The sequence below is a fragment of the Siphateles boraxobius genome, unplaced genomic scaffold (genome assembly GCF_051911475.1).
Source record: "Siphateles boraxobius isolate OS27281-9 unplaced genomic scaffold, OSU_SipBor_1 66, whole genome shotgun sequence".
NCBI classification, from domain to species: Eukaryota; Metazoa; Chordata; class Actinopteri; order Cypriniformes; family Leuciscidae; genus Siphateles; species Siphateles boraxobius.
The window spans coordinates 33,787,267-33,931,445 of NW_027509193.1; the positions used below are offsets into that span (position 1 = coordinate 33,787,267).

Below are 144,179 nucleotides of genomic sequence, written 5' to 3' on the forward strand. Positions count from 1 at the left end.
TCTCTCTCTCTCTCTCTCTCTCTCTCTCTCTCTCTCTCTCTCTCTCTCTCTCTGCATGTGTCCTCATGTATTTGAAAAATCTTAATGAAATTTGAGCTTTGAAATTTGTTTGGCTGTTGGTGTCCGCTTTTCATGAGGAAATAATACTGACGTTTTTTGATGCTTTTACAAGCTTACATTATTGTAGCTTACATCTTTTTTTCCATATGAAGATGTTTGACCAACCTAAATGCACTGCTGTCAAGTTTAGCACCAATCAACAGACAGAAATATTGCTGGGTTTCTGCAGGCATCTCAGACAAGAAGTGTTAAATCGGAGATAATTGATTTGGACGTCACAGCCATGGCCAATGGAAAAACAATCTCAATTTGTAAATCCAAATGCATGTACCGAATAATCCCTCGAGTCAGCTGAAGGGCTTCAGTCAAGAGACTCCACCCACTGGAAGCATAATGCGGTGAATGTGTTGCATGTGTATTGAGATGGAAAATCTCATATAGGAACTTTGCAGAAACTTTGTTTACAGTAAATATATTATTATTATTTTTAAATTATGAACTTGATGAAATGACTGGCTGTATGGGCACTATTTTCTCTAGTAGATTAGAAATTGTACCCTTCAGATTAAAAAAAGCTTAGAGAGACAAGTACTGCACCATGGTTAAAAAGTATTACGCATGCTCTCAAGAGAGAAACTCGTGATCTAGAGCACAAATGGAAACAAATTAATTTAGAGGTCTTTAGAATCACTTGGAAAGACAGTTTGTCCCGCTACAAAGGCTTTAAAAGCTGCTAGGATTAATCATCTCTGCAAACCCATAGAAAATAACCAAAACAATCTAATGTTTTTATTTAGTACAGTGGCTAGATTAAAGGTAGGGGAGGCAATTGGGGCTAGCAATCGAAAGTTAGCTTTGAAAGCATGAGATCCCACCCTCCCTTCAGAGCGCTCTTTAAAGCCACACCTCTTTCAAAATCAAAACACATAAATGCACACAGCAGACAGAGTCTGCTAATTTTCACAAGAAGCTAGATTAATGTTAAATTACCTCATGTCTCAAAGCATAACTTAAACAACTTAAACAACACCTTAAACAACTTAAACAACACCTGAACTGATTATTCCATCACAGTTTAGTAGTAATGACTTTACGAATTTCTACTCTGAGAAAATTGAAAGCATCAGAAATACAATTGTAAATGTATAGCCTTTGATGGGATTTTATGATTTAGTCTCGATTATCATCCCTCAAGAACAATTGCTGTGCTTTACAGCTATGTTAAATAAACGTATCATTACATCTAAACCAACAATATGTTTATTAGATCCAGTACCCACTAAATTACTGAACCAGTTATTACCAGTAGCAGAAGAGCCTCTTCTCAATATTATTAACTCTCGTCTTTATCTCTAGGTCATGTTCCAAAACTGTTCAAGCAGTTGGTTATTAAGCCTCTCATTAGGAAACCACAATTACATCCAAATGAATTAGCAAATTAAAGACCCATTTCAAATATTCTATTTATGTCTAAAACAAGAACAAATTGTGTCCGCTCAATTGTGCTCCTTCCTGCAATACAATTGTATCTAAATTTTAGTCTGAATTCAGGCCCCATCATAGCAGAGAAACTGTAAAAATTACAAATGATTAAAATAAAAATAAAAACTTACTTTTTGCTTCTGACCAAGGCTGTATCTCAATACTAGTTTTACTTGATCTTAGTGCTGTGTTCGACACTACGGATCAAACATACTCATAGATCGACTACAAAATTAGACTGGTATTCAGGAACAGGCATTAAGGTGGTTTAGATCATACCTATCAGACCGTTACCATTTTGTCTATTTAAACAGGGAAGGATAGCCAAGTTAACGTCAGTAAATTATGGAGTGCCACAAGGATCTGTGCTAGGGCATCTGCTATTTTCAATATAAATGCTGCCATTATGTTATGCTAATGATACCCAGTTATACATTTCATCATGAACAGATGAAATCTCTAAATTATACAAGTTGACAGAGTGTGTTAAAGATATAAAATATTGGATGACCAGTAATTTTCTTCTATTTTATTCAGATAAGACTGAGGTGGACCAAAACTGTACTGTTACTTCATCCTCTACAGTAAAAGACCTGGGACTTATATTGGACAGCAACTTACATTTCATGTTACAAAAACAGCCTTCTTCCACCTCAGAAACATTGCTAAGCTTTGGAACATGCTCTCTGTTTCTGATGCAGAAAAGTTAGTTCATGCATTCATGACCTCTAGACTAGATTACTGTAATGCATTACTAGCATTCTCAATAAACAAGCTACAATTAGCCCAAAGGGCAGAGTTCTTACTAGGTCAAGAAAATATGATCATATAACACCAATTTCATCATCTCTACACTGGCTACCAAGTTCTGTATTAATTACAAAGTATTGCTACTGACCTATAAGGCCCTAAATGGTTTAGCTCCTGTGTATTTAACTGATCCACTATTGCATCACGCTCTTTAAGATCACAAAACTCGGGGCTTCTGGTAGTATCCACTAAAGTACACCAAAGGGTGGAGAGTGTTTTCTCATTTGGCTCCTAAACTCTGGAATAGCCTTCCTGATAATGACGACAACAGATGATGCCAACTCTGAATCAACATGCACAACTGCCAGATTTTCTATATATTGTAATCATTATGATCACAACTTGTAATAGCTTTAATGAGATCATTGTTTTTGCCTAAATTAATATATGATGTTAGCTAACAACGTGATTTGGATCATCTTAGAACTGTACATTTCTGGACATATATGGACATAAGTCACATCTGCTTACAGATTATTCTAAACTGAAATGTAGAAGCATGCCTTTTCTGAAAAGCTGCTTTGAAATGATTGTGTATTGTGAAAAGTGCTATACAATTAAATGGGAATTGATCTAAATCATGAAATCCAATCCTTTTGGGCCACGCATTTGAGTTATTCCTCATCACATATTTTGTGCACAACAATGTGTAATTGCTGGTTATTATGCTTAACTTGGTGATTTTTGCTCTCACTTCTCCAATCTCAGCCTCGTGTTCTTTTGGGTAAATTCCAAAAGGGCGATTAGCGTGAACTAAGCGAATAGGATAGTCAGCGCGACAAACAGCTTTTGTTCAGGATCAATATAGTGCTGGTCTTACTCTGCACTTCTTCCGTATGAAAAATCCATTAACAACCCGAGCACTTTCTTTCCATATCCTCGCTTTCCACTTCTCAAATGTGCTCAGGCACTACCTAACCACAGGTAATTTCCTACAAACCGAGCGTGCCGTGTGAAGCGTCCGTGCCCTTCCACCAGAGACTCTAAACTCTAGTTAGCGTGTGAATGTTTGAGCAGGAAACAGGTTGATTTAGGGAAAAGGGGAAAAGGCCACAGGAGGCGACTCTGGGCGTGTGATGGTCAGGGTAGATTACAGGAATCCTGGCAGTGAAGCTTTTCCTCCCCGTTCCACCCAGTCTTGACTTTAGAGCCGGCCGGCGCTGACCTCTCCCGCTCCACTGAACTCTCAGATCAATTACACCAGCTCCCTTTCCTGCCTTCTCACATGCAAACGGATTCAGCGCAACTTCAGCACGCCTGCTTCCTCTCTGATCGCTGAGAAAAGTGGGCGGCTTTAAAAATAGGTCACGTTTCGTTGAACTTTAAGTTGTTAATTGAGTAGTGATAAAAGGCAAAGCTTTTTGTTTTCCGTTTCTTTTTCTAAAAAATAGTTTTTAGAGTATTCCCTCAAGTTTCTTTTTCTCCAAGTGGCAGTAAAATACAAGGATGAAAAACTGGCTTTTTATTTTATTGGCCAAAATACTGTTTTTATTGGCCAAAGAATGTAAATTTTCTGTAAATGAAAATTTGAGCAGCTATAGTTTTTTGTGGGTGGTTACCAGGGCGATGATATGCAGTATCTAGGGTGTTACTATGTGGTTGCTATAATGTTAGGGTGTTTTGTTTAATTGCCGTGGTTTTCTGGGTGGCTGCCAGGGCATTGCTATGTGGTTTCTAGGTTGTTTCTGTCCTTTTTCTATATTCTGGGTGGTTGCTAGGGCATCACTAGGGTGTTTGGCTGCTTGCCAGGGTGTTACTAGGGTATTTTTTGTTGTTGCTAGGGTTTTCAGTGTGCTAGCCAGGGCATTGCTATGTGGCTTTGTTGTTTCTATGCGTGTCTGTTGTGGCTAGGGCATCATTAGGGTGTTAAGCGGCCAGCCAGATTTTTTTGTTGTTGCTAGGTTTTTCTGGGTGGTTGCCAGGGGATTGCTATGTGGTTTTGCTGTTTTTATGCTGTTTCTATATTAGGGCTGGTGGCTAGGGCATCACTAGGGTGTTTGGCTGTTGCTAAGGTGTTTTTTGTTATTGCTATGGTTTTCTGAGTGGTTGCCAGGGCATTGCTATGTGGTTTTGTGTTTCTATATTCTGGGTGGTTGCTAGGGTATCACTAGGGTGTTTGGCTGCTTGCCAGGGTGTTGCTAGGGTGTTTTTTGTTGTTTCTAGGCTTTTCTGGGTGGTTGCCAGGGCCATTGCTATGTGGTTTTGTTGTTTCTATGCTGTTTCTATATTTTAGGTGGTTGCTAGGACATCACTAGGGTTTTGTTTGGTTGCTTGGGTTTTCTTGGTGGTTTCAAGGGCATTGATATGTGGTTTCTAGGTTGTGTCTAATCTTTGCTGTTTCTATGTTCTGGGTGGTTGCTAGGGCATCACTAGGGTGTTTTGCTGCTTGTCAAGGTGTTGCTATGGTGTTTCTAGATGGTTGCTATATGCTGTTAGGATGTTTTCTTTTTCTTTTCCTTTTTTTTTGCTATGGTGTTGGTGTTTTTGGGATGTTTTGAGTAGTTAGGTTGTTGCTCACTGACCCAAATCAAAAGAGTCTGCATTCGGTTTGCATTGTATCCTTCTTTAAGTATACTATTATTAAGTATATACTATTATGCACCTAAACCTTTATTTAGATTAATTTTATTTTATATATGCATCACACAAATCTGTAAAAATTGGAAAAAACTACTTTCTACTCTAAATATAGCTCTGGTCCCTTCCTCAATGTCAGTCAGTGGGATTTTTTTTTTCACAAGCACAACTAAAAATACACCATATCCTACTTAATATAGAAAACAGTCCATAATCATCTTTCCAAAGCTAAAGACGGGATGTGCATGTGATAATTTCATTAATGATCATGCTAAAACTGCTAAAAATGTCTCACACTTAACATCTCTGTCCCAGAACGCACAATGATAGCTCACAGAGGCAAACTGCAGTTTGATATATTATTTCAAAGCTAATTAAATTACAGCATCTTAGAAGTCCTTGCATGGCTTTTAGACGTCCCATTTTGTCCCATCAAACAGCCTTTTCCCGGGAGGGGGGTGAATTATCCCTGTGAGGAAAACTTGAGTAGGGTAAATGGAGGTGCTAAATTGACTGTTGCATCAGATGGCAGGGTGAACTCTACCAGATGTTCCACTGCATTTATCCACCAATTAAGCAGTGAGAGTTTCCTGGAAAATCGCCTGCTTGGGGTTCTTCAATTATCCTCAGATTCAGCTCACACATGGAGAACTGCACAGCAGGAATGCCAAAATAAAAAAGGATGATCCGTTTCCTGTTTCACCAGGACAAATATTTGGACTAATACGGTTCAGTGAGTTTAAAATAACCAGCTGGATCAATCCATGATTACTAAAATATGTAATTAGGAAGAGAATTTGGCACCATTAATTGAGAGAGCTGATGAGTTAATAAACACAAAGTCTCTCATGAACATGCTGATGGAAATGCATTGAAAATACAGAATTTATATCTTTAAAAGGGTTAGAGCTGGCACACAAACTGATGGAAATGCTTGCGAATCGCAATACAATAGTCGGTATAAAACGGATGTTGCAATAGTCTTTTCTTCCCTATTGTGACACATAACAGCTTCTCCAATAAGAAAAAATGTAGGGAGAGACTCGATTTTTTCCATTGGGAATTCATTGTACCATTTGCTATTGCTGCGATTTCATGTGAGAGTTTTCAATGTGACTTTAATGTAATCTGTCTTCAACAGTCAACAAGATCTAATCGAAGATCTAATTGCATTTTATTCAAATACAAACGAAGATAATCCAAACGGGCGAAACTTAAACACAAGGAAGTCCAAAAACAGGGAAACAAAAACAGGGGAATTATGACAGATTCCTATCGATCCATACTCCAGAACAGATGGTGGCGGTAATGCACCAATAAGATAGATGCCAACCAACGTTAAAAGAAGAAAGAAGAATTTTTGGAGGGAAATTTTGAAGTATCAACAGATTTGATTAATTCTGTTATGTTTTGTGCTGTTAGATTGGGTTTGTGTCATGTTAAAGTCACCATGAAATCAAAATTGACTAATTTTTTTAATGACATTTTTATGGAATCACTCCTTAAATTCCAGTTTAAATTATAATTCCGTGCACGTCTTTTCATGTGCCCTCGTAATCTTAATCAAAATAACTTCCCCTCCCTCTTGCATCTTCTCTTCTCTGATGATGTTTAATGGCGTGAGGGCGGAGCAACCTGTCACTCACACCTATAGCAAACCACAACCATCCAATCAAATCCACATGGACAAAATCAAGCCCCGCCCTACATTTGTTCGAGAATATTTTACTTAAACATCACGATAGGAAAGGAAAAGACATCTCAACTTCCATTTCACGCCGACTTTAAAACATTCAGTCCTGTAGTTTGATGTCTTAAATCTGACTATCAATTATTTTCAGGTTGATGTCCTCATGTAAGCAAACCATCAGCCCCTCACTGATTTATTCCCATTCTGCTCATTTTCTCAAAATTGTGTAAATAATCAGAGTTATATTTACTAAAGTTTAAGTGCCTGATCTTGACCTGAACATATTTCTGAAAGTCTGTTTAACACAGAAATACTTAAACACAAGGATACTTATTTTTCGAATGGTTGCAGAGTTCAGTAGGCTTGTGTGTATTATGAAGAATTGTAAGCGCTCTGCTATATCTCATGTTTATTTTACGTCTTCCACTGAGCTCACGAAACGAGAGCCGATAAACACTGAAAATCAACTGGAATCTTCCAGATCCTCTGAGAGACACGATCCGCTACACCTGGATTTCCAACTAATATATTGTTTCAGGTTGCCATGGAAACACATCCATGCTCAATTCAGCCCTCATTTGGGCCCTTTCATTCTTCAACAGGTGCACACACTCCCATTTAATGCTGGTCATTTGGAAAGCATCATTCTGTTCCTTTGTAAGTGTAATTTACACTGCAGTGGAGGCTGTTATCTCTGTGCCAGTTCAAAAACCTTCAGACCTACATTAAGGTTTAAGTGAAGTCAAAACCTTGAGTGCATACAAAAAAACTTCTTTCAACGAGAGAAAAACAATAAACAGATGAATATCATATCACATAAAGGTACCCACTAGCATCTAAGCAAGCTTTATATGCGTCTATTAAATGCAGTTGTTTATATTCATTACTTGTGGCTGCCAATAATCTAATTCTCAATGAGCGACTAAAGCAGCTCTTGCCCTTCACGCTGTCACATGATTAGATTACTGGCTCAAATGCGTACAAGATGCTTTCTTTAACAAGATGCAAAGCTTTTATGAGGTGAATAGACACTTCAATCATGAATGCAATTGATTAGTATCCATAGCTTTTTGCTATACTTTTAAAATGATGCAATATATGCACAAGCCTATTGATCAACAGTTAATATTGAGGAACGCATCATGTATAACAAAACAAAAATGACATGAATTATGACTCAAATGAATAGTCATTCCATTATATGTGTGGCGTTTTCCCCTTGTTCTCTTTGTCTATGCTGAAAGCCACTAATAATCACTCTGTCAGACGTGACAGGCTTGATGAAAGCTAATTGTCAGCACTTTGTGATGGTTACGAGCACACATTCATGCAAAGTCTCAATGCACTCTTAAAAATAAAGGTTCCAAAAGTTTTTTGTTTTTTGTTGCTGCGATGCTATATAGAAGAACCATTTTAAGTTCCCTAAAGAATATTTCAGGGAACCGAACAACATTTTAAAAATCTAAAGAATCCTTTTTCACTATTAAGAACCTTTTGTGCAATGCAAAGGAATCATTAATTCCAATAAATAACCTTTATTTTTAAGAGTGTGTGGTTGAAACCTGCGTTCAGAGCCATCCAGACTCTGATAAACATGTGAGAATGATATAACTTTCCTGAACTGAAAGACATTGTGTCAAAGGCCGTATTTGTGAAATCCACAATATTTGATTCTGATTATTAGGTTTCAGCATTTTGCTGTCGGTATGTTTGTAAAATGACTGCTGAACTGTATCGACCATTGACCCGAACAATCAATAGCGATTAGTTTCATGCCTGTCCTTCTTCTCACATAATAAAACTCTAATCAATATCTCATCTACATTTATTTATTTGGCTTGTTTTCATAAAAGACCCCAGTAAAAAATAAATACCATCATGAATTTGACATACATTTGTTTTATGCTAAGTGTAGGCTATATACATTTACATATTTATGTAGGCTACTTAACATAAATATGCATTTTGGTATACTAAACTGATATAGGCTACTTAAAGTCCTTGTACTTATACTTTACTTCTCCGGAAGTAGTGCTGAGGTTCAACTAAAGATATACTTAAGTGTATTAAAGTGGAACTATTACTTGAGGTACACTTTAAATATCTTGCATTTACTGATATTACAGTGATCATACTATTCGTATAATAGTGATATTCAAACACATTTCAGCCCATTAAGAAATATGCATTGTGCAATAAAGAAGTACTCCAAATAAAGTTAAATTATAATATGTATATATTAGTGAGTCTATAGCCTATGTCAGTAAATATTAATGGATTTATACTTAATATGAAATAAATGTATTTTAAATACATTTTGGTATAGTTGTTTTTTCTATAAGGATAAATTAAATGCATTAAATAATACCGATAAAATTGTTTTTGTAATCGATATGTAACCATATTTTAAAAATCAAGGATCTTTCTTTTAAAGGATTTTAGAAATGGTAAATAAGTGGGGTAATTTAAAAAGGCTGAAATGATTAATTAAAATTATTTGAATATGATGTATTATTTAATACATGTAGCCTATATTATTATTTCATATTTGTGACAATATTTTTTTAACAGAATATAAGGTAAGTTCTATCTAGTATGCTTTAGCTGAAAGTATGTTTAGTTTATTAGATTACAGGCCCTTTTTGGTTTTTGTTTTGGACGTAAGACTTAACAATGTTTTTGATTTAATATGTAAAAAAAATACAAATTTCTTCTGACTGATTTCGCTAATGTTATAAAATGATATACTACATCTCCCAGAATTCCCCGAGCGAAACCCCTTAACCACTCCTGTCCCACAGAACTGGAAGCGCATAATTCGAAATAGCATCTTTTCAGCCAATACATCGACGTTTTTTATCCGTTCAGAAAGACGGACCAATGGCGCCTCGAGTTCTACGCGAAAGCCAATCAGAACGCAGCAGCGGCTGTGATGGGCGTATCCGTCTTCTGTCCAGTGAGCGTCCAGAGTTGATGTTTAAACTGTCCGCGCAGGCGTGGCTAAGCGATCGGGGGGGAGGGGCTTAGTGGAAGTTGCATGGTTGGGTCAGAGCGGAGGAGTAGGAGAGTTGTGTTTTAAACAGTCCAACACTATTAGTTAACAGGAATTTAGTAGGTTAATCAGTAAAACTGATTATATTAATTTAAGGTCTAATACTCACAGATTTAAGTATTAATTTCGGATCACTGTGATCGCTGCAAACTGACCTCTCTAACCCTTCCTTGAAATGAAAGCGGGCGGTAAGTAACGTTAACTACTTTAATCTCATCGAAAAATTAATTTTTCAGTTGTAAATGCTTATGTTCATATTTCATCAACATTGATGAACATTTATCTTTCGATTACATCATAATCAGAGCTGACGTTTTTTTTAAATGCTTACAAAGTTGAGACGTACTGACCCGTTAACCTGTACGTTAACTGTTATATAATTGAAGTAATCTTTAATTACTTTTATATAAATATTCTTTCCATTTCCATAACTGTGTTATTGAATTGTCCTTAATACATACTGAGATAATATATCCTAAAGATAGTTCAGTTGTCCTCTGTCCCATAACTGGTTTATGAATAAGGAGGGAAAACTTGCTAGCGTTAACGTTACTGGTTGTGAGCATGTCAAAACTGCCATTGCAAACTAACAAAACTAACCGTTATTAGTTAAAATGTGTGTTTTATACTTGTGCTAATGTATCTTTAAGCTTTTAAATTAGTTTAAACCGTAAATAACCTCTTCTGGTGACCTAACATTATATTTCTTAATGCAAAATCTTAGTATACAAGAATACCATGGTAATACCATGTTTTAATGTGCTGGTACTGTGGTAGTAATGTTACCGTGATATTGTATTTGATTTTGGCAATATTGTATTTACATTCATGCCAATAAAGCAATTTTGAATTTGATATTCCTTGAAGTACCTTAGTGTAACAAGTACCATGGTATGCATAGGCTATAGTAATATTGGCTCCACAGTGTATTTCAAAGTACCACACTTTTACTGTCTTTATACTGTACTAGTAACCTTACCACTAAAGTACTTTTTACTGTGCTCAACCATTAAAGGGTTTTGTTTATTTATATTTAATGGTCAGTTTCGATGCCTAGCTGAGAGGGACCAAGATAATGCAGATATTCTTTATTAAATAAAGTTTAATGCCATAAAATAAGGTAGCCTACCTTAAGAACAAAATATGTGCACTATTATTTGTTGTTTTTTTTAACTTACAGTAGGCATAATGAATAATTCTGTTAAAATTCTGTTAGTAGTTCACCCAAAATGAAAATGATCCCATAATTTGCTCAATCTCTACTCTACGCTTCAGAAGGCCTTCATTTTATGAGGGATGGATGGATGTGCTGTTTGGTCCTCAAAATCTCAGTTACTATTCACTCCCATTATAAGCTTGGAAGAGCCAGGATATTTTTTAATATTATAACTCCGATTGTGTTTGTCTGAAAGAAGAAAGTCATATAGACCTAGGATGGCTTGAGGATGAGTAAATCATGGGATAATTTAAATTTTTAGGTGAACTAACCCTTTAATTGTCCAAACAAACCCAGTTATTGATATTAATAATCTCAAACGGCCAGTAATCGACTAGGATAGGCCAGAATAATTGTGACGAACTGCAATTTCAAGAAGTTCTTTGCCACACTCTAATTTGTCAGCAATTTTATTCAAAATGAAATAAAGAAAATGTGATTCGGTGTTGTTTAATCGTGATTTTCTCCGTTTCTAGTGCTCCACTGTCGATGTGCCAAATGTTTCTCTCTCCCTGTCCGGAAGCGTGTCCGAAAGCGTGCGTCTGCTGTCACGCTGCTGTCTCTTCCCGAGGAGCTGCTCCTGTATGTCCTCCAATGCCTCTCCGCTGAGGATCTCCTCTCCGTCAGAGCGGTTCGTCAAGATGGACGCCAACCTCAGAAATCTGTTAACTAAAAGTGCATTTGTGATGTTAAATGTCATGTGATCCCGCAGGTTCATTCTCATCTCCGTGACATTATTGATAGTAACTCAAGTGTCTGGGCACGAGTGAGCTTCAAAGACCGCTGGCCGGCCCTCAACACCGTTTGGCTCTTTGAGAGGTATGATATACAACAATGTTTTTATTTTATTCTATTTTTTTTACCATATTTACAGTTGTTTGTGACTAAGTATCTAACAAAGTAAGGGTTTAAAAATTCTCTATGTCAATCCAAAACCGTAAGATTTTCGTTCATCTTCGAAGCACAAATGAAGATGTTTTCAATGAAATCTGAGAGATTTCAAGTCTTCAGAAGAGGCACGATCGCTTTATATTGTGAGCAGATTTAATTTAGGCTTTTATTCACATAAACATTGTTCAGCAAACAACATGCATATAACGCTCAAATATGGTAAACCGAATGACATAAAGGTGAGGATTTTTATATTTGGGTGAGCTAATCCTTTACAATTAATTTTGATTCAGACTGATTCGCAAACGATTCGCTATTGATTCAGATCAGTTTGTGAACTGTTTAAGGATATGTTATGGGTAGATTCATTCACTGTAGAAATGATTGAATTGAATAATTTTCATGCCTGAAAACAAAACAACAACATTTTTTAAATGTCATGATATTTCCTAGCAATGACTCAATTGTACTTACCAAAGCATGCTAGTTCCTGTTTGATGTCCATAATACCCCCATTTTAAATGAATTTTCTCACCCTGGACAATATCTAGGGCTGCGGAGAAAGGAAACTTTGAAGCTGCTGTGAAACTAGGAATTGCGTATTTGTACAACGAAGGGCGTAAGTTTCTACAGTGTTTTTTTTTTATTGAGTGTTGTAATTGTCCCGAGTGACTGGTCAGAGCTGTAATGGCGTGTGAATGTTCTCCAGCGTCGCTCAGCGAGGAGGGTCGTGCTGATCTGTGCGGCCGCATGGCGTCTCGGTACTTCAGCCTGGCCGAGAGCCTTAGGTCCCCGCTGGCCGAGCCGTTCATCTGGCTGTTCATCCGCCCGCCCTGGTCCATGTCTGGAGGCTGCTGTAAGGCTGTGGTGTACGACCGACTCCAAGCTGAGTGTGAGACCAACCTGGTGAGCCATTCCTGGATATCCCAGCATTCACCTCCACTGCAGTTCAACTCCTCCAGGCCCAGTACACCGTTTATTTTTTTCTTCTTACATTTCTTAGATTTTTATACGTTACAGCTCTTAAAGGGATAGTTCACCCAAAAATAAAAATTCTGTCAGTATTGACTCACCCTCATTTTGTTCCAACCCCATAAGACCTTCGTTCATCTTTGGAACAAGAATTAAGATATTTTTGATGAAATGTGAGAGCTGGATCACTCCTCCATAGGCTCCTTCAGGGATTGACACTTGCCGGCCTGGAAAAGTTATTAAAGACATCGTTAAAATAGTCTAAGTGACTACAGTGGCTCAATCTGAAGTTTATTAAGCGACGAGAATACTTTTTGTGCGCAAAAACAAACAAAAATAACGACTTTATTTCAACTATTCATTTCCCTCTCTAGGGGCCTCGAGTCGGTTCACTAGTGTAACAGCGTAAGCTTCTGTTGTTGTACGTCACACGCATCACACACATGACCAGCGTTGGCCAATAGTGAGCCTACGTGTGACGTAGCTCTACGCAATCACACTACGTTAATAGACTAGAGGCACACAGAGAAGGAAATGAATAGTTGAAATAAAGTCGTTATTTTTGTTTGTTTTTGCGCACAAAAAGTATTCTCGTCGCTTGATAAACTTAAGATTGAGCCACTGTAGTCACTTGGACTATTTTAACGATGTCTTTAATAACTTTTCGGGGCCTGCAAATTTAATCCCAAAAGAAGCCTATGGAGGAGTGATCCAGCTCTCAGATTTCATCAAAAATATCTTAATTCGTGTTCCGAAGATGAACGAAGGTCTTACGGGGTTGGAACAACATGAGGGTGTGTAAATACAGACAGAATTTTAATTTTTGGGTGAACTATCCCTTTAATGCTGGTGTTAAGCTTTTGTTCTAATTAAGTTCATAGTCGGATATGTTACAGAGTGAAACTAGGTATTTAATGAGATCAAATTTGGAAGCATTTAGTTTTTTGGAAAGCTTTACCATAAGGTTTCATTAGTTAACCTTGAAATTTTATTAACTAATGGTAACAAATACTGTACAAATATATTGCTTGTGGTTTAGGTTAGTTCATGTTAGTTAATATACATTAACTAATGTTAACAAGTAAAACCTTATTGTAATGTGTTTGCAATACATTTTTATTTTTATTTATTTTTATTAATGAGCTGGTTCTTGTAAACCCAAACTCCAAGAATTATTTATCATATTTTCCTTAATTTGTTTCTCATTAATTTAGTTATTTAGTTCACTATTAAAATGTTCTGATTTTGAAATGAGAATTGCATGCATATATATATATATATATATATTAGGGTTGGGCGGTATTTCGGTAATATCGTATACCGCGGGGTCTTAAAATAGCAACGGTATCAGTTTCAATACCGTCATTACCGGCACTTATATATAATAAATAAATATAATTTATTCAATGCCTAAAAATGCTTATGTAGTTGTCATCAAGTGACAGTGTGGAGGAGAGAGAGAGAGAGAGAGAGAGAGAGAGAAGGGAGAGGCAGTAAATACTGACTAGGCAATTTGTAAATGTTGCAATAAAAAAGGTGACCGCGAGAGATGGAAACACCTCTAACCTAATGTCGCATCTCCGAAACAACCACCCACTCAGTGGTGCCAGGATGCATTTTGCCCCGAGTTCATTAAATAAGCGCATTCGTTTATATTTGTTAAAATATTATAATGTTTTTTTTTTTTTACGTTGATAATGAAAACACGAGTAAGATGGGATGCATCGGGAGTCAGACATTGACCACTTAATTAAGTTTCATTTTGTAAAAGGCCTTTCTTTAAAGTGAATTTCGTTTTGTATAAATTGTATCCTAATTTTAATATTTTTTTTTTTTATCAACCAATAATAAATAAGAATCAAATATAGCAGACAACATAATCATGACATGATCGTGCGCTGGCGCGCCGCGGTCACTTGCATTGAAATCTCATCATAAATTAACTGAAACTCAGTGTATGTCTCACAGACATGAAAGATATCTAAATAAAGCTTGAAATTTCATTAAAGAAACAATTCAAAATGAAAAGAAATAGGCCACTCGCTGATTATTTAATCCATGATGTGCATTTCTCTCTATGCGCGTTCTATACGGAAATGGCGATCATCAAATTAAACGAAACTATTCCAAACGAAAAGAAATCGGCTAGCCTACTCTCTGATTATTTAATCCATGATGTGCATTTCTCTCTGGAGATGGCGATTCGTAAATTTCTTTAAACGAAACAATTCAAAAGGAAAAGAAATATAGGCAGCATACTCTCTGATTAATCCATGATGTGCATTTCTCTCTATACGCGCGTTCACTACGGAGATATCAATCGTCAATTTCTTTAAACGAAACAATTCAAAACGAAAAGAAAAAGACTAGCCTATACCTTCTGATTATGTAATCCATGATTTGCATTTTTCTCTATATATGCGCGTCCACTAGGAGATGGCGATAGTCAACTTAATCTTTGCAGCACTGACAGAAAAGTTGTATTAATAAAAATCAATGGACGCGTGTCACCGGATTTACAAATGCACTTCTGGCTTGTTGCTTGTTAATTTAATTTAAATGAATTAATAAAATGAATACAATTGTCATAATTAAAATAATTAAATATTATTAATTGTCCCATTTTTGCTCATTTATAAATAGTATTTATATCTACCACCCCCTGAGCACCTGGGTTAAAAAATTATTCGGCGCCACCATATTATAACGGCCCACGTATTAAAAATAGTCGAGTCTAAATAGGGCTCCGGCTCATAATTACATTTAATGCCGTCAACAGGGATCAGACACAACGTGCACGGGTTGGCCTTGATTTTTTTTTGTGTGTTTTTTATGCCCGATCTGGTATTCAGTTTCTGAACGGTGTAGACACAAGCCAACAGTTTGGTGACGCTGTCTGAGCCTTATGTCATAATTTTTAATTAGTCACGGTAATACCGTATACCCCGGTAAAATAGGGAGGAGGTTTGACGGTATCAAAATTTGGATACCGCCCAAGCCTAATATATATATATATATATATATATATATATATATATATATACGGTATATATATCTCATACACACATACTTATGATACAAAAGATTATTTCTATTTCAAATAAATGCTATTCTTTTGATCTTTTTATTCAACAAAAAATCCTGAATTAGTTTTATCACGTTTTCAACAAAATATGTAGCAGCTTAACTGTTTTCAACATTGATAATAATGAGAAATGTTTCTTGAGCATCGAATCATCATATTAGAATGATTTCTGAAGGATCATGTGACACTGAAGACTGGAGTAATGATGCTGAAAATTCAGCTTTGATCACAGGAATAAATTATATTTTACTATATATTCAAAGTGAAAGTTCTTTTAATCGGTAATACAATTTTCACAGTGTAATTTTGATCAAATAAATCCAGTCTTCGTGAGCATGAGAGACATTAAAAAACATAAAACAAAAAATGCTGACCCAAAAGATTTGATGTTAGTGTAGATAAATAAAATAAATAGTTTAAACATATTTTTTTTCTTCCATTCATTTGGTTTACATTTCTTTTTCTTCCTCAAAATATTGTATCGGTATATCAGTATGGGATTGTGTTTTTTCTGTTCTCTATTCCTCTCTCTTGGAAACAAAATTGACCTGAATCTATGTAATCATATTTTTCCAATTTATATTTGTCAATCATGCCGCAGATGCCATCTAGATCTAAACGCATCCTAATGTCTCTTTCTTTCTTCTTGTCTTCATAGGAACGGAGAGGGACGTTATTTTACTGCTTGGCTAGAGTCCTCCAGCTGTTTGATGTGAGTTGGTTTTGTTATTGAAAAGATGGCCTTCTAATCTGAGATTGATTGTGTACAGATGTACAATACTATCAGGTTTTAAAGATGGATTCTCTTTTGTAGCATCACGGAATGGTTTATACTCAAAAACTAGAGCGTGAAATGTTACTAATTTCCGACATCCACAGGATGTTCATAATTGCCATGGTTAAGCTGTGTTTGGGCTGCTGATTTACTGTTTTCTGTGACTTTAGCATTTGTGCTTCTCAGTCAATATGTCCCAGAGAAACCCTTGTGTTAATGAGTGCAGCTCCGCTCTGGTTCTCCTGTAACCCCCTTGAGCAGCAGGTGTTTACTCAATCTGTGACTGTGTGTGTGTGTGTGTATCAGGATGAGGATAAGCGTGACGAGGCTACGTCCATGCTGAAGGAGTCGGCTCGATGCGGGAGCGTGCAGAGCTCGTATCTGCTGTGGGAAATGAACCGTGGCTCGTCGGTAAGAGCTGCTTTAGCTCTCGTGATAACGCTACTCCTGTATCTCTGCAGAGTGTGTGCTGATCGCTGGTTTATTTTCTATCCACAGACCGCTGACCCCGGCAGGTATCTGCAGTGCATGCGCACACTCAGGGACTACGCTGCTAAAGGATGCTGGGAAGCTCAGGTGACTGGAGAAATGACGTGTATAGAAAATTAAAGGGGACTTATTATGCTGTTTTACATGTTCAATATTCTTTAGTGTGTAAGGTTGCTGTTTGAGCATGGTAAAGGTCACTCCGGAGGGAGTTATTGGTTTACACTGTTTCTGAACTCCCTGAAACACCTCTATTGTAGTCTTGAGTTCCTTCCCGGAACAAACACATCACAATATCCCTCATTTAAATAATTCCTGCCCAAGGCATTCGCAAAATACAGGCTCTAGACCAGGGGTCGATTGCATAAACAGCCATTACGTTAAAGGGTAAGTTCGGCGTTTTACAAGTAAAGCCCTGTTTTAAGATCGTCTCTGATGAAATCGAACGGTTAAGATTTAAATTTGGACACATGCTGCTGTCCCGAGAATTTTAGGTTTTTGTGTTAGCACCCCCCCACCTATACAATGGTTTCATAGGGGCACTGGAACAATCATTCATATAAACACATTAAACTTTAGTTTACAAAGACGTGAAACTCACCGAGTGGTCTGGGGTGTTCACTGATATGCTCACGCAAAAATCGCTGCAAAAGATGCTTTCCAACAGGTTTTATCGTAGTTTTTGTCCAACCCCATTGACTTGTATAGGATGTTCTGTGAGGTACAGTATTACTCCGCTGCCGGAGACGGAAATGGGGTTGTTTGTATTCTTTCTGTAGTTATGCAGTCGCGGTATCGTAGGCTACGCTATCCAAACATTGGCAAAGGTGCATTATCCAACTGGGCTGGAGTGTCTATTATTCAAGCTCTCAACGGAAGAATGTCCGGTTGTGAGGCGTTGGAAAAATAGGTCCACAGTTTTACAATGAATGGTAAAACACCTGTTGGAAAGCTTCTTTTGCAGCAATTTTTGCGTGAGCATATCAGTGAACACCACAGACCACTCGGTGAGTTTCACGTCTTTGTAAACTAAAGTTTAATGCGTTTATATGAATGATTGTTCCAGTGCCCCTATGAAACCATTGTATAGGTGGGGGGGTGCTAACACAAAAACCTAAAATTCTCGGGACAGCAGCATGTGTCCAAATTTTAATCTTAACCGTTCGATTTCATCAGAAACTATCTTAAAACAGGGCTTTACTTGTAAAACGACGAACTTACCCTTTAAGACAGTGTCTTGTTCTATTATGACCCACTAGCAGTTAGTCAGGGGCAGTCTTTCTAACTTTCAATATCACTATAGGCCAATCTAAGTTTTAATGTAACTGATTTAAAAAAGCTATGAACAGTTTTAAAGAAAACAATCTGTCTAGCTAAGACTAGTCTTAGCGGTTTAAGCCTAGTTCACACTACATGATTTTAAGCCCGATTTGCAAATCGTTGAGCTCGCCGACAGGTCAGGGTGTTACCGCGTGCAAATCGCGGGGGATTAGCGGGCGATGAACGCTCGCCAATCGGTTAGTATGAAAGAGCCAACAACGCATCAAAGACCCTCACAGACGCGTCGCCGAGCCTAGAAAAATATCTAGCATTCTAGATATCCAGAGCTGTCGCACAACTCAATCTCAATGATGTCATGAGCAACAGCCAATCACAGCAAGGCATGGGTTGAGGTCACCGGGTAAATATGTGATTTTTGCCATCAGCTAAACATAAACATGTAGCTACATCTCCGATAGGCTTTAAAACATGCTGTACTCACCTCCAACTCTCTCTGTAGCACAGACCTGCTCTTCGCGTATGCAGATCCACTCTTTCGCCCATACTCTCTTATTTTTTCTTTTTGTGCGTTTTTTCTCAGAGCAAATCATCGCGCAAACAGTTTGCAGCACTAGTTTCTGTCTGACGTCCATATTCGCGTGTTGTGTTGTGCTTTGCTGTGTATTGGCCCGTGCTGTTTCGCGTCAAGATAGACATTAGACAGATAGATTTGTAGACAAGATATAATCGTTGGGTGACAGAGTTGTTGTCAACTCGTGTAGTGCGTTACCTCCTGTTGCGGATCAATAACGCTGTGTTGTGTGGTGTGAACAGCTCAACAACTTGAACACTCCTGATTTCTCAGAGAGCAAGTCATGTAGTGTGAACCGCACAGTTCAGCCCGACGTTTTAAAATCATGTAGTGTGAACTAGGCTTTATGCAACCGGCACCTGATTGTGTTGAGTTATAGTAGTGCACAGGTTTATGTTGAGGTGTTTTTTTTTGTTGTTGTTGCTTTTGTCAATTTTTCCTTACCCATTTTTTTCTTAGCCAGCAAACATTTAACATAATAAACTGTGCTTTTTATTTGTAGTTTTAATATGCAGTTTTTTTGGTGCATCTTTTACTTTTTTGGGGGGACTTACTTGGAAAAAATAAAAAGAAAGCTGCAGATAAAATATATCTAAAATAGGTTTATTTTTTGTCTTTGATAGCTCAGCCTTTCAGTTTGTTTTCATTTTTTGACCTTTGTTGTGTGAATATGACATCTGCATCTGTCTCCATTATTCCTCCATTCTCACAATGTCAGTGCTCTGAGTACGCTCCTAATGGAAGTGCACACCCTGGGAAAGATGCCTCATATTTCCTGTTATCTCATCTGGACATTTTCTCTGCCTTTGTTGACATTGACTTGTAATAATCAGCAGCTGTGCCAGATTGAAAGACACTGTGATGTGTGTAAATGGGTGTGGATGGGGGCCCTTCAAATGAAGAGTGATGCTTTTTTTGTTAAAATCTGTTCATTTGTGATGCCATATTAAACACACACACAGGGTTCATGTTTGTTTGTTCTGATCTCCCAGCTGGCGTTTGCGAAGTCATGTGGCAGCGCTAACCCTCTGGGTCTGGAGCCGCGGGCCTGTGCTGAACTCGTGGCCCAGTTCTTCCACTCGGGACCGTCACCCCTGCAGTACCCGCTGAGTCTGCAGGGACAGGACATTACCACTAAGAGGTATGAAATCAACACCCATGTCAAAATATTTCCAGAGGGTTCACAATCATGGAAAACCGGGAATATCAGGGAATTTTAAAGTCGTTGTTTCTCGGCTTGAATGTCAGCCACGTGTTTTTTCTAACTTAAAAAAATATATATTTCTATTTATTATTTAATTAAAATAGTTTTTCTTTTTTATTGTTATCATTATTATTATTTAACATGGGTTGCATAAAACGGTTAATAATAATGGTAACACTTTACAATAAGGTCTCAATGCATTGACTAATATAATGAGCAATTATTGTTACAGTATTTATTAATATTTGTTAATGTTAGTTAACTGTGTATTACTAACTCGGATCCATTAAATAGAATATTAACGATGTTTGATTTTAATAATTTATTATAAAGTGTTGAAATTAACGTTTGATAAATGTATTTTTCGTTGTTAGTTCATGTTCACTAGTGTAGTTAAGTAATGTTAACAAATGGAACCTTTATTAAAGTGTTACCAAAATCATTTTCAGTTATAAAAATAAAGCTTAAATATTAGATGGGGGAATTTTGTTTTAATTTGTTTATTTTACAAATGTTGCTTTGGTAACTAACTTAGTAATTTTAGTACTTCAAATTAAACTTAAGTCTAAAATGGAAATAAACTATAGCTCTAGAGATATGTGCTTTTGTCATCTTAGTTAGTTTAATTTTTAAAACTAAAATGAATATTAAAAATTAAAGCAAATTAGTATTATTCCATACTTTAATAATATATTATAATGACACTGAGTGTTGCATGCTTTTATATTTCCAGCAAAATCCTTGTGGATACATTGTAAATATTCAATACTTATCCCCAATACCTAGTGATGGCTAAACAAATGCAGAATGTCCGCAGAATCGAATTACTAAAGCACTATTACAGCATTTTTTGGTGATAAAAAAGGTGGTCAGGTTGGCCACAGTGTGTTAAGTTCTAAAAAACAACATTTTTTTAAATCTATTTTATATTATTTTTATTTTACTGATTTATTGACCAAATCATCCTTTACTTTTCAGCTTCATGTTTTACACTCATCACCGGTATGTTTTTGCAGGTATATTCTGGTGGACTGGCTGGTGGAGGTGACCACCATGAAAGACTTCTCCAGTCAAGTGCTGCATGTGACCATCGGATGCGTGGACCGCTATCTGAGCCTGTGTTCAGTGCCCAAGGCCCAGCTGCAGCTTCTGGGCATCGCCTGCATGGTGATCTGCACTAGGTGAGCAATGAGACGCTCTGCTAATCATGTATTTGTGCCAGACTAGAACTAGATAAGTAATAAACTTGTTACGTTTCGCAATGTTATTCAACCACCCCACGCAATCTTATTAATGAATGACAATGATTCGGCTATGTCTATTAAACCTTTGACAAGTTTGTTCACAACGAACATATTTGACATTAAATTATTCATTCAAGAGATTCGTTCAAAAACGCTGATTCATGCAGTAATGAAACACGAAGTCTGAAATCACCCCATTTACCCTCGTTTACTATTCCCTACGTTACTCTACTAATATTGTCCACTTGAAGGAGTGAATGAAAACGAGTGAGTGAATTCAGACACAGGAAGGGCTGCAGCTTTTGCATAGTTTGTGCTTTTTAATAATCATTTGAAACTTCGCAAACTGGCAGCTCTAGTAGTAATGGAAAGATTTATCTTGAACTTGATCTGTCTTGGAAACTATAACCTCCACTAAACAATTTAATAATTAAGGAATTTATACCCGTATAATATTGCGCTGTACCCACATCTGACCAGCGGTTTGGGAAATGGATGGATGATACAGCTGCGGGCGCCATCTTCTCGTCCAGTGACTATCACAGTGCATTGTGGGTATTCTCTTGCCGTTGAGCCTACATCAGTTGTACACTCATTGCAGTGCATTGTGGGATTGAATGAGTGCACTCGATAACGTTCGCTATGGTTTTGGACAAATGGCTGTTCCCTCAAATAGTGCCCTCTTTTAGGGTATAGGGATGATTTTTGACACAGCCATTGAATCATTAATTTAAGAGATTTGATCCAAAATATTAATTCATCAAGTAATGAAATGAGTAGAGTCTTTGAGTGATTCATTGAATAATTAATTAAAACCGATTTATCAAAACAAAATAAACGAATTGAATATTTTTTAAATGGATTGGGGCAATTGAAATTTTGTCAGAATCTCTAGTAAATTACGTGTTTTGTTTATTTGTCTATTTCGAAACATGGGAGAATCGTCATCTCGATTCTAAACAAAAAGATTTGATTCTCAGTTTTCCAGAATCACACAGCTCTATACTAGACTGAACACTTTTTAAATCTTCTGATTCAGGTACATCAGTAAAGAGATCCTGACCATCCGTGAGGCGGTGTGGCTCACTGACAACACCTATCAGTATGAAGACCTGGTGCGCATGATGGGGGAGGTCATCTCCGTGCTGGACGGGAAGATACGGGTCAGTTCCTGAAGGACATAAGCGCCCTCTTGTTTGCTTTCACTCCAGCACACAAAAACCTCATTATAGACTACCAGCTCAGATTAATGTGTCTGAGGTTTAGAGCTTGACGCCAAAGCGGAGTGAGCTACCAACCTAGATGGCATTTTAAGACCTCGTCTCTCAGTGCAAAGGGTATTCCAGAAGACATTGCAATGCTCTTAAGAAAAAAATAATATTTGAGCATTCCTGTTGAATGCGCAGTTGTGTAATGACGAAGACGTGCCAGATGATGAAAGATAAGTAAAACCGATATTTCAGAAAGTGGAAAAAGTAAAAGCCAGACAATTATCATCAGTATTTAATAACATAGAGTATCACAGGTGTTCAAAGCCGTTCTTTTTGAATCTTAAAAGGGTCATTTTTTTTCTTCCATTTTTATATTACTTATTTGTTCTCCGCGCTCAATAATAGGGAGTTTTTTTTTTTTGGTGTTTTTTTTTCTTAGCAGTGAATATTCTGTATTGGAATTTCCTAACTCCTGACACAAATTAAGACAAATACTGAAACTTGAGTCTTATATCTTTTTAATAATCATAATAATTATTCTCTCTAGGCTAATTCAATTAAGATTATGATAAATTATTGACATTGCACTCTTTAGCAGTGGCACTTGTGCAATTCTACATATCCCTTTTCCTTAGTTCCTTGGTTCTCCAATTTTTTAAAGTGTCGTACCCCTCTTCCACTCAGACTGCAATCACACCTTTTCCATTAAGGGACAATATTTGCCCCCTTTAACACATTTTTCCATTTCATTTTTTTACCTTTGTAATACCTTTAAAAAATGAATAATTCCTTAAATAAAACAATGTTCAATAAATAGGCAATGTTAAAAATCGTGTAATATTAATACAAATATTATATTCAAATCGCCAGTAGGTGGCGGTAACTCGTTGTCTTTATCTGTGAGTCATCGAGTCATTCATTGAATCTCATGATTCGTTCAAAGCCACAGATTTCATTGCAAAATAAAGCAATAAGCCGGACTATACTGTTTTAAATGTAGTAAATCACTTAATGTTACCCTTTTGTTTTGTTTTTTAACTGTTGTATAAAATCAATGTCACATTTGAAATCGTGCGGATATTCGGGAAACATTGCATCAACATTAAAAACACTGCTGGATATCAGCCTGCATTTTGTTTGCACAAACAGCGCAAGCGGCTCGTGACAGTGCAACGGTGTGTAACAGTGTAACAGTAGTAACGGTGTGCGCGCTTTCACGCTTTCTGCTATGACGTGAAGTGCGAGGTGCACTCAACGTTGCATGAATTTTTAGTAACAGTTAATTTTGTTATGTTATGAACTTAATTGTAGTAAAGGCAAAAAATATATAATACCTTTGTAACGAAATCCAAGATTTTGTATACCAAATTCAAGGCTTTTAAGGCCTTAATTTGAGATTATTTTTCAATGCTTTTAAGATCCCGCGGGTACCCTGATTAATGTGTCTTGTCCCCTCACAATGACAGTAAACTAATTATTAGGCTAAGGTTACATTACATGAGTCACGTCACCTAGTGGTCTATTTTCAGTTCAAAATGACGGAAATAGACAAAAGTGTATTAGTTTGTCTGTTTATTTTTGATTCGTTTAACATTTATGACCTAAAAAAACTGTCAAATAGGAAATGTTTAGTTTAGCAACTTGCATCTTATCTCGCACTTGACCGACTGTAAACTGAAGCGCGTCGAGTCGGTCCTGTCTATGAGTCGCTCTGCTAAAATTCGCACTGTTAACATAAAGCCCGCCTACTTTGATTTGATTGGTCATCTCAAATATTCTGACATTGATGAGCAGTGACAGACCAATGAGGCTCAGATGAACACACACACACACACTGTGTTCTGTTTGTTCTGATTCTGACGTGCTTGGCGCCCCTGCGGAAGAACGCGCTAATAACAAGACTGAAGCGAACGCAAAGGCTTATCACATATTTAAAGATTGAAATGGAGAAAACAGGACAGAGTAACACAGCGGATCGCTCATATTAGTTTTTTTGACGACGTAGTTAAGGCGGCAGGCGTGTGTTGCTTAGGCGGCCGCCTTAGTTACAAAGTGCTGAAACCCTGTACTCTTAATAATTGTGTGTATTGGTCCGTTCATTGGCCCTTCTTGTGGAGCCCTGGCTCTTGTGCTCCGTAATTGATTTCTGTGTTCATGTTGTGTTTCAGACCGTCACAGTGCTGGATTATGGAGAAGTGCTGCTGTCTCTGGTCCCTGCGGAGAGACGCAGTTCTCACCTCTTCAAATACATCTGTGAACTCTCTCTGCTCTGCTCGCCTCTCACCGTTCCCGGGCCGGCCCAACTCGCCAGCGCCATCCTGCTGCTCACCAGAGCGCTGCACAACTACGGTACCACCGCCATCCCATCAAAAATATCACGTTACATCTACTGTAAAACGCTGGCAACTGTAGTTGTCAGAAATTCACTGTAGAAAATACTGTGGCAGTGTTTCCAGTTTTATAGGGCGGAGTCAAAAATAAGGATTTCTTGATTTTAATCGATTCTCATTTCGATGAACAGATATTGTTTATTAATCGATCTTTTAGTCTGTAGTTTTCAGTTCATGCATGAACAAAACTTCACTAAACATATTTTTCCTTGAGAAAAATGTACATGTGCTGTACCTGATATATTTACAAATGAATTGAAATTGAATTGCAAGCTTGTGTATTGAAATGGAATCGAATCAAGAATTTTGTCAATGCCCAGCCCTACAGTGATACAGTGATGTAATTTTTAAAATACCTAGTACTTTAAGTATCAAAATATGCATTTTTAATTTAAAATGTACCAATAAGCATCACAATAAAACAGGTGGATCCCACTAGAAACTAAAACTAGAACTAGAAACTAGAATTAGAAATTGGAAACTAGAACTAGAAACCCACATGATCAATCAGGGTTCATCATAAGTGACTTGTCCATAAAACATGGTCGATACTGTTAAATATAGATGGTGCACAGGGTCAAATACACACAAGCACAAAACACCTTCGGGGTAACACACAACACTAAAATACTGCAATAAACATGAACTAAACAACCGAACATGTTACACACAATACACTTAAACACAATTACTTGACTTGTATCAAAAAAAAAAGAGGAAACAATTAATTATACGAAATATAATCATGTGATGTCACAAAGGGGGACTTATTTTTATGGTTTTTCATCGCAAATTAAATGGCAATTTTTACTGGCAAAACTAGGGATGTACGATATATTGGCCACCATATCGGTATCGGACGATATATGTTCATTTTTAATGTTAACGTTATCAGCCTGATAAGAAAATTTGGCCGATATATTAAAGCCGATAAATTTTAAATTGTTTTAAAAAATATGATTGGAATCACTTCAAAAAAGTAAAATACAGTAAATGTGCAGAGCAAGTCTGTCATATTGGCTAATTAAAATCATGATGAGAACATTATAATTGTGTGTTTGGCTTTTAATTATGAGAGTTTTGTTTTTGTAATCAGGCTCTCAAATTATATAAAAATTTGAATTAAGATTTAATGGCCAATATATCGGTTATTGACGTTCAAATATAAAGAATTATCGGTATCGGCCAAAGTTTTCATATCGGTGCGTCCCTAGGCAAAACCATGAATTTGACAGTATTCTACAGTAAAATTGCATATAATGATTCAAGAGGAATAAACTTGAGCATTAACAAACATTTCAGCCATTCTCAAGGGCTTCGTCAGACATTTAACTGATAAAGCTCAAGTTTATTCCTCTAATGTGAGTGTTGCACCTTTTCTGTGAAAATTACAGTGTAGAACTGGACTGAACCATTCCACTAACGTGTTGAATTTTCCCCGGTCCGTTTCTCCACAGTTCCTGTGTGGCCCATCCAGCTGGAGGAAAACACGGGTTTCTCCAAGCAGGATCTGGTCTCCTGTGCTTTATCACTCTACGTCAAGTGGTGAGTGTCCACACCAGTTAAGCTACATGCATTTCATCTAATGAAGTTTAGTGGTTGTCCTGACCCCGAGAGAAGTGTCGTTTCCATGGAGCCGGTTATGTGCAGTCAGACGGGCGTTGTGGCAGCACGTTATCTGTGCTTGTTACTCTTGCCCTTTATGAGGCAAATCTCCTCTGGGTTTGAGGAGTTTAGCTGGTGTTAGCATGTTGCTAAGCTAAAAATATTCTCTAATTGGCAAACAAAGACATTGTATAAAGATAATTGACCTATGGCTACGCCACGCCCCCAAACGCAATTAGCCAATCACAGTGCGCATAGCTGTCCCATACACTCAGACATTCTCTGCTTCCTCTACCATTGAAATGCATTTCAGTTAGTCAGGTTTCATTCGTTTTTATGTTTTTTCTTGTCCTTTTAAGTTTAAAATGGTCAAACGGTGTGCATGGAGTACATGCAACTCCGACACTGGGGTATCCCGAGAGGCTGGTTGACGGTGTGTATTATTTACCCTTTCCCAAACCACATCTCAACCAAGATAATTGTCTGGATTAAGTTATGGAAGACCACAACACCAACTAAACGTGGATAAATTAAACAAGGATGTCTACATCTGTTCTAAAATAAGTCAACAACGTATTTGAACGTCATCTTTTACATCTCTAACGTAACGTTAGCCTAACATTAGAAAACGTTAACGTTAGCTTCTAGCTGCGTTGTACATAATGTCACTTAGCTTCATTAACGTATCTGTAAATAACCGAGATAACAAATGTTAGCAATGTTGTGCTGAATGATTCATGTAAATACTGTAGCACCAAACTAACGGAGAGATACTCTTGGTAATGATGGTAAAAAGCCTTGTCCTGGAAACGTATGCAACTTAGACCTGTACATATTTAATTTGATCATGAACCATTTATTACATATTAAAGCACAATATTTTAGACAACTTTTTACCAAAATGTATATCTATATAATCTTTCTCTCTCCAAAAATCTTCAATTGCCTCCTGTGAAATGTCTCCTGCTGTGACAGCTGCCATAGCGCCTGTCACCGAATGTTGACTGTTTGTCCGAGTGAGTGGAGGGGGCGTGGCTTAGCCACAGGTCAATTGGGTGAAATGGTGCATTTTGTAAATGCAAAGCTATTTTCTATCACTACTTTTCAGTTCCTAATGGGATATATTTCTTTTGGCATTTCCTATTTCCTTCTAGCGTCTTCAATGAATGTTTTTATTGAGCTTGTCGCAATGCATTCTGGGTTTGCCTTCTAAATCATGGACACATTAAAGGCCTTTGACTTTTCCCAAATAAGGTGTAACTTTCCTGCCTACAAGTTGGAATAGACTTTGATGCCTTAAAATGCTTACTAGATTTTGGACTTAATCCGTTGTCTCATCTTGTGGGCCTTTCACTGAAGCGTTGCTGCTCAAGTATCTCGCGCATTTACTTGTTTTCAGGCAGTGACTTTTATAGCTCTGTCATTCTCTTCAGATAGCACAGAATGGGACGAGTTACAGCGTTTTCTTAGCAACTGCGATTTCTTTGAAGAATTCGGGATTATATTGTGGGCCCTACATTTATTTAGGTTTTTGTTTTACAAAAATAACTGCTTGTCACATGAAATGTGAATGTCAATATTTAATAAGAATCATAATTATGATATTTTTTAATTCATTGTGTTTTTATATTAATTAATAATTGTAATCAGTTTTTTTAATGTAATATTTATTATCTGTGTTTATCCTTATTAACTTGGTTACAAAATTTGTTTGTTTCCATATGTTATAAAATTGTATCATAATTAATGTTATCATTATTAGTTGCACGCTGTTGCATTATGTTTATATTAGTTATAATTCATATATATTAATTTAGTTATTTTCTAATATATGAATGCGTCTTATATGCGGTTATTGTTATAATAGTATTAATTGCTACACGTCGCGATATATGAATGTTATATGCTGTTGTTTGTTTTTAAATTAGTTATAATATAAATATTATTTTTTGTTTGTATAAATGAATGTAGAATGTATGTATTTATTATTATTGCTAATGATATATAGTATTTAATACAATTTATTTTTTATCTTAATGATTAATTGAATTATTTTGTTGTTATTAATTGCAATGAGTTGTAATATATGATTGTTTTTATATTATTAGTTATAATATTTACCACTATTTATCCTATAATTAGTAATATCTAGTGTTTTATATTTAGTTAAATAACTAAATAACTAGTAATTAAATCTTGTAGTAAATTATATATATTTTTTTAATATTCATGATGAATCTACTGTAATGACATTATTATTTAGATAGTAAATGCTATGATTTTGACCTCATGGTTAGAGCCCTGCATTTCAGGACGGGCCCGACTTATTTACGCCCCTAGGGCCGGGCTTCGGGCCAATTTTCACATCATAGTTCACATGCGGGCCGGGCCTCGGGCCTTTTTTGGGATATCCTTTTTATATTTTTGGACAATAATTAAAAGAAAATATTGAGAAGTTGAAGTCAACGATAGAAAAACAAACATAAAAAGACATTTTATAATTACACTGACATGAGTCTCACGTCAAGCGCGAGCTGCGCGACCCACGATACACCTCATGTGAAATGGAGAATATTAAGATAAAACAGTAAGAGACTGTTCTAACTCTTCGTTTGATTGGACTTTATTTTCGTTTAACTGTTGGAAACTACTGATGTTTTTCGTTTGATTGAACTTTAATTTTCGTTTAACTGTTGGAAATGTTTTTCGTTTGATTGGACTTTATTTTCGTTTAACTGTTGGAAACTGGAAAAAAATAATAGCCATGTTCTGTGGTGCATTTTTGAGGTAAGATAACCTGCAAGTTAGTTTTTAATTTATTTAATTTAATTTGTTTAGATTGTAGGCTATTGCTCATTTCGTTTGCGAGCGCTCCGAGCAGCCTGAGCCTGCCTCAGTAGTATTTCAAAAAATGTTGTTTTACTCACTGTGGTTTAATAAATAAACTTTTATTAAATTAACTGTGTGATATGCTTTAAGTGTTTTAAGTGCTTTACGTGTTTTATATCTATGGATTTTATGGTATTGTAGCCAAGTAAAGTATTAGCGTTGATGTTTTACTCGCTGTCGGCTCGGCTGCTTGGTCGTCATTTAAAAAAAAATTCTCAGAGCATTTGTCTAAATTAACTTAATAAATAAATGAAAAGAAACGTAACTAACAAAACTGACCTATTTTAATGGCTGCAAATAGGGCAGGCTGGCGCTGTGTAATGAGAAGAGAAAAAAAAAAAAAACGGTCTCGGACTCGGGTCGGGCTGATAATCGGGTTGGGTTTGGCCTGAGCGTCTGGGACCAGGGCCGGGCTCGGGCCTAGATTTGAGGCCCGTGCAGGGCTCTACTCATGGTGTCTTTAAAGCCAGACCGCTTTGATATCTGCGATTATATTGTGGTTGTGTCAAACTCACCGTCTCTTTCACTCCATTCACAGTTTCGGTCAAGATGTGCCCAAAGATTACAGACACGTGTCTCTGACGGGGGTCAAGCAGAGGTTTGAGGATGATGCGTACCAGCAGATAAGCAGAGAAGTGGTGAGTGTCTCAGAGTCTGCTGTCGTTGGGTTGATCATGTGAAGTGTGTCCTCTGAATGGTGTGTGTGTGTGTGTGTGTGTGTCAGGTGATGAGCTTTAAGGAGCTGTGTCAGGTGCTGGAGGTGCCAGAGGTGGAGCCGCAGGTGGAGGAGTCCAGCGCTAGCAGTCAGATCACGGAGATGCACACCTTCCTGTCCTCTCCCGCCAGCAACAGCAAGAGGTGTGTGAGCCAAACATTACACACAGGATAGAGAGGCAGGATGTATCGCCTTATATCAGTGTTTTAGCCATTATGTTTTACAGATTAGAAAAATAACTCTTATTGCGTAGCCCTCTTCTGAGTGCAAATATCTAGGAATCACATGAATAGGACATTGACATTTGACAAGTATCTGTCTTGGTGTCCTGCACTTCGGTTTCTAGGGGGCGCTATAACTCATAATCCTGTTAAATTTTGACATTTGACAGCAATACAATTGTACACACCACATCTACACAACTCATTCTATATTTTATCTATTCTACTATTACCCTAAAAAATATTAGGACAGATCCTGATAATTTAAAAATGAAGTGTGTCTATAATTTCCTATACATGTTTTATTTATATATATGTGTGTGTGTGTGTGTGTGTGTGTGTGTGTGTGTGTGTGTGTGTGTGTGTGTGTGTGTGTGTGTGTGTGTGTGTGTGTGTGTGTGTGTGTGTGTGTGTGTGTGTGTGTGTGTGTGTGTGTGTGTGTGTGTATGCACATGCATACATACACACACAGGGCTTAAAGTAATTAGTATATTGTTATTCATAATTTATTATAAAGGGATACTGATCATTGAATATCTGATATTGAGAGATTATATATATTTTTTAATTAGTATTTTTTTCCCCTAACAGTGTTTATCACACACACACACACACACACACACACACACACACACACACACACACACACAAACACACACACACACACACACACATATATATATATGTGTGTGTTTGTGTGTGATAAATTCTGTTTGGAAAAAAAGCCTAATTAAATAAATATAATCTCTATAATATATATAATCTCTATAATAAATATATAAAATGTTATATATATAAAAAAATTTTATGGCTATCGTTAATAAATAAAACAGAAAAGATCAGCCATTATACTTTACTATTCATAAAAAGATTTTGATGCATGCAAATAGGTGAAATTTGTTATCAATGCACCTGTAATCCTGTTATGTTTCTCACTATCTCTGCATCTTGAAGAGCATGTTTTGTTAGATGTGTGGAGAACAGACTGTTTAGAAGCGTTGTTGTTGTGTGTTGAGCAGGAGGCGGGAGGACAGCATGCAGGCGCACAGGGGCAGTTTCCTGGCCACTCCCACAGCCGAGCTGTCCAGTCAGGAGGAGATGCTGCTGGGAGACATGCTGGACTGGAGCCTCGACACCTCCTGCTCCGGCTACGAAGGAGACCGCGAGAGCGAGGGCGAGAAGGACGGAGAAGGTGAGATGCCTCCTGAATCATCTTACACAAATCCAATTGTCAATAGTCACAACATCTTTGTGTTATCAGCTAGCATAATCATTATTTACACTTACATTCAATCATTTAGCGAACGTGTGTGTGTGTGTGTTTTCAATTAGTTTTAAAGAACTAGTTTACCCAGAAATGACCCTAATATCGTTCCAATCCTGTATTTCTTTTACTCCATAAAAACATGCCCCCCCTCACCTGAAAATGTTGTTACAAATTTCATTGATTACAATAATACAAAAATAATAAATTATTACACAATAAAATTAATGTCTTTTTAATTAAATGATTAAAACAAGTAAATATTTAATTCAGTTTTTAAATTAATTTAAATTTTTTAATCGTTAATTTAATAATATTTAATTAGTATGTAATTCATTGGAAAAAAAATATTCAAATTGAATTATTTAAATGATTATTTCACTGTTAAATTATTAATTAGAATTAAAATGAAATTATTTATAAAATCTATTTGACAAATTCTAATTTAAATTCTAAAAAAAATCTTGTTCTTCTCTGCGACCACATTTGAATTCTGTTCCTCACATAAAGCTTCAGCTGATGTACACAGGTTGTGACAGGTTGTTACGGTGCCGTTTTGGAGCTCGACTGTATAAATCACTGCTTTCTCTCGTATTGAAAACAGAAGCTCAGACTTTCTGCCTAAAATCATGGAAGAAAGATTATAATAAAATGGGTGAAAAATTAAAAACAAAAAAAAAATTCATGGCTATTCCTTTTAAATTTCATTATGTTTGAGTCCCGTTCATAAAAGTTTGATGAGTAACGGTCTCTCTCTCGGCCCTAGTCTCAGTGATGGAGGTGCAGATGGAGCCGGTGGAGAGCGCTGAGGGACATTGTTGCGCCCTCTCCAGCGATGACGACAGCCTCTGTGAGGAACCCAAGGAGGAAGAGGAGGAGACCAGCAGTCGAAGCAGACCCTGGATACGCCACATATCCTCTTCCTCCTCTTCATCGAGCACCTTTTGCACAGACCGCCGCAGCTCGGGCTACTCCTCCATCCAAAGCGTTCCCAGTCCGTCGGTCTCCTCGTCTCTGGTCTCTCCTCAGAATCTCTCCGGTTTCCGTCTCCTGCTGCCGCCCGCCCCGAGGACCCGCCGGCAGGTGAAGAGGAAGAGCACAGCGGCTCATAGCGGAGGAGAAGCGGAGCGCGACGAGGACGACGCCAACCTGGCCTTCCTCAGCCTGTGATCGACAGGAAGCTGCTGTCCCGTAAAGCATCACTTCCTGGCCGGCCGCCAGGAGCACTTTCGTTCACGGGTGCTTTTTATCTCAGAGGGACACGGGCGTGAGTTCGCGTCCATTTCTGAGCTTTTTTTTAAGTAAGAACAAAGGTCATGGTTTTTTCTTCCCATAATGCATTTCACTTCAGCTCCTGACTGTTGACAAGCAACGTGATGAATGCCTCAAGTGTGTTGAAATCACTGGAACTGTCTCTGTTTTTGAAGTCTTGTGTACGTTGTGTTGCGTCTTCGTAAGTATTTAAAACTGGACTGTTTACAGAAACTGACTATTATAGTTTATCAAATGTGCAAAATGTTTTTTTTTTACGAAGTTACATGCAGCTACGGAAGAAAGCGACTCGATACATGAAGTTTCATGCCGATTAATGCACTGTCCGAACTGAACTGGTTTGTTTACGCGGATGTTTCTCGCCACGTATCTCGATTATTTATCTCGATCTCCGGTGTTTTTTATATTCGCGCATTGCTTTGCGTTCGTCACGTCTTCTGCCAAAGTTCCTATTTTAACGATTTTCATACTGTTTTCTCTTTCTGCTTGTGATACCACTGATGTTTTGACCTGTGAAACCTGCAAACGTACAGTACATCTGTATGAACTCTCCACGTGACAGATCCGTTGAATGTGATCGTTTGACATGCTTTTTCGTAATGACCTCGAGAGACACCGAGCACTTTTTTATGACCGATGCTGAAAAGCAAAATATGCTTCGTAACGAACGAGTCTCCATGTTTTATCTTTGATATGCTTGAACAATCAACCATACGTATATATTTGTGAGTGTTCATCTGATTGAGGTTATGACACTAAAAGCATTAAGTTAATATTTTTGTGCAGGTCTTGTTGGTACTGTATGTCGAACATCACTAAGGATTGCGACTGTAAATAATTATTCCTTGTTTATAACTGTAAATAAATAAATGTATGAAGCTGTGAAAGGTCATGTGAACTTGAAAACAGACTTGTTTGTTATATTCTGAGAACCACAATAAAACAATGCAGTAGTTACATTTGCTTGTCTACTGTGTTTCTTTTTCATACAGATGGGAACTTGTGGTTTGCACACATTCACTGCACTGCCGATTTAACACCATTTCGATTTACTCTATAAATATCACGCTTTAACACAGACCTGAAGATTTTTTTTAACACTGGTTTGATGAGGAGCAATTGCTGGTCAAACATTTGTTAAAGGATTAAAGATGTTATTTAATTATTTTAAAAAGTAAACTAATAAAGAAACAAAACATTTTACTACCTGATTTACATGTTTTTTTTTTTTAAACTGATACAATATAAAGTTAGAATATGTCAAATTACTTAATGAGATATTGAGGTATTTTTTGTAGTTTTAAAACTGAAGTCACAATACAAAAATATTTGATAAACATCGTAGAAAAGCAGGTACATTCTAAATCTTAAACATCTTAAAGACATCTTCTAAATGACATCTAACAGGAAACGTCCTAGAAATGTATTGCAGATGAGTGAACACTGTATATTAGATATACATAAACGATTAATAAAAACACGACATTGTCATTTTTTTCATTTTAAGTGTTGTGAGCGGTGGCGTTCTAGCGTCTGTCATGACGGTCACGTGGCCGCGAGCATCCACCCAGCTGGCGAGATCACGTGACCGTATTTGTTGTGACCACACGGCACGGCCGCTGCGCTGCAATGTCATCATCTTCCTCATTATTATCGCCCTAATGAGTGATAATTCGTGATGGAATTCGTCCGTGACTGAGCCGAGCTGACTGCGAACATCAATTCAATGCTTTCCGATTGAAAGAGCCGATATTGGAGCCCTATGCAGGACAGATAGACGAGTGTAAGGTGAGCTGTGCGCGAGCGCGCGCGTGCCTGCCTGCCTGTTTTCTATTGTGTTTGTTATGCTGTGGGAATTGGGTTGATAAACAAGTTCTTGAATCAATCACAAGATCTTCGCAACGATCAGACTATAGAAATGCTTAAATGCATAAAACAAAGAGAGAGAGAAACAGCTTGATGCATGTTTGATGTAAAACAGACTGCTGTTATTTCAAAGAATTAAAATAAAAGTGTACAATACTATAATTGAATAAACGCACGAGACAGACACCAAAGCTGTCATCAATATGATGTCACTGCCGCGTCAGTAATATTAAGCCTGCTGTATGTTTAATAACGACAAGCATTTACTACTATAGTGCTAAATAATCCCATGCATATCAATAAAATATACCTGACTGAGACATTTTAATACAAAGATGTATTTTATTTAAGGTCAAATCAGGTGATATTTTAATCTGAGTATTGATATGGGAGCTGACGTTCCCCCCATTGTCTATATGGTGGTTAAACTGGCCTTTTTAGTTTAAAGTGCTGAGCAACATGACATGTCTTCACACTCAGTTACTTCAGTAGTCCTTGTTTGATCGGACCGCATTGTCTAGTTAAGTCACCTTTATTTATATTGTGCTTTTTAAAATACAGAATGTTTTAAAGCAGCTTTATAGTGATAACAGGCAAAAGTGCAACAAAGATTGTTTCTGCTGTACAGCAGATCTAGAAGAAAATAGCATCATAGTCCAGTTTAAGTTCAGTGATGGTTCATTTGTATTGTAAACAAGTTTTTTTTATATATCATTATCCGCCCTGGAGAAAACCATGATGTCATCGTTGTGAAATAGTAGTTCATTGTCTCGACTTCTTGTTTCTTATCTGAAACATGAATATAATAGTTATTCTGTTATCTCAGAATGTAGTTGCAAAACTGTGAAGTTCCAGGAGTAGCCCCGATATGGTTTTCTTTACATTTCTCGAGCAGTGACCTGATGTTCACTTTCTCTTGGTCCAGGTTGTGAAGTTCTGTAAATCGAAAATGGCCGTGTTGCAGCAGTTTGGATTGCTTCTGTGGAAGAACTATATTCAGCAAGTGAGTATTTAGTTTATAAGTGCAATGTATGGGCTGATATTCTTTTGTTTTATTGCTGGATATTGTATATAAGGTTTTATGGCAACGATATACACTACTTTTCAAAGGTTTGGCATCAGTAAAATATTTTTAGATTTTCTCTTTGTAGTTTTATTCAGCAAGGATGCATTAAATTGATCAAAAGTGAAAATAAAGACATGTATAATGTTACAAGTGATTTCTATTTCAAATAAATTGTTTCTTTAGCATCCAATCATCATATTAGAACGATTTCTGATGGATCATGTGACACTGAAGACTGATGATGCTGAAAATTCAGCTTTGATCACAAAAATAAATTATATTTTAAAATATATTCACATAGAAAACAGTTATTTAAAATTGTAATAATATTACACAATTTTTACAGTTTTCACTGTATTTTTAATCAAATAAATGCAGTATTGGAGAGCAGAAGAGACTTCTTTTAAAAACATTTAAAAAAAATCTTACCAACCCTAATCTTTTGAACGTTAGCATATACTATGTAGGGCAATACGGTTAAATTTGGGGTAGAAAGCCCACAAATGAGGGCGTCAGAGGTGTTCTGTGTGATAAAATGCTGTTCTGGACAGTTGTGTAAGTTGTTTAGCAACAGGAAACCAATCATAACCTCCCTCCAAACTTGCCTAGTTAAATATTCATGTGTTTGGTACATAAACGTTCACGCTGTGTTATGATTCCTAGCATGTTTTAGAAGAGTTAAAACAACCAGAGTGTTTGGACAGATGGACGAGCCGCTGGTTAAATGGGTTGCTTGCTCTTCTTGGGACGTTCTGCTCATGCAATTGATATTAATAAATCTTATAAATATGCAAATAAGAATGTGAAACCCTGGATGTTCAAATGTGCATTGTGAAATATCTCAACTACCTCAAATGAATCCTTCAGGGTAAAGTATGACATTGTGAAACATGCAACGAGATAACCCAGGATTATGTTAACCCAGCGTTAAAAATGACCCTAGATTAAAACTGTTGCGAAATGACGGCGTTTCAATAACCAATGTTTCTTTGTGATTTTTGAATCCAGTATTCCCGTAGTTCCTTTTGTCTCGTCTTCTCTCCAAACATAACACTTTTTTGCCATTTATAAGAGTTTTTGCGAAATTGAAATTGCGAAATTTTCAATTTTGATTTGCGCAATTTGAAGGGTAATGGAAACGTAGCTACAGTCCTACAGCTCTTCCTGGGTCGACATTTCATTCAGTAACATCGGGCAGTTCTGATTTATATGCTGTTTAATGTTGATGATCGTGTTATTTTACACATGCATTTGATTAAATATGATATCGCTTGTTTCTGCATCTTCTTCGCATGTGTTCTGATCAGGAGATTCAGTACTCATTCAGAAGATGTCATAGCGCCCCCTACCGTATAACAGTGAAAACATGGATTAGCGGAAAATTCCTTCAACGGCGGGGAAAGAGTTTATTATTTAAAGCCCACTTTGGTCTGAATATTGTCAGAATACATCTATAAAGACTAGATGCTACAGCAAGATGCAGAAGCAAATCTATTTTTGAAGAAACAAGGACATGTTTCAGCTAGTTTGTGGCGAATAAAAAGACACAAGCACAACCAAGGCTTGGTGTTCAAATGTAATCATTACCCCATTCACCTTATTTGCTGTAATGATTTCACTCGCCGGTTCTTTTGCCCTGTTGAATAGCTTTTATGTTCCTTCCCGTATTTGGCCTCTTAGATTAGATTTCGGAGTTTCTTGTTCAGTTGTTTACCGCGGGTGTATGGCTTTGATCGTTGGGTGAGTGTTCATGTGTATATTATTATTTTCCCTTTGCTCTGCACACTTGTGGAGATTTGCTGTCTTGTGTAATATCATGTCAGAAATGAACTTTCTGAACAATCAATTGAGCTCGGTCAAAGTGTTGCAAGAAGCGTCCCAATTCCCTCGTGATGAGGGCTGTTTGCACACAGCGGTTGCTAGGAAACCCCAGTAAACACTGGCCCCTTCATGCCTCATTATAGCAGACATATATAGCAGATCATATCCTTCCTGACCCAGATCAGAGGTCTTGGCGTTCTACATCGACCCAGATCAAGCCTCAGGTGCTGTGTGGGCTCCTGCTTACTTACACATGACACATTGACATGACACTTGCCCCCGGTTTCACAGAAATGGCTTGAGTCTTGTCACGGACTAAAATGCATGTTTGCGCTGTTTTAACTCAATGTAACTTGCACTGGTGTCTCTTAAAATATGCCAATGCCATTGTTTTGTCTCAAGATGCACATCAGTAATGTTGTTTTTAAGGCATGTTTATAAAAGCTACTTAAATGTCTGAAATAAGACCCTTCTCGTTCCAACCTCTGTCCATACTGTCAATACAATAGCATTGAATTGTTTTATTTGTTTGAATGATTTTATTTTATTGGATTGTTTTCTTATTTAATCAATTTAATTTTTATTTATTTATTACATTTTCTTGAATTTTCTTGAATTGAATTGAATTGAATTTTTTAAATCAGCCTAAAAGTATAGAAGTGTATTCATAAAAATCCAACAAGCACGTTTGTGTTCTAGTGGTTCGAGCATCTGCTGAGAAACAAATTTGGCTTGTATCATTGTCCCTTCCCTTCTCATTCCAACCTTTGTCAATACTGTCAATAAAATGATAGCTATTTTATTTTATTTTACAGCCATTCATCCACCCGTTCACCCTTGTCCGTCCATCATACTCATTGACCTCCTCTTTCTCTTGGTCTCTAGAAGCGTCAGATCCTGGTTATGCTGGTGGAGGTGGCACTGCCTCTGCTCTTCTCAGCCACCCTGATCATCCTGAGGCAGAACGTGTCCGTCACCAACAACCCTAATGTAACATCCTACGACAGCTTCAGTTTGAGCAAACTGCCGTCTGTCCTGTGCTTCAAGCAGCTGCAACTGGCCTACGTGCCCTCAAACGCCAGCGTGGTGCGGGGAATCACAGAGGACGTCCAGCGGAGCCTGGGAAGCTGCATCAGAACCAGTAAGAGCTTCAGCTACTGGGTATTCATATCGCTGTATGCACAAAAACTCATCAGAGCTCTGGCCATCATGTGTATCATTGGCTAATCTCGTTCCCTATATGCAATAAATATTTTATGTAATTTTATTAATAGTGCCAAAAAATAATATATATTTTTTTTTTTACCGTGCATTAATGCAATAAATTGGTCACATTGAAAACCTGCTAATAACAGAACTTTTGTTTATTTTTTTTTATATTTATTTAATGACTATATAGCAAATGTATGCAACAAATTGAAAACATGGAAAACCTGTAATTGTCAGAGATTTTTATTATTATTATAATTGTATTAATACTGTTAGAAAATGACAAAAAGAAAAAAAATATACACCAATAAATTATTTTATTATTTCATTTTATTTTATATTATTAATACTGCCAAAAATAATAAAAATATATATATTTTTTTACCATGCATTAATGCAATAAATTGGTCACATTGAAAACCTGCTAATAGCAGGACTTTATTATTTTAATATTTATTGAATGGCTATATAGCAAATGTATGCAACACATTGACAACATGGAAAACCTGGAATTAAAAGAGATTTTTATTATTATTTTATTAATACTGTTAGAAAATGACAAAAAGAAACAAATATGCATCAATAATTTTTTTTATTATTATTTTTTTTTTCTATTTATTTATTCATTTATTTTTAATTTCCATGCCCTGGCAACTTTTAAAAAGTTCTAGATTTTTGTTTTGTTTTTGTTATGCTCTTTTCTAAAATGTTTAATTGTATAGATATTGCTCCTCGTTAGTGCAAATGTTTTTAAATAAATTTTCTTTGTCATGAAAGCATTAACAGTCAAAACTAATACAAACTTTGATAAAAAAAATCAATGGAATACCATGTTGTTATCGCCTAGAAATTGCATCACATGAGAGCAAAATCTTTCATTAATTGATATTGCACGTCTATCTGAAAATCATCAAGTATGTTGGTCCAAAAGTGTGTGAAGATCAATGATCTTTAGTCTCTGCGATGTGAGTGAGTTTACAGTTGACATGCAAAGCATGAAGCATCTCTTGAGTTTTGTGAATGAATAGCATCATGACCTCACCAAAAACCTTAATGGCAGGTTTTCCTTTCAAAATAGCTTCTGTCCGACTTTTGAGTTCTCCTGGTGCTTGTGTTTATGAGCTGTCATAAAGTCCTGCATCCGATGAGTCACATAATAGACGTTTCTCTGGCCTGCATCCTGATAATGGAGGAGGACATCCATAACCTGATGCCTCAGTTTTGACTGTAAAATTAACTGCTTTAATGGTGGTAAAGTGCTTTGTAATATTCACAACTGACTGAACATACTGGTTTAAATGAGTCTTCAGCTGTGCTCATGCAATGAAAGTCTATAATTTTTGACATTTTGTGGGATAGCTGAGAAGAGGAAGTTTCAGGCAAATACATAATTTAGATGAAATTGTAGAGCTATGAGTAGAGGTTTATTTATATATAAATATATATATATATGGACATGACGAAAGTGATTACTTAAAGACAAATGAGTGAGTCTCAAGTTATTGATTCAGTGGGTCATTTGACCGGATGATATTTGGGAGTCTTTTGGACTGTTTCATTTAAAATAACAGTTCATAAGTTATTTGTTCATGAGCAACATTGCTCACACTGACCGTATGTTTGCTGTTGTGTACAACCATCAAAGACAACTCAATAGAAATATATTGTCTATTGTCTTTTTATTATTATGCAGACCAGAGTGCAAATTTAGGGTACGTTTACACAACGACGATATGATTAAAACGGAGAAGTTTTTCCTTGCAGTTTTCCACGTACAGACAACACCATTGTCAAAACGATGCCCACTCACAAAGATCCGTGAAAACAACAAAAAACGCTGTATTCTGCTGCCAGGCCATTAGATGGCGATGAAACACTATAGACTGAACACGTAATACACACATGCATGACGTCATCATCTTCAGAGATTCCGTTTTTGCTGTTTACACAGAGACCGTTTTTTTTTCGCATAGTTTGCGTTTTCAGGCACCCAAAACGCCGTTGTCGTGTAAATGAATGGCCAAAACGCATAAAAAGTTTTAGGTTTTTAGTTGAAAATGCTGTAGTGTAAATGGCCCCTAAGAAATAAGATAATACATTTTGCCTTGACGCTGTAGATTCAGTAGTATTGCAGGATTATTTAAGCACAGAAATAATGCAGAAGCTCCGGAACAACTAACCAGAGTTAGGCTATTTTAGTATTATTTTTATACTTAAGATTTAAGATTAAAAATACTGTAACGCATGAGTTGCTCATTGTTTGTTAATGCATTAATTGCTCATAATGTTAGTTAAATTTTTACCATTATGCTGGCTGTTGTGTTTACATTGGGACATGTAGCACAGATGCTTCCTGGTTATCCTGGTTTAACCGGCTCCTCCTGTTTTCACATAGGCAGACACTGTATTTGGTTACATGTTAGATGAAAGTTTGACCTAGAAATGAAAACTGCTATTATGTATTCGCCCTCATGTCTTTCAAACCAATATGGTGTTACATGTTTTTCTGGAACAATAAAGGAGTAATAGTGACAAATCTTCATTCAGATCTTTCCATATAAGAACAATTTATAGTGACCACGTCTGTCAAGCTCCGGAAAGGACAATAAAAAGTACTATTTAATAGAGTGGATTTTCCTATGGGGGTTTCATGAGGAAAATAAGGTGGTAAACACAACTGACGATTTATGTTTACAATATTCTACAGTGTAAATTACACACACCCACACCACAGACATTCTTATCTAGTTGCTTGGAAACAAACATTTAAAAAACAATAAAAACAGCTGCAAAATTCACATTTTCGATGTGGGTGTGTGTAGTTTACGTTTTGCAGTAAAACATTCAAGCATCGTCAAGACATGTTTACCACAGACCTTATTTTACTCATAAATTTAAAAATCTCATTTTAAAACCCCATAGGGAAATCTTGAAGGAACCAGCGGGAAATTAGTCTTCCTGGTTTTGAAGTCATCATTGCCATATCCAAAGAATAAAACGTTAACAAAAGCTTCTTAAATATATATAATTTATCGTTGCACAAAAAACAAACAGACATTTTATGGGTATATAACACCATGAAGATGAGTAAATAATGACATACTTTTTTTGGTCAAATATTCTTTTAAAGAGCCTCACTAACGCTTGTGTGTGTCTGTGTGGTGTGTGTCTGTGTGTCAGAGACTGTCTCTGTGTGTGTGTGTTTTTGTTTCTCTATGTGTCTGTGTGTCTGTATGTGCCTTTGTGAGTGTGTGTACTTGCACAACTATCTTTGTATCCGGTTTGGATGCGCTCGGACCCGGACCGCAGCAAACATGCCCAGCGTGAAAACTAAGTTGTGATGGGTTAGGGTTAGGGTAAGGAGCTAGAGATTGCATTGTGTCAATGAATATCCTCACAAATATAGATACAAGACTGTGCATGCGTGCGTGTTTTAATTGGATTTAGGTCGTACATCCCAGTTGTGACTTGGCTGAAATCCCGGTTTTGCCGAGTGTCTCATTAGCTTTTCCTTTTAACAACATTTTCTCTGGAAAAAAAATACTAGGGGTCATGATATCATTAACACATGTTTACAGTAGGCTGACAAATCCTAAAATCAATTATTTTAAAGGTCAAATGGTGAGCCAGTGTCCACACAGCTCCTTTAAAGGTCACATGGTTTCGTTTGATTGCTTAAATGGCTAAATTTCACATCGATTAATCTATTTTTATCAGTTTAAGGCCTAGTCCACACGGACACGGGTATTTTTATAACCAGAGTTTTTCCTCCTGCGTTTAAAAAAAAAAAAATCCCGTCTACACGAAAACGCAAAAACACGCTATCAAGCGCTGTCAAGAGCATGCCACTCCAGCTGGCGGCGATATAACCCTAACCATAAAGCCACGTTGGCCAATCAGAAGCCGCCAGCGGTGCACAATCTGACATCAAACACAGCGGATAACAGCACACACTCTGACGTCGAAAGGCAAAAACTCCGGTTTTACTGTCTACACGACAACACTGCAACCGGCATTTCTGAAAATCTTCACCCTGGCTGGGGTTTTCAAAAATGTTCAGTTTCAGTGACCTGATACTGCGTTTTCGTGTGGACGAATGGCCAAACCGCGTAAAAAAATTCACGGTTATAAAAATACCCATGTCCGTGTGGACAAGGCCTAACTCTCAAACTTTCTACGCACTGAATTGATCGCATATAACAATATGAACAATTTGCATTTGTTTGAAGAATATGTTTTCTTTGTTAAAGTGAGTGGTTGTCTAAGTGTTGCCAAGCTGATTTGCTAGATGGTTCTGGTGAGAAAAGAGTCCTCCCTCGAGTCTTCGATGTTCAAGTATAAGCTGTAGTAACAGTAATAGTGACTTATGTGGCACTAATGATGTGTCGTTTTGTTTTCCAGTCCGTGGCTTTGAAACAGAGGAGCAGTTCGAGGAGTTTGTGAAAACTGACCCAGAGTCAGGCCAGATCTTGGCAGCCATTGTGTTTGAGCATCCTTTCAGCCACGACGATGAGCCTCTTCCTCTGCAGGTGAGACTCTCAGACCCGATGGGCATTAGCATTTCTCTGAGCTGACAACCAATCACAGTCTTCCTGTCAGCCAAGATCAACCTGTACAACTGGATACTGAACGCATTGAATCGTTGTGTGGATGAATCTCATGAAGAAATGTTCATGGATTTCACTTAAACAACTGGTGAAAAAAAAATACATTACACCATTTATTATTATTTAAATACAATTAATTTAATTATAAATTAAGTATATATAATTATTTTATTGCATAAAAATTATAATTATTTTGCATAAAGAAAATTAAGCATATTTCTTTGCATTGTAACAATATTTGCATGAATTTGCATGATAATTAAACACTTTTCCCCCTCAAATTCTCAGTGATGAAAAACTATATAAGCTTATATATAAAGTTAGAATTGCGAGATATAAAGTTATAATTGTGAGATATAAAGTTATAATTGTGAGATATAAAGTTAGAATTGCGAGATATAAAGTTAGAATTGCGAGATATAGTCAGAATTGTGAGATATAAAGTTAGAATTGCGAGATATAAAGTTAGAATTGCGAGATATAAAGTCAGAATTGCGAGATATAAAGTTAGAATTGCGAAATATAAAGTTAGAATTGCGAGATATAAAGTCAAAATTGCGAGATATAGTCAGAATTGTGAGATATAAAGTTAGAATTGCGAGATATAAAGTTAGAATTGTGAGATATAAAGTTAGAATTGCGAGATATAAAGTTAGAATTGCGAGATATAAAGTTAGAATTGCGAGATATAAAGTGAGAATTGCGAGATATAAAGTGAGAATTGCGAGATATAAAGTTAGAATTGTGAGATATAAAGTTAGAATTGCGAGATATAAAGTTAGAATTGTGAGATATAAAGTTAGAATTGCGAGATATAAAGTCAGAATTGCGAGATAAAAAGTTAGAATTGTGAGATATAAAGTTAGAATTGTGAGATATAAAGTTAGAATTGTGAGATATAAAGTTAGAATTGCGAGATATAAAGTTAGAATTGCGAGATATAAAGTTAGAATTGTGAGATATAGTCAGAATTTTGAGATATAGTCAGAATTGCGAGACAGTCAGAATTTTTATATATATATATATATCATTTATAATTTTTTTAAATTATTGTTTTATTCCTTGACGAAAACAAGCTTCCATAAAAACACCATGTTATTTATTTATAATAATTCCAAGTCATGAAATCTATTTAAAAAGTTTTTTATTTTTAGAATTAAAAACAGTATAAATTGTATTTACATTTCATTTACATCATTATTTTTTATATTCTTTGTTAAAAAAAAATATATATATATTTTTTAACAAGATTTCAGTAATGAAAATCTGGGGAAAATAATTAACAAAAATGAAAGTGATCCAAAAAAAATGGGATTAGTTTTACATATGCAAAACCATTTTCTTTTGATTTTGGTGTGAAATATAGGACGTTCGTGTCAGTTTTTGTGAGTCTCGTCTTAAACGATGATTACTGTACTTAAAGGAAGGAATGTTCTTTTCTGAGCATTTGAGGGCAAAATAACTGGTTTTCCACGGAAGTGAAAAGTGCAGAGTCAAATCTAGGCTTAAGTGCTCTAGCAGCAAATGCCCTCAAACCATATTTGTTCATGTCTCGGGCGCCTGCTCGAGTGTTTATGAACCACTGATTCTTCCAGCTGACGCTGTTTCAGCCATTTTGAGATGCACTTCTTGAGTTTCCTCCGTGTCTAATGTAAAGATGGGGTCTGGTCTCTTCTCCTAAGTACATGAGTGAATCATCTCTCATGATGAAAGCTTGCGAGTCCTTTGCTGAGGGTTTAATGAGTTCCTGCATCTGCATCGATGGTGAGGGCATTTCTGTGTATAGGGTTCATAAAATGTATGTTTTTATAACACTTAGCTTAAGAATGGTTTTACGAATGATTTACACAGAAATTTGTTTTCCTCTTGTTAAATCAAGCTCAAAATAAAATGCATAAAATGGATAAAAAGACAGGTGAACAATTAGGGCTGCATCGATTTATCAAAATAATAATTTAATAATTAAATACTCATTATCTTTATTTTACAGTAACATTTTACAACGGTAGGGTGCAAAAAAAATCTAAACATTGAGAAAACCGCCTTTAAAGTTGTCCATTTATGTTCGCAATTGTGCTGCATTCACTCACAAAAATAAATGTTTTATATATTTACGGTAGGAAATTTACAAAATATCTTTATTGATCATGATCTTTCCTTAATATTCTAATGATTTTTGGCATGAAAGAAAAATCTATAATTTTGACCCATACAATGTATTGTTGGCTATTGCTACAAATATACCCGTGCTACCGTGGTTTTGTGATCTAGGGTCACTTTTGTTTAATATTTTTATTTACCAATAATAAAATAGATACTCCATTTCTTTATTTTATAGTTACATTTTACAACATAATTATTTCTTATGTTGATATTTAGTAATACTACTACTAATAATAATAATCATTATTATTAATTTATAGCCTAATTGATTATTTTATAGTCATTTTAATATAGTCTCAAAATGTTTGGCCAAATTGTGCTGCCCTGCAAACATGTTTTTTTTAATATCATATTTTAAATCACAATCTGAATATTTATCACAAAAATCACAATTAGCACCCCTAAAAATAAGTGTCATTGAACTTCAACCCCTCACAGCTTTGTTAATGTCAAATTAACTGTTACATGTGCTCTGAAGTATATATTGAGCAATATTTAATATTATCTGATGCGGTAACCATAAGGGTGTAGGTTCAAACCCCGTAAGAGTTGCTCGATGTGCTGGTAATCAAGACACTCATGTTACTCCAGGGGAGTAATAGATGAACTCTTAAGCCACATTGTACAAAACACATGTGCTAAATAACCCTTGATGGCATGTGTGGCAGGTCAGCTATCATCTGCGCTTCACGTACAGCCCCAGAAACGCTCCGGCCCGAGAGAAGTCAGAGTTCAACCCCAACAATGACCTGGACTGGCACACGCTCAGCCTGTTCCCCCTGTTCCAGCTGCCCGGGCCCAGAGAACAAAACAAGCCACAAGGCGGCACGCCAGGTCAGTCAGCACTCATGCATTGTGGGAAATGTTGGTGGTGAGGTAACATGAACCCAGCACAAGTCTAGTCCAGGCCATTACAGTCCAGTCTAGTCTAGTCCAGTCTAGTCCAGTCTAGTCCAGTCTAGTCTAATCCAGTCTAATCCAGTCTAATCCAGTCTAGTCCAGTCTAGTCCAGTCTAGTCCAGTCTATTAAAACTACATTAAAAAGCTCTGTAATCAAGAATCGCCCATCGACGTGCAAATTAGACCTGGAAAATAATGTGTGATTGAATTTTTCCTTGAACAGACTTGATACCATCTTTACTGTCAGTTACCGTTAACAGATGAGATAACCCGCCCTGTTCTCTCTTTTCTGCTTCTTTAATGATCTCTTCCTGTATCTGAGGCTTCCTGTGATGGCGCTAGCTATTGATTTGGAAGTGATTTGGTTGGTTAGCATTCCCTTTGGCTGATTGCCGACAGCTTCAAAACGCCTGCAGCATGTCTGTTATTAATCATGAGCGCTGCGTTAGTGTCCTGTCTGATCTTTGGTGACTGTCAGCCTCTATTTTTGGTACAGTGCTTCCGAATTACAGCTTGATCTCTGCTTCCACGACTCTTCACTCTTCAACGTCATCCTTTCATCTGCATTTAATTTCGTTGAGTTGCTTCATACTGGAAGTACAAAAGACCTCAGAGCTTGTGTTTTGATCTTCAAGTATGGCTTGGAAAGCCATTAGGAGCGAGTACTTTTGAATGAATGTCTACGCTTTGAGAAATAGGGACTATATGAAGCTCAAAATAAATATTATAGGTGTTTTAAGTTTAACGCCTTCATGGCTTTTTTTTGTTGCATTTGTAGATTGTACCCCAAAAAATAGGTGTGTCTTTAATATTTCCCTTTCTTTTCCTATTGCTGGTCATTTTTGACCGATAAGAAAACAAGAGTGGCTATTTTTTTAAGAGCATTTAGCATTTTCAAATCGTGTTTTTGTGTGTGTGTGTGTGTTTGCATAGCAAGTGTGATTAAAAGTCACAAAGTTGTGAAGAAGTAGTAGCGGTGTAATGGTACATGTATTCATCCCGAACCTTCACGGTACGGATGTCACGGCTCTGTACATACAGTCAGACGACGAAATGCAGTCAGTCACAGGCGATCCACACTTCAATCCAGAAGGGGGCGTGTGCGGTAATGCAACGCTGTTTGCTAACCACCACAACAGGAAAAAGCAGCAGAAGAAGAGATGATCTATGCACCAACTCAAAACAATAGTACAGATGGCATGCAAGAACTTGCTAGAAGCTTATGAGCTGAGTTTCAATTCATTTTTTATTGTGACATGCTCCACAAACTTAAAGGGATAGTTCACCCAAAATGTACATTCTGTCAGTATTTACTGACTCTCATGTTGTTCCAACCCCGTAAGACCTTCGTTCATCTTCGGAACACGAATTAAGATATTTTTGTTTAAATCTGAGAGCTGGATCATTCCTCCATAGGCTTCTTCAGGGATTGACACTTGTTCCCCGAAAAGTTATTAAAGACATCGTTAAAATAGTCCAAGTGACTACAGTGGCTCAATCTTAAGTTTATCAAGCAAAAATAACGACTTTATTTCAACTATTCATTTCCTTCTCTGTGGGCCTCGAGTCAGTTCACTAGTGTAATAGCGTACGCTTCTAATGTTGTACGTCACACGCATCACACACATGACCAGCGTCGGCCAATAGTGAGCCTACATGTGACGAATGTGACATTGTGACATGTGACATTTTTGGGTGAACTATCCCTATAATGGAAAGAAAACCGGGATGGCAGAAAGCGGCATCCTGTTTGTGTTTTTCATTTTACAAAAGCACAATGTTTTGTTTTTATTGTGCGTTTCGAATGATGCTTACTTATCTATCTATATGACCATGAATGATTAAGTATTTAAGGTTGTTTCGGCTGTTATAATGAGACAAAATCATTAGACATAGTGCCGATTTGTGTCATGGAAGTCCAGTGATGAAATGTACGTGTCCAAGAAATGAGACTCAGGTGCCGCTTCACTCGCCGTCACCTCGTGGAAAGGTGAAGTAGGCTCAGATGTAGATGACACTTTTTGCATTGATCTTTGCGCATCCGCCATTGTCACCGCTGAAAGCTGTTTAAATCATCATTTTTGTTATTGCGTTGTGTGCTGTAAAATTGGATAATTTCTGGTTAGTGAGTGCATTTGTTTCACTCTGAAATCAATTTAACATGCATATTGTTTACGTCTTATGACTTTGCAATGGAAACAGTGGATATTTTAATGTAGACGGATTGGCCACATTCGTTCACCATTGTGAGTGTCTCACTGTAAAAACAAATTATACATTTTTTTTTTTGGTAGATTGTACCAAAATATCTTTGAATCAAGTCCAATTGTTGTGTGTTCACATAGCAAGTGTGACAAAAGTCACCAAGCTGCATACCCTTTAGATTAATTAAAGCATAAAAAAAAAAATGTGGTAATCAACATTATACTACCAACAAATGCTGCCAATTGTGCATAACTTTAACGGAGCTCAGAATATCCCTTTAACAGAAATCTCTGTTCATTTGATTCAATCATGGAACCTTCTAAGTACCGTATCTTTCTCTTGGACACCTCTTGACAGGTTATTACCGTGAGGGTTTCCTGCACTTGCAGCACGCGGTGGACCGAGCCATCATGAAGGCCTACAACAGCACGACTGCGGCGGCCCTCTTCAAGCAAACGCAAGTCCTGCTTTCCCGTTTCCCTTACCCGGCGTTCATCTACGACGTCTTCATCCTGGCCATCCAGAACCAGCTGCCCCTGCTGCTCGTGCTCAGCTTCACCTACACGTCTCTGAATATCGTCCGCGCTGTGGTCCAGGAGAAGGAGAGGAAACTGAAGGTGTGTTGAAAGAAACTAGATCATGTTGGTTTTGATGCAAGAGAACTGACACTATAATGGTCTTGTGTTTATTGCAGGAGTACATGCGCATGATGGGTCTCAGTAACTGGTTGCACTGGAGCGCCTGGTTCCTCATGTTTTTCATCTTCCTTTCCATCTCAGTCTTCCTTGTCACTGTGCTCTTGTGTGTCAAGGTAAACGGAGGCACATTGGTGACACAAACTGTGTTCTTTAAGTACCCCTTGCTTCTAGAAAAAACATTTCTTTGTTTGTTTTTGAACTCCTTGACGAGTAAACTTTGGTTCTGTTTATAATCAGAACAAGTTCTACTTGTTCCACAAAAACACTGGAACCACATTTTTTCATGATATTTAGTTTTGTTAACGTATCTTTAACATTTACATTTTTTCACTGGTACATGTTGTACAACATGTACTTAAAGATACAGTACACATAAAAATGTTCCCCCAGAATTGTATTTTTTTTTTAAAATGTATTTTACCATTTTTTAAGGTATTACTGTAGTATATAAGACTGGTTAATTATGCCCTTAAAAATATGATAAGAATCGCTAATGAAATCGCTTTACAATAAGGTCCTACTAACAATGAGCAAAACATCTGTTACAATATTTATTAATCTTTTTGAACCTTAGCTAATAAAAACTGTTTGTTGTAAGATCATGTCAACTGAGGTCAATTAAATAATATTAGCAAATACAACTTTTGATTTTAATATTGTTTTAGTAAATGTTGAGATTAACATGAACTAAGATTAAATAATGCTTTAGAAGTATTTGTCATTGTTAGTTTGTGTTAAATAATGTTGTTAACTAATATAAATAAATGGAACCTTATTGTAAAAATTGACAGAAAAGGAAAAAATAACATAAGAAATAGGAATAATTACTTAAATATAAAACACTAATACAACACTTAATACAAAGATTATTATGTATATGTATAAGTCAAATAAATACTTGTATATAACGTTAGACTATGGAGTTCTCTTACGAGAGGTTCTCTCGTATTGCGTAAGTTTAGCTTACGCTACGGGAAAGATTCATCTTCTCGAGATACTGAAGCCAAAAAATTATCCTTAATTTTGTATAACTTGTCAACGCAGTGCAGCAGCTAGCAGACCTAGAGCAGGCCATCTCGCGTGCTCATTGGCTGCCCTGCGGGCAACTGCTGCAGCCTACCAGTGCGCCCGGCGTGACGTCACGCCCAATGAAGGGCGCCCGCGCCTTTATAGCGTCACAGCCCACCAGATAGGCGTGGCTTAGCGTATAAAATAGGGGCTGTAGGCTGAATTCTCTTATTTTTCGACTCTTCAGCGAGCTCTTCGCATCGCTGGATTTGAGAGAAGCCACCGCCGCCGTCGAACAGCGAACAGCCAGCTTAGGACAGCGCTGAGGAAGCCGGCCGTCTTCGCCACCTTCAGCCATCCGTGCGAGCTACGCTATCCGGCGACGTATCCTTTTTTGCAAATCATTCTAAAAGAGCAGCGAGCGTCTTTTTAAAGATGCCTCGCACTTCCTGCGGCTCGTGTAAAGCCCCGCTCAGCGCCGGAGACCGCCACCTGATCTGCGCTCTCTGCCTGGGCCTGGAACACGCAGAGCTCGCCCTCGCGTCCGGGGGCTGCGAGCTCTGTGAGGAGCTTCCGCTGTCGACCCTGCGGGCTCGACTCGAAGCGTTCAACACCACAGCAGTCACTCCGCCTCCTGTGGGACCGCGCAGAAAGAAGCGCCGTTCCCTGAGACAGCCGGAACCTGTGGCCACAGCGACGCGCTCGCCGGAGAACCTCCCTCGAGCCTCGCTCTCGCCTTCCCCACCTCTCCTCACTGACGCGCAGCTGCCGCTTGCGAGCCTCACTGCCGTCACTTCGGAGGATGAGTCCGTGGGACACGCCACAAAAGACTGCTGCTCTATCCTGGCATCAGACAGCGAGGAATGGTCGCTTCACTCCGCCTCCTCGTCAATCCAGGAATCCGCCCGTACCCGCGCTGGAGCTGACGCGGAACTTATGCGCCTGCTGACGCAAGCTGTCGACCGTCTCGGGCTCGAGTGGTCGCTGCCGAAGGAACCCGCGCCGAACAGGCTCGACGGCTGCTTCCTTCAAAGTCGCCGCCGCGCAGTTTCAGAAACCAGGCCCGCTCCATTCCTGCCGGAACTTCATGCGGATCTGACGAAGTCGTGGAATTCGCCTTTTTCGGCTAGACTTCAGTCACAGGCCTCCGCGTCGCTCTCCCGAGTGGACGGCGCCGCCGAGAAAGGGTAGACAGCGATTCCCCCTGTGGAAGAGGCTGTCGCAGCGCACCTTTGCCCGCCCTCCGCGAGATGGCGGTCACGGTCAGCCCTCCCGTCTAAAGCCTGCAGAGCCACTTCCGCCTTGGTCGGCCGCGCTTATGCCGCCTCCGGCCAGGCCGCGTCTGCTCTACACTCGATGGCTGTGCTTCAGATCCTGCAAGCCGACCTCCTCCGTGAATGGGATGAGAAGGGCCGGGACCCAGCTGCGGTTACGGATTTGAGAAGCGCGACGGATTTTTCTCTCCGCGCCACCAAAGCTGCAGCCCAGGCCATCGGACGAGCCATGGCCGCGTTAACCGTGACGGAGAGGCACCTCTGGTTAACGCTCGCGGATATGAGGGAAACTGAGCGAGCCACCTTTCTGAACGCGCCGCTTTCCCCCACTGGTCTCTTCGGCCCAGCGGTGAACGGGATTGTTGACCGCTTCTCTATGGTGCAAAAGACCACGCAGGCCATGAACCTCTTCCTGCCGCGACGCTCGAGTTCCGCCACAGGCCGCTCTCGCGAGAGACAAAGCCAGCCTCCTGTGCGAACCAGCACCCAGCGTCCAGCACAGCCTCAGCATCAGCCTCCGCAGCGACGTCAGGGCGGCCGCCCTAGATCGCGCTCAGACAGCCGTCGCAGACCGCCGCCCCCCAGAGGGCCTCGGCAAAGGCTCACGCTGAAGTCTGAGCACGCGAAGCCCTCCTAACAGCGGGAGAGAAAAGACGCGCGTGTCCCGCTGCGGCCGGACCGCCGTCAAAGTTCATTTCCCTGTCAGTCCCCTTCGAACAGGCTACTGCAGTGGTTCAACTAGCAGCCAACGAGCCGGTTTATTCACCCTCTCGCCTGCACACAAACGCCGTTTTCACGGCGACCCAGAGAAATCTCAAAAAGAGTATAATGTCTGGTCCGGCTCACGCCGTCAGTGTTTTAAGTGTAGTGAATGTGCCCACGCCCCAGTGTTCACCCCTACACATAAGCACTCAAAATCCCGTGTCACTCACAGAGCACACTCTCATAAAGCGCAGAAAAGCCGCTCGAGTGTTGAATGTAAGAAATGTGTCCACAGGTCTGTGCCCACTATCTGCCCGCTCTGTTACACGATCAAAAAAGCTTATGAACGTAAGTCTCGTGCCCGCCAGAGAGCGCTCACGCTTGCTAACACAAACCTTCCCCCGGGTCCCGCCTGTGCGTTTAAGTGTTATCACGAAACACAGGGCGTTAATAAAACGCTCCCCATCTACTATGATCGGGGCGTCAGATACAGTTGTAAGTCTCGTGCCCGCGTGCGCGCGCTCACGCTTACAGAGAGCTCTCCCGCCCAGAGCGCTGCTCGCGCGTCAAAGTGTGGCAAAAGTATGTTCCCCATCCCTTATGATCGGGACATCTCACATAAGTCAGCCGGTCTCGGCTGTCAGCGAGCGGCCATTGCCCAGAACCGAGAGCGCGCGCGCCGCGCTCTCGGCTCCGGTTCAGTTTCACAAGCCCGCAAATGGCGGCGGTCTGAACCCGGAGGCCATTCGCCCCCTGGCGGCTCACATAGCTGCGTGGGAAACTATCCCAGGGATTTCAGAATGGGTGTTGAGCACAATAAAGCAGGGCTATGCACTTCAATTCGTTCGCCGTCCTCCGCGCTTTCAAGCCCGGACCGCGACGATAGTGAATGCGGAAGTAGCACACCTACTTCACGCAGAAATAGCAAAGCTGCTGTGCAAAGGGGCTATAGAAAAGGTGCCGCCTTCTCTGAGCGAGTCAGGCTTTTACAGCCGATATTTTCTCGTACCCAAGAAGGACGGAGCCTTCAGACCTATCCTAGATCTGAGATATTTGAACAAAGTGCTTGTAAAAAGACCGTTCAAAATGCTTACGACCAGAAAAATCCTCGCGCACGTTCGCCCGAGGGACTGGTTTATTTCTCTAGATCTGAAGGATGCCTATTTTCAGATTCAGATAGTACCCCGTCACAGGCAATTTTTGAGATTCGCCTTCGACGGTCAGGCATATCAATACACCGTCCTGCCGTTCGGCCTGTCCCTAGCACCCCGTACATTTACAAAGTGCATGGACGCGGCGCTCGCCCCCCTGAGAAGTCAGGGGCTGCGCATAATGAACTATCTGGACGATTGGCTGATATTGGCACAGTCAGAGACAGAACTACTATCTCACAGAACAGTGCTTCTCAGTCATCTGGAAAGCTTGGGTCTCACGGTCAACTGGACCAAGAGCTCATTACTGCCCAGCCAGTCAATTTCCTTTTTAGGAATAGAACTGGACTCGGTGACCATGACGGCTCGTTTATCGACACAGCGCGCGCGCCGTGTTCGCCACCTAGCCGCATCTTTCCAGAAGGGCAGCTTTCTCCCTTTGAAAACATTTCAAAGGATGTTGGGCTGTATGGCATCAGCTGCAGCGGTGCTCCAGCTGGGCCTACTGCGCATGCGCCCGCTCCAACGCTGGTTGAACGCTCGCGCGCCTCGCCGAGCCTGGGTGTCTGGTGGCCAGAAAATCAGAGTGACTCAGACCTGCATAACAGCTCTGCAGCCCTGGTTAGTGGCCGATTGGTACCAGCATGGAGTAATGATGGGAACCATCTCTTATCGGAAGGTCATCTCGACAGACGCGTCCAACTCGGGTTGGGGCGCGCTGTTCGAGGGCAGACCGGCCTTTGGCCAGTGGTCAGACCAGGAGAAGGGTTTTCACATAAACTGTCTGGAAATGATAGCGGTCGAGAACGCGCTGAAGTGCTTCCTCCCGTTTATACAGGACCAGCATGTTCTTGTCCGCTCGGACAACACATCTGTGGTATCCTATGTAAACCGTCAGGGCGGTGTCAGATCCAGAAATCTCTGCAATCTGACGGAACGCCTCCTTATTTGGTCACAGACGAACCTGCGCTCGCTGAGGGCGGCGCATGTGCCTGGCCATTTGAACGACGGCCCAGACAGACTGTCCAGGGACAATGTTCCCCCAGGGGAATGGTCCCTGCACCCCCAAACGGTCCAGAAACTGTGGCGCCTATTCGGCAGAGCGGAAGTCGACCTGTTTGCGTCAAAAGACAACGCTCAATGCCCGATGTTCTTCTCGAAGGACGAGGACGCGCTGGCCCAGGTTTGGCCCAGCCTCCCGCTATATGCTTTCCCTCCGGTCTCTCTGTGGCCACAGGTGATCAAGAGGATCAGGGAAACGCGCCACTCGGTGCTCCTCATAGCCCCGCGTTGGGAGAATCAGACTTGGTTCCCGGAACTGGCACGGCTGTCACATACAGCTCCGTGGCCGATTCCGGTGAGGGCAGATCTCCTCTCTCAAGCTCGCGGCACGATCTGGCATCCCCATCCAGAGCGCTGGTCTCTGCATGCATGGTTGATCAACGGGTACTCGTTGCCCTGCCAGAAGGAGTGATGAACACGATCACGCAGTCTAGAGCCCCTTCCACGAGAAGGCTCTACGCGTCTAAATGGTCGGTGTTCTCTGGATGGTGCACCGACAGAGGTCTGGACCCGCGGACATGCGGGGTGGCGCATCTGCTCACTTTCCTACAAGAGCTGTTGGATAAGGGAAGATCCCCATTAACGCTCAAAGTTTACGTGGCGGCCGTAGCAGCATTCGCGGAATCGACGCACGGCCAGTCACTGGGAAGACATGAGTTGGTCATCCGCTTCCTTAGAGGAGCTAGAAGGATGAATCCGCCGCGCCCCCCGTCGGTTCCCATGTGGGATCTTTCACTGGTCCTCGAGGCCCTGAAAGCTTTTCCATTTGAACCACTAGACTCCGTGGAGTTGAAATATCTATCACTAAAACCCGTTTTTCTGACTGCACTGTCGTCAGTAAAACGTGTAGGGGATCTGCACGCGCTGACTGTCAGCGCGTCGTGTCTTGAGTTCGGACCAAATGACTCTAAAGTCATCCTCAGACCTAGACATGGTTATGTCCCTAAAGTGATGGGCACTCCATTCAGAGCGCAAGTTATTTCGCTGTCAGCTCTGCCAGCATCTGACAGCGAAAGTGATGTGAATCTCCTCTGCCCTGTCAGAGCGCTGAGGGTTTACATTACGCGCTCCGCCTCCTTCAGGCGTTCGGAACAGCTTTTCGTTTCGTTTGGTGGGCGCGCCAAGGGGCTTGCCTCCTCGAAACAGAGCCTGTCCAGATGGATAGTGGACGCTATAGCGGCAGCTTACGCGTCAAAAGGCCTGCAATGCCCTCTGGGCATCAGGGCTCATTCCACGAGAGGTGTGGCCTCGTCGTGGGCATGGTCCAGTGGAATTTCTATCCATGACATATGTATAGCGGCGGGCTGGAGCTCCCCGTCTACCTTTGTCAGGTTTTATAACCTAGAAGTTCCTGCCTTGCAGGCTAAACTGTTGTCAGTCTGAAAAGAGGTGTATTCTGCCCAGATCTCCTGCTCAGATCACGTTCATGACTCAGCTCTCCTGGTTGAGCTGCACTAAGTAGGGTATGTGCCATATGACTATACAGACCGGCGCGCTGCTCTGTATTCCCTATGTGTGCTTATGTACAAGTGATGGCCCGCGTGGCTGGCCACCTTATTTTTTCCACTTATGGGGTTCCCCTTAAGCTCGGGGTCTCATGTGGATGCTTGGCGCGCACGGCGTTGACAAAGTGTTCCCGTAGCGTAAGCTAAACTTACGCAATACGAGAGAACCTCTCGTAAGAGAACGATACTCGGTTACTAACGTAACCTCGGTTCTCTCTAGAGAGGGAACGAGTATTGCGTAACCGGCCGTGCTCACGCCACGAGCGACTTCGCTTCAGTCGTCGAAAAACCAGAGAATTCAGCCTACAGCCCCTATTTTATACGCTAAGCCACGCCTATCTGGTGGGCTGTGACGCTATAAAGGCGCGGGCGCCCTTCATTGGGCGTGACGTCACGCCGGGCGCACTGGTAGGCTGCAGCAGTTGCCCGCAGGGCAGCCAATGAGCACGCAAGATGGCCTGCTCTAGGTCTGCTAGCTGCTGCACTGCGTTGACAAGTTATACAAAATTAAGGATAATTTTTTGGCTTCAGTATCTCGAGAAGATGAATCTTTCCCGTAGCGTAAGCTAAACTTACGCAATACTCGTTCCCTCTCTAGAGAGAACCGAGGTTACGTTAGTAACCGAGTATCGTTTTCTTTAATTAGTCATTTGCATGTATTATATGAAATTCAGCGATAATAATAATAATCATAATAATACAATGTGCACGACATTTTAATTATGCAATTAATTGTTAATAATGCAATTAATTGTTAATAAATTCACTAAGGAATCTGAATCATCAAGAAAAATGGGAATCAAAATCAGAATTGATTCCCATCTTTAGTATTCCATACTATTTGCTAGTTTTGCCAAACAATCAAATGCAGGTAATGTGTCTGTCTTGTTTTCTATCAGGTGAGTCTTAACGGATCGGTGTTGACCTACAGTGACCCCACGCTGGTGTTTTTCTTCCTGCTGGTTTTTGCCGTATCTACCATTAACTTCAGCTTCATGATCAGTGTGTTCTTCTCCAGGGGTGAGTTCTCCATCTACTCTTATTATCGCAGAACGTAGTAGTCATTATGCTGTATTCTCTGTAGGACAATGATAGTGTACATTTATAGTGTTCATCTGAACACACACGCAGCGGTTTTTAATCAAGCTTATTTTGGTGTAATAGACAAAGCCTCATTATCAAAGGAAAGAGATAGTAGAACGTGAACGAAGAGCAAGTAAAGGTGACCAAAGGAATGAAGGCATAAAATAGGACTTGTTAGGTATATCTTTGTCTAAATACGTGCACAAACATAATACGTTACTCATTGTTACATTCACACTTCGCGTCCATAAAGCTTTTGAAAATCAGCTCTCCATTGTGGTTAACCTGCTCTACTTCTTTCTTTTCTCTGCAAAACAAAACCACAAACTGTGTAAATGCAGGTAACCAGCTGGGGGAAAGTGTTCAGGTTGCAGTTATTGAACCTTTTTGGTGCTTGAAATGCTTTTAGTGAGTAAAGGCAGAACTCGTGGCTGGACTTCATAGCATTCGATTGGTTCTTGTGTGCACGGTGGCCCTCACTTGAGCTAATAATAAGATAGGTATACCTGCTTTAAGAGGAGACCATAGAGATTCATCAAGCTTTAACTTTTCATCCTGATGAAAAGAAAGAATTTAAAATCAAAGAGCTGTTGGTGTACTGGCCTGCCGATTTAATCAGTTTTAAGGTGGAATTTTGTTCTCAACTTACTCATTATGGAAACTACACTGATTTGAGAGCAGGTCTTTTTACTTGCAAAAAACAATTTTTTTTGTTATGCACCTTTTCAAAGTCTTGATTTTGTTTTGGGGATTTACTAGAATAAGTTTTAATGCTTGAATGTTAAAAAACACATGATTTTCCACATATTTGACGTTGCCTCTTCTCAGTCTGTCAGTAACGCTCTGTTTAGTTCCTGTCTCTATGAAGCTCTTCCTTCTGAAAAGCTTAATGTGCTCTGATTGGTCGGCTGGATCAGTGTGTTGTGATTGGTCAAGCGCTTCAAGCGTGTTTCGTCCCTTTACCATAATCATGAAAATAATATCAAAATAATGCAAAAACTCCTAAAAATCCGTATTGTTTTATTTGGAAGGTTAATTAAACTAATTAAATTAATTCATTTAATTAAATTAAATTGAGCATTTTATTGACAGGTTCTTGTTTTGTTATAACACTCTTTGGGCCCTATTATACACCTTGGCCAGGCGCGACTTGAGTGTTTTTTGCTAGTTTCAGCCCGGCGCAGTTATCATTTCTGCGCCACGTTGTTTAAATAGCAAATCCATTTGCGCCCACCAGTCGCCCATGGGCTGCTGGTCTGAATACGAGGTGAGTTCAGGCGCATTGTTGGCGCGTAACTATTTTGAGGCAACTGAAATAGACTGTGCCTTTGAACAACGTTAGAGATGCACCAATTGATCGGCTTGTGACCGGATTTAACCGATTTTCACTTGATCGCCCATGACCGGCGACCAGCCAATTATATATATATCGGCCAATATGCCGATTTTATGCTTGTCCAATGCACTCTTTCGCCGCATTATTAACATCGCTCAACATCATCATCACACGTGCACACATGTAGGAAACCTCTTGAATTACGGCCGTTTCACACCGCAAGCGTGAGCAGCGCGTATTTTTTTTCCGGCGTGCATTTTTTTCAGCAAGCATGTTAAACAATGAGTGCATTCACATCGGGAGCAGGAGCAGCGTCGCGTGAGCAGCAGTGAAGCGGGGGTTTCGGCTCAGAGTCTATTTTTGCTGCACTGCTCACGCTCAATTAAAGTGAAAGCACACTTTTGATAGACAAAATAAATATGATTTCACACAAAAAGTGCCCATAATGCACAGAATTTGCATGTCTGGTGTGTTTTAACAAGAACTGGAGATGGCTATGTCAGAAAAGAAAATACATTTTCTTTTTGAAATGAACAATTTTTTTTAGTTGGATATTGGATGTAAAAAGAAGGACATGGTTCTTCTATAACACTGCACTTTAGATGTGTGAATTTCCCACACCATGAGTAATTTATATAGTTATTTTATAGCGATTATCTGTTCAAAAAATGTTCTATGCAGAATCTAAAGTGTTCTATTAAAGAAAACAGAGAAAATAAATGTGTGTGTGCTGTAAAGTGGTTAGAAAAGATGAAATCGGAATCGGCCTAGAAAATCCGTTTCCTCTCTGGAGAAGCCTTCAGTCTTTCCACTATCAAGTTCCGCCATGTAGTAATAATAATAATAATAATAATTATACATTTTATTTATAGGTGCCTTACATGACACTCAAGGACACCTTACAGACACAATAAAACAATCAACAGTAATCAAATACTCATTATCAAAACCTTTTATACAAGTATTAAAATATAAAAATAATCACATAAAAGCCTCCCGGAAAAGATGGGTCTTAAGGCGAGATTTAAAAACATGAATACTTTCACTGTTTCGCGCATCCTGTGGCAGCAGGTTCCATAAATATGGAGCTGCATGACTAAAAGCTCGGGACCCCATAGAAGTAGTGCGAGTTCTAGGGAGAACAAGAGTGAGTGAAGAAGACGATCTTAAAATCCGAGAGGGAGTATAAATATGAAGAAAGTCCAATAAATATGAAGGGGAAAGGTTATTGAGTGCTTTGAAAGTAAGAAGAATAATTTTAAAATGAATACGATATTTTACCGGGAGCCAGTGCAAGTGTTGTAGTACGGGAGTAATGTGTTCAGCTAGAGGAGTTCTGCTGATGATTCGGGCAGCCGAGTTCTGTACTAATTGGAGTTTAACTGGTGTTAAGTTTAAGAAAATTTAAAGTAAACCATTCTTTAATCTCTGGCAAAGAGTCTGAGAGGACAGATGGAGGAAAATTAGCGGAAGGTTTAGAGGACAAATAAAGTTGGGTGTCGTCGGCATATAGGTGGAATTGAATGCCAAATTTCCTAAAAATATTACCAAGGGGTTAAAGATAAATGATAAATAAAAGAGGACCCAATACTGAGCCCTGCGGGACACCTGTATTGACATGAAGTATTTGAGCAGAACTGCTTCAACTGTAAAAATAGAGTACGGCCCGTAAAGTATGATTGAAACCAAGTCAAAGGTGTACCAATAATTCCAATAGTCTCCAATCTGTGCAACATAATGCTGTGTGATATAGTATCAAATGCTGCACTTAGATCAAGTAAAATTAGAATAGATAAAAGTCCAGAGTCAGCAGCTAACAATAGGTCATTGGAGATCTTAACTAGAGCAGTCTCAACACTATGGTAAGGTCGAAACCCAGATTTATATTGCTTGTACAGGCCATTGTGAGAAAGATGATTCTGGACTTGAGCTGCAACACACCTTTCCAAAATTTTAGAAAGGAAAGGAAGAGTTGAGATGGGGCGAAAATTATCAAAGTTACTTGAATCTGCCCCCGGTTTTTTAAGTAAAGGAATTATCACAGCAGTTTTCAATTGAGATGGAACAGTTCCAGAAGTAAGTGAAGAATGTATAATTTCCATAATTAAAGAAGATAGAGAAGACAAGCAGGATTTAACCAAGTACGTTGGAATAGGGTCCAACTGACATGTGGTAGATTTACTCTTATTAATAATATTGCATACTTACTCGGTGGTTGGAAGTTCAAAAGAGGAAAGCATAGAATTAAGAGGTTGATCAGAACAGGTGTTAAATTGACAGCTATCTAACTGTCACCAGTGTTGGGAGTAACGCGTTACAAAAGTAATGCATTACAGTAACATATTACTTTTTGCTGTAACGCAGTAGTGTAAGGCATTACTTATCAATTTTCAGTAATATTTTACTCGGTACATGTTCAGTAAGGCTTGCGTTACAACAGACTTTTAGTTTTAATTGTTAAACAAACAACAACAAAAAACAGCAAGACCGCGAGACATTAACGAATGAAAAATGCAAGTAGGCTAAATATTACCTGTTCGTGGTCAGTCAATAGCCGCGTGTAGTGTCCAAGTCTGTAAATAAAGACTAAATGGCAGCGTCCATATATTTGTATAGCGATTTATTTTTTACAGGAGTGCCGTGAGGTATGATTTCGGCCTCTGTGCTCACGCTGGCCAGTGGAAAAGCGGCTAATGGTGAAGATGGCATGAAGAAGACTATACATTCGCGAGATGGACGTATGCGCATTAGGCTATTTGTTCTGTGTTTTCTTTCTAAACAGTTAGGCTATGTTTATGTGGTATTTTTCATGTTTTCATCACACAATCATGTTTTTGATGCGGTGGTGACGCGTTCATGTAAGTGCGGCGGCGCTGCCGATAAAGCACCGAAAACCTGTCACAAAGAATCGGCAAAAGCAATGATTATGAATATGTCAAATATAGCAAGGAGACATTTTAATTGTTTATTAATAAAGTCAAGATGAAGTTGACGATGCTGACTCGCGATCTTCGCAGTAGTGAATGCACCAGAGAGAAATGCACATTTCATTACATAAGCAGAGAGCAGTCTGTTTTCTTTCGTTTTGAATTGTTCTGTTTACAAGTAGACATTTCAATATAGATATATTTTTCAAGTCCGTGAATAGGCTACCTTATATGCTGAGTTTCGGTTCATTTATGAGATGCGCTCCAGTTCACACGCTTAAATCCAGGCAATTGGTTGACGAAACATTGATTAAAATTAAGATACAATTAATACAAAACGAAATTCACTTTAAAGAAAGGCTTTGTGTGTGTAAGGTATCTGTGAAAGTTTTAAAGTAGTCTTCAGAGCGGTCGCGTCCATAACGGAGAACTGTCACGTCTGTAACATTGTTTTTTCCTCTTAAATGCGAACACGAAAAATAAAATAAAATGAATATTTTATGTTCTGTGGAGAGCCAACCCTTCTTCATCCGATTTGCGCAGTGTAATTCACAGAATTACAAAAAAATTAAATAAATAAAAATCGTTGCCTCCTAAAAGTTAAAGATTTTTTTCGTCTCGCATGACTGTCTATTTCCCTAATATGAAATATAAAACGCATGTGTAGACTGATATTTTTCTAATGTCTGGACTCCTTTCATGGAGGAGCCTATGGATAAACAGACGTTTCAATATTTTGGTATTAATGCATTTTCTGAGAATTTATATTTCAAGTTTTGACTGCAAATGTCATGTCCATAACGCTGGAATTCCCAAATTTTAAATAATTTATCCTCAACTAGTTTTGTGGTGTAGGTCTACGTATTTTACAATGTTAAGTTAACTTCAGATAATGCTAATAGTAATTTAAAGATGTGGTAGCATTGGATCTGGACGGTATGGATAATGCTGGGAGTTGGAAGGGGTGTGTCGCGATTCTGCAGGTTTGTGGATCTGAGTGTCGCGATTTGGGTTTCATATTGCATATCCTTACAGCCCTAGTCATTTTAGATTGTTAAGTTCTACTTCTGTGTAGTTATTTTGGTGAAAGTAACTCAAAAGTAATACAGGAGTAATGTAACGCATTACAATTCTGAGACAGTAATATTGTAAGGTAATGCATTACTTTTAAATAACAGTAACAAGTAATATATAATGTATTACAGTTTGGGAGTAACTTGCACAACACTGACTGTCACAGACATTTGTTGATGAATGTTTTCAATTTTCCTTATGAAAAACGACAGAAAACTTTCACAGACATCAGCAGAGTAAAGATGTGAGGGAAAAGAATCCGGTTGTTTTAAAATATTATTTAACACAGAAAAGAGGGTTCTTGTGTTCCCTTCACCAGAACTAATCACACTGGCAAAGTAATCAGTTTTAGCTGTAATAAGGGCAACCTTATAATTTTTCATATGCTCAGAATACATTTCTTTATGCACCACGAGTCCAATCTTAACATGTAATCGCTCCAGGCGTCGACCTTTAACTTTTAACATGCGTAGTTCTGGAGCAAACCAAGGAGCAGACTTAACAAATGAAACCGACCTGGTTTTTAATGGAGCACAGACATCTAAGATAGTTTGCAATCCAGTATTGTAATGAAGAACCAGGTCGTCTGGGGTGGAATAGTGAACATTGCTACAAAGGTTGGAAAATCCTTCAGCAAAGATCGCAACATCAATATTTTTTATGTTCCGGAATGAGATAGAACGACATAGATTATGCTTAAAAACAGGTAACTGAACATTAAACGACACCAACATATGATCTGATAAGGACAGATCAGAGGTAGTACAATTATGAGGAGTTACACCTGAACAACACACATACGATCTAGGGTATGACATTTTACATCGGTATTACATAAAATACAACATAGAACTGTTAAAATCTGAGACATTTCTCAAATCACGAAACAATTATTTGAATGATCACCATACAAGGAACCCACTCGTGTAGAGGTGAAATTTATCACTATAAATACAAACTTATAAAACGGCTTTAAAACTACTAGTTGAAAATTAGCAAATCCATCATGGTGCGAGCGCAACTGGCTTTTAAAGGGAATGGGAGATGAGACTCTGATTGGTTTATTGCATGTAAAGCCCAACACACACCCAATACTCATTAAGAGAATTGGGACAACCCTTTTAGACCATGCACCGGGTGCGCCGACCATTTTTCCTGTCATTAAACTATCAAAAGTGGATTTGGACACGCCCTAACTGCACTTGCGCCCTGCGCTTTAGACCATGTGCTTAGATCGTTAAAAAAGGGCCCTTAATCTTGCAGTCACTATTTGAGAACATGTGATGATACATGTGATGTAGAACAAGGTTGGTTGTTTTTTCTTCTGAAATCTCTTCTAAAATCGAATCTGTGCGGTTTAACGGCCTCCTTCATTCAAAAGCCTATAGAGACTTTTAGAGAGGCTGAAAATGAACCTTAATCAACACGTCCTGCTCTGCCTGCCTGTCTGTCAAGCCCATTCAAACCCCAAATGACATATTGTCGAGTCTGAAGAGGCTCTCCGCATCTATGTGTCCCTTTGAGATTTGAATGTAAAAATAGCCCAGTGTGTCATTTTCTTCCATTTGTTGAACAGCAGTGCCACTCTTTTCTCCCATCACCTCTCTCTCTCTCTCTCTCTCTCTCTCTCTCTCTCTCTCTCTCTCTCTCTCTCTAATATATATATATATATATATATATATATATATATATATATATTGTGGCTGGTTGAGGGTTAGAGGGAAAGATGTTCAAGGCCAGGGTTTGAACTCATTGACATCACATGTCCATCCTTCAATCTCACACACTGAAACTCATGTTGGTGTGTGTATGTGAAGGAGAATGTCCAGGTCACATTCACCCAAACATTGAAAATGTTACAAAAGATTTCAATTTCAAATAAAAGCTGTTCTTTTGAACTTTCTATTCATCAAAACATCCTGAAAAAAATGTATCATGGTTTCCACAAAAATATTAAGCAACTGTTTTCAACATTATTAAAAAAAGAAATGTTTCTTGAACATCCAGTCAGCATATTTGAGTCATTTCTATAAAAGACAGGCTTCCATAAATTTCTCTCTGAATTTACTTTAATATAATGTGAAAAATAATGAAATGCTATTTCATTTGTTTTAAAAATAAATTAAACTATAAAAATAAGTTCTATTTAAATATTAAAGTTTTTATACACAATGGTAGTATTTGTTTTGTTGCCTTTTATTTAAGTATCATTTTTATATATGTATTATATAATAGTAATTATATTTAGAGAATCAACATTTTGAATAACTGGAAATAAAACATTTTCATGCACTTTTACGGTATGAGAATTTGTAGGGGAAAATGCGCTTAATTGTCATAAAACACAATGCAATACATTTTAAAGATATTATAAAGGCATCTTAAAGAAAAATATAATTTCTTATGTCTTTCTTTTTCAGTGCGTGTGACTTGAACATGTTCTTGTGATGTTTTCATATAATTTTAAGCAAAACCTAATTTGAGTGTCGTTCACTCCCACAGCAAATGTGGCGGCAGCAGCAGGAGGCTTCCTCTACTTCCTGAGCTACCTGCCGTACGTCTTCCTGTGGCCTCACTATGACCTGCTGTCGCACGCCCAGAAAGTCTCCGCCTGCCTCATCTCCAATGTGGCCATGGCCATGGGAGCCCAGCTGATCGGCATGTTTGAGGGCAAAGGTCAGGAGGTCGAGCTAAACATGACACTATAGTTGCTCTGATAATGCTGCCATGCACCTGATGCTCATGTCTTATGTTGTCCTCAGGGACAGGCATCCAGTGGCATAACCTGTTTGATCCGGTAACGGTGGACGATGACTTCTCCATGGCGCAGGTGATCGGACTGCTTCTTCTGGACGCTGTGCTGTACGGTCTGGTCACCTGGTACGTGGAGGCGGTGTTTCCGGGAGAGTATGGAGTCCCTCTTCCATGGTACTTCTTCATACTGGTACGTATTTCATAAGTGCACATTCTCTATAGCCATATTTTTGGTCATTATAAGCTGCATTGAAGACCTTGGGCTGGATTCACAAAAATCTTCTGAAGAAAAAAGTTTATTCTTTTTTTTATAAATTCTAAGAAGTTTGTAAGAATGTTCAAGTTCTTAAAGGGACAGTTCACCCAAAAATTTAAATTCAGTCATCATTTACTCCCCCTCATGTCGTTCCAAACCCATAAGATTTCTTTATTTTAAATGAACAAGTTAAGATGTTTAATAAAAGAGGTTTCCCTTTTATTAAAAAGACTGTTTTATGTAGTTTTTAATTAAAAGTTGGTCAATCTAGGGCAGTTCGTTGGCGTTTTAACACGTCTCTGCTCCAGAATGATATATTTATACGCAAGCTGGAGGCTGAGTTGGAGGAATTTATTAAAGGGTAACTAAACACTAAAACAACTTTTTTTTAGTTAATGATCTGTAAGAATGGAGCTTTATAAATGCTGTTCATTGATTCGAGTAAATTTTTTGACATTTGGGTATAAAGTGTTTTAATTTTCAAATATATGGTGTAAAAATGTCTGAGTGCTGCCCTCTTCAGGTTAAACGGAAAGCTCCTGAAGTAGGGGTACTCTGTGATGGTACTCCGTCACGCCCTTGGTGCGAGCTCACAACGCCCTTGGCAGCCCCTTGTATAAAAGCATCTGGTTCCTACAAAACTTCTGTAGCGAGTCAGGAGTTGGAATTACGAGTATTGAAAACTATCAGGATAGTTTTATATTTGAAAATCACCAAACAACAAATAAAACAAGCAGCCCTATGCACTTTTTAAGGCAAGATTCTATTCTATGGCATTTCCTTCTGACCTTCGTCAATAGCAACACATAACAGCGCAAATCCATGCATTACAACGGACGCGCTCTCTCGTTTCATTCAAATACAACTTGCCGTCTTGCGTCTCCGTTTTTGATTGTATTGAAAATGAAATCAGAGTTAATTTATTGTTTACAGAGTTTGATAATATTGTTGTGATCATCTTGTCTGGACGATTGTTTTGTACGCTGTACAAAATGGATTTATAAACGTTTTTAAAACATTAATGCAAACTTTTCTTTGTTTATTTCAAGTGAGTGAGATAAAATATTTCAACTCAAAACAACATTTTGAAGTGTATTGCAGCGACTTTTTTGTGCATGTTCTGCAGACAGGTCGATGTCGATAATCATCATCGATTAAGTTTCCCTCAGGACTTTTGTAAAAGCCAAAATATGACCACACCTCAGATTTAGTCCTCTTAAAAGGCAGAAAAATCAGGTGAAGGTGGGGAAGAAAAGACTTCAAATGACCGCTCTGTTGCAAAGCTACTTGCGTCACTCCAGTTGCTCTCCATTTTAGCGAGTTTGACAGCAGCTGTCAATTAATCCGTCACTGCGGGTCTCAGGTGCTCGTCCCCTCTATCTCCGCTGGGCTCTGCCCACTTTTCCAGCATTTTTCAAATATTGCCAGTGGGTGAAGTCAGGCTCTGACCAGGGGTTTAGTTACCCTTTAAAATAAATGGCCCATCAGTTGATGATCCACGAGTGCTATGGGATGCGGTTAAAGGGTGCATTAGGAATAAAACTATATCTTTTGCATCCTATCTCAATACATCTAAAAAAACATCGTATAAATTGCTTGGAGTCTGAAATCGACGCTCTCGAACATGAAATGTTAAGTAATCCCTCTTTAGAAAATATCTGTAAGCGACAGAAATTAGTTGATGAACTTAGCAGCTTGTTAATAAGAGAAGCAGAATTTACTATCCATAGCACTAGGCAAAATCACTACTATAGCAGAGCCCGTCCCAGCCGTTTGCTCGCTTATAAATTAAGGAAAAATTATGATCTAGCAAAGATATCAGCTATAAGGACTAAAGAGGGGGATATAACATCTGACCCGGTACGCATTAATAGTACTTTTCAACTATTCTACCAAAGTCTCTATACGTCAGAGGTGCCTCTTGATGACAAAGCTTGTTCTGAATTCCTCAAATCATTACAATTACCTAAATTGCCTCCTGAAGCTGTATGTTCCTTAGAGGCACCAATTCAGTTGGAAGAACTGAGATTAGCTATTAAAGCAATGAATAGAGGCAGGTCTCCGGGCCTGGACGGAATACCACCAGAACTGTTTGAGGCCTATTGGCCCCAGCTTGGTCCTCTATTGCTGAATATGCTTAGTTTCTCTGTTGACAGAGTTTCCTTTTCTGCCCGTTCAAATATTGCATCTCTTTTACTTAAGAAGGACAAGCCATCTTACGACTGCTCCTCTTATAGGCCTCTAAGTCTTCTGAACTGTGAAGTCAAGCTATACGCTAAGGTCTTAGCTACACGTTTAGAGCGCTACATGCCCCATTTAGTTCATCATGACCAAACTGGGTTTATCAAATCTAGACTAGCATCGGATAATGTCCGTCGCTTGCTTCATATTATAGCTTTTGCCTCCAATTCAGAAGATCAAAATGCCATTCTTTCTTTACATTTACATTACATTTACATTATGCATTTGGCAGACGCTTTTATCCAAAGCGACTTACTTTGCATTCAAGGTACACATTTTACATTTTGTCAGTTCTTGCTTTACCTGGGAATCAAACCCATGACCTTGGCGTTGCTATCACCTACGTTCTACTGTTTGAGCTACAGGAAAGCCTTTAGATGTCTGAGAATGGTGTTACTTGTGGTCTGTCCTCCAAGCCATGGGTTTTAGTGATAGGTCTATCTCCATGATAAAGTTATTGTATACTAACCCCTCTGCAGTCGTTATAACGGGCAGCAACTGTTCTAGGTTCCCAGTTACAAGATCGTCTCGTCAGGGTTGCCCTCTATCTCCACTTTTATTTTCTTTATCTTTGGGACCTGTTGCCCAGGCAATACGGCAGTCGGAGGCTTTAGAACCAATTATTATTCAAGACACATTACATTGCATTGCATCTCTCTGTATGCAGATTACATTTTAATTTTTTTTTAAAATCCCTCTAAATCCCTCCCACATCTTCTTAAAATCTTTAAGAACTTCAGCAGTATTACAGGCTATAAAATAAACTGGACAAAACTGCTGACAATTATAATAAAGTTCTAAAAAATGTGGAGGGTGACCTGAATAGATGGGGGACGCTCCCTACTTCTTTTCAGACTAGAATTTCAGTTATCAAGATGAATATATTGCCTCGTGTTAATTTTGTGAGTAGTATGATCCCCCTAGCTCCACCGGGTGGTTACTGGAAGAAGCTACATTCAATCATTAGCTGTTATTTATGGAATAGGAAAAAACCCAGAATCAAAGCTTCTACTCTACAAAGACATAGATCTTCAGGAGGTGTCAATCTGCCCAATTTTGAGTGGTATTCCTGGAGCTTTGTTTTGCGCTCACTTGCTATATGGATGAATCCATAGATTTTGGTGTCATGGCGCCCCATTGAAGAACGTTTAACACATCCGTATTGCCTGTCTAGCCTGGTATTTTCTAATATATACCGAATACATTTTTCGCTCAATCCCCTATCTTCAACAATCACTCACTTTTAATTGAGAAGAAACCAATTATGTTCCCTCAGTGGAGCAATAGAGGGGTCTGTGTCCTCAAGGATATCATAGGGGAACAGAGTCTTTGTGAATTCCATGACCTAGAGAGAGCTTACAATTTACCGGGCACTTTTTTATTTTATTTACAGTTACGCACAGCAATGCGCGCTCAGGGTGTTCCTTGGGGTATTGAGTTGTATACTTCATGTAATTTCTGATACTAAGGGTAAAATTAAAGGTATTGTCTTAGAGTTATATAAGCTTATAACTACAGCTTCATATAAGCCTTTATCATTTATCAGACTCTGGAAGACAGATATTAACATCTCCCAGGATCCAGATTGGTGCGCGGTTTGGTCAAACATTTCTTTTTCATCTAGAAACCGTGACCATCAAATGATACATTATAGATTAATCCATAGGTCCTACTTAACCCCGCGAAGATTACAGCAAATGAAACTTAGAGACAACCCATATTGTGATTTTTTTTTTTTTGTCCAGACATTGCTACTTTTTACCATATGGTGTGGCAGTGTCCAGAGGTCAATAGATTTTGGCATAGTGTCTCATCATCATGTCTAGTATTATTAAAGGACCCATTCCTCTTTTACCATGTTGTTTGACACGTTGTCTTTAAAGCTAACTATTAACAATAGCCCTCAAAAAATGATAGTTTGTCGCTGGAAACCACCACATAGATTATTAATGAGCAATGGCTCTCTTCTTACTGGGGAATTGCTCAATTAGAGCTCTCTACAGCACGTTTACATTATGCCAAGACCTCTAATATTGACTGTTGGTCAGAGCTATTAGAGAAAATAAATGAAATGATGTAGATAAGGTTAGAATTTTTTTTTCTCTCTGTCTTTGATTGTCTACATCTGATGTCTTACATATATGCTGGCCGGGTTTTTTTTTTTTGGAATTTGCATCTAATGTATACAATATGTAATGTTCAGTTATGTTATGTAATGTAATTATTATTTAGAATATTGTATTGACCTTTGTGGATTCCATAATATGAAGGAAGAAGTCAGGATGTGCCTGATATTTTCACTGTCCAATGTTCTGCTCTGTGTTCCATAATGTTATGCGGATCTCTGTGGATATCATAATGATGGAGGAAGTATGGACGGGTGGCAATGGGAAAGGGTTGAGAGATGTATGTGTGTGTGTGGTGTTTTTTTTGTGTTTTTTCCCCCTTCTTTCTCTTTTCCTTCTTTCTCTCTGTTCAATACCTTGAGCGAATCTAGTTAAGGGTTGGAGAGTGGGTTTGGGCTGGGTAGGATGTCCCCATATCCTACCCAGCCCAAATTTTGTGCCTCTGTTATATTTTTAATTTTTATTTCTCTCTTGGGAAGATGTTTCATCTCCAATGTGTAAATAATGATTGTAAGAAAATAAATAAATAATTGATCACAAAAAAAAATAAAAGAGGTTTCTCTCTCTTCATTGAAAGTCCATATAAGTTAAATTTTTGGGCAAACTATCCCTTTGAGAAGTCAATTATTTTCTTAAGAACGATCAGATTTGAGAAGATTTGAGATATTAAGAATCTTTTTTGGAATGGAAAGGTTCCATGGATGTTAAAGGTTCTACACTGGAACCATCAATGCCAATAAAGAACTTTTTTTTTTTTTTAAGAATGTAGTCAAAAGTCTAGCTAGTCTTCCGTTTGAGTGCATTGGTTATTTCCTCAATCCTCAAACTTCCCCGTGCTCATCACATGGGTTGGCGTTCTTGTGAAACAATGGTCAAAACAGTCTTACTTTGTCCTTGTGAACTTGTCTCAGTGGTTAGAGGTTCATGCATGGGAAGTTTTTAAAGTGTGAGCGAGTGAGAACCAGCATCTGCGCTAGTGGACTGCCTTGAACAGAGACCCTTGAAAGACAGGAAGCATTTTGGTCTCGGGAGGAAAACCTTGCTTATTTCTTATTTTTGTTTAAGACGGCCAGGAAGTGCATGCACAACCTTATCTCCTGACGTACAGGATTTACTGTAGGGGTGTGACGAGGGAGGGTACGGAGAACAGCGACTCGGTTTGCGCAGAGCTATTGTTTATGTAGGACACCCGTTGCGTCAGTGCTTGTGTTTGCAGACTGGCTTATCAACGAGCCGGTAATAAAGACCCCGCCGGAGTGAAAGTGACATGGAACAATGGCCTCCTGGGTCTCACCTTTGACTCTGTGGTGTCTGGATGTCTAGCACGTTTATACACAAATGACTTAGTGTAACGCAGATGCTGTCTGAAACCAGTTTAAACGCTGCGTCACCTAGTTTTGAGCTATTCTGTAAATGTTTTGACAGATTTATGGGCTTGCAAGAATCTCTTAAACTTAATTAGTTACTTATATATTTTTACTTAAATATTTTTTAGGTCTGCTTTCTAAGGCAAGCATATCTATAACTGTTGTTCATGCTAGGGATTTGAACTTTGGCACTTTTGAAATCCCACAAAGTTTATTCTACAGACATGATGAATGTCACCTCAAATTTTAAACCTTGTAGAAGAGATGTGCAGTTTTTTCCAGATCATAGTTTTCTGGTCTTTGCTGGTCTCCCACCTGGTCTTTTGATTGGTTTTAGAGCAGTGGTTATCAAGCCTTATAAATTATTTGATATTAGACAAAACAAGGATTTACATAAACAAGAAATATCTTGCTTTTTAGTTGTTTTTTTTTTGCTTTTTAATTTCCCACTGTCTAGGAAAACTGACATATGAGGGAAGCCTAATTGAATTCATTTTATGACTCCATGCATGGGTATTTTTATATATTTTTCTAACCATGCCATTTGTATATTTTATCAGGTATAATTTGTGAGAAAAGTATTTAAAAAATAAAAACCATATTCAGTAAATCATGAACAACTGGAAAAGTTTTAAATATTGTTTATAGCGGTCCTAGGAGTCTAAATAGTTTGAGAACCACTGGTTTAGAGGAGTTTTGGACTTTTCAACCAGCTTAAGGCTAGCTTTAAAGGCTACACTTTTTAAAGGCTTATTTTCAAATCTGAATTTTTAGGGATTGAATCCAGTAATTTCAGTAGGAATCCTGGTATTTCACGTAAGTGTGAGAGATTTTCCCATGCAGATTTCTCGGCCACATGAATTTGACTGACGGAAAGCTTCATGTTTGAAAGTGACTTCTGTGTGAGCTGTGCTTCATACATCGCTACAGTATTGATGATAGATAATGGACTTTTTTTGGCCATATTTTGTAGCCAAAATGTTGCTTATATGGCCGCACCTTTGGACGTATGATAATTTTAATATTTTCTCTTGTTATTGAGAGAAAACATGTAAATAAACTTTTAGCGGCCCTTCATTGTGAAACTTTTAGCCATCATCAGGGCTCAACAGTGTGAGCACTTTTCTCTCATATTAGGTGTGTGCGAACAGTAAAATGTATTTAGAAGCATGTTTGTTAAATAGAAAAAAATAATATTTTATGAAATTTAAGGTATAAAAAAAAAGGATTGTCAAATATTTCACCTCCTCATCTGCCCTCAGCCCTCGTACTGGTGCAGCAGCCCTCGTGTGGCCTTTCTGAAGGAGAAGGAGGATGACGAGGAAGCCGAGAAGGCGACGAAGGGGGAATTTATCGAAGAGGAGCCAACTGGACTGGTCTCGGGGGTCAAGATCAAACATTTGGCTAAGGTACTGGATGCACCGTGGTTTGCATTCATATTATTAGATTCACAGGGGACAGATGGCTGTGTGTGTGTGTGTGTGTGTGTGTGTGTGTGTGTGTGTGTGTGTGTGTGTGTGTGTGTGTGTGTGTGTGTGTGTGTGTGTGTGTGTGTGTGTGTGTGTGTGTGTGTGTGTGTGTGTGTGTGTGTGCAAGGTCAGTGTGACAAAGACATGGATTTCCTCTACAAACTGTTGGAGAAGGTAAACATTTGCATCATTCTGTCGCAGGTGTTCAAAGTGGGCAATAAGACCAAGGAGGCGGTGAGGGATTTAACGCTCAACATGTTCGAAAGCCAGATCACGGTCCTTCTGGGTCACAACGGAGCGGGCAAGACAACCACACTATCAATGCTGACAGGTGAGAACACAGCAATTTAGTTGTAATGTACTTTAGCTACTTTTTTTTAGTTGTGTGACTGTCCCTCTCAAATTGCTTTAGGAAATGTGATTCTTTTTAGTGAGTCTGTTCATTTGAATGGTTCATTTTAATGAACTGGTTCAATAAATGATTCATTTGAATCATATCTATATTGTGTTCTTTGAACATCCTGCAAGACATTGTACATAATCTGTTTTGTAGTGGGATAAATGTTTACTTAAAAAATGCTATTTAGCATTATTATTATGATTTATTTGATTTAAGGTGTTGTATTATAGGCTAAATACTTGAGTGTTTAGTGTAAATCTTAGTGCAGATAAAACAGCTTTTTTTTAACTGAATGATGATAATTTAAATGATTTTTGTCCTGTTAAATAATACATTACAAGCTACTAACAAAAAAGTAGCTAAGTACTTTTTCAAAACAATAGTTTGACTGTTTAACTACTTAAGCTTGTAGCTAGATTAGCCTTGCAACTGTAAGTGATGATGCTTTTTTAAATATATCACAGTTTAGCTTATTTTGTTAGCAGCTTAAATAGCTACAAGTTAGTCTAGCTTTTAATTTACCTTTAAATTATGATTAGCTTGTAGCTTGTTTGAAAATAGCTTCAGAACACTGTATACTGATTGTAAGTTATATTTTTTAAACGATATCGTCCCCTTAAATACCTTTTGTTTTGCTACTTTGTTAGCAGCTTGTATAGCTACAAGCTAGTGTAGCTTTTAATTTATCTTGAAAGTATGAGAAGCTTGTAGCTAGCTAAAAAATACTTTCACGACACTGTATGATTTGATTAGAAGTTATCTTTTTAAAAAATATATTGATACCCTAACAATTTAACTACTCTTGTTACTCTATAGCTTATAGGCTACAAGCAAGTGTATCTTTTTGTATTTTTACCTTGAAATTAGCTTGTAGCTTGACAATCTCTTATATTTATGGCATTTAAGCAAATGTTCTTATCAATAACAACTTACAAAAGTCTTTATATCCACATATAAAGCTAAATAAAACCCTCAGATCACACACATTGGTTCATGCTTAGTCAAGCTAAGCATTATCTCTTATCAGCTGCACCATTGATTCTGCTCCTAGCTGTAAACAGTGATAACAGAGGTCAGTCAGAGTAGATCGCTTCTTTACATCGTTCAAATTCTCTTTCTTTCTTCACTCCCAGGCCTTTTCCCACCCAGCAGCGGCCGTGCGTACATTAACGGTTATGACATATGTCAGGATATGGCTCTGATCCGCCGCAGCCTGGGTCTTTGTCCGCAGCACGACGTGCTCTTCGACAACCTCACCGTCCGAGAACACCTGCTCTTCTACACACAGGTAGACAGAGTAATCGAGGATGTCTTTAAAGGGGTCATATAATGGTACATGCACTTTTACAAGTTGATTGCACTGAAATGTGTGTTGGCAGTGCCTGTACACAACCATCATATAATGATAAAAATCCATCTAGTGTTTTTGTTTTAATCTCCTTATATGTTTTCCCCTGCCTGAAATTGAGCCGTTCGAGCTTGTGACGTCACTAGATCGGACGCCCCTCCCACGATTGATAATTGACAGCAGCGTTTCAACACAGACCCGCCCTGAGCGAGCTGTCATCGTAGTCCGCCATTGTTGATACACTGGAGCAGAATGGCGTCTAAGCGATTGTGGTGTTCTGTTCTTGGCTCTAATAAGGAACACAGCAGTCATTTTAATGTTCCTAAATTCGAACCGCTGAAGACGCAGTGGCTGAGTTTAAATTTTGAAGGGAATATTCCCAATGATCAACATAAATGCTTTTATATTTGTGCTAATAATTTCTCACCAGACTGTTTTATAAACGATCGTCAGTGTAAATCTGGTTTTGCTAAGAAGCTGGTCCTGAAAACAGAATCGGTACCAACTATTCGTGTTCCTGCTGCACCTCCAGAAGAAGTGAGTGTAACGTTTTATTAACCTTTAAATATTAATCTTTGCAAATCGCTTGCACGCTTCACGATGAATGTGGCTAATGTTTACACTCAAGGTATATTACGGCATGTTTTCTCTGTAACGTTACGACGTTCTCAGTATAATTCATAATCCCACGTTTATAATGAACAACCCGTTATGGTTAATGTGTTATTAAAAACTGTGTACGCAGGTGTACATTACGTGATATTACGTTAACCAACCATTCAGAAACGTCCTGTTCGAACTTCTTCGGGGCCGTCATCTTGTTCCGGTCCGACTCCGGTTCAAATTGATACTGTTGCACAAATGTGTCCTCAGAGACTCCTGCTGCCATTCTTGTTGGAAAAAATAACGTTACCCTCTACTGTTGTCAAGGCAACACTCCACATGCGTTGTCAAAACGCCCCACAGAACAGAGGGGCGGAGTGAGCAAAGCTCATTATCATTTAAAGGCATATGCACTGAAACGGTATTCTGAAAACAGAGCTGTTTTTGACCAGGTAAAATTAATGTTTTCTTACAATACTAATGAGAATTTTTAATAAAAGTATATTACAAAGTTTTCATTTAGACCCTAAAGATTCATATTAACTTGTACAAAAATTGCTTTATATGACCCCTTTAAGAAGCCCAATTCTCTGATCATCCATATATGTTATCCATTTTTCCTGTTCAAATGTCCTAGATGCTCTTTTTTTTTTTTATTAACTTAAATTCTAACGGTCACAAACCAAACCAAAATCTATAAAGCTGTTCATTTAATGTTGATTATGTACACAGAAACAATAAATATTATGTGTATTGGAAAATATAAATATATATACACAAATATTTAAGTGGTTTGAAAGCGTCGGGAGGCTGACTCGTTTACGTCATGAGAGCAATGCTTCATGGTAGTGGGCGGAGCTCTTTTAGAGTGATATTGCTTGTCGCTAGTCTCTGACTGGTGGATTTCTTAACAGAATTATGGGTAATGTAGTTTTTGACAGGAATTCCGCTCCTAACTGTAAATTGCAACCGACTTTTCTCCAGTGTTGTGACGTATTTCCAAGTGAAGGGGTTTTACTTTAGCGCTCCTCCTCTCCATCCCTCGCTTGTAGCAGACTGACGGTTGGAGGGGAGTGGTTAAGGATATTCAACCCAAGCCATCAAACTGACTTCATCAGAGAAGGAACGCCATTCCAGAGTGGAGGGAAAGGTTCAGATTTTGATCAAAGATTCCAAAGACAAACACATTTTTTTCTGTGTATTAACTTGCACGGATTTGTTCAACACAAGACTAATGTTGTGCGCTAAGTATATATAGAGTAAATTTTGATTTCATGACGATTTAGAACATGATTAATTAAAACAATAAGCTGATAGTTGATGAAACCATATACAGTACCATCGATTAACTTCATAGCTCACATTAGGTCTCTTTTTAACAGTTTGATCGTTAAATGATCGTTAAAAATCCATTTCCATATGGAGAAAATAAATGTGATTTTTAGACTGTTGCAGTCTGTTTAACATTGAGATGGATCTTTACATAGCTTGTTTCTTCTCTTCAGCTGAAGGGATACCCTCGCGAAAAGATCCCAGATGAGGTCGACCGCATCCTTCGGATCCTTAATTTGGAGGATAAGCGTAATGCGCGATCCAAGACCCTCTCTGGTGGGATGAAGAGGAAGCTTTCCATCGGCATTGCTTTAATCGGAGACTCAAAGGTCAGGCAAAGGCAATTTTGTTTAAACCACTGCAGTTGTATTTCACTGACATTTTATGTTTAGCAAATACTTTTGTTATGTTGCATTTGTATTCCCTTTTTAAAAACATCTCCATGTTTATCCAGGTTGGTTTATGCTACTTAGCATGGTAATGCTGGTTGTTTAATTAGCCATTAGCCACTCAAATCCTAACGAAACCCATTGTTTCCCTGTAGGTGGTAATGTTGGATGAGCCAACCTCAGGGATGGACCCCTCAGCCCGACGGGCCACCCGGGACCTGCTGCAGGGCGAGAAACGGGGACGTACCATCCTGCTCACCACACACTTCATGGACGAGGCCGACCTGCTGGGAGATCGCATCGCCATCATGGCTAGCGGGGAACTCCAGTGCTGCGGCTCGCCGCTCTTCCTCAAGAACAAATACGGTGAGACTGCGGCAAGATCATGAGAGGAACAAAAAGAGTTTGTCACAAGATGCATAAAACGTGCTAGCGGAGTTGATAGGAAGAGATGGGCTACTTGAGTAAAATGATTTTGAGGACATTTGCCAAGTCCAATATGGTTGCTATAGTAAATGTATAGTAAAGTCGTGTTATCAAGATGGCAATCACACGAACCAACTTGCTCCAGTAAGGACTTTGCTTCTACCTAGAGAAGTCCCAGGGCCTTTTCGGACGTGTAGATCGTTTGCTTTGTTCTGAAACAGGAACTTAATTTGTTACAATGTTGCATTTCCTTTTTGTTTTGGTTCGCTTTCACATGGCAACATTTCAAAGCTCACCAAAATGTGTTTATGCAAGTCACATGTGTGTAAAAGCTGTCCAGTTAATGGTTAGAGTTTCCTCTGCATTATCCATTAAGGCTTTATATGTAGCTGTTGAGACACACGCAAACACTATATGAATGTTGCTGTAATTCCCACTCAGGGGGGCTTTTCCCAAAAGCATCGTTAGCCAACTATGGTCGCAAGTTCTGTCGTTATCAGCAAAGTTCAGCGAGTCTGAGTTTCCCAAAAGCATCGCTCTAACGAACATTCGCAAACAGCATCGCAAAGTTGTGTGGTTGGAACAACAGCTCTCGACTCGTGGTTAGAAGTACAGTTTGTTTTTATGACGTGGGCTTCATAAATCCTTATCTTGAGCAAAGTAAGCAAGCTGACATTCAGTCAATGTCTTTAACATCTTTTAGTTTGTCAAGAGATTTAAAGCAGCGTTTTTGAAGAGTGATCTGCGTACAAGCTCTAGTACTTAAGAACGGGCCTAGACTGAATCTAGAAATTATGCAAAATAACTGAGGAAATTTTGAATAAGTCCTCAGATGCCATGTCTGTAATGTTTAGCAAAAAGTCTAGCATTGATTAGATCTCAAACTTAGTCTGGGTTTCCCCATGCTGCCTTCCCGCAGCGTGATTTTATTCACGCTGAAAGGCAGTATGGATACCATGGTCCAGATTTTCGCCTCATCTAGGGAACCAATCACAGAACGGGGAGGGAGAAGCAAGACGATGACGACATCTATGCGACACACCGAAGCAGTTTGTTTATTTCTATGGATTCAACATGGCAGAACACGCGAAGCTACCTTTTGATGCAGCCTGAGATATTGTTCTAAGTAGTTTAGAATGCAAATTTATTTTGAAAAAAGAGCAGCTTTTGCACAAACGGCAATAGTCGCTGAACGTCATTGTCTACACAAAAATATCGTACCCATCGTCTTCTTCCTTGTTTAATTTCTGTCGCTCTACATATGTCATCTGGTATAATTGAACGATTGGCTATGATCTACGTACAGGCGCATTTGATAGACATTCTTAGCAACCAATAAACGGCGCCGGGCATTCGTAAACCACGCCTCAAATACGAGAAAATGTACATGTGGTTCCCACACCCAAGTCTCAACGAGATTTGGGTCTGGTGTTAGCCAGGCTATCTCAAACTAATTCATTAAAAGAAGTTATTACTCCACCATCTGCGTGAAATCATTAACCAACGTGGTTAAACAACCAATTTGCGACAATATGGTTTCGGGAAACAGTCGTGATTGGCAAGTTTGTTTCTTTAACAATGCATCATACTACAGTAAAGCAGCGAGTTACGTCATTGTACAGGAAACACTCCCCTGACTGATAAATGATAAATACAGTGGTACTCAGAATTAACTGAGCACAAAATGAAGCTTCTGCCATGACCGTCCCAGTCCCTGAGCTGAACCCTATAGAAGATGAGTGTGCTGAACTGAAGAGAAGAAGCACTGACATGAACTTGTGAATCTGCAGGATCTGGAGAGATTCTGTATGGAGGAATGGTCTCTGATCTCGTCAGTTGTTCTCCAAACTCATCAGGCATTATAGGAGAAAACTCAGAGCTGTTCTCTTGGCAAAAGGAGGTTGCAAAAAGTATTTAATAACAGGAAGCCAATAATTATGGCCAGCGTGTTTTGGATAATTTTTGAATAATTTTACTTCAATGAAAGGTTAGATTTTTTTGCATTTTTTGAATTAAAGATCAAAAGGATAAACAGTGCAGATTTATTTTTTACAGCCATTTTTGATTATATTTACCATGGGTGCCATTAATTCTGAGCACCAATGTGTATAAATATATCATGGCAGAAGCTTAATTTTGTGCTCTGTTAATTCTGAGCAAAACTGTATATATCATTTATCAGTCAGGGGAGCGTTTCCTGTACAATATATATATATATAATTTTTGTAGGGCTGTGCAACGATTAATCGCATCCAAAAGTTTGTATAATATATGTATGTGTACTGTGTATAATTATTTGGTATACAAATATACACACACATGCATGTACTGTATACATTTAAGAAATTTTATTTATTTATACATAAATATTTATATATTATATAAATTATATATAAATATATATATATATATATATATATATATATATATATATATATATATATATATATATATACACAGCATATACATGCAAATATTTCTTAAATATATACATGCATGTGTGTGTATTTATACATACAAAATAATTATATACAGTACACCCACATATATTATGTAAACACAAACATTTCTTTTGGATGCGAGTAATCGTTGCACAGCCCTAAAATTGAATTTAAAATGATATATATAGTTAGAGCAGGAATCAAGGCTTTGTCAGGACTGCATTTTTGGTTTTAGTTTTCAACTGCTATAACTAATGTGCTCACTCACAGAATCAGACACTGCTGCTTTTATGACAAATTCCCTGTTATGAATTATTACACTGCTTGGTTTCGTTGGTCCTTTGGGTGGGATTGCTTTCTCACCTCAAACGAACTGCTCCGGAGTTCGTTTTCAATCAGGTCAAAACCACCTCGTTAAGGTGATCTCGGAGAGATTGTTTGCGGGTCCGAGTGTGATAGCCATGTTCACATATGCCTAAACGAACCGGGTTCCAAAACAAGCTTGGTGTGAAAATGCCCTCAGAATGTATTTTTTTTTATTTTTTTTATCTAAACTGTTACTCTTGTACTTCTCTCAGGTGCTGGTTACCACATGGTTATCGTAAAAGACGCATTTTGTAACGTGTCTGAGATCACCCGTCTAGTCCACATGCATGTTCCTGATGCCACTCTGGAGAGCAGTGCAGGCGCTGAACTCTCCTACATACTGCCCAAAGAGAGCACCAGCCGGTAAGACAACAAGACAACACTCAGACACGCATAGTAGATGTCTATTTTTTTTTTTTAAGTAGTGTGTGAAAGCGTATGTTGCTTGGAATGCATTTCAAACACTAGTTTAATACGTTGTCATCTCATGACCTCATTACTTTGCATGTTTAATGCAGCGAGTGACGTGCCATTATTATTTTAGAGATACAATTTTGGTTCTATTTGAATGAGTCAAGTATATTGCATTGTGGGATATGATATTTTTCATGTGCTGTGATCTGGTTGTGTACTACAGATTTTGGCAAAAGTGGTAGGTCATCAATGCAAATAGAATTTGCATACCTTGAACTGAATTCTACAAAAAAAGCATTTGCAGTATGTTAGTATGCTTTTGCAAATGCACTGTTGTTTAAAATCCTGTGCTCCAGTTGAATCCTGCTGAAATCATCCTAACATCTGATTTTGAAGAGGTTCTGTTATTTAACATCAAGGTCCTCATCATCATTGACTTTAATCAATAGCCTTGACTGCACAAACTCAGATGGTACTTATAAGAGACAATGAATTATGAAAAAAAAGTAGTTTGATGAATGAAGCATATGAGGCTTGAGTGTTGGGTCTGATTCTTGTGAGCTGCCGTAGCAACAGATGGACTAAATTTACCCATCGATCTGTTTTTTAGTGAAGGTCTTGAAACAACAGTCTTCTCTGTTCATGACACACACTCTGAATCACCTCAATGAGAGAAAAACATCATAAAACCACTCCGTAAAAGAAATGCTTCGCCCCAAAAGGAAAATTATATCATTTTTAATCCTGAATGTACAAAATGTTTGTTTTTTCGTGGAACCAAGGTTATTATCGTAAAGTAATTCAGCTAGTTGCCAACATTTTTCATTTTCTTTTAGTTAAAGTTAAAGTACTAAAATTAAAACTATGGACATATTTTAAACAATTTTAATAAATAAATAATAACTTGAACTAAAACAAAAACAGAAAATATAAAAATAAAATGTAATTCAAAAACAGAATTTAGATGATGACCAGTAGCTTCAAGCGCAAAAAAGGATATACACACACACACACACACACACACACACACACACACACACACACACACACACACACACACACACACACACACACACACACACACACACACACACACACACACACACACACACACACACACACATATGTGTGTGCATATACAATATATATATATATATATATATAGTATGAAGAAATTTAAACAATAATTGAGCTCTCAAAAATAACTTCATTATCTATTTTTGTGGTACATCATGCATGTTTTGAGTGACATGAGAATGATACATTTGCATTTTTGTTTAACTAATAGAAATGAATGGATATGGATGGAATCACTGAATTTCTTTCTCTCCCCTCTCAGTAGTTTCTTTTGTTCTTTGAGTTTGCTCTTCGCTCTCACATCTGGTGTTTCTCTGCAGGTTTGAGCTGCTGTTTGCTGAGCTGGAGATGAATCGAGACGAGCTGGGCATCGCCAGCTACGGGGCGTCCGTTACCACCATGGAGGAGGTTTTTCTCAGGTATTTGACCACAAGAAAAGTCTCCTATTGATAAAAGCTCATATTTATTCAGTAAAGTTTTTGAAGGTGTGACATAATTAATCCCCATCCTTTTCATGTTATGTTATTCTTACACGTATATTTTCCCCCTACCTGCTCCTGCCAGTGTTATTTTAGTATTATTTGTTTATTTACTGTTTTATAACTTATTAACATTTTGAATTAGTTCATAATTGTATATTTTCTGTTTTATATTTACATTTTAGTTGCATTTTTAGTAACTTTATTATGTGCTTTGTTTTGTCCTTTTTATTTATTTCTACTATATTTTTATATAGCTTTAATTTATTTGAATTTCAGTTTAAGTCTTGTTTAAAAATGTAAGTACTTCAACTCATTTATTGCAATTAGTTTTCAAGCCAACATTTCAAATTGTTAATCTAATATTTTAATAATAATAATAACTTTTATTTCAGCTGAACAGAAAAAATGTATTTATAGTTTTAGTTTTAACGAACAATAACAACACTGGGCTCCTCTTCATCTGTTTGCACAGCACAGATGACAGCTTTAACATGAAAACGGATGTGGAAAACATTAATTGTTTATATTACCATTTTGTAAACAGTATGTTCCCTGATTTTAACACTGACCGTCCACTTTGAAATCATGCCACATATTCTGAATGCTTTTAAAAAGAGAAAGGGTCTCTGTGAACACGCTAGCACCTAAAAAGTATCGCTTGATTAGGCATATGAACTGATTATTTTAAAATAATTGATTTACAGGGCTTCTTAACCACACAGGGAACAGAGAACTGTGTTATTGCATGACTAAATTACAGACCTCTGAAAACACACCCTGCAGAATCACGCTCAATCTCTGGTGTGTCATTCAGAGAAGATTTTTTTAATCAATTTTCCTTCACATTTACAAAACCTTTTTTATGATGGATTTTCGGAGTGACAGGTTACAATGACATCATTGCTTTCTCTCCTTCAGCATCATTTCTCTTAACCCTTCTACGTTTTATATAACCACTTTTGTGTAGGCACATTGAATGGCTGTCCAGCTCTGTTCCAGTAACAACCACTTTCATGCAAGATCCTCATGTTTGTTTCATCTTTTTATGTAACCGTGTGTGTTTGTGTGCGCTCAAACTCTCAGGGTCGGGAAGCTCGTGGACTCCAGTCTGGATATTCAGGCCATCCAGCTCCCTGCTCTGCAGTACCAGCATGAGCGGAGGTCACATGACTGGACCATGGACGACTCCAGCAGCATCAGCGGCATGACTGACGCGACAGATTTAACTGACAGCGGCACTATGATCTCAGAGGACTGCTCCAATATCAAACTCAACACCGGGGTCAGTGCTTTTAGTGCTTCGCAAACTAACTGTGCTTTTATTAATGAGGTGATATCACTTTTCTAAGCAGACATTAAAGGTGCAGTAAGTGATTTCTGAGAAACGCTGTTGATATTTGAAATCACACTTCCATCTTGATAGCTCCGCCCCCAAATTCACAAACACGCTATGCGACATAGGCGCGAATGAGTGTATATGCCCCTTACTGCTGATTGGCTACAAGTGTGTTTTGGTGCTCTGTCTGATCCACTTTCAACAGCGTTTCTCAGAAATCGCTTACTGCACCTTTTATCCTATAATCAATCTAACATTGAATTAGAAACCCAAGCCAGAATATTATAGACATGTGGACTATAGAGCCATGCAATTACCTGTCAGCCACTTTTGTACCACTCACAATACTATATTATAATAATAATAATAATAATAATACATAATTGCATACATTCCCCTCTTGATCCCACTGTGCAAAATACGTCAGGAAAATACTAAAGAAGAATTGTTTTATTTATCAGCTCAAGGTCAGAGAAAGGAGGTGCTTCAGAAAATGTTGTTGAGGAGGTCACATAAAATGGTAGTGGTTGTTTAATTTTTGTTTCTGTTTTATACAGGCATTGCAGTCCTGTTTGGGACTTCCCTGATTTGTGTGGGGTTTTTTTTCCTTTTGTTTTTTTTAGCATTAACATCTAGTAAAATTGTTAGAATTAAAAATCCATTATTTAGTTATTTGAAACACTGTGAAAAAAAGCTAGTATGGGTTACAGGGTTGTAAATAACTTGGTTGTTGCTTTAGTCTAAATAAGATATTTCTCAGTAGGGATTAGCTGGTTTGTATTTATTGATAAACTTAAATTTCCCATAAATTACTATATGCATTTGTCTAATAATTTTTCATACAATAGCTTTGGTATCGTTTGATTCAGATAATGTTACACATATGTATGTTTGTATATGTATAAATATGTGTGTGTGTGTGTATACAGTATATATCCACCAACACAGACATATAATATATAGAAATATCATTTTATATATATAGACACATTATGCAATATGACAGCTCTAATTGTAATATATTTAAAAATGTAATTTATTCCTGTAATCAAAGCTGAAATTTCAGCATCATTACTCCAGTCTTCAGTGTCACATGATCCTTCAGAAATCATTCTGATAGGATGATTTGATGCTCAGGAAACATTCTTTGAGAAAGAACATCAAAAGAACAGCATTTCATTTATTTTAAATAGAAATCTTTTGTAACTTAAATTTGACGTGTCTTTGCTGAATACAAAGTATTAATTTATTTATAAAAGGATTAAGATGGATGGATGGATAGATAGACAGAATAGTGGTTCTCTTTTTTTGTGTTTATTGTTTTTGTAAACATTATTTTCTGCATGTTTTTATCCTCAGGCCAGACTCTATATGCAGCAGTTCTATGCTATGTTCCTGAAGAGGGCGCTCTACAGCTGGCGCAACTGGAAAGTGATGGTGGCTCAGTTTCTGGTGCCGCTTATCTTCACAGTGGTGGCTCTGGTGGTGGCCCTTACCATCCCTAGGAACCATAACTCGCCCCAGCTCCGCCTGGCACTAAAGCAATACGGCCCTACCCGGGTACCCGTGGCCTTGGATGCCTACTCTGGGGCGTTGGCTGCAGCTCTGGCTGAGATCTATGCCACACAGCTGCCTTCCCAGAGAGCCACGGCTGACACTAATATAACAGGTAACGCTGCTCTTAATACGCTAACGGGATGCACGGGATGGCTCCCTTGACAACATCCTAACATCCCATCTGTTCAGATTTCTCAGAGTACGTACTCTATAATGCCATGAGGGAGGGTGGAGCTTTCAACGAGCACTGTGTGGTGGGCGCCGCTTTCAGAAACAGACCCAGGAAGTACACTAAGGTCATCGGCTACTTCAACAACCAGGGCTACCACACCTCTGCTACGGCGCTCATGCTGGTTGACAACGCTCTCTACAAGCTACTTGCAGGACTTAACGCCTCTATCCGCACTGGAAATTACCCAATGCCCCGCAACATGTCCGAGGTGGCGCAGAGCCAGCTTTCCGAGTATGTGCCAGCTTTTGGACTCCATTTCATGTTTTCCTAAATTCCATTTGATCTTTTCCTCGAATTCTGCGTGTTAGATTTTAATTGTCAAAAGGAATGTCTAATCAATTGAATTCATATAACTTTATTTGTTAACATTTTAATAATAACAGGGCCCTAAGAAATGCCCTTTTTTCCCAGAAACTCTATTCTCTTTGCTTTAATTTACCTGGATTCTGTGTTTTATGATATAATACTTATGTATTGAGAAAAATGGTACCAATCAAATAAAACTTCAAACATAAAACAATTTAAATTAATCTTTTACAATATAATTTTAAACAATATGTGTTGTCAAAATCGCTATACAAATAAATGTGAATTAAATTGAATGTAATCAAATGAAAATATAACACATCCTTTCATGTTTAGCAAACAGTGTTGAAAAACAGAGTTACTGTTAAAACTTGTGTGATATTCCTTAAGTTATGTTTGAATAAATTGTACTATTATTATTATTATTATTAATTGTTATTATTGCTTTAAGAAGTATGTGTAGTTGACAAATATGTACCTGAAACACATTGCATAACATGCAGGCTTCATTTTTAAATAGCAGTCTTTTTGCGGTTTATTATCGTGATTAGAACGAACCCAGAACCCTAAATTAACTTGGGACGTTTAGCGGTTTGGTGGTTTCATCGATCTTCCATTTTTGTCTCTACAGGGGTCAGACAGGCTTCGCCATCGCCATAAACCTCATGTACGGCATGGCGTCATTAGCCAGCACCTTCGCCCTGCTCCTCGTCTCCGAGCGGTCGGTGAAGTCCAAGCACTTGCAGCAGGTCAGCGGGGTCTACCTCTCCAACTTCTGGTTCTCTGCCCTGCTGTGGGACCTCATCAACTTCCTGTTGCCCTGCCTGCTCATGCTGGTCAGTATGAGCACACGGTCTAGGACAAAAGTTCTTAATCTGGGGGCCTCATCACAGTTGCAAGATGGCTCAAAATGGTTTAAATTAAGACTAGTTTTAAAATACACTAAAACAGCTATTGTCATATTTCTTATTTTATTTCATTCACTCATTTTATTTATGAACCAAGGTTCCCATAGTCTTGGAAAACCTAGAAATTTTAAAAGTGCTATTTCTGAACATGAGAAAGTCATCAAACGTAAAAGTCATGGACATTTCTATAACCAATATATATTTTATTATTTAGAAATTGCTATTTGTGAGTACAAAAGTAATTTGTGATATGTATATTTATTGATAATTAAAAGTGTAAACTCTGGAGAACATTCTTTTTTTTTTTTAAATATGGAATTTTATTTATTTATTATTATTTTATTTTATTATTTTTAGTAAATATTATTATACATATAATTCATAATATTCATATAAATATTTAAATGTAAAATTCACTTTATTTTGCTACTGCAAAAAATAAATAAAATAAAAAGTTTAAAAATGAGCAGCTTTGTCTTTACAGCAGACGGACCAGAAATATCTTGGGGGGCCAATTTAACATTTAGACATTTTTAACATTTGACATGCAAGAAGAACGTATTGTCGCAAGAAGAACGTATTGTCCCAGAACTTCATAGACATTAGTCCCAGCAGACGGCATTGAATACGAGCTTGTGAGGGACAAAAGTATAGTCTGTGGAAAAATGTTCAAGAATCGTTAACACAACTGAACATCGTTCGGTTCTGGGATTTAATTAGATCTCAACGATGCCGTCTGCTCTGACTGAAGTCTATGTTCAACTAAGCTCAACATGCTTGACGTGTTTGTTTTTCTCTCAGGTGGTCTTCCGAGGGTTTTCAGTAAAAGCGTTTGTGGCTGAAAACCACCTGGTGGATGTGCTACTGTTGCTGCTTTTGTATGGCTGGGCTGTGATTCCCCTCATGTACTTGCTCAGCTTCCTGTTCTCCACAGCAGCCTCAGCCTACACGCGCCTCACCATCTTCAACATCATCAGCGGCACCGCAACCTTCCTCGCGGTCACCATCATGACCATACCTGGTGAGAAACGCATGTCCATACTCGTACGCTCAGAATGCTTTTCATTTCTTGCAAGAACTTGTATTCACACACCTCGTGTTATTGTGGTCCAGATCTGAATCTGCTAGACCTCTCCTATATCCTGGATAAAGTCTTCCTGATCTTCCCGAATTACTGCCTGGGCATGTCCTTCAGCGAGTTCTACCAGAACTACGAGAAAATCACCTTCTGCACCTCCAATATCTTTGCCTCCTACATCTGCAGGAAAAACAGTGAGTGATCGGTTCTGTTTCTGGCGTTGCTCTGGGTAGCCCCACCCACAGTGAATTGTCCAAAATGTATGAATATGATGGATGGATGATTAGATATATGATAAATGGATGTTAGAAATGATGGCTAGTTAGATATGAAGAGTGAATGTATGGTTAGAGTAATGAATGTATGGTTATATATGATGGATGGATGTTAGATATGAAAAGTGGAAGGTTAGATATTAAGAATGAATGGTTAGATATGATGGATTATGGTTACATATAATAAATGGATGGATGAATAGTTAGATATGATGGATGATAGTTAGGTGGGTGGATGGTTAGATATGATAGATGGATGGTTATACATGATGGATGGATGGATAGATGGTATGATGGATTACGGATGGATGGATGGATGGATGGTTAGAAATGACTGATGGATATGATGGATGTAGGGTAAGTGTACCCATTAAGACCATGTACCCTATAAGCCCACTTTCAACTCTGAAGTCAAATTAAAAAAGAGAAAATAATATTTTATATTGCTCATTATTTGAACCAATCCAGTGATTTGTTACTTCCTTGGCATTTTTTATTGCATACCAAGCACATTTTGCAATGTTGAGTTAGTCCCACTCCTGTGCATGCTGTCTCAGGGGACCTCACACAGTCACCCCAAAACGTTGGTGTTTCGGGACCCTTCAAAAATCAACACATTTCTGCAATTTTCAGCCTTTTCTTTGGTAACTACATTTATATTATGTCAAATAAGAGATACATGTATTGTTTTTTGAGTATGAACAAATAGTTTTATAATTTTTATGATTTTCCTTTGAACGCAAGCTAATCACACTCATCTTTCCATTTAAAACTAATCTCTTGGTCAAACCATTAGCCTTACAGTTAGGCTAAACTGCCAAAGAATTAAGCATGTGAACTGCAAACAATAAATGTTTTACATTTATTTACAAATAAATACATCATAAATTGTATTGTAGAGAGGATCATTTTCATAAATTAACTTTTTTTAAGATGGGTACAGTGGGTACTTAAGTGGTACAGTGCCACAAAATGATGCAAACTATAGCCAACACAAGCTAACCTTGAATGAAAAAAACTTAACCTTACCTTACTTACTACCTTAATTTACAACTATATTTAGATAGGCCTACAAATTACCCAGTGGGCCCCCTATGCCGGGAGTATTGAGCCCGAACTCGGTTTTCTTACCAAGATACGGTCACGTCCTGTGGAATTTTGATCGGGCATAACTCCAGAGTCAAGCCAACCTCAGGCTGCATACCCCCGGCTTGGGGGGCCCATTAAGAGACCCCCGAAACCCCAGAGTCTGGAGCCCCAAGTTTGCTTAATTCTCGAGATACACCCGGTTAAACTTCCGCCTTTGCCCAGGCATAACTCGGGAGCCAAGCCGACTTAAGGCTCCAGACTCCCAGTGTCTGGGGCCCACTAGGAGGCCCCCCTAAGCCCAAAGTATGGAGCCCCAACTCGGCTTGGCTCTCGAGATACACCCGGTCAAACTTCCAGCTTGACTCCAGCTACAACTCCAGTCAAGCCGACTTAAAGGGACATTAAGTAAGAATTACTCCCATCTAGCGGGGAAATTGTATTTTGCATTCAAACGAATTGTGCTCTCCAGCGCCTCGCGTTTTCAAAATGCGTGTTGCATCTACGGTAGCCGTTATGTACCAAAAAGCTATGACAGGATGTCTTCTAATAGCACTTCGTCGAGTTTTACTTCGGGTGGACAGGTTTGTTATTTCAAACAAACTTCAAATTAACACAACAAACAAACGAATGTTACAGTATGAAGTAATGAGTGTCAAAAACATGAACTATTGTAATTAGTAGTTATGCCTTGTTTACTCGTTATATTTTTTTGAAGTATGTGCATTGTTAGATATCATCATCAGATGATTCAACAGTAGGGAGAGGAAGAAGTAGAGGTAGAGGAAGAGGACAGAGAGGCAGTGAATCAGTGGGATCTAGGCAAGGAGGTGGACGACGAGGAAGAGGAGGAGAGTGAGAGTCAATACAACGACGACAAAGATGCCCGGCAGCTACAAGGGCTACATACAGAATTTATGCGTCTGTATTATTCAATGTGAGGTCACAGTATAAATGATAAATAACAGAAAATATCAGATAAGATAAAAATAACATAAGTAGACTTAGCTATGCAAACAATGCAAGAACAATCATATGCTCTATTAAAATTTCTAGCTTACAAAAGTAAACTTACAAACTTTTTTAGCGCCTTCTCTACTTTACTCAATAGCTGCTATTCATCAAAGAGCCTGTTTAACTTTTAACTGTAAATGTTCTTCTGTCTATATAATAAAGTAAACAAACAAAAAAAACTTGTAATTAAGACTGTAACATTGACTTACCTGTCAAGGAGAAAGCAGGCAACTTCAGCGTCTCTTTTGAATTCTTTCTCCTGCATTAGCTCTTTCCACCGGGAAAAAGCAATCCCGACATTCACTCGTGTTTTTTGTATGCTCCGGTCACGTTTCCTTTTACGATCATTTTTGGTCTGGTTTGGTGAAGAGGATTTCTTATCCAGTGGCTCGGCATAGGTATGGTCCACCATTAAAAATAAAAGTGACAAGCGCCTCTCACTGCTCTGCTCCTCTGTTTCTGCTGCTTTCAATTACGTCGAGCTGGCTCTGAACGAAAACGCGTTGTGGAAACGCGTTGGCCTAAAACTTTTTGACCCTCTCTGCTATTATAGTTTTTCAAGATGGCGGAACTACATGGAAGCCTCCATGGACTTACCCGTCCCATGTATATAAATATAATAAATTCTTCGTTTACGAGGATAAATCAGATAATTGGCAGAGGTATTTGTACACCATTGGGGACATATTTATGAATAAAAATATTTATTTTAGATTATAAATTACCTAAAAAGTTACTTATAGTCCCTTTAAGGCTCCAGACCTCCGGCCACTAACACTTACCCATCCCACACAGGGCTCTAATCAAACATTAGCAAAAGGAAATTTTGTAATACTTCCCTGTCACTGAATAAATATATTGATGTTTTACTTCTTTTTAATTTTTATGTTTTGTGAATCAATGATGATGTGGGCTTATTTGGAACACATGTGGGCTTAAATGGTGCCAAAGTACCAATTAAGCCCATGCCAGACTTCTGACTTCATTCCTAAAATATCTTGATTTTATATTCTAAAGTGTACATCAACTAATTAATACGTTTTCAAAATAGAGATAAATCTAAAAAACTAATTATTTTTCTTATAAACCACGTCAATATCTATGAAAAAAACCTAGACTTAGATATTGGTGGGCTTATTAGGTACCGATATGATGGATGGATGGATGGTGAGATTTGATGGATGGTTGGATGGATGGATGGATGGTGAGATATGATGGATGGATGGATGGATGTGAGATATGATGATGATGGATGGATGGTTGGATGGTTGGATGGATGGATGGATGGATGGATGGATGGATGGATGGTGAGATATGATGGATGGATGGATGATGAGATATGATGGATGGATGGATGGATGGATGTGAGATATGATGATGGATGGATGTATGGTTGGATGGTTGGATGGATGGATGGTGAGATATGATGGATGGATGGATGTGAGATATGATGATGGATGGATGGATGAATGGATGAATGGATGGTGAGATATGATGGATGGATGGTGAGATATGATGGATGGATGGATGGATTGATGGATGGATGTGAGATATGATGGATGAATGGATGTGAGATATGATGATGGATGGATGGATGGATGGTGAGATATGATGGATGGATGTGAGATATGATGATGGATGGATGGATAGATGTGAGATATGATGATGGATGGATGGTGAGATATGATGGATGGATGGACGGATGGATTGTTAAAAATGACGGATGAATGGTTAGATATGATGGATGGATGAATGGTTAGATATGATGGATGGATGGATATGATGGATGGATGGATGGATATGGATGGATGAATGGTTAGATATGATGGATGGATGAATGGTTAGATATGATGGATGATGGTTTTATATATATATATATATATATATATATATATAATACATGGATGGTTGGAATGGATGGCTTGTATATGAAAACTTGTAAATATTTGTTTTAATTTTCCTGTCGTTTACTTGCGTTGGATGTCTGCGTTGGATGAATATCTTAATTTTATATTCTAAAGTGGACATCAACTAATTAATATGTTTTCAAATTAGAGATAAATCTTGCATTTTAACTAATTATTTTTCTTATAAACCATGTCAATATCTATGAAAAAAATCTTGACTTAGATATTGGTGGGCTTATTAGGTACCGGTATGATGGATGGATGGATGGATGGTGAGATATGATGGATGGTTGGATGGATGGATGGATGGTGAGATATGATGGATGGTTGGATGGATGGATGGATGGATGGATGGATGGATGGTGAGATATGATGGATGGATGGATGGATGGATGGATGTGAGATATGATGATGGATGGATGGATGGATGGATGGATGGATGGATGGATGGATGGATGGTGAGATATGATGGATGGTTGGATGGATGGATGGATGGATGTGAGATATGATGGATCGATGGATGTGAGATATGATGATGGATGGATGGATGGATGGTTGGATGGATGGATGGATGGTGAGATATGATGGATGGATGGATGGATGGTGAGATATGATGGATGGATGGATGTGAGATATGTGTATGACGCAGAGTGATCTCATTGGTCGCACGTCAGAGGCGCCCACGCCATTGGATGTGCAGTTGCCGCAGTGCAGCCTATGAGCGAGCCAGACGCTCATGTTCTAGCTGTGCAGCTGCAAATGCGCTTTACATAAAGGCTTCAGTAAATCGAGGAAAAGGAGTTTCCCCACTGCGTATAGCTATGCAATACTCGTTCCCTAACTCAGGGAACTGAGGTTACGTGAGTAACCGAGTAGATATGATGGAGGGATATGATGGATGGATGAATGGTTAGATATGATGGATGGATGAATGGTTAGATATGATGGATGATGGTATATATATATAATACATGGATGGTTGGAATGGATTGCTTTTTATATGAAAACTTGTAAATATTTGTTTTAATTTTCCTGTCGCTTACTTGCGTTGGATGTGATGTCGACTCATCTTTGGAATTAGAAATGTTCTTTCACTTGGCCAATGTAAATGTGAAGCTGTGGACACTGAATGTTCTGTTCGGCCTGTTTTCTGTAACATGTTAGCCTGTGTGTGTCCACGGTAATTAAATCATCTGCCATGTTTGTTGTCTTGATGAGCTAAAAGATTGAAAATTCTGATTTTATTTGATTTAAGTTGGTAAACATTTTGAATCTTAGCATCATCTGGCGCACTTATTGGGGGACTGTGTTGTCATTCTCATTGTCGTCTGCAGATATCACGTATCAAGTGAACTACTTTTCCATGGAGGAGCCCGGAGTGGGCCGCTTCCTGGTGGCCATGTCCTTGGAGGGTGTCGTCTTCATCGCCCTGGTCTTCTTCATCGAGCTCCGGTGGATCCGCACGCTACTCAACCTCTGCAGGAGACGCAAGAAGGTGGAAGGAGGGATAATGTGCTGCCATATTATTGTCTTGTATGCTCTCAGTCACAATCACGGGTGTGTGTGTTTTTGTCAGGCTCTGCTGTTGACAGAAGCAGCTCTTCAACCTGAGGATAGAGATGTTGCCGAGGAGAGGAAGAGAGTTTTGGAGTGCCAGCCAGTGGTTGAGTCCATGGTGGGCAGCCCGCTCATTCTACAGGAGATCAGCAAGGTATGCTGTCACATACTTTAGTTTGGAGCCAAATAATACAATGTCAACATACTGTATATACCACAAGGTTTCAATTTCCACTGGTCTATATTTTACCGCCATTTAAGGTTTGTTGATGGATTAAATTCTCCTACAGATCCTATCAGTGAGAGCGTATTTTTGTAATGTTTTAATCTATCGACATGCAAATTCCACTTTATCATTGCCACAATTCACTACGTGTACAAAACCAGTTGGATGGCACCACCGCCACCTATTGGCCAAAATGTATAAAACATACAGAAAATCCATTAATCAGGAGTGTGATTTTAGGTCAAATTATTCCCAAGCGATTTTGAGATTAACTAAGATTAACAATTTCCAAGGTGCTTTCTGTCAAATCTTTGCCAAAATTAGCTGTTGTCATATTCAAAGGAAGCCTCACAATATTGGTGTACAACAACATTCTACAGAAATACTTGAGTTGCTGGCAAATATGCTAAACAGTGAGTGATGTATGGTTTTGCATATTTTCACAAAGCAAATTTCATTGCCGGAATGCCCGGAAAACACATGTTTATTTAGTCACAGCATCATCTGCTCATTTAGTTTATTATTTTTGTCCCTTTCTCTTCTTTTGCCTAAGATCTGTGGTTGTGTTTCACTAGGTATATTCAGGTGGACAGGCGCTGTTAGCGGTGGACCGTTTGTCCCTGGCCGTTGGGAAGGGTGAGTGCTTTGGTTTGCTGGGATTTAATGGAGCAGGGAAGACTACGACATTCAAAATGCTGACGGGAGATGAAAGCGTAACTTCAGGGGATGCCTTTATAGACGGCTACAGCATCCTCCGAGATGTGAAAAAGGTCTGGATTTGCATTTTGCTATCTCATATTTGACACTTTATATAAACGATTGAGTTCCTGAACACTGGAGATGTACATTTGATATTTTGAAATGTTTTATCATAGTTGGCATATGTGAATGGTATATTCAACACAGTGTTAAATATGACTTTGCTTCAGGTGCAACAGAGAATCGGCTACTGTCCCCAGTTTGACGCGGTGCTGGATCACATGACAGGACGGGAAACCCTGAGCATGTATGCCAGACTGAGGGGCATCCCAGAGAAGTATACCACCGCCTGTGTAGAAAACGTCCTGCGCTCGCTACTGCTCGAACCTCACGCTGACAAACTCGTCCGCAGCTACAGGTATGAACGTGAGACCTGAGAGAAAGAGGATGGCTGGTTAGATATGGTAAATGGAAGATTAGATATGATGCATGTATGGGTGGTTGGATGATTAGATATGATGGATTATTATGTTTGATGGTTAAATGGTGAATAAATTATCACATATAATATGGATGATTAGATATTATAGATGGATGGATGCTTAGATGTGATGAATGATTATCTTTGATGGTTAGATGATGGTTTGAAATGATGGATGATTGTTAGATATGATAAATGGATGGTTAGTTGAAATAGATGGAGGGTTGGATATGATGGATGGTTAGATGTGACAGATACTGTAGTGGATAGATATGGTGATTATGTGTTGGATGGGTGGTTGGAAAATTGTATTAGATATGATGATTATGGTTACATATGATAAATACATGGTTAGATAGGGCTGGGACGGTTACCGCATTACCGCAATACCGTGGTCACGTTACGCCTATCGCAGGTTTGAGCTCGTCACCGTCATCTCCGCAAAAAAAACATTGGCCTGCCCATGTGTGCACGTTGTGTCTTATGACATGGATTCATTGATTCTAATGACATGGATTATGTCTAATGACATTGTGTCTTACATGGATTCAAGGTTTTCTAAACAAAACTTATCAAAGGATGGAGCAAATCCGACCTTTCGCAAGTTGGGGAGCGCAATGTTTCTTGACACATAATAACGTTACATTCGTATTAGAGAGATGTGCGGATGGGCTATTATTATTTCATCCGCAACTGCATCACAAAACTCATCATCTGTCCGCCATCCATCCGCACCAACGTTTTTTATTTTCAAAACCGCCAGCCGCTAATTGTTTTATGGTCTATGGGCGATGCAAGGCGCTGCTGTCGCGAGGCTAGAAAGCTCTTGGCTGTTCTAGAAAGGAGACTTATCCAATGCAGCAAAGATATTTAAAGGCTAAAGTCCTAGTATAGCCTATTGGCTATGTTGTATCCCCAGAATATAAGCAGTGAACTCCGCCTCCGATCGGAACACAGGTACAAAAATAAATAAATAGCCTAAATAAAATGCACATCGGCAAACCTGACCTAACCTGACTAGGCTACTGTACAATTGTATCATTTCCTTTTGATTTTGTTTAAAAGTAGACATTTCAAGCTTTCTATTTATTTCTCATGTCTGTGAGGCAAGTAGCCTATACACTGAGTTTCGTTTCATTTATGAGACAAGCTCCAGTTCCAGTATTTAACGCGGTTTACCGCTATACCGCAGGCAAGAATTTCTTGCTTTTCAAATGTGGTTAGAAAAAATCCATACCGTCCCAGCCCTATGGCTAGATATGATGGATGGATGGTTAGATGTACCTGGATGTTAGATATGATGAATAGATTGTTAGATGTGATGAATGGATAATTAGATATGTTATAAGGGTGGGTGTATAATTAGATATAAGGGGATTAGGTTTGGTGTATAGATATGATGAATGAATGGTTAGTTGTAAAAAATAGATATAATCTTGATATAATGGACGGATGGTTAGATACGATGAATGATAGATTGGTGGTTAGATGATGGATAGAAGGGGGAAATTGAATGACTGAATGTCAGAAGTAAAATCATTTGTTTGGGAAATGTATTTGAAGTTGTCTATTGTTTCTTCTGCGCAGTGGCGGCAATAAGAGGAAGTTGAGTGCAGGCATGGCTCTGATCGGTGGGCCACCCGTGATCTTTCTGGACGAGCCTTCCACTGGCATGGACCCGGTGGCCAGACGGCTGCTTTGGGACGCGATCACACGAACCAGAGAGTCTGGCAAAGCCATCATTATAACCTCACACAGGTAAGTCACACACGGCCTGACTAACACAGATATGAGCTGGAAATGAAAAGAGCATGTTGCAGCAGAACACACTCGTCTCATCGTCTCTCTGCAGTATGGAGGAGTGTGAGGCGCTGTGTACTCGTCTGGCTGTCATGGTGAACGGCCAGTTCAAATGTCTGGGCAGCCCGCAGCACCTGAAGAGCAAGTTTGGGAGCGGTTACACGCTGCTGGCCAAAGTCCGCGTGGAGACCGAGTTAGATGAGATGGACCTTCAGCTCTTCAAAGAATTCATTGAAAACACCTTTCCAGGTATTTAAATGACACGCTTTGTATTTCCGCTGGACAGTTGGACAGCTTTGAAACCTTTCACCTGATGGCTTTCATAGGAAGTTCACTGAAGGATGAACACCAGGGGATGGTCCACTATCACCTGACTGACAAAACCCTTAGCTGGGCACAGGTACGTCTCAATGCTTACCCAGACTTGCCCAAATGTGCAGTTTTCCACAGTCCAATGCTCTGTATTTAACCTTCCATTTCTAGTTTGATCTCAACTGCATTTAAAATTAAAATTTAAAAATTGAAATTGAAATCATTAATTAATAATTCAATTTACAATCTTTGGGGGGAATTTTAAACAAAATTAAACAAAGATTGCAACATAATTTCCAATAAATTATTGGTAACTAACTGGTTGCCACTCTCTAAACATTTATTGTTACATAGCCTACTTTTTCATATGATACATTTTTTTGTGATTAACTTTTTATTCAATTTTAAAATGTAGACATCAGTTTTGTTGAAATATAATAACATGAATAAAATTGCCAAAGCCTTGAATGAATATAAATGAATATGTATATAGTTGTGGAAATCCTCAACTAAATCTGACTTCTTACCAGATTGTATCTCGAGGTAATTCCCTGAATACTCACAATCCAATCCAATACTTCCCTGAAGTAAGGTGACGGCATCCTGTCAAGAAGCTACTATCAGTACCTTGATCATACTCAAGCTGTTTCTTTTGTCTTTTGAGCGTAGAATCTTTAGTACTTCTATTCCTCAGCTGCGCATCATATATCTTACACGACTCACAAGTTGCTCTTTGCAGAAATGAAGTTTTATTTACGGCCGGGAGATCACTGGTCACAGCAACCAAGTGAAACTCCTGAGCAAAAGATAAATGTATATTTAAATCTTACAATTGAGTAAAAAATCTATATCACTCAAGTCTTCTTCAATGTGATTTGCTCTGGTGGTGAGTTTAAAAATTAAGCTAATCACATGACTTAGTTCTACTGTGTTAAGCAAGTCTACATGGTCTTTAACCTGAGCATACTTAGTCTCCATTTTTCTGTACATTTCATGCTGAAAATACCCTTTTTATCATTTCTGAGGTCCATCAGAATATTTACCATCACTATATATATATATATATATATACACACACACAAGTATTAAGTATTGTATTGATTTTTAAGAAGTAAGGGAATTATCTCGCGATACTGTAGTAAGAAGTCAGATTTAGTTGAGGATTTCCATGACTATATATATATATATATATATATATATATATATATATATATATATATATATATATATATATAGAATGCAGTATGCTAGTTGTCTATTTCAAACATAACCCGTATTAACACAATAACCTCTCTTTCTTGACTCTTTATTTTGATTGGACCAAAAGTAGATTTTGTTTTTACAAAAAAAAAAAAAAAAAAAACATTTTTGATGCAAAATAAAAAAATGCAAATGAGTAAGTGTTATGCTAATATTTAATTCCATCGACTTTTAGTTGAATGAAGTTTAATTATGAAGACATGTTTAGCGTGTACTTACATACAGATATCCCTAATGTCATAATGACCGCTCGATAGACAAGACCTCCATGAGAACGCACCGTAAACGCACTGATAGGACACATTTTTAACATATCATTTTGTCTCAGGTGTTCGGGGTGCTAGAAGCAGCCAAAGAGAAGTACAGCATCGAGGACTACTGCGTCAGCCAGATCTCACTGGAACAGGTGTTTCTCGGCTTCGCCCAGTTCCAGCACTGCGCTGAGGCCTGCAGGAAGTGACACGCTGAAGCACCGAGTGATCTTCGATCTTCACCTGCTGAGTAGGAGGTTCATCCTGAGCCGACTGACTCTCCGTCAGACAATGGACATTGCTCAGGTGTCTCTCTTCACGCATTTCTGACATGATCATACATGCATAACACTTCCAGACTCAAGCACTGTGTGTGTCGCACAGAGGCAGGACCACTAACTCAAGATCTTGGCCAGTAGGGTAACCGTAAACGGTGTTTATTTAAAGTCTGTCTGTGCGTTTGCGAGCGGTTTGAGTTTCAACGGGAAGTTCGTCACACTCTGAAATACTCTGAATTTTAATCTGTGGGTCTTGCCTGAAAGGAAGTGGTGTTTGTTCATCATCTGTAAACGTGACAGGCGAGATGTCTCCTTGTGTACGTTTACTGTTATTTATTAATTACTTTTTTTGTGTTTCTCTTCACCCGTTTTCCACTGTGGTCTTAAGGCTGGAGATACGTACACTTGCCCCCCCTCCCCCCTTCTGAAAAAAAGCGCAAAAAGTGGCAGAAATATGGAAAAATGCGATGTCCAAAACAAAAAAAGTCTAAGCAAAAAATGCTGCTTCTTTGGGTTTGCAATAACAATATAAAATAAAATTTACAGTAAAAGTTAGTGACTATAAAATGTACAATTTTATAGATTAGCTTTAGGTCATTTATAGAATTTATAAAAAAAAAGCTTTATTCCCCTTATCTAGGCATTTATAGTCAGTTATTTGTGATATATCAATTCATCTTCCAAAAAAAGAAAGGAAATCATTCCAATAATAGACGGTTTGTGTTATGTATGTCAAAATAAGTCACTTTTTAAAAAACTTTTTTTTTTTTTCAATAGTGCAACATGGGCTATGTGTAATTCCGCCGAGGAACACTAGAGGACGTACAGTGCACCTTTTTAAGTCTGCATCAAACTGAATGTCTTTAGATACACACTAATGTTCGCTTGTATGATGAGAGTCTGTTACAGAGCAAAAACCACAACATTTATAGAAACTTTTACTTGTTACTTTGGTTTTGGATTCATCCTGCTGTGTTCTGTTGCACTACTGATGTGGACCAATTCAATCGCTGTCAGAAAGATCCATAAAAGAGCTCACAGAAACATGGAGGTATCGTAAAGCCAAGGATTTAATGTAATCATTTTGTTTACAAATTGTTTATAAAATCATTCTTATTGCATTGAAGGTTTTTATATAACTACGAGAAATCTGTTCTGCTTGTACTTCGTGCTGCTTGGCTAATTTCTCCAATGCATTGCACATTGTTATGCGCTTGATTGATTCTACAATCAGTTTAACCTGTGTCAGTCCATATTTCCGTCCAGATTCATGTTTACTGAATGTACTTAATTCATAGCGAAGGAAAAAAAAAACGCAGGCTCATTTGTCACCTTAACCTCGTACAAACTGACATACTAAAGATAAAATAGGGCTTTAAGGTGACTGACCACAAATAGTTTCTTCTCTATGTTTATTGGTCTGTTTGCACAGTGCTCTGGCTGTCGTATCTGAACTGCTTGTTTGAAACTGAAATATTGCATTTTGAGAATCGAGAAGGCCAACTTGACAATGTTAATGATGACAATGTTGATTAAAATTGGTCAAAATATAAACCATAATGCAAAAAGGGAATGTACATGTAATCTTGTGTACTGTAGGCTATCACTCAACTAACCTGTGAGAAATGTAAGTATTGTCATTTTCCCTTTTTTTATTAAATCGGCCTTATGCAAAGGAATTGCGTTCAACAGTTGTTTTCTCTTTGATATCCTATGGAGCCTTTCTCAGTTTTATGACTCCTTTCTGCAATTTATTAACATCTAAATCTAATTAACCCTTTTTCACTATAAAATAACCTTTTATTTTTTATTTTATTTTTGCAAAGGAAAGGTTCCATGGATGTTAAAGATTCTTCATGGAACCATCAATGCCAAAAGTTTAAAACACGTGTTAGCATTGTTCTGGAAAAAGAAGGCTAGAGTTCAATTCGTTGACTTTTACTAGTAAATGGGTAGAAGATGAAGACATTCTGTATCTGGAACTGAAATTCCTCTATTTTATGCAATAATTCACCTTTGATGTTCTCAGACCTGCTAGCACAAGCGCGCAAGAATCAACACAGTCTCCGTGTTCCTGTCTACCCCTGACACAGTTAGCAATAAAAGCTAATCATCCTCAGACAGGTGAAGGTTCAGCCATGGGAAAGGAGGACGAATGCCAACTGTCTTTAAGTACAGCGGCACAATTTAGGTATTTAGACTCACTTGTAATGTGTAAACATTGCATTTGATCAAGTGTCTGTGTGTCTCAAATGCAGCAGGATCTTCCTCTTCACAAACTTTACTATCAAGTTTGCTCAATATCTTTTGAATCAGCTTGTGTTATTATTAATGAATGTATAAAGTCAGTTCTTCTCAAGTTACACATGTGAAGTTTATCACTTTAACTATCTACATGATACACTATTGTTTTGATATATTGCATTACAGAGGTGTTGCCCAGGTATAAAAATGTATTGCACAATTTTGAATAATCTTTGGTCTGATCTGAACTATTGCAGGCGTGTTAACACAGCTGTGTACTATAGTGATGCAACCTTACTCTTGACACAGTTGGCCATCAATATATTAGGCCAAATAAACAGTAAAACTGAACAGAGGAGAAATGTTGCTCTTTCTGCTGAGGATGAACCATTTATAGTAGCCATTTTTTATTGCCATTTATATAGTACCTAAGGGTAGTTAGTTACTGTCTGTTTTAAGACAATAGCTGAACATCAGACCAGTGCAAAATGATTAACATCACAGGCTGAATAGGAAAAGTGTTACAATATCTATTTCCATCTATCTATTTTTATGCAGATTTTTGGATATCGTATTAAAAAAATGCTGGATGGAAATGCCAAGATGCCAAGTTTCATTTGCAAACTCTGAGCCACAGTGGCTTCCCCGATTGCAGCAATTTACATTTTTATTACTGATATTTTGCACCAAAAACATGGAATAGAAACACTACTTTATTCGCAAATGTTTTATGCGATATTCCAATTTTCCTTTTAACTTTTACAATTAACTTTGGATGGACTCATAGTTATTGTCTACAGTGTGAGTATTTGGTTGGTTAAAGTCCTTAATTATTATTAATTATTAATTCACTGCACATTGATTATAAAAACACTATTTATTTTTGTTACATGTGAACCGTTATTCAAATTTTATTTTGGCCATATTTTGTTGTACCTTTAGTTTAGTTCCTGGGTTTTAAGATTGAGCATGACACAATCTGTCCATATTGACTTCTGACCTGTAATGCAGCCTAAATCATAATCATACACTGTTCATTCATTGGCCAGAGGAGAACTGGTCTCTGGACTGAGCCTGGTTTCTCCCAAAGGTTTTTTTTATCCATTCTGTCACTGATGGAGTTTGGGTTCCTTGCCACTGTTTCCTGTGGCTTGCTTAGTTGGGGACACTTTATATTCTGTGATATTATTCACTTCACTGCACTGACACTTTTTGAGAGCTGATTTGATTGACAAGGACAGTTTGTGTTCATGACGCATGGATTTACATCTGATGAAACATTGCGTTGCTTAATTAGGTCTGTGAAAGCAGGTCTGAAGTCACTCCAGGTTAAAGTGTGACAGAGGTGAGAGAATAACTTTGTGTGCATGTCAAATGTATAAATGTAAAGTGTTGAAATGTATATATTTTTTAATTCTGGATTAATGTAAAAATTTATGCATAGAAAATAATTCTCATTACAGTTCATTGAACAAAAAAAAAAATGATTTTTTTGGGCGCGAGCGAGAAGCTCTTCTTCCATAGGAATGAACTGAAAATCCTTGCTCTGCTCTCTTTACATGAACCATAAAGCTCTGTTTATACCGCCAGCGCCGTGCAGCGACAAAGCAACACGATCCCATCAGAGATCGTCTGATTATTTGGAGATAAGAGGGTCCGTGGCTCTACCATTGGAAAAAGCTTAACGGGTAACTTGGATCATGTGTGTCTTGATAACATTCACGTTACAGCCCTGACATCATTGAATTTCGTTCAGAGCTGTGCAACCGTCAGTTTGTGGATACCATGGAAATGAATGAGAAGTGCCGTAAACTGAATCATACTAATTGTCCGTGACATCTCTTATAAAACAGCATTTTTTTCCCGGCGTAAACTAAAAGTAGATCAATCTGAAACGAATGTGAAATTAATATAGTAAATAGTTATATTACTGTAAAATTTATATTTTTTATATATTATTTATTTAGTAGGCTACTAATGATCATAATAATCATGTTTTTATGTGTATCTTGTTTTATGTGAATGCGTGGGCAGGATGATTTCACATCTTTTTGAAGCAAACATTCAAGGTTACAAAATCTAGAAAAGTCCTGTGAACAAATATTCAGTATGGGTTTTATAGCCTTATTTCAGTGACTTAAAAAGAAAAATTCACCAACTACGCATAAACGTAATTTTCTCAAAACTACAAACTTTTACATACATGCTGTTCACATATTATTATTATTAGTAGTATTATTATAGAGTTTGTGCTGAATACAGTGTAATCAGACTTTAGCAATGAACATGTCAGAGCATGTCAAAACATCTCCATGGTCCAGAAAACACTTCAGAGAGGGTTAAGAGCAAACACGTTGAAGATTAGCCGTTGATGCTGTCGTTTCATTAAACAATAAGCTATTTCCACACAAAAAGCGTGGGAAAGCCTCTCCTCCATTTACATCCATTAAAAAAACAGCCTCTTGTCTTTTTACGCTTTTTTCACTAAGGTTACAGGCTTGCCTTCCAGTGGCTTTGATCCCATTCATTTTCCAGTGGCATGTCAAGCGATCATTGATAGTATGTGTTGTTAATTATATGACCCAGTGAGCAGTTGAGCACTTCTGCCGTTCATATTCCCCTACATTATAGTGATTGATTAAAAGATGGTGGCGCGTGTAGACCCAGACTAGACCCAGACTATGTGTGCTAAATTTATCTCAAGAAATGAGTGCACATTTGGTCTATGAATGGATTAAACTGCTCAGCATTAAGGAATCGTGTCAAGATTACGCTTTTGAAAATTATGATTACATTCCACCAGAGATTTTGTTTTTTCTTCGCAGCTTGCTGGAGTTTGCATTATCCCGCCAAAAAGACAATGTAGATGGCGGATGGAAAGGAGGCAACAGCTGTGAAAGGGAGCCGATCTGCTTGATCAAGCTAATCCACACAAGCCACCTCTGCCGAACCTCTTTCTTGCAAACTCACTTTGATAGTAAAGTGTAGACGTAGTGAACGTAGTGCTTTACCCTTTGAGACTCAGTGGGGAGCACGTTCTGGACTACCTCGACGACTAATGCATTCATAGCACGTCCTTCTGTGTTCTGCAACTTTTCAGTATACGGTGGTTTCAGCTGTCTGCCCAATTATTGTGCTTGTGCACTTGGCTCGTCTCGCGGATTTATGCCGGACACTGTGATTGTCTATAGGCTATAATCAAAACACTTGTTGCTTCATTATTATCACTCACTGTGTAACATAAATCCGTCAACTCGACCGTGTTCAGGGCGGTGCTGAAGGTGCCGGCGCAGTTTTGGCACTCTGTCAGATGGATGCATGAGTGTTTCACCCAGGTCCGGTACCCGACCTGGGTGAGGTGGGGCGCTAGTTCTTTGTTGTTTTCACCTGCTATGGCATGAGTGACATTTTTCTGTCAACTCTGCATATATCCTTCGCGATCGATATTGCACGTTTGTCGATGGAGTGGGTTCAGACCATAGGCTACTAATGTTCTGACCACAAAGCTGTCCGTCTGAGGACATTTCAGAGGTTACATGGACTGATGGCAGCTGTACACAGGCTACACTGTAATTTAAATGCGGCAAATTTTAATGGACAGTAAAACAAAGGCAGAACACCATACAATCTGATATTATTTGATAGAACACCGGCACAGTAATTTCATATTGACGCACGGCTAAATAAAGGCAGACCGTAACTCAATTTGAGCGTTCTAAAACAAGGCCAAAGAGCGGTAACTGGTGTTACGGTGTTCTGCCTTGGTTTCTCATGGGCTTTTGGAGGTTACTGTTAAGACACCCCATTATTTTCTCGAAAAAGACAACGACATTGACTCAAGATACTTATCCACATGATAAAGCCTTTGCTGCCGTGCATCCCACCCATCCAGGATACAGAATGTTTGTCCCTTTCCTGGCTGGGAAGAGGTGCAGGGCCATAAAGTCCAGGACAAACAGGTTAAAGCACAGATTATTTTCCAAAGCTGTAGCTGCCCTTAAACATTCCACACCTCCAGAGCCCTTTTTTTTTTTACAGTAACTCCATAATTCTTTGTAACTATCAAGGATTGAGGACTGTTTTTAAATGTTGAAGGACATTCAACACATGCACTCCAACACATATGTGCAATAGTTTTTAATGTAATTTAATTTGTATGTTTATATTTAATGACAAAAAAGTATCTTTATTATTAGGGACTAGAAAAATTGATTATTTGATAAATTTGAGCTGATGTTTTAGTAATTTTTGGCAGTACAAGTGAGTTTAATACGTTGATTGATTGATTGTTAATATGGTTAATGATTTAATGCACTGAGCACCGCTATAGTTTATATCGCAACACTCTCTAACAGCAGAAAAGGCTACATTTGAAAATAAATGTTAAAATATTCATAAACCATTGTTGCATCACGCTTTTTAAGTAAATTCAACTTGAAGTAATTAAGTAAAATTAACAAGAACAATAAACCTTTGTTATAAATACTTAAATATACAATTTCACTCAACATTCTTTACTTAATGAGTTTACTTAGAGAACTTGAGTATTGGTAACTCAATTTTACGTTACGTTAAGTTGAGTACTTATTTCAGTCAACCTAATTTTTTATAAAAACTTTTTTTTTTTTTTAAGTTTGTTCATAAACTTCAATTATATGGAAACTTATTGCCTTCAATTTCTCAAGCATGTTTTACTCAAAGTTGTAAGTTGTTAATACAAAGACAAACAACAGAGGACAACAATGGACCATGCATTTATTTACATTTATTAAACTGCAAATACTGGTCAACTACCTTGTGTATTTGAATTAAGAAGTGATATAAGAAAGAATTGTTATAAAGTATCTAATAAATATCAATGCAATACAGTAATTTCTGTTTAAATAAAGCAACATGCAGCATATTATCAATGTTTCTTGGTCTTCTCTTGGAATGAAGCACATGATCTGCTCTTCAGCACAATGCTGACCCACAAAACTCAACAGAACATTAAACACTAACAGATTTCTTAAGATCTCAGCAGAAGATGATTAAACAACCCTGCAAACAGCATTACCAGCTTAATTTATTACAAACCAGTTTGACCTTCTGTTATATGTATACAGAAGTTCTTATTGAGAGGTAACAAAAGTTTAGATATCTTTGTTTATTTAAAATCTTTCATTTGAAGTAACCATTATGGTGATCAGTATTTGCTTTTGGCTTTTGACCCTTGAATTTTTAAACCGTTTTTCTTTGGCTGTGTGTTTATAAATTACATTTAATATGGCAAGAGAAAATGTGATCAGGTGATGTTGGATTATCATTAATTAAGACATCATCATCATCATCATCATCAACACTACCATCAAGTATCCTGATTCACAGATCTTTTCACAAGGTTTATCACTGCTCAAAAACGTGCTGTATTTAAACATGTTTAAATATTGCATTAACTGCACAATGATATTATATCAAGAGATCCAGCACTGTTTTGATAATTAGATTTTTTTAAAACATATTGTGTACATTATTTTTGATTGCATTTGTTGTTTATCAGAATATCATTATATTCTATGGAGCTATAGATTGCAATAACACGATGGAGGCACTTACGACTTAAACTTTACATTTCCAATTTCAATGTATACGCAATCACACAGTGTCACCTAAAGCATTAGAAACTGGGTTGTCCTGCAATTGTTGTCTTATGTAAATACATAACATTTCCTCCCAAATTAAATCAAAGGTGGTCATACACAACAAAGGGTTATTTCCTTTCTTGAATTCAACTTTAACTACAGTTTAGCGACCATGTCCTATTCAAACTTTCACGCATTAATCTCTCCCTTTAACATATATACACATTAGTTTGCTTGATAACGGTCAGGTGGTCTAGTGAGAGGGGCAGGATAACGCTTAATAGTCTCTCTCGTTTGTACAGTCCCTGAGGGTGATTTGTCAATTTTGCGTGACCCTGATTTATCAGTTATCACATCAACAAGATCGTCAGTCTTTCCCCCCTATTTTCTCCTGAACCGGATGTTCCGGGGAATTATCAGAACAAGCAGAAACTTCTGGTTCCACCTGGGTTCCCAAGGATTGAGCCACTTGTTTCCATAATTGATCTACATGACATTTCCAGGTTCCATTATTGACATTACCACTCCCTGTATCCATTTTTCACCTTTCCTGTAGTCACGAACAAGGACGGAGCATGAAATTCTCTCAACTTAAGAGTGTTCTTGGCATCGTAACTACTTTGCATTCTGGGACTGATTGACTGTGTTTTGGCAAGACTAGGTTTTAGAAGATCCAGCTGGGTTCGTAGTTTGCACTTGTGGAAAAGCATTGCAGGTGACTCCTTTGTATTAGCATGTGGAGTGTTCCTGTATGTTAACAGGAATCCATCAAGTCTGTTGGATTGGAGCTGACTCTCTGAAAGCTTTAAGAGTGTGTTTGAGTGTTTGGACAAAATGTTCAGCTTGGCGCAGAGCGGATATGTTGCACCCCATTTGCCTTCAGGAAAAATTAAAACTCCTCAGCGCAAAACTGTGGGCCATTGACACTGACAATGACATTAGGGACACCTGAGAGTAAGTGGTCAAGCCACGTGGAAAAAACTGTTTGGTGAGTCTGAGTCAGTGGTCATGCACACCTTGGTCTCAGGACTGAGGGACTGGGGTGAACAATGGACAAATGGTAATGGGATCCGTCTGTGATCAATGACATGCTAATGTCATCATTCTTCCCTTCCACAAAAGGTACCTGGCAATTGTCTTTGCAGGCTTATCTCCTAGCCCACCTAGTTCCTTTTCTGTGCAACTTCTTTTGAAGGTGTGTTTTAGAGTCCTGTCCTTTTCATCATGGCAGATAAAAGGGGACTCCTTGTGATGAGGGGAGTCTGCTATGGAATTACACATTTAAGAATCGGTTTAAGAACTGCTGATCCTATCCTATATCCTTCTTAAACCCAGAATCGGTTTAAGAACTGCTGATCCTATCCTATATCCTGACATAACATCACATAAAAAAACTAAGGTGAACTACACTGTATTGGGCATTCAAGGTGAACATGATGGCATCAGTGAGGGGGTGCTCAAACCGTTTGATAATATTGTCAAACCCATTGATCCTGTTGTTTGAATTCTTCTGAGATAGGTCTGCTGGAGTTTCACAGCCAGGGGTGATTTTCTGTATTGTCTTTAGATGCTTTTGTTTTAGCAGTCACTTCTAAGGCTGTGTGTAACGTCAACACCTAAGGACTGCCCACTAAATGCCTATAAGATACCATGTAAAGTTCCTTTAATCAGACTTGACGACTGCAGCTACCAACAGCTTGTGTTCTCAATAAAGAATCCTGCTCTATAAATCTGCGAGTGCGTCAGTTCAGAAGCTTAGAGAGAAAATGGCTGTAATCGAGTCATTTCTGCAGTTTCTCAGCACAGGTACATTACTAGGTGCTTTGCTGTTGCTTCTGGTTTTGTATTTGGTTTCCTCTGGATCCAGATCTCAGAAAGAGGGAAAAGAGCCACCGGGACCCAAACCTCTGCCGCTGCTGGGGAACCTGCTGACCCTTGACCTCAAGAGACCCTTTGACACCTTTTGTGAGGTGAGAACTTATTACGTTTAAAATGAATAGTGGTCTAACATTTTAAGATTCGTTAGTAAATGTCTTTCTCTGTCTCCTCCAGCTGTCCAAAACCTACGGAAACATATTTCAAGTGTTTTTGGGTCCCAGAAAAACTGTGGTCTTAGTTGGGTACAAAACTGTCAAAGAAGCTCTCGTGAACTATGCAGAAGAGTTCGGAGACAGAAATATTGGACCTATTTTCAGGATAATTAACAAAGAACATGGTAGGATTCTATGTTGTAGTTTTTTTTTTACTAAACAAATTGTAAATGCTAGACATGTTGCAAATCCTTTCAGTTCCTTGTGACCTCTCCAGGCCAATGTAATCTGGTTTAACAGATTAAATCTGGTTTAATCTGGTAAAAAATGTTTCCATTAAATTTGACACTAATATGAGTTCATAATATACATGCACAAATAATTTGGTGGTGAACAACTTACTTTAACCATGAAAAACCTAAAAATGCCCTTATGTTGACTTGGAAATGTGTGCTATGTCTTTAATCAAGGAGTATATGTGGATTCCCAGCAATATTTGGTGACAAAAATTGGTTTTATATTTTTGAAGTAACATATAAATGTATAACTATACTGTAAAATCTAATTAGTTAGACTTACTTAAAAACCATACAAACTGATTGCCTTAAAAAACAACAACAAGTGAAATAGGAATAGTAGTGTGTAATGACAAATATACAAAGCTGATGGTCATGGTTGAGGAGATTCCCCCTTTCATGTGTAAAGCACTTGGAAAAGCGCTATATAAATGTACCCAGAAAAGCGCTATATAAATGTAACAAATTATTATTATTATTATTATTATGACTATTAAAACCTGTCATTATAGTCTGTGAAAAGGGTCTAATATGCAATTGCTTTGTTTTTATATTTTTGTTTTGTTTTATTTTCTCATTTTATTTGCTGTCTTGTGTCAGTGCAAAAACAGCAAATAAAATCTTCATTGTTACAATTAATAAAACTAAATATCGTTCCATTGTTTCCATTGTTTTGTTTTGCATGCAGAATGTAGAAGTCTTTTTGTGACTCAAGAATTGTCCATTGCAAGATATTTTCACAAATATAGAGGGATTATATAAACCCTATTTAAAGTTTCACAAGTGTTAGCAATAACATTTTTAAATATCATCATTCAACATGAAAAATAAAGTTAATGATTTAGTTAGAAGTTAGGACACCTTTTAAAGGCAACCTATTTATTACTTCCCTTCCTTTGAAACCAAATAACTGTGATTTCTTGTTGCATCACTGCATCAATAGGAAGATAATGACAATAATATAAATGAAGTTGCAGGGAACTAATCACCATAATATGGAAGCTTGTTTCCGCCACAGAATGAAAAATAAAAATTGCGTGTTATAAAGTCAGAATTGCGTGATATAAAGTCGCAATTGCGTGTTATAAAGTCAGAATTGTGAGATATAAACTCTTTATAAACTTTTTTCCCCCCATAGAATTGGACTTTATAACTCGCAATTGCGACTTTATATTTCACAATTCTGAGAAAATATGTAAGAATTGCGAGATATAAACTCGCAATTATGTGTTATAAAGTCAGAATTGCGTGATATAAAGTCGGAATTGCAAAAAAAAATAGTCAGAATTCATAGTTTTCTCTCTCGCAATTCTGACTTTATATCTCGCAATTCTGACTTTATATCACGCAATTGCGACTTTATATAGATGTAAACTCGCAATTGTGAGATAAAAAGTCACAATTATTATTATTTATTTATTTATTTAGTGGCGGAAACAAGCTTCCATACCATAATGCTGAGTTCAATCTAAATTTTTTTAGGAAAATCAACATCAATTTATGAAGTCAGCTTATGATGTTCTCTCAGAATTTTCACTTGTATTGACAATTCAACATTCAAGATGACTTTGGGAAATGGTTGAGATAACTGCAGAAGTAAGGAAATAAGTGAAAAATCTATTAAGAATTGCCCGTCTCAAAACTATTTTTGCTTGACAAAATGGCACTCAAAGCAATAAATTCATCTTAACTTGGGTTTTCTGAGTTAAAAAGTTATAGTATGTGAATAGTTCAGATTACTAGATTTTTACAATTAAGTTAAGACATTAAGTAAAGTTAACTAAAAAGTAGAACAGAACAACTGTTGGATTTTACTGCGTAGTCAGTGGTGAAATTACTTGTCGCTTATTAACCTGACATACAGTGTAAGCTTGCTTATATGCATTATATAAGTCCCAAAGGTCTAAGGTTAATGTATGTTTAACTCAGTAAGTAATCATTTTCTGCTTGTGTTGTTGCTTAGACTCACAGTCAGTTGGTTTTGTCTGTGTTGATCAGGAATCATTTTTTCCAATGGAGAGAACTGGAGAGAGATGCGACGCTTCGCTCTCAGCAACCTGCGGGACTTCGGGATGGGCAAGAGAGGAAGTGAAGAGAAAATCATAGAGGAAATTCAGTATCTGAAAGGAGAGTTTGATAAGTTTGAAGGTAAAAGCTGAAACACATTTATGGACACCTGCAAGCATCCTTAGTTTAAAGGATCCATTGAGAGACATTTGTTTTCTCTTCACAGGGAACCCCTTCGACACAACACAGCCTGTGAACTACGCTGTCTCAAACATCATCTCATCTATTGTGTACGGCAGCAGATTTGAATATACAGACCCTCAATTCACAGAAATGGTCAACAGGGCAAATGAAAATATTCGAGTTAGTGGATCGCCTTCTATGATGGTATGGAAGTGTGTTTTACTGTATTTTTGGTGACTTCATTTTTTGTTTTAAATCATCTAAGATTTAGTTCACCCAAAAATGAAAATGCTGTCATTAAATGAGAACTCCGGGCAATTTTTAAGTTAATCTTGATCGTTATACCTTTGTGAGTACTGTCTATAGAAAAAAAAAAACGAACCGGATTGGTGCTTGCAACACGGAGCTGCTACAGCTAATGCCCAGAGCTCCCACTCAGCTAAAACGGCAGTTATGGGGGCATATACATAAAGAGTGTCTTTGTACCTCTTAACAGACACAAAATACAATTAAAATGTCTGTCCTACATGAACAGGGCCCTTACATCTGAACAAGATGCGTTTAGCAACTTAGCCATTGTTTAAATTCACCTAAATAGTGTTTTAGATGGCTAGCTGTAGTCTTGCGCTGAAGTCCCGTGGGAACTCAGTTTTATAGACAGTACTCTCAAAGGTATAATGATCAAGATTAACTTAAAAATTGCCCGGAGTTCTCCTTTAATTACTCACCCTCATGTCGTTTCAAACCCGTAAGAACTTACACAAATTAAGATATTTTTGATGAAATCCGATGGCTCAGGGGGGGCTCCATTGAAAGCTATTTACACTTTGAAGGTCCAGAAAGGTAGGAAAGTAAAATTAAAGTTGAACAACTGTAGTCACATGTGCAAACAATGTCTTTCCTACCTTTCTGGACCTTCAAAAATGTTAATTAAATAGCTGTCACTGGATCCCCCCCTGAGCCATCGGATTTCATCAAAAATATCTTAATTTGTGTTCCAAAAATGAACGAAGGTCTGATGGGTTTGGACAATATGAGGGTGAGTAATTAATTTAGGAATTTTCATTTTTGGGTGAACTATTCTATTAACTATTAATACATGCATTTTTTTCTGTGTGTACTTGCAGCTTTATAATATATTTCCGTGGTTGGGTCCATTCCTCAACAGCAAAAGGATTATTGAAAGAAATTTGTTTAAAAATAGAGCAGAAATTATGAAGTTGATCACTGGACTGCTGGAGACTCTGAATCCACACGACCGCAGAGGGTTTGTCGACTCCTTTCTCAACCGCAAACAGAGCGATGAGGTACTGAAATCACCTTGTTCCATAGAAATACAGGAGAAAGTCAAAAGTAATCATCAGCTTTGACTGATAAACACAATTATTTAATTAATTATTAGGCATAGTTATTAAATAAAAATTAAATATGCAAAAAAGATGCTAAAACTAAATATAATTGGCGACACAAAAAGGTTCCTTTTGTAAACATTAGTACTAACTAATGAAAAATACTTCTAAAGCATTTATTAATCAAAGTTGATGTTAATTTTAACATGTATTAACACATTATTCAAATTAAAAGGTAATATTATTTATAAGAAACAGGTTAACATGAACTAAACATGAACTAACAATAAACAGTTGTATTTTTTTCCTAAAGCTGGCCACACACTTGAAGATTTTAAGCCTGATTTTTGGCCTGATTTGCACCCCCAATAATCTGGGGTGTGTGACCCGATTCAAGGCTTCTCACAACCGATAGTTACTCAATTGTGTGGTGTCATTACAGTTATTTAACTGCTCCTGATCACGTCAGAGCCCACACAATCGCAAATCGTAAATATCAAAAATGTTCTCATGACTCTTGATCGGGGCTGCCTCTGATGTGATACCCGCGATAGCCAATGAGAGCGAGCAAACTTAACCAACCGGATGTTGCGTGCTTCTATAGCTGAAACTTGACAGCCACAAACAAGCCACGAAAGTAGAGTATTGAGAAATTTCCATAACACACAACTCTCACCTGGAGACGTTTGATCCATGAGATATCGTCTTACTGTGAAAATGTTACTACAATCAACAGGTGAGTGGTCTCGTGGTCCGGGACGAATATTTGAGTGTGTGCATTTGGAAGATTATAATGCTAAAAATAGGTTGAAACTGCCCTTATATCTGTGGTCTCCCACAGTTTTAAAATCGGTTAAGATTTGAAAGTCGTCTAGTGCTTACATAAAAAAAAAAAGAATAATATCTCTAACAAAGGTATTGCTCATGGTTAGTTTATGTTAATGCTAACTAACTAACATCAACTATTGGGACCTTATTGTAAAGTGTTACTATCACATTTTGACTGAGTTTAAGTTGTATTCTGATTGGTTTTGCACTGTTTCCTCTTCTGCTTCCTTTGTTAGCTTTTGTTACCATGGTCATTCATTGTTTGATTAATGCACTGCACCTGTTTCTCGTTTCATGCCTTGGTTTTGGTTAGTATATACCAAGCCTGTTCCTTTTCGAGAGGTCTCTCGTATTGCGTAAGTTAGCCTACACTATGGGGAAAACTCCTTTTTTCGAGAATATTGAAGCCAAATTTTTAAAACGCAGTGCACCTGCACAGCAGACATACAGCTGAGTGTCTAGTGCGCTCAGTGGCTGTGCTGCGGCAACTGCACGAACCTATGGCGAGTCGGCTAAGATGCGCGAACCAATCAGGTCACTTTGCAGCAGGGTGTATCAGAGCCTGCCAGGATGGCATGGCTTATAGCTATATAAGCTCCCATTTTCTCCATAGAATTTAGATTTAATCTCCTTCAGCAAGTTCCACTTCGCTGACCTCTGGTTGAGAAGCCTTTACCACTGCCGTCGAGAAGCCTTCAGCGGAACAAGCCACCTTCTAAGCAGTTCTGTGGACGCCGGCTTCCTGGTATTCACTGGACGTTGCCTTCAGCCCGCTGTTCTGCTGTGCCATCCGGCGCGCATATATCCTTTAAAAGCAAACTTAGTGTGTTCGCCGCTGTGACTCACTATCTAAAAGAGCAATTTTCTAGGCCCTCTCAGCACGGAGCCTGGATCCCTACTCATGCGGAGTGACAAAGGTACTTTCCTTTCTACAAGAGCTTTTGGATGCGGGTCGCACCCCCTCCCCGCTCAAAGTATATGTGGCGGCCATAGCAGCAATTCACCCTCATGTGGCGGGGCAATCACTGGGAAGTAACAACCCAGTCGTGAGCTTCCTCTAGGGGCCAGAAGGCTAAACCCGCCTCAACCCCCTTCTGTACCTATCTGGGACCTCTCCACGGTCCTGGAGGCCATGAAAGGGGCCTCTTTCTAACCGCTTCAGTCTGCTGACCTGAAGCCTCTTTCGCTCAAAACTGCTCTCTTGCTAGCACTGGCATCAGTCAAGCGAGTGGGTGATTTGCAAGCACTCTAAGTGAGCGCTTCCTGCCTTGAATTCGGGCCCAACAACTCCAGAGTCGCCCTTAAGCCAAGGCTTGGGTATGTTCCTAAAGTGCTCTCTACTTCAGAGGGCAGGTCATTTCGCTGTCAACTCTTCCTTTGTCAGAAGACGAAAGACACGCAAATCTACTTTGCCCTGTGAGAGCTCTCAGATTCTATTTGGAGCATTCTGCCCCCTTCAGGCAGTCAGAACAGCTCTTCGTATGCTTCGGCGGCCGCACCAGAGGTTTCGCGGTCATGAAATAGACACTGTCACGTTGGATAGTTGATGCTATTTCACTGGCTTATGAGACTAAGGGCCTCCATTGTCCAATAGACATCAGAGCTCATTCCACGAGAGGCATGGCCTCGTCATGGGCATGGTCGAGTGGAATACCAATTGAAGATATTTGTGCGGTGGCCGGCTGGGCCTCATTGTCCACATTTATGAGGTTTTATAACCTGTAAGTTCCCGCTTTGCAAGCAAGGGTTCTTACCTTAGAAATTAAGTGTCTAAGCACAATTTCCGCAACTATAAGGTCCGACGTCTGTCTGGTCCTGGGTGAACCTGAACTACTTTACTCTTATCTGAGCCTCGGGTGCTTGGCCCTAGGCTATAGTATGGGGCAAAGTTTTTAAGCATGCACAGCGTTTTGAAAGGGATTCCCATAGTGTAAGCTAACTTACGCAATACTCGTTCCCTACTCTAAGAGAAAACGTCTCGGTTAGTCTTTGTTCCGTCTTCGTCAATAATGGTTGGTTGTGCTTTGTTTTGTTTTTTAAATCTGAGTGTCATTGTTATATTTGAGTTTGTGAATAGAGACTGTTGCAATTTGATCTTGCTTTTTTAATCTCTGCTTTAACTGGACGTGACATATATGTATACATGTGTGTGTGTGTGTGTGTGTGTGTGTGTGTGTGTGTGTGTGTGTGTGTGTGTGTGTGTGTGTGTGTGTGTGTGTGTGTGTGTGTGTGTGTGTGTGTGTGTGTGTGTGTGTGTGTGTGTGTGTGTGTGTGTGTGTGTACATAGGAATAATAACTGAGTAATCCCCTATTTTGTAAAGGGTGATGAAAAAATGACAATGTTCACCTGAGAATTTGAGTTTTAGAAACATGGCAGCATCATTATTTTAATTTTACACAGAGATTGTTAGTTACATTAGTAAAATCTCTTGATTTTTTTCAATCCTTGTTGCATCATATGCCAAAAGTAACAGTTCAGAAATGGGAAAAAAACACTTTTCTGTCTGTTTCCTCCAAAGTTTGCATGTCCTATTGGATTTTGCTTCTTAAAATACAACTACATTCATTTTAATGTTTCAGTTTTCTAATTATTACAAGTTTAATTGAGCATTTTGAATGTATTTTTGCTTGTCAGTATTCCTTTAAGAAGGACACACATTTTCACCTGGAGAATCTTCTTGGGACGGTGGGAAATCTGTTTGCTGCTGGTACTGACACGACAGGAACGACTCTGCGCTGGGGTTTGATGCTCATGGCCAAATACCCTCATATACAGTGTAAAAAAAGACAATAATGCCAAGAGTTTTTCCTTAATGAGTTCAATTTAGTTTACAGGAACAAACATACATTGCATTTGTGTGCAGATCGAGTTCATGAGGAGATTGACAGAGTGATCGGTGGACGTCAGCCAACGGTGGAAGATAGAAAGAAATTACCGTATACAGATGCAGTGATTCATGAAACCCAGAGACTGGCTAATATTGTGCCCCTGAATCTCCCTCATGAGACCAGCTGTGATGTTCACTTCAATGGATACTTCATCAAGAAGGTCAGGCAGAAGAATAAATATTTAGTCCTAGAAAAGAGACCATGTGCGTCTTGAAAAATGTTTTCTTTTCTTCATTTTCTAGGGTACCACTGTAGTTCCTCTGCTGACGTCTGTTTTGAAGGATGCAAGCGAATGGGAGAAACCGAACAGCTTTTACCCAGAACACTTCCTAGATGAGAAGGGCCAGTTTGTCAAGAGAGATGCTTTCATGCCCTTTTCTGCAGGTATACGCAACTCTAAACACCCAGTATTTTGGAGAAATAGACATCTTATTTGGAATTAAAAACAGTCTCTCTCTTTCTCTCTCTCTCTCTCTCTCTCTATCTCTCTCTCTCTCTCTCTCTCTCTCTCTCTCTCTCTCTCTCTCTCTCTCTCTCTCTCTCTGTCTCTCTCTCTCTGTCTCTCTCGGTCTCTCTCTCTCTGTCTCTCTCTCTCTGTCTCTCTGTCTCAGGGCGAAGGGTTTGTTTGGGAGAGAGTTTGGCCAGGATGGAGCTCTTCCTGTTCTTCACTTCCCTCCTTCAAAGCTACCGCTTCACAACTCCACCTGGAGTGTCTGGGGATGATCTGGATCTCAAAGGAATAGTCGGAATCACGTTGAATCCGTCCCCACACAAGCTGTGTGCAATCAGACGCTCCTGATACTGGACAATCAACACAGAAACATCACATTTTACCTCAGTTTAAATAAGAACTGACATGATCTAAATTAATTAATTAAATTCACAAAATGTATGCGAATAACTCCACAAACCAAAATCACTTCCGACTTTTTGTATTGCATAAAACATCTTGAGCAGCAGGTACATATTTTTTTTGTTTTTTTTTGTTTTATTGGTAAAATTTTTTAGTAAAAAATATTATTAAAAAAATGTGTTGTTTTCACACAAAAAGTAGCTTAAAGAGGCACAACTATAAGATTAAAGTTCAAATAATAAAACATGTGAATGAGATAATAAACACATTTTCTAAAAATGATCTTTTTGGTTAATATAATTTTGCTTCTTTCTTATGTTTTCACCTATGCAGAAATATAGTTCCCTTTCGAAGTGGAACTTCAATGCTGCATCTTGGTGTTTATGCTATGGGGAACACCTATAGGGTTTTTTGTAGTGCATGTTGAAAAGACAAATCATGTCGAGCTGCAAGGGTTTTAGAAAGTACATGCCTCTGTGTCCTCGATTTATGACATCGGAGGACACCTAAGATCTTTGGTTTGTCTGCTTGCGAGTGGAGCAGGCACATTCAGCCCTTGAGGGGGCTAGATGCATTCACTGCATCTGCACCTCGTGGGTCGGGTCTGGCGGCTACAGAGGCAGCACGGAGGATCCTTTTGTGGGGCCAACAGGTCGAGCTGGCAGAGAAATTCAGAAGCCTGGTCAATGGCATCTTCTGATTCATGGAGAGCATGTTGCTGGCATCGCCTAGCTGTGAGGGGCTTGACGTAGTCTGTTAGAACCATGTCGTGTTAGCTGCCCCTAAGTTAATAACTAATAATCTTTGCAATGGAAGTGAATCGATCAAAACTAACTTTAGCTGGACAATAACTTTATTCTAGAGCTGCTGTAAAGCCGAAACAATCTGTTACTTTAATTTCCTATTATCACTGTAAAGCTGCTTTGAAACAGTCCATATTGTTAAAAGCCCTGTATAAATGAAGGTGACTTGCCTTGACTTGACTGGAGAGTGCGAAGAGAGAGAATTTGTTGAGCCCTCTTCCATCAGCCATGTATACGGGGAATTATTGGCTTAACTTAACCTGGTCGCGTGAGAAACAGAAAGTCGCTCACGGTAGACTGGACAAGCCATTTCTGTCGGGCCAGGATCTTCACTCCCCCATGATCCTTCCATTTCTTCCGGACCTTCACACTGAGGTGGAGAGATCACAGAAGAAGCCATATTCAGCCAACATCTTTCCTTTCCCACATTCAAATGATCTGAGATTGAGGGTTTGTGCTTGCAAGCATAATTAAAAATGCCCCTGTAAATGAGCAGCTGAATAGCTATCTCTCGCAGAGTGAGGCATCCTATTTGAGGGTTTTGGTCTTGCCGTCTAAGCCATTTCAGACCACCTCTCAGATAATTGGCAAGGTGTATGAGGCAGCGGGTAAGACTGGACTGATCATGTTAAGAGACGTGTAATGATGAAACAGTGATATGGTCCAGAGCAACGCTTGATTGGTGGTGGTTGAGGAGATTCCTCCTGTCTAAGTAAAGCGATTTGAGTGCTGAGATAAAGCGCTATATAAATTAAATGAATTATTATTATTATTATTATCAATATTATTATTGATGTGGAGCACTGCTGAAGTAAATTTTTTAAGAAGGATGGTTGCTGCGATGATGTGGCCTCTTGTTCCTCCTCCTCTTGACTTCATTATTTACAACTGGAGGTTTCAGTAACAATAATAATTATAAGCATATTATTTGTCCAGTATACCCGACTCCCGAGGGTACCTGGCAATCTGCATTTAGATGAGGGGTCACAGTGAAATCATGCGACTCCTTTCATCTTTTTTAACAAAATTTGTAATAAGACAAAGGTTGGCAATGGCACTGTTGGTATTGGTTTCTCATGGCATCCACACCAAGATGCAGCGTCAAAGTTACACTTTAAAAGGGAACATCTCAGGTTGCATATGAAACCCGGTTTCCTGAGAAGGGGAATTAGATGCTTTTATGTTGCTATCCCGATGGAAAGGCAACATAGATGGCGGAGGCAAAAGCAGTGAAAGAGAGCCGACCTACTGGCTAGGCTACAAGCTAATCCACACAAGCCACCTCTGCCGAGCCTCTTTCTTGCAAACTCCCAATCAATCATTAACAAGATGGATAAAATTCCCCTAAGGATTACATCGCACAATATAATATGCAGCTGTGTAACAATTATGATGGAAACATGGCTGAGTAGTACTGTTCCTGATGTTGTTATTGAGCTTGAAGGCTGCATTGTCTACCGGGCGAATAGAACAATGTTCTATCTGCACGGTCTACCTTTAATGGCTGTGGAGTGTGCATATATATAAATAGTGACTGGTATAAAGCTAAAGACATTATTGGAAAATCTTGAATATTTGATGGTAAAGTGTAGACTGTTCTTCATACCTAGAGAATTTACTGTCATTATAATCATGGCTGTATACACACCACCACAAGCAAACGTTAAAGTCGCACTAGAGAAACTATATACTTCTATCAGCAACCAGCAGAACACATATCCAGAGGGGGTAACCCATATGATTGAGGCAGGAGATTTTAATCATGTTGACTTGAAGATAATACTACCAATATTTTATAAATATTTAACTATTCCAACTAGAGTAAAGAATATCCTGGATCAGGTGTATACAATATTCCTGGAGCTTAAAAAACTATTGCATCGTCTCATTTGGGCCTGTCCGATCATTGAATTCGGGTGTTTCATTCACTTCCATGGCCACATTTGTATAAAATCAAGCACCTAGGCATGCAGACCGCTTCTACAAACATTTGGGAAAGAATGGGTCGCTCTCAGGAGCTCAGTGAATTCAAGCGTGGTACCGTGATAGGTTGCCACCTGTTCACTAAGTCCATTCTTGAAATTTCATCACTACTAAATATTCCACAGTCAACTGTTAGTGGTATTATAACAAAGTAAGTTTACTTTGTAAAACAATAGGGAACAACATCAACACGTAAAATCACAGAGCGGGGTCACAAATCACAAACTCAAACTCATAAATGCGCTTCTAGAAGAATGGTCAAAAATTCCCATAAACACACTCCTAAACCTTGTGGAAAGCCATCCCAGAAGAGTTGAAGCTGTTTAAGCTGCAAAGGGTGGGCCAACTCTACATTAAACCATTAAATGCCATTAAAGTTCATGTGCATGTAAAGACAGACGTCACCAAACTTTTGGCAATATAGTTTATATTGCGCCATTGTTGGGTAAGTAGACAATGCAAACAATATTTAGTGCATAATATATAAACCAAAAGGGATGGTTTAATTAAATAATATTGGAGCAAAGATTGTGTTAAACCAGATTTTTTGCTTTTAAGGCTTTATTGCATGAGTAATGTTCCTGTGTTGTTTTAACAAGCTAAAGAAGGTTAATTAATTATTCACCACAGAGTGTCACATGCTGATGTAACCACACCAACCCTCTATTCTCATGGATTTTTTACAATTCATCTAGGATCACACAAGATCCCTCCCTTACATATCGGCTATAAATCTGCGAGTGCATCAGTTCAGAATCTTAGAGAGAAAATGGCTGTAATCGAGTCACCTCTGCAGTTTCTCAGCACAAGTACATTACTGGGTGATTTGCTCTTGCTTCTGGTTTTGTATTTGCTTTCCTCTGGATCCAGATTTCAGAAACAGGGAAAAGAGCCACCGGGACCCAAACCTGTGCCGCTGCTGGGGAACCTGCTGACCCTTGACCTCAAGAGACCCTTTGACACCTTTTGTGAGGTGAGAACTTGATACATTTAAAATGAATAGTGGTCTAACATTTTAAGATTTGTTAGTAAATGTCTTTCTCTGTCTCCTCCAGCTGTCCGAAACCTACGGAAATATATTTCAAGTGTTTTTGGGTCCCAGAAAAACTATGATCTTGGGTACAAAACTGTCAAATAAGCTCTCGTGAACTATGCAGAAAACTTTGGCGACAGAAATATTGAACCTGGTTTCGGGATAATGAACGACAAACATGGTGGGATTCTTTGTTGTTTTCTTTATGTACAGAACAAACTGTAAATGTTAGACATGGTGACATTGAGAAGCAAACATGCTGCATATCATTTCTGTTCCTCGTGGCCTCTCCAGGCCAATGTAGTTGGGTTTAAAGGCAACCTCTTTATTACTTCCCTTCCTTTGAAACCAAATGATGTCACGGTTACGTATGTAACCCTCGTGACCTGAGTAGGGAACGGAGACGTTCCGTCTTGACGACGAATGGGGTTTCGCTTAGAAAGCCTATCAACTTCGAGTATACAAAACGAGCCAATGGCAAAGAAATGCCATGGGTCTGCGGAATTTGCATGGGGCAACTCCGCCCCACCTCGTGGGTATAAAAGGAGGACGCCGGTAACATGCAGATATGTTTCTTCGCTGAGGAGCCAAGACTAAACTCAGGCGATCCCCGCGGTACACCGGAAGTTGCAGGAGGCACCTAGCCAACACTCAGGCAATAGACACTTGCGTCGACGTCAGCAGTGCTGGAGGAACTCAGGGCTTGTCAGGGAAGCTTACCTGAGGCAATATCACACGCATCCAGGTCCGTTGGGCAAAGGAGACGCAACCAATATGACCTGCTCCTCGTCCTCCCTGATCTTGCACAGGGTCTGTGCAAGACTGCTCACTGGGGGGAGCGCATACTTGTGGAGGCCCCGCGGCCAGCTGTGCGCAAGTGTGCCCTCGGTCAGGGAGAAAAACAGTGCACAATGGGACGAGTCGGGGGAGGTAGACAGGACTAACTGTGCGTCCCCGAACTGGTCCCAAACCAGCTGAACCGACCGGGGATGGAGTCGCCATTCTCCAGGGAGGGGCTGAAGCCGTGGGAGCTCGTAGGCTGCACAGTTCAGGGCTCCGGGAAAATAATGGCTCGAAGCGACCTCAGATGCTTTTGACTCCATAAGAGGAGGTGGCGGGCTAGTTGCGACATACGGTGGGAGCGTAGACCACCTTGATGGTAGATGTACGCTACTGCCGTGGTATAGTCTGAGCGGACTAGTATGTGTTGAACTTAGAGCAACGCAAGAGAGTGGTGCAGAGCAAAGCGTACTGCCAGCAACTCGAGGCAATAGACATGCTAAGGGCGCTAGGGTCCTGTCCAGGAGCCCGGGGCAGCGTGTCCATTGCGCAACAACATGCCCGGAAGCTTGTTCCAGGGGCACTAGCCTGTAGAAAACCGAGGTTCGACCACGCGGTGAAGGTCTGACGGCAGGTCGGAGTAACTGGTATTCGGAGTGTGCGTGTTGCCATGCCCACCTCGGGATCGGTCGCGAAGCCAAAGCTGAAGCGGTCTCATATGAGCAAACTAAGCGGCGATGTTGCGGCTGCAGATGCCATATGCTCCAGGAACCTCTGAAATAACTTCAGTGGAACTGCACTCTTGCGCTTTGCAAGAGTTCACGAGGCCAGTGACACTGCTGACGTAAGACGCTGCTGACGTGTTATCAGGTGCGTCCGTGTATTCGGGTTCAAATAAATATGTCTGGTTAAAAAAAATGCAAGTCTTCCCCTGTGTCAAAATCCTTAGACATGTTTGAAAAGATTGTTTTGTTTACAGCGTGCGGCTCCCTCAGACTGTAAACGAAGCTTGGGCGCACCAGATAACACGTCAGCTCGTCTTACGTCAGCGGACTCATGAAAGCAGATTGACAACAGAACCGGAAGAGAATACAATGCTGAATAAAGTCGTCGTTTTTGTTATTTTTGGAACAAAATGTATTTTCAATGCTTCAAAAAATTCTAACTAACCCGCTGAGGTCACGTGGACTACTTTGATGATGTCTTTATTGCATTTCTGGACAAGGACAGTATAACATACATAGATTTTCATGCTTGGAACGACATGAGGGTGAGTCATTAATGACATAATTTTTGGGTGAACTAACCCTTTAATGCATGTATTTAACCTTGGTAACCCTGTGCTGAATATATTGTCCTGTTCGATTGATGCTTTATTTCTCTTTCAATTTATTAATTAAATGTTAGCATTAGTTAGAAATACATGATTAGAATTGTAACTGTCATTTCATCAACCTGCTGTCCCCCCTGGGTTTTAATATTATGATTGTCCAAAAATAAAATTTGTTATATTTATATTTAAGGAATTGTGTATTTGAGTGTTTTCCTTGGTTATTGAGCCCCAGAAAATCATTGGTCCAGTATGGAAGTCACCCGTAGTACAGTGGGGTTGGTTACAGTCATGTTCCCACAGAGAAAACACCAGTCATCCATCCTCTAGCGTGATCAATGCCCAAACACGCAGAACAGCGATCGTGCCCATCAGATTCAGAAATGAGTCTACCGCAACCAGAAGTGCACTGACGAGGCATCTTTAAAAAGACGTGCCGCATACAAAGCTCTTTTGTGAGAGGAAAACTCTGCAGATGTTGAAGCGCCCAGGGAGAAACACACTCACTGGCAGACCACTGTACAGATCAGCAGGCAGTGTGCATTCGCTGGAGATCGCAGTCACACCAACACCGGAGAGTCGCTCGTCTCGTAGCTGACAGTTGATCAGAGATGGCTTGTGGAGTGAAGAGATGCTCTTGGCTCCGAAGCAAAAACATATCTGCATGTTGCCGGCGTCCTCACTTTATACCCATGAGGTGGGGCGGAGTTGCACCATGCAAATTCCGCAGACCCATGGCATTTATTTTCTTCACTGGCTAGTTTTGTATACTCGAAGTTGCTAGGCTTTCTAAGTGAAACCCCATTCGTCGTCACGAGAAAAATCGTAGTGACAACGAAAGGGAACTGTAATTTCTTGTTGCATCGCTGCATCAATAGGAAGAGAAAAACAATAATATAAATGAAGTTTCAGAGAACTAATCACCATAATGGTGAGTTCAAACAAAAACATTTTAGGAAAATCAACATCAATTTAAGTCAGCTTATGTGATGTTCTCTCAAAATTTTCAGTTGTAGGCCTATTGACAATTCAACATTCAAGATGACTTTGGGAAATGAGTGAGATAACTGCAGAAGTGAGGAAATAAGTGACAATTCTATTAAGAATTGCCCGTCTCAAAAACTCCAGTCAAACCAATACATTAATCTTAACTTGGGTTTTATGAGTAAAAGGGCATAGTATGAATAGTACAGATTACTAGATTTTTACAACTAAGTTAAGACATTAACCTCTTAAACAGGCAAAAGTGGAAAATGCTAAGCAAAAAAATTATTTCATGTCATTTTTTATATCATCTGGACTTAAATAAAACATATCCAAAATAATTTTTTAAACATTTGATATATTTTGGATTTTATGAGTTGTATCTCCTCGTTGTCTGATTAGGGTATAAAAAAGGACCAATGTTAACTGTTAACTGTTACTGCCACTGCATGTTTAAAACTATCCCATACTTCACCTGATCTAATGTTGACAAATGATATATCATTCGAAAGCTTACAAACTCCAGATTCAGCCTGTGAAAACCGTTTTGAAATTGGACGTTGCTTTACCATAGAAACGGTACTCTAAATTCTTATATCGGGCTCCTCCCCTTTTGGGCATCGTCATGTTAAAAAATTTATGATCAAAACCTTTTCTAATCTTGACAAAACACATATTGTCAGAAAGGTCTGAGTCTCAAGGTTCCATATTTTGTGACAGAAGTGATATTTGGACAGAAATTGATTAATTTGTTATGGCTGTTAACTGTTTACTGTTACTGCCACTGCATGTTTAAAACAATTATATATACCATACTTCACCTGATCTAATGTTGACAAATGATATATCATTCGAAAGCTTACGAACTCAAGATTCAGCCTGTGAAAACGGTTTTGAAATTTGGATGTTGCGTTACCATAGAAACGGTACTCTAAATTATTTTATCAGGCTCCTCCCCTTTTGGGCATCATCATGTTTCATAATTTATGATCAAAACCTTTTCTAATCTTGACAAAACACGTATTGTCAGAAAGGTCTGAGTCTCAATTATCCATATTTTGTGACAGAAGTGATATTTGGACAGAAATTTATTAATTTGTTATGGCAGAATGCATACAATTAAATTCAATGGAATGTAAATCACCCGGTGGCTATTTTTAGTATTATGTCTGAACAAAATCCCATGGGAACTTCAATTTTTGTGATATCAACTTCAAATTTGGAACACAACTTCGTTAGATATATGGCTTTGATTCTTACTAGGACTGGTTGTTAAAGATCCCTAACTTTCAGCACAACAATTGAATGGGGATGTCATCTTGGGTGGGGTGAACTTTGGCACAGAACTCACGGTGCCACCAGTGCGACACATCCTCAGTTGTGTCCCCGACCTCATTGGGTGTTTCGGCCACTTATCACAAGACACCCTCCGCTGGGGTTGGCCCACCACGGGTTGATCAGACCCGGGTGTGTGTCGCACGGTGGTGACACCATGCGATCATTTGGCAGCCCATGTTGCGTCCCTACGTTTCAGCCACAGCCAGTGACTGCTCCGTTTCCACTCCATTGGCAAGTTCTTTGATTGCCCTCCGTTGGGGCTGCCCTCTGATCCCTACTTCCTTTAAGAAGCCTTGTGGTAGATTTTATAGTAAAAATATTTTGTAAAATACATATCTTATAAAAAAGAAAAAAATATTAATTACAGTATATTTGATTTACTGTAAGTTTAAACTTCCATAACTTTTTCATACTTTCATTTTGTTGAAGTGCTTTCACTTCAACAATAATCTGCTGACTGTTTTCTTTAAAACAAGACCCAACTTAAGTCTATATTCCAAAGCATTCTTGAATTACAATCATTTAAGTTTGAATAATGTATTTTAAATAGAGCTAGTTTAATCCCTTTTTTACAATTAGGGCCAACTGCAGCTTGGAGCAGTGGTCGTGCTATAAGGTCGGAAAGGAATGGGGTGTGCCAAAAGGGATGGGGTGTGCCATAAGGTCTTTACATTTGGACGCGAAACCTTCCTGATCCGCATAAAAGCGAGCCATAAACTTAATCACTATTGGACAACAAATAACTATACAAGACCAAATACATTTCTTTCACTGTAAAAATAGCAACAATGATATTGAGAATATATTCAAAAGTACGTTGCCTTCAAAACCTTTATGGCGTGGGTTACATGATATCATTACCACCACGACTTTTTTTAGGGCTTATAGTGGATGTGGATCAATCATTAAAAAACGAATTAAATTATTATTTTAAGGATAAAAATGTCTCCTGACAATATTAAAGTCACACTAGTTTTCAACTTTTATTTAAAGTACATACGAACTAAAGTAATGTTATTTTTATTATAATTTGACAGCAAATGTTTTTGCTGCTTAAAGGCAAATATGTTTGATAAAACACTCACCATATGATTATAAAATAGGAGTAAAAACTGTTTATTAACCTTCTTTTAAGTTACATTAATCAATTAAGCAAAACAAACACCGTTTTATCCACAAAACATTTATTCAGTAATAATTTTTAGTTGTCATTTTTCAACAATTAATTTTTTGAAATGTCAATTGAATTTGTCATCAAAGGCTTGTGTTCAAAGTCAAAACTCATTCCTTCACTCATTCATACTGCAGTAGCAGTCCATAGAACAAGCCATTAAACTCTTTATCTGAATAGATAGAACGCAGTAAAGACACCCTTCTTTCCATTGCTGCAATACCCAGTGGTGTTTTTGTAGAGGAATCCACAGGCATCACATCTGGTGAGCTTAAACTCCACCCTGTATTCCTCCCTCAAATCCAGGCTGACAAACATTCCAGTCAACGATACCTGCTACAAGGTGAAAGAAAAAATTAATTTTTAATGCAAAAAAGGAGACAAAGACGCACACTGGGCCATCTTTGTGTCACTACTCTGAGGAGACAAAGGCACTGTCTGTTTGACTACTTTGCACATACTTATGTGCTTTATAAAATCAGACTTATTTATTATGGTTTTTGAGCAGTGTAAGGCAACATGCATGCATATCACAGCTGAACTTATATTTACGTTCATTACGAACCGCGCAAAGTCTGTGGCTTTGCAAATGAAATGACTGTATCTTGTGATATTCACAAGGTCTAAAACACTGATTGCACAAAACGGATATCGATCTTCAGTCTTCAATGCAAATGTAGTCATTAATTCGTCTCACTGTAACATGTCTGTCAACAACAATTAAATAATTACCAAAGCTGAAAGATGTAAAGCAAAGAGAACAACAAATTATGATATCGCATACATGCATTACCTCCGCCATCTTCTTTCGGTCTAAAAATTACGATTTTTTTTGTTAAAGGAAATGACGTATAGCTGCTGACGTATAACCGCCCATTACTGCTGATTGGCCAACGCAGTTGCCAGGAGGAAACTCCTTTCACCAATGAGAAACCTTTCGAAACGCCACCTACCTCTTGCCACGCCCCTACCTTTCGACACGCCCATTACTCCAAGCTGCAGCTACCCCTGTCTCCTTTTTTATACCCTAAACAGGCAACGTGTCTCAGGAGTTGGATGCATTTCAAAATGTGCTAAATAACAACATGAACAACATATTACTTAATTTTCTCATTCAGCACATTAACACAATGTTCACAATTAATGTTAGCAGAATTCTTTTTTTTTCAGAAGAAAAGTAAGTTTAATATATATTTACTTATCTCAAAATCTGAATGTTCTGCACCACTGGCAGCCATGTTGGATTTAGGTCAGGCTGACTAATAGAACACACAAAATTTGAAGCAAATTATGTGACCAGCATACTCAAGACAGACCAGGCTGTCAAAAGTGATAAAAGGATTTGATGAAAAAATCGTTCTTATGCCCCCAAAAAGACAAAAAAAAACGATGTACCTCATGAGTCACGTTGCCTGTTTTAGGGTTAAGTAAAGTCAACTAAAAAGTGTTAAGCCGGGTTTACAATGTGAGATTTTGGCAACCATTTGGACATCTGAGACACATTTTGGGAATCCTAAAAGATTCCTCTGATCCTTGGCTAAAATCTGAAGTCTTTGATTGTTAGTTTGACATGTTCACCAATACCTGCTTAATGACAGTTGCGATAAAATTTTACCTCTGACGAAATTCTGGCAGTGTCAGAAGATTTGACTCACAGTCCAGCAGTGTAACTTTCCTACCGTCAAATTGTCTTTTTTTTTTATCAAGACAAGCCCTGACCAAAATTAACATTAGAGATTTCTTTGTAGCCACCATTTCAATCCCAAGTGTAATCCTGAGATCTTACAGTGTGAAATGGCTTACGGCAATGATCATGTCAAGCAACAATCGTAAAGGACTATTATAAATCGCATAATGTGCACCCGGCTGTAGTTAGAACAACTGTTGGATTTTACAGTGTGGTCAGTGGTGAAATGACTTGTCGCTTATTAACCTGAAATAATGTGTTGTTGCTTGGAATCTCACAGTTCAGCTCACTTAGCAGGCGTTAGTGGTTCGACTGGTCGAGGCTGTTTCCCAAAGATGGCTCCTGCCTGTATACGCGATGGTACTGTCTTTATAAAGTATATTATTATTATTAAACAGTCTGTACACTTACAAAGTTTTCAATGCTTCGGTTTGTGTGTAGAGACCCTCATTAAGCTACCATGTTAGTGTGGGGCTATTTTGAGCCTTGTTAGTGGTATTAACTAGCGATCCCTTTTTACTTATTATATTCCCCATATACTAGCGTTATAAGCTAAACAGTTTTTAGAGATAAATCTCTTTTCACTCGATTATCATGAAAACAAATCCCAGAGAACAGTCGACTCGGTACCGATTATTACACCCCAGGTTCATTTTGCGCCGGAGTTCTCCTTTAAGACAGTGTGGTGCCCCTGGGTACTATACTCAAAAGCCCCACCTATCTTATATGGTGTGATGTGTACCTATTCATTTACATAATGATTAGAGTGTTTATATCCTGTACAATTGGATATATTGATTTGACAGTTGAATGGAGATAAGTTGATTGGATTTGAATGAAAATTAGGCAATAGTAACTAAAGTATTCTGTACTGTATGCATAGATTGGTTTTTTTAGAGAGGAACAAATCATCTGAATCTGACCTGCGGTCAGTGGCGAGCCAACAAAAGAAACCATTGAGCGGACCAAGTGGCATCTTCGGAACCATCTTCATCCTGTGCCTTCTTTACATACAGATAAGAATTCATAAACCTACCCGGGTAGTGAAACGAACATACATACTTTCTGGAACACACACAAACACTTTCACGGACTCTTTCTTTTGTTTGAAATTGTTTATTTTGGGTTCAGTGCGCGACTGTGCACTCAGGAAGCCGGCTTAGGTAGGCAGGGAATGTGAATAACTGTCATTAACTTGTACAATACATCTCTTGAGCTTCACCCCTGTTGTGGTGTCTGTTTCTGCTGACATTTTATCATTTCAGGCTCCGTAGTCGTACCTAGAGTTCTGATATTAGCCCAGTTTGATCCACAGCTAATCAAATTAGTTGTCAGGTATATTTACGAGACCGCCAAGAGGGTTACAAGTGGCGAGCCAGCCAGGAGTCGAACCTAGAATCTTCTGATATTAGCCCAGTTTGATCCACAGCTAATCAAATTAGTTGTCAGGTATATTTACGAGACCGCCAAGAGGGTTACAAGTACCAGTCCTTGATGCGTTCGGACAACGTCTACACCGGAAGAAAGGTGTGTTTTATCAAAACTCCCTGGAGTGCACGCACCACCCCCCTGGCGGATTAGAAGGTTTGCACTTCCGTAACCTTGTATGGGTTACAAGGAACTTAAAGTTTATGTGAACTGTGAAAAAATAGTGTTTGATTAATTTGTTTGCATTAGTTACATTCTGACGACTGTGTCTTCTCTAAATGCAATTCTCATGCATGGCCTATATGTCAGAAAAGTTTTACTTTTGTAAAGTTACACCAAACATGTGACTTGTAATCATTGCGATTCATGCAATATTTCAAGTATAGAAAGTGGGAATTCAAAGTCCACATGATGGCCCTCTTTTTTTCACTGTTGCCCTCCATTCTCAGCCTCTTTCCCTTGAAGCATCAAACATCTCACTTCAAAGTGTCTCATTTGTGGCTGCTTTTCCAGGTGCCAATCTCTACCCTTATATCTGGTGCAATTGACTAAACCCCTCTCCATAAAATTTGATGCAACCAGGGGAGATGGGACGGAGATATTAGAATGGCCATATCACAAGGAGATGGGGTCTAGTGATCTTTGAGTATATTTTTTTTAGCGTAGGGTTTTTTTTTGTGAGATGCGGTTGCAAGCTTGAACAAAAGACAGACACGTTTTTTGGTTGTGCTTTTACTTCAGTGGCCATCAATTCCATTCTTATGCTTGAGATTCACCCATGAAAGAGATGTCCACCCACACATATAATAAATGGTGAAATTGTTATACTCAGTATGGTGGCTGTAAACTTTCTTTACAATTAAAGGGGTAATTCACCGCTGATAATATGGGCTTTTAATAGTACTTGCCAGTCTATGCAGTAAAAGGGCAACATGTTATTTGCAATCAGTACTACATGACTATAGAAAAATCTTCAACACTTTTTGTTACCCTTTAAGAGAGCCACTGAGCCAGTATTGCAATGCTTATTATGGGGGGAAAAAAGATCCACAAGAAACATATTAATTGTAAACATTTCCAATCAGTTTCCATACATTCCAGGCATACATGCTGCTCACATATTATTGTAGCTTAGTTGTGAGAATTGTGAATACAGTGTAATCAGAGTTTAGCCATGAAAATATTACAAGTAATAAATAAGAAATAAGCACAAATGTCAGAGCATGTCAGAACACATCCAAGGCCCAGAAAACAACCCAGACCCCAGAGGGTTAAATGTGATTTCACGGGGTTGAAATGTGAACCGAAAGTTGAGTCCGACTCTAGTATTGTTACATATTTATGAGTGAAGATAAAAAAATAAAAATTAAAAAAAGAGGGCGGTGTTTAGCACATCTCCTCGCCATCTCTATCTCGAAACAGACTGATGCTTGGAGAGGAGGGATATAGGATCCAAGTCCTGTCCAAGCCATCAAACTAATGTCATCAGAGAAGGAATCGCATTCCAGAGAGGAAGCAATTTCCAGATTTTGACAAAAGATTTAGAAGAAAAATACAAAGTTCTCAAGATGGCACAGACTGATGGGTCCTAAACTAAATCTGCTTGCAATCACTTTATTCTCTAGATCACTTCATTCTCTAGAGGCACAGCTGATTGAGTCCTGCTGTATCAGTAGCCCACAAACTCGCTGCTACACCTTCAAATTATTGGTCAGCATCTTCTGTAGCAGTTTGCAGCGTGCTTTCAGAAACACTCCACCTTCCCCAGCTCCACCTGTATAGATCTGCTACGAGTAATTAATGTATGTTTTCTTGTACAGCAGCTTGTCTTATGTGTATGAATTAGCAGTAGCAAGTCCTGTACTATTCCTGAAGAGGAATATTTGTTTTTGGGGGGAGATTTTAATTGCACAGAAAATATGATTGATAGGAACCATGTTGAACCCCATTTGTCGTCTCAGAAACGTCTCATTCATTTAATTAAGTTTCAACTATGTGATATTTGGAGACAATGAAATGGACATATGAGACAATATACATGAGTTTCTATGAGGGGAACATGGTAGCCCTTGCCAGATTAGATAGATTGTATGGTTTTACATATCAGCTTAATATTTTCAAAAATTGCTCTATAATTCCAATAGCGTTCTCTGATCATAGTATGGTACAATGTAATTTTGTTTTAAATTCAATTAAACCTAGCAGCGCCTATTTGCATTTCAATATTTCTTTACTGAGTGATGGTTTTTTTAGAGACTCAATTATAGAAAATCAAAGACTAATTTTAGATCAATACAGCAGTGGTGGGACATTGGTACAGTTAAAATTAGACAGTTTTGTCAAAAATACACTCGCAACATCACTATAGAGTTTAAAAAATCTTTGAAAACTTTGGAGAAAGAATTAAGTGAGTGTCAAAAAATAGCTGAATCAACTGGGACAGGAAAACATTTTAAACTATTTTTTCAAAAAGCAAGCCCAGTTAGCGGATCTGCTAGAATACAGAACACAGGGCTCATTGATCAGATCAAGATTTCAAAATACAAAATCATATGGATGCACCGTCAATTTTTTCTGTTTAGAGAAAAAAAATGGGCAGACGAGGTTGATTTAAAGCCTTGCGGTCGGAAGAGTGTCAAGTTTTGCTGAACCACAGTGACATTCGAAAGAGAGCATTTGTTTTTTACAAAAATCTGTATAAAAGTGAGTATGTAACGGAGGGTGATGAGGACAATGTTTTTTTTTGAACTCCCTTCCCAAGATGTCAGAAGAAGGTAACTTGGCTCTTTCAGGCGGGCTAAGTCTGGGAGAGTTATATAAGGCCCTTTATGACATGGAATTGGGAAAGGCTCCTGGGATTAATGGCCTCCCAATTGACTTTTGGGCAGAGTTGGAAGCAGACTTGTTACAAGTGCTGAGTGATAGTCTGTCAAAAGGTATGTTGCAGTTGAGCTCCAGGAGGGCAGTGATAACGCTAATACCAAAGAAAGGAGATTTGACAGATACAACAAATTGGCACTTTATCACTTCTTTGTTGTGATTACAAACTGCTCTCTAAGGTTTTAGCAAATAGATTGGCTGACGTAATAAGGCAGGTAATACATCCAGACCAGTCCTACTGTATTCCTCGCAGATCCATTCTTGACAACATCTCTTTAGTTCGGGATGCTTTAGAGGTGTCAAAATTACTTGATTTGGATTTTGGACTCAGATTGAAAGTGTATTGAAGATTAATGGCGGTTTATGTGCTCCATTTCAGGTTAAAAGAGGTGTAAGATAAGGGTGCTTTTTATCTGGAATGTTGTATGCCTTGGCCATTGAGCCTTTATTACAAAAAATAAGGGAAAGACTTTATAGATTACATGATTACATTTGCCTAACAGTAAAAATAACATATGTTTATCTGCTTATGCCGACAATGTAATGGTGTTTGTAAGTGGACAAAAAGATGTGCAAATTTTATTTAATTTAATTAATGATTATACTCTTGTATCTTCGGCAAAATGGCAAACCTAAAATTCTTGTAGGTTTGGTCTGGGGTAATGGTGTTTTGAAATATTTGGCAGTTTTTTTAGGTGGTGACACGACTCAACAAAAGAATGGGGAAGGAGTTGTTGAAAAAATGAATGGACGTTTAGAAAAATGGAAGTGGCTGCTCCTTAAAATGTCATATAGAGGACGCATTCTTGTTATCAACAACCTGGTCGCATCTGCACTGTTGCATAAGTTGGCGTGTATTGATCCTCCTCCTCAACTACTGGTGAAAATACAAGTGATTCTTGTAGACTTTTTTTGGGACAAATTACACTGGATTCGAAAAAGTGTTCTTTATCTACCAAAAGGAGGAGGAGGACAAGGACTGATACATTTACAGAGCAGAACTGCTGCTTTTCGTTTGCAGTTTCTGCAGAGACTTCTGGACGGTGCATCGGATGTCAGCTGGAGGGCAATTGCCCATTTTGTTTTGCAAAACTTTGGAGGTTTCAGACTAAACAAACATATGTTTCTACTAAACCCTCTAAAAATGGACTTGTCTGTTTTTCTACCTTTCTATAATAGTCTTTTTAAAATTTGGAGTCTGTTTCACATTCAGAATACAGAAAACCCATACTAACTGGCCTCTGGAGGAACCTTTAATTATTGAGGCCCGGTTGGATGTAAATGATGATAACAGTTTTTTTAATTGTGGTTTTAAGCTTAAAGAATCAAAAGTGTTTATTTTAAGACAATTGTTGGACATAGCTGGAGAGAAATTGAACAGAAACCTGGTCAAAACATCCAGACTTTTTTAACATTGGTGAAATCGAGAGTACTGATTGATTATAAGTTTATAAAACTATGAATGATTTGTTTACTTTTGAGAAGATTTTCGTGTTGTAAGGGAGTTTTTGTACCATTTTTGAAGATGATTTAATATTTTGCCCGTAATTTGTTTTCTGTTGTTAGCTTGTTAATTTGTGTGTATTAAGATGATTATGAAATAAAGTTCTTTTTCAAATTCAATTCTCTCTCTCTCTCTCTCTCTCTCTCTCTCTCTCTCTCTCTCTCTCTCTCTCTCTCTCTCTCACACACACTCACACACTCTCTCTCTCTCTCTCTCTCTCTCTCTCTCTATCTCTCTCTCTCTCTCACTCTCTCTCTCTCTCTCTCTCTCACACACACTCACACACTCTCTCTCACACTTACACACACTCTCTCTCTCACACTCACACACTCTCTCTCACACTTACACACGCTCTTTCTCTCACTCACACTCTCTCTCTCTCTCTCTCTCTCTCTCTCTCCCTCTCTCTCTCTCTCTCTCTCTCTCTCTCGCTCTCTGTCTCACTCACACACTCTCACACACTCTCTCTCTCACTCATTCACTTCCGGTGCACGCTGTGGGAGCGTTTGGGGTGGTGGTGGTGAGGGGTTTCCCAGCTAACAGAATTTTGTTATAAGAACGTTCCCCAAATATTCAGTGTTGGTTCTGGGAACGTGAAAAATGTCCAGTTTTCTAAGCAATCATCACTCAATCAATCACTTAAATAGCACATTAACTTTAACACTGTTCAGTGGTAATTTAACACTCATATTTTAACACTAACACTCTTGAGTCTTTAACACTCTTGAGTTTTTGCTGTGTAGTAACATTCAGGAAACTGGACATTTTTAAGTTCTTGGAATGTTAGAAATCAACGTTACTATCATGTTGAATTTTTAATCTAAAATTACATTTAAAGGACGTTTGAGGAACATTATACCTTTTAAACATGTTCCTCTAACATCAAGAAAACTGGAGATTTTTCACGTTCCCAGAACCAACAATATTTGGAGAACGTTCTTATAACAAAATTCTGTTACGGAGAGGTACTTTTCTATTGGCTTTACTTACTTCTTTTTTGAGTAAATTTGATATTAATCTAATATTAAGTCTATTAGTAAAGTTTTAGTTTGAGGTTTATTGACGCGTTGTGGAATTAGTATTCATGTGGCAAGTACAGGGATGGCATCACACCAGGATGCACAGCAAAATCCCCAGTGTTAAATTAACACTGAGAGTGTTAAATTAACACTGAGAGTGTGAATTATATAAACTCTAAACAGAGTGTTAAATATACACTGAAGCAGTGTTAAAGTTAATGAGATAATTAAGTGAATAATTGAGTGATGATTGAGCATTATTGAAGACACCTGATGTTAACAAGCAGAATCTCTGAAGGAGAAAAACACAACATCACCATCAGATCACCTTTTATATTTGTTCATCTGGCTGTTATAACTCATGTACTGCAGCCAAATAAAATCTAAAGTTAATGAATTAAGGGTCAAGAGCCCAACTAAAGCAAACACTAATCACCATAATGGTGACTTACAAATTCCGGTTTTCTCCTTCAGTGATTCTGCTTGTTAACATCAGGTGTCTTCAATAATGCTCAATCATCACTCAATTATTCACTTAATTATCTCATTAACTTTAACACTGCTTCAGTGTTCATTTAACACTCTGCTCAGAGTTTATATAATTCACACTTTTCAGTGTTAATTTAACACTGGGGATTTTGCTGTGTGTGCGAGCTCCGTCGCTGTCGCTTCATCACGGAATTAGATGCATCACTCAAGTGGGTATAACCGTTGAGGATGTGTTGCTGGATGTAGCTGAGTGAGTGGGACATGAAAACATTATTTCCGCATTTCATATGAATAATGCTGTGCTGTTTTTTTTAAAGAGGAACTACTGGTCAATCGGTTGGTAGAGAGCGGTGTAAGGCTGACTAACTCGATCCAATGGCGGTATTCGAATTAGCGGTGAAGGTCTCACGCGTGTTCCGTTTTTTCTCATGGCAAAGGGATTTTTGATTAAAAACGACTCGGTTACTAACGTAACCTCGGTTCCCTGAGAGGAGGGAACGAGTATTGCGTAAGTAGCTTACGCTATGGGAAAACTCCTTTTCTCGAGAATATTGAAGTCTTTATGTAAAACGCATTGCAGCTGCACAGCTGACAGCAATGAACGAAGGCAGCTCGGTCATTGGCTGTGCTGCGGCAACTTGCTCGAACCAATGACGGGGCGACTCTGAATGCGCGACCAATGAGCGCGCTTCGCGCCCGCGCGCGTCAGAGCCCGCCAAGATGGGCGTGGCCAAGAGCTATATATTGGGCGCCCCGTCATGAGAGTTCTTTAGGTTAAAACGACTGAAGCGAACTAACCAAGCACAAACACGGCAGCTTACGCAATACTCGTTCCCTCCTCTCAGGGAACCGAGGTTACGTTAGTAACCGAGTCGTTCCCTTTCGAGAGGTCTCTCCTATTGCGTAAGTAGCTTACGCTATGGGAACACCATGCAAAACGCCGTGCGTGCTGAACTTCGCCTTATGATAGCCAGAGGCAGGTGCCTGAGCTAAAAAAGCAAAGTTATCATCCAACTAGCCGGCAGAGGCGAGCTTTATATGTGGGAAAGAATACAGAGCGGCTAGAAGGCGCTCAGTGTGACACAAGCACATACATAATCTAGATACGAACTCGTAGTTCAACTAGCATCATGCTGATAGTACATTGGAATGCAGTGTCGGGACCTGTAGGTTGTAGAACCTGATAAATGTGGACGGTGAGGCCCAGCCTGCCGCCGCACAAATATCCTCGATCGGTATCCCGCTCGACCATGCCCAGGAAGAAGCCACACTCCTGGTGGAGTGTGCTTTGACTCCCCAGGGGCATTGAAGTCCCTTAGCTTCATAAGCCAGCGCTATAGCTTCAACTATCCAGTGAGAGATTCTCTGCTTTGAAACGGCGGAACCTTTCGTACGGCCGCCAAAGCATACAAACAGTTGTTCTGTCTGTCTGAATAGGGCAGAACGCTCCAAATACACTCTGAGAGCCCTAACGGGGCAGAGTAGATTAGCGTCGTGTTCGTCTGCTGGGGACGATAGCGCAGTTAGGGAGATAACCTGTGCTCTGAAGGGAGTGGTGAGCACTTTAGGAATATACCCATGTTTCGGTCTAAGGACGACCCTGCAGTCGTTAGGTCCGAATTCTAGGCAGGCAGCGCTTGTCGAAAGCGCGTGCAGGTCTCCCACTCTCTTGACCGAGGCGAGTGCCAGCAAGAGCGCAGTCTTGAGCGAGAGCTGTTTAAGGTGCACGGTTCGGAGTGGTTCGAATGGAGGCCCTTTAAGAGCGTCTAGGACAGTAGCTAGGTCCCAGATCGGCACTGAGGGGGGGCGTGAAGGGTTCATCCTCCTAGCGCCCCTTAGGAAACGAATAATTAGGTCGTTTCTTCCCAATGGACGTTCCATTACACGGTCGTGTGATGCTGTGATGGCCGCCACATATACTTTGAGCGTGGAGGGGGCGCGGCCCGCCTCCAGAAGCCCTTGTAGAAAAGCGAGTACGTTCGTAATCTCGCATGTTTCAGGGTTCAGGCCCTTGGCATTACACCAGACACTGAACACTTTCCATTTCTGGGCATATAAGCGTCTCGTGGAGGGCGCCCGCGCCTCAGCGATGGTTTTTAGTGCTCCGCTCGTGAGGTTCCTGGGAACCCGTTGAGAGGGCCATGCATGAAGGGCCCACAGATCGGGGCGGGATGAAATATCATCCCGTTGGCCTGACTGAGGAGGTCTGGCCTCAGTGGAATCGGCCGTGGTGCAGATTGCATTTGCATCAGATCTGGAAACCATGTTTGGTTCTTCCAGAGTGGGGCTATCAGCAGCACTGCGTTTTTCTCCTCTCTGACCCGACTGATGACCTGCGGTAGCATCGCGATCGGGGGAAAGGCATATAAGGGACGGCTCGGCCAGCTCTGGGCGAGCGCATCCATGCTTTTCGTGAAGAAAAGAGGGCAGTGCGCGTTCTCCTTGGAGGCGAAGAGGTCGATCTCCGCTTTGCCAAAGGTTTTCCATAACCAGTGAATCGTCAGCGGGTTGAGAGCCCATTCTCCTGGGAGAATTTTGTCTCTGGATAGCATGTCCGCCCCCTGGTTCAGGGCACCTGGCACATGCGCTGCTCTCAGCGAGCGCAAGTTGTGCTGGGACCATAAAATGAGTCTCCTGGCCATTGAATGCATGGAGCTCGACCTGAGTCCACCCAGGCGATTTATGTACGATACTACCGTCATGTTGTCCGTTCGGACCAAGACGTGTTCGTTTCTCAGCTGTGGGAGCAGGGCTCTGAGAGCCAAAGCGACCGCTTTCATTTCCAGACAGTTTATGTGTAGGCGCTTCTCCGGGTTTGACCAAAAGCCGGAGACAGGCCTGCCCCCGTAAAGGGCCCCCCAACCTATTTTGGAGGCATCTGTCGTTATCATCTTTCTCCTTGTGTTCACACCCAGACTCACGCCTGACTGGTACCAGTCGGCGGCTTTCCAGTGCGTCAGGGCTTTTATACAGCCGTGGTTCGCTCTGATTAAAAGGTGGCCCGAACGCCACGCGTGAATAGGGACGCGGCTCTTGAGCCAGCGTTGGAGAGGGCATATGCAACAATCCTAGCTGGAGTACGGCCGATGCTGAGGCCATGAGACCGAGCATCCTCTGAAACCGCTTGACGGGGGCGAGCGCGCCCGCCCTGAATGATGTTGCAAGGCGCCGGATGGTGAGCGCGCGCTCTGATGAGAGACGCGCTGTCATTTGCATCGAGTCTAGAACTATTCCCAGGAAAGAAATCCTCTGGCTGGGAGATAGTATGCTTTTTGCAAAATTGATTCTTAGACCCAGGCATTCTAAATGGCTGATAATCCAAGATCTGTGTGTTATTAACTGACTCTCTGATTGTGCTAGAATCAGCCAATCGTCGAGATAATTCAGTATTCGCACTCCCCTTCGCCTTAGGGGGGAAAGTGCTGCATCCATACATTTCGTGAATGTACGGGGAGCCAGGGACAGGCCGAACGGAAGTACTGTGTACTGGTACGACTGTCCCTCGAAAGCGAATCTCAGAAACGGCCTGTGATGAGGCGCTATTGGAATGTGAAAGTAAGCATCTTTCAGATCCACTGAGAGAAACCAATCTCCTGGGCGTACTTGCGCGAGGATATGCTTGGTTGTTAACATTCTGAACGAGCGAATCATTAGTGCTTTGTTCAGGTGTCTGAGATCTAGGATGGGGCGGAGACCGCCATCCTTTTTCGGGACGAGAAAATAGCGGCTGTAAAAACCTGCCTCGCTCAGAGAGGGGGGAACAGTTTCCACAGCGCCCTTTTCTATTAGTTTGCGCACCTCGGTGCGTAGAACATGTGAGCACTCTTTTCTCACTTTCGTCTCGACCACAGTCGTAAAACGTGGTGGTCTGCGAGCGAACTGGAGCGAGTATCCGTGCTTTACTATATTCAATACCCATTTCGGCATATCTGGAATATTTTCCCATGCCGCTGCGTGTACAGATATGGGCTGAATACAGGCTAGGGGCGGGCCGCTGTGACGCAGGGACCCGGCCAGCGAATCGCCTGAGCTCATAGCTCTCAGAGGCGCGGGCGCGCGCTGAGCAGCTGAGTGAATGGGCGCGTGTGTGATTACAGCAGCGCGCGCTGTGTCTGTAAAACTCGCAGCCTGGGCTGGGGTTGTGTTTGACACTGTAAGGACAGTGTTTATAAGTGGGGGTGCATAAACAGTGGTAGGCACACGCGTCACTTTTATAATGTTTCCCGCTTTTACTGGGGATGAATTTATAACTGTGTGAACAGTGCTTGTGTGTAGTGGTGCGTACATGACCGTAGGCACGTGATCTACATTCATGGGGTGCGCAGCTTGAGCTGGGAATGAATTTGGCACTGTTTTGACAGTATCTGGGAATGCACACTTTGTGGACATGTGAACCCTTAGTGACACAGACAGAAAAAGACTCTTTTTGTGTTTTCTGTGCGTCGCCGTAAAAACGGCGTTTGTTTGCAGGTGAGCGAGCTCTGTGACTGGCCCATTGACTGCTGTATGAACATATCCAGCCGCCTGTAAGGGGACTGGGTAATGCTTGAGCTTTTGCAGAGAGAGTGGTCCGGCTTTTGCGAGACACGCACTCTCTCTTTTCATTCTTGTGGCTAGGACGGCTTTCGAGGCTCGGGGTTCAGCACAATCTTGGGCCGAGGACCCCGTCGCTCAGAAGGCGGCTTGCGGTTGTGAGAGCGCGAGCGGCGTCGAGCGTCAGCCTGAGGCGCGGGCTGAGAGGCGGTGGGGGCTGTTCTAGCCCGCTGCGGCTGCGGCGGCCTCTGTCTGCTCTGCGATGAGCTGGAGCGCTTGGGCAGGAAATGCCGCATAGCTTGTGAAGCATTCTGGGCCTCAGTGAAGCGTTCGGCGAAACCCTTAACCGCCGGTCCAAACAGCCCGCTGGTGGAGATAGGCGCGTCGAGAAATGGCGCCTTATCCGCGTCCTTCATCTCAGTCAGAGTCAACCACAGATGGCGCTCGAGAACAGTCAAATTAGCCATGGCACGGCCGATAGACTGGCGGTGGCCTTCGTGGCTCGCAGGGCTATGTCAGTCGCGCTGCGTAGGTCCTTAAAGGCTTCGGGTTCGGGGCCAGACTCGTCCATAGAGCGGAGAAGCTTGGCTTGGAACACTTGAAGTACCGCCATAGAGTGAAGCGCTGATGCAGCTTGGCCGGCGGCGGCGTAGGCGCGACCGGCGAGAGCTGAAGTAGTGCGGCAGGGCTTCGAGGGGTGGGAAGCTTTGGCTTTCCATCCGGTGGTGGAGGGCGGGCAGAGATGATTGGCCACGGCCTCCTCGAGGGGCGGTGTTCCCTCGTAGCCTCTTTCCTTCGCGCCGTCCACAGAGGAGAGCGAGGAAGAAAAAGAAGGCTTTAGGCGCGCAGAGTGGGGGGCTTTCCACGACTTGGTGAGTTCGTCGTGAACTTCCGGGAAGAAGGGAGAAGGCCTTTGCCGAGGGGCCTGCTGGCGCCCCTGCAGAAACCACTCATCCAGTCGGCTCCGGGTTGGTTCTTCGGGAGAAGACCAATCGAGCCCGAGGTCTTCCACGGCCTTAGAGAGAACACGGATAATCTCGCTATCCATGGTGGAGCCCCCGCTCGCGCTAGCTAGCGTCGACGGGGCGGGGTCGAGAGTGGAGCCCGGCCAGTCGTCCGATGCAGCGTCGATTGACAAGCTGTCATCCATTCCCCCGTCGTCCTCGGACGCGCCGAAAGTCACAAGGCCCACCGCTCTGCTAGAGGGGTGTGGGTCCGGCTGGGTGAACTGAACCGGCGGTGGGGAAGGCAAGAGCGGCGGTGAAGCACGCGGAGACTGGCTCGGCGTGACGTCACTGAGCTCAGGTTCAGGAAGCCTCTGTGAGCGGCGCTTTTTCTTAGTGCGCGGCTCGAACAGAGGGATGGCGGCGATGGGCTCGCTCACGGCGAAAGCGGCGAGGCGAACCCGCAGTGCGGAGAGACCCAGGTCGTCACATTCGGGGCATCCGCCCTTGGTCAAAGCAGCTTCTGCGTGGTCCCAGCCCAGGCAGCGAGCGCAGATGATGTGACGATCCCCGTCCGGGAGAAGGTCTCTGCACGACGCGCAGGAAGGCATTTGAAACAACGCCTTGGAAAATTTGCTCTTTTACAAGTGTCGCAGAGCGAACAGATGTAAATACTTGCGTGAGCAGTACGCCGGATGGCTCAGTAGGATCGCGTTAGAAGGCGGCTGAAGGTGCCGACGTCCTCGTAGCAAATCCCGCTGGTATGCTTTTCGACGGCGAAGCTTCAATAATCCGGAGGATCCAGCGAAGAAGGTGTTCGCTGAAGGAGATTAAATCTAAAGAACTCTCATGACGGGGCGCCCAATATATAGCTCTTGGCCACGCCCATCTTGGCGGGCTCTGACGCGCGCGGGCGCGAAGCGCGCTCATTGGTCGCGCATTCAGAGTCGCCCCGTCATTGGTTCGAGCAAGTTGCCGCAGCACAGCCAATGACCGAGCTGCCTTCGTTCATTGCTGTCAGCTGTGCAGCTGCAATGCGTTTTACATAAAGACTTCAATATTCTCGAGAAAAGGAGTTTTCCCATAGCGTAAGCTACTTACGCAATAGGAGAGACCTCTCGAAAGGGAACAATACATTTTCTCATATGTATTAACTCGTTATTTCATCTGCACTCCATAAATGAAAAAGGCTTTAATGATATCTGTGCATCATTAAATGTGAGCGAATGTTTTACTATTCTTTTAAACTCTTGAATGAAAATAATGTCAAAGTCAATTACAATAATCAAATATCACAATTTAAGATGTCAGGTAAATGTATCATTACAATTCCATAATCAATTCAAAGGTAATCAATGCAAACCTTCAAATGCTCTAGAACAAAGAGGAAAATACCCGGCAAGAAATTCGTGAGGCAGAGAGGCTCGGCTCTTGACCTTATGGGCTGATCTGGATACAGAAAAGAGCCCCGAGCTCTCGTTGCGTTTCATTATATACCCAGACTTCATTTCAAATCTAAACATCAACCACAGTGGAAATTTACCTGTAAGTCACCATTTGCTAGCAGTGGAAAATTAGCATTCAGTCAAATGGTCGGAAGGTGTTAACTCAAAGACACACCCTCCAGTGTGGAAGATATTTCTAAACTTCCTAAGAACTTTATTACCTTTTGGTTTACTTCTTTGGGAATGAGACATTTGTACCAGTCGCACCGAGACATTTCAAATAATACCAAACATGTATAAAACTCGATGATAATCATTCACATTAAACCATTTAGATTCTTGTGTGAGTTTGGGAGATCTCTGCCAGGATGAAGAATGGGGGAGAGAAATGCATAGTGGTAAGTGGAGCTTTTTTAATTGTTCAACCTTTAATATCTCCAACTGTAAAGGTAGTAATTTCAAATGTGCCGCCATTTATTCCCGATTAAGATATACAGCGTGAGCTTTTGAGGTTTGGGAAATTTGCGAGTGGTGGAAAGTGAACAAACTTATTGTATTCCTGGGCGGACAATAATGGATCATTTGTTTCTTATGAGAGATATGATTGATTTATCTATTATAAATAGGGGAGAGCCGGGACAGTTGAAACACTTTTCAGATAAACGTCGATTTCTAAGATAAGGTTACAGATAGATTTTGTTTTGTTTTGTGATCAACAACTCACATATGTGTTCTCTTAGTATCATGTGTTATTCGGTACAAATATAGAATGATTTAAGTAAAAATTGACTTTGAACGGTAGCTGTGCTTTGTTGCAATCGTCCCGCAAGAGCGGGACGATTGAAACACAGGGGTGGGACGGATGAAACATAACACTTTAAACATTAACTATTGATCTAATGCTTGTTTTTATGAACAATACCTGACAAGTAACTTATGTACATATTGTTAAAAACATATATTTTTATTTTATTTTTTATTTAAAGGTTCATATTAACATTTTTGTTCTGTCGCCCAATAAACAATAGGCGATCAGCCTATTAGGTCAACTGGATGATAAATGAAATTTATTGAAGATTGAACAATTGATGATTATTAAATAGATAACATGGAACAGTAGGACTATATGATCTATGAAAATTATAGGCTAAATAAACATTTATGAACAGTAGCCTATAGGCTAAATAACAAATATATAATATAATATATAAACTATATATATATTGTTTATATATTATATATTTGTTATTGTTATATATATATAATATAAACAATATATAAATAACAGGTTTAATTCATCTCACAATGGCCACAGATGTAATGCTCTGCACCATCGGTGACCATATTTAACTGGCAGGAGGGGCTGTTGGGACAGTTGAAACACTTGTTTCAACCGTCCCGACAGCGCCTCCTGCCAGTTAAACCTTTTTTGCCCTTAAACTAAAAAACTCTGATATTAAACACTTAAGGGTGTGTTGTAGTACTATTACACCTTCCGTATTATCATTACAATGGCACATGAAAACATAAATACAACTTGTCAGTCAAAAAAAAGTACCGCACGAAAGAATTCAATAACTGCACTCAAAAACAGTTTTCCGGCTCTAACTTTAAAACGGCATGACGTAAAGAAGAAAAGTTTTCGCGGGTCTGTTCGGCATTGCGTGCAGTATGTGCTGATGAAATTTGACGTGTATGACGTGAGTGGTTTTAAAGGAAATCTCAATGTTTCATCATCCCGTGTTTCAATCGTCCCGGCTCTCCCCTAATCTTGATGTGGTTTTTTTTATCTATTGACCAAAAGAAAGCTTTTGACCCGGTAGGTCATGAATACCTTTTTACTGTATTAAAAAC

General features: G+C 39.2%; 3 protein-coding genes and 1 long non-coding RNA gene across 4 annotated transcripts; all 4 read left to right on the forward strand.

Annotated features, from left to right (window-relative positions):
- The first annotated feature begins 9,625 nt into the window (after positions 1 to 9,625).
- Positions 9,626 to 33,922, forward strand: ccnf (cyclin F). The gene is made up of 17 exons (XM_077213770.1): positions 9,626 to 9,859; positions 11,364 to 11,518; positions 11,600 to 11,706; positions 12,330 to 12,397; positions 12,488 to 12,684; positions 16,494 to 16,547; positions 16,917 to 17,021; positions 17,109 to 17,186; positions 19,941 to 20,089; positions 21,169 to 21,333; positions 22,436 to 22,559; positions 24,776 to 24,956; positions 26,455 to 26,542; positions 30,030 to 30,129; positions 30,216 to 30,349; positions 31,447 to 31,619; positions 32,458 to 33,922. The coding sequence occupies exons 1-17, from the start codon at positions 9,847 to 9,849 to the stop codon at positions 32,859 to 32,861; spliced, it is 2,295 nt and encodes a 764-aa protein (XP_077069885.1). The 5' UTR covers positions 9,626 to 9,846; the 3' UTR covers positions 32,862 to 33,922.
- Positions 33,923 to 34,529: 607 nt separating this feature from the next.
- On the forward strand, positions 34,530 to 100,349 carry abca3b (ATP-binding cassette, sub-family A (ABC1), member 3b). The gene is made up of 31 exons (XM_077213771.1): positions 34,530 to 34,751; positions 35,755 to 35,832; positions 38,602 to 38,857; positions 43,327 to 43,454; positions 46,364 to 46,529; positions 49,158 to 49,417; positions 49,495 to 49,611; positions 57,100 to 57,220; positions 65,123 to 65,296; positions 65,383 to 65,564; positions 72,627 to 72,773; positions 73,035 to 73,164; positions 74,367 to 74,521; positions 76,690 to 76,845; positions 77,061 to 77,271; positions 80,351 to 80,501; positions 81,950 to 82,048; positions 83,195 to 83,393; positions 84,807 to 85,116; positions 85,194 to 85,467; positions 86,174 to 86,378; positions 87,252 to 87,471; positions 87,564 to 87,722; positions 93,145 to 93,305; positions 93,387 to 93,521; positions 94,169 to 94,363; positions 94,523 to 94,710; positions 96,361 to 96,531; positions 96,626 to 96,822; positions 96,900 to 96,973; positions 98,474 to 100,349. The coding sequence occupies exons 2-31, from the start codon at positions 35,779 to 35,781 to the stop codon at positions 98,603 to 98,605; spliced, it is 5,127 nt and encodes a 1,708-aa protein (XP_077069886.1). The 5' UTR covers positions 34,530 to 34,751; positions 35,755 to 35,778; the 3' UTR covers positions 98,606 to 100,349.
- Positions 100,350 to 102,235: 1,886 nt separating this feature from the next.
- LOC143722362 (uncharacterized) lies at positions 102,236 to 105,822 on the forward strand. The gene is made up of 3 exons (XR_013196868.1): positions 102,236 to 102,263; positions 102,491 to 102,606; positions 103,744 to 105,822. It is a non-coding gene; the product is annotated as an uncharacterized LOC143722362 (long non-coding RNA).
- Positions 105,823 to 108,305: 2,483 nt separating this feature from the next.
- Positions 108,306 to 117,031, forward strand: LOC143722360 (cytochrome P450 2K1-like). The gene is made up of 9 exons (XM_077213774.1): positions 108,306 to 108,509; positions 108,592 to 108,754; positions 110,864 to 111,013; positions 111,099 to 111,259; positions 112,183 to 112,362; positions 115,868 to 116,009; positions 116,097 to 116,281; positions 116,364 to 116,505; positions 116,733 to 117,031. Exons 1-9 carry the CDS (start codon positions 108,306 to 108,308, stop codon positions 116,918 to 116,920), a joined length of 1,515 nt encoding a protein of 504 aa, XP_077069889.1. The 3' UTR covers positions 116,921 to 117,031.
- Positions 117,032 to 144,179: the final 27,148 nt, after the last annotated feature.

Excerpts from the sequence above, each read along its gene's own strand:
- ccnf (XM_077213770.1), top strand. Across the intron at positions 24,957-26,454 it reads CAGAGCGCTGCACAACTACG|TTCCTGTGTGGCCCATCCAG; the intron begins GTACCACCGCCA and ends GTTTCTCCACAG. Across the intron at positions 31,620-32,457 it reads GGGCGAGAAGGACGGAGAAG|TCTCAGTGATGGAGGTGCAG; the intron begins GTGAGATGCCTC and ends TCTCGGCCCTAG.
- abca3b (XM_077213771.1), top strand. The coding sequence starts at position 35,779 with ATGGCCGTGTTGCAGCAGTTTGGATTGCTTCTGTGGAAGAACTATATT. Across the intron at positions 43,455-46,363 it reads ATGAGCCTCTTCCTCTGCAG|GTCAGCTATCATCTGCGCTT; the intron begins GTGAGACTCTCA and ends CATGTGTGGCAG. Across the intron at positions 96,532-96,625 it reads ATCATTATAACCTCACACAG|TATGGAGGAGTGTGAGGCGC; the intron begins GTAAGTCACACA and ends GTCTCTCTGCAG.
- LOC143722360 (XM_077213774.1), top strand. The coding sequence starts at position 108,306 with ATGGCTGTAATCGAGTCATTTCTGCAGTTTCTCAGCACAGGTACATTA. Across the intron at positions 108,510-108,591 it reads CCTTTGACACCTTTTGTGAG|CTGTCCAAAACCTACGGAAA; the intron begins GTGAGAACTTAT and ends TGTCTCCTCCAG. Across the intron at positions 116,282-116,363 it reads ATGGATACTTCATCAAGAAG|GGTACCACTGTAGTTCCTCT; the intron begins GTCAGGCAGAAG and ends TTCATTTTCTAG.